At 51.4% G+C, this 121,896-nt stretch overlaps 2 protein-coding genes and 1 pseudogene across 7 annotated transcripts; 2 read left to right on the top strand and 1 right to left on the bottom strand.

Annotated features, from left to right (window-relative positions):
* The first annotated feature begins 7,461 nt into the window (after positions 1-7,461).
* RCC1L (RCC1 like) lies at positions 7,462-43,119 on the top strand. 6 transcript variants are annotated; one of them, XM_054714826.1, is made up of 13 exons: positions 7,462-7,571; positions 12,678-12,832; positions 17,622-17,751; positions 22,545-22,673; positions 23,502-23,568; positions 24,159-24,210; positions 25,925-26,009; positions 28,081-28,262; positions 33,609-33,696; positions 34,538-34,711; positions 37,308-37,393; positions 42,122-42,216; positions 42,334-43,119. In XM_054714826.1, the coding sequence occupies exons 3-12, from the start codon at positions 17,697-17,699 to the stop codon at positions 42,197-42,199; spliced, it is 996 nt and encodes a 331-aa protein (XP_054570801.1). In that variant the 5' UTR covers positions 7,462-7,571; positions 12,678-12,832; positions 17,622-17,696; the 3' UTR covers positions 42,200-42,216; positions 42,334-43,119. The 6 variants fall into 6 exon arrangements, with proteins under 6 accessions (XP_054570801.1, XP_054570796.1, XP_054570798.1 ...); XM_054714821.1 differs by lacking the exons at positions 7,462-7,571; positions 12,678-12,832 and adding an exon at positions 16,257-16,640; XM_054714823.1 differs by lacking the exons at positions 7,462-7,571; positions 12,678-12,832; positions 37,308-37,393 and adding an exon at positions 16,257-16,640.
* Positions 43,120-53,071: 9,952 nt separating this feature from the next.
* Positions 53,072-101,597, bottom strand: CASTOR2 (cytosolic arginine sensor for mTORC1 subunit 2). Its single transcript, XM_008141496.3, has 9 exons — positions 101,263-101,597; positions 66,376-66,446; positions 60,532-60,725; positions 59,753-59,885; positions 58,874-58,997; positions 56,797-56,907; positions 56,332-56,414; positions 53,879-53,973; positions 53,072-53,802 (listed from the first exon to the last, which is right to left on the bottom strand). The coding sequence occupies exons 1-9, from the start codon at positions 101,373-101,375 to the stop codon at positions 53,737-53,739; spliced, it is 990 nt and encodes a 329-aa protein (XP_008139718.1). The 5' UTR covers positions 101,376-101,597; the 3' UTR covers positions 53,072-53,736.
* A 1,891-nt stretch (positions 101,598-103,488) lies between these two features.
* LOC129148698 (tubulin alpha-1C chain-like) lies at positions 103,489-104,966 on the top strand (annotated as a pseudogene).
* The last annotated feature ends 16,930 nt before the right edge of the window (positions 104,967-121,896 follow it).

The following is a 121,896-nucleotide window of genomic DNA, read 5'->3' as shown; positions in this document are numbered from 1 at the left end:
TCTATCCACTGAGCCAAACCGGTTTTGGCGGTCCTCAAACTTTTTAAACAGGGGGCCAGTTCACTGTCCCTCAGACCGTTGGAGGGCCGGACTATAGTTTTAAAAAAAATATGAACAAATTCCTATGCACACTGCACATATCTTACTTTGAAGTAAAAAAACAAAACGGCAAAAACACCCGCATGTGGCCCGCGGGCCGTAGTTTGAGGACGCCTGACCTATACATTTTAGTGAGTAGGTGAATTAACAAATACGACATTTCTCTCATTCTTTCTTGAACCCATTGCAGTTAATCCACACGACTCCATTTAAATTGTTTTTTTCCAAGGTCACAGGTGACCTCCTCATTGCTAAATCCTATAGTCATTTTTCAGTCCATGAGTTACTTGATTTTTCGCATTTGACATAACCAGTCACTGCACCCTCTGAAATACTTCTAGGCTTCTAAAAAAACACACTTGACTGTTTTCTGCCTACTTTTCCAGCTGTTCTCAGTCTGTTGCAGGTCTCCCCCCTCCCCGCCCCCTCCCCCCCGCCCCCTTATATGGAGCACTAACTCAGGGTTAAGTCTTTGATCCCTTTCCCGCCTCCTCTCCTTTGATGACCTCATCCAGTCTCCAGTCTTGGGGCCTTAAATACCGTTGAAATGGTTATGACTCTCAGTATGTATCTCCAGCACTGACCATTCCCCTCGGCTCTAATCTATGTAACCAACTGCCTACTTAGAAATCTTCACTTGGAGGATGAATAGGCGTCTCAAGGAGATCATGCCTCACCCTAGCCCAGTGGTTCTCAACCTTTCTAATGCCTCGACCCTTTAATACAGTTCCTCATGTGGTGACCCCCAACCATACAATTATTTTCATTGCTACTTCATAACTGTAATTTTGAATCGTAATGTAAATATCTGTGTTTTCTGATGGTCTTAGGCGACCCTGCTAGCAGTTCTCAACCTGTGGGTCACGATCCCGCTGCTGTAGAGCCTAAGACCATCGGAAAACACTGATATTTACATTACGATTCATAACAGTAGCAAAATTACAGTTATGAAGTAGCAACGAAAATAATTCTATGGTTGGGGGTCACCACAACATGAGGAACTGTATTAAAGGGTCGCGGCATTAAAAAGGTTGAGAACCACTGCCCTAGCCGGTTTGGCTCAGTGGATAGAGCATCGGCCTGAGGACAGAAGGGTCCCGGGTTCGATTCCAGTCAAGGGCACTTGCTCATGTTTCGGGCTTGATCCCCAGTGTGGGGTGCAGGAAGCAGCTGATCTATGATTCTTTCTTATCATTGGTGTTTCTATCTCTCTCTCTCTCCCTCTCCCTTCCTCTCTGAAATCAATACAAATATATATTTTTTTAAAAAAAAAAAGGAGAACATGCCTCACCCTCTCATCAGTTCCCCCTGCAGTCTTTCTTCCCTTTCTCAGCAAAACTCCATTCTTCCAGTTGCTCAGGACAAAACCTTAGAAGCATCCTTGATTTTTCCCATACCCCACACTAATCCTTTAGACAACCCAGTCAGCTCAAACTTGACTAAGATTCTACCACTTTCTGACTGACCACCACTACCACCACACTGGTCCAAGCCAATATAGTCTCTTGCAGTTAACTACTAATTTGTCTTCCTGATTCTGCCCTTAACCCTCTTTCAGATAACTCTTAACACAACATCCAGAAGAATTTTGTAACTAGTAACTCATGTCACAACTTTGCTGAAAGTTGTCCAATAACTCTTATCTCAGAGTAAGGGTACAGGTCCTGACTTATGCGTCTGGCCAAGATGAAGTAACAAGGATTAGAATTATCCTCTTGCCTGAAGCAACTAAAAAACAAGCAAGCAAAATACATGATAAGGGAAAATTATGAGCAAGTTTTTAGCACTAAATTTGCCCATGTAAGTGAAATGGACAAATTCCATGATAGACACAAATTACCAAAGCTCACTCAAGAGCAATAGATAACTTGAATAGCCCTATATCTATTAAAGAAATTGAAATTTAATTTAAAACCTTTCCACATAGAAAATTACAGGTCCAGATGGCTTCACTGGTGATTTTTAACAAACATTTTAGGTAAAAAGAAATCTTCCCAAAAGGTGAAGGGTAGGAAATACTTTCTAATTCATTCTATGAAGGCAGCATTAAGTAAAGCGCAGACCAGAATCTCTCATGACCATAAATGTAAAATTCTCAATACAGTAGGTCCTCTGGTTACATTGGAGATCCGTTCCTATGGTGCAACGTAACTCGATTTTTGCCGTAAGTCGGAACCCACCTACATAAGCAGTAATGTCAGTCACATGGAGCACATACACAGCAGTAATGAAGTGAAACAGTAAAAAAAATTTAAAAGAAAGATAACAATTCCTGACCTTGTGGTAAATAAATAATAAAAAATATAAAGCACATGTGTACATATGTCAAAATGACGGAACTTTTTTATAAATAAACTAGTGGCCTGGTGCACAAAATTCATGCACATTAAAAGGGGATTAATTAGAAGAAATATTTTTAATATTGCTATTTGCTCTTTCTCTATAATAGAAGTGTAAGAGATGAAAGAAAATTAGTAAAATGTATATGAAAATCTTCCTCCTGTCAGAGTCTGGGGCATACCACGGGACCCAGAGTCAAATCCCCACCCATCCGCGTGCGCTTCAAAATTGCGTGAGACCCAGACCTGGCTGCCCCCGAACCCCCATTGGGCTAGATCCAGACCCGGCCGGTCCCACCCTTGTCAAGACCCACCGGGTGGAGGGTGCAGCCTCAGGTCCCCTGGCCCAGTGCCGGGGCAGGGGGCGTGGCCTTAGGTCCCCCAGCCCGGGCCGGGATGGGGGGGAGTGCCTTGAGGTCCCCCGTCAAGCCCCGCCGGGCAGTGCGGCCTGAGGTCCCTGGCCCAGAACCGGGGTGGGGGGGTGCACCTTGAGGTCCACTGTCAAGCCCTGCCAGGCGGGGGGCATGGCCTGAGGTTCCCCCTGTCAAGCCCTGCTGGGCGGGTGGGTGTGGCCTGAGGTCCCCCAGCCTGGCGCCAAGACAGGGGGCACAGCCTGAGGTCCCCCAGCCTGGTCCCCTGTCAAGCCCCATGGGGGTGGAGGGGGTGCAGCCTCAGGTCCCTGTTGATTGCTCATTAAGGCTTGTTATGGGAACTCAGCCTCCACGGTGGGTGCAGCCATCTTGTGTTAAGGAAACCCCCCGCCTCCGCTGTGGGTGCCGCCATCTCTGTGGCGGAGTGATGGTGAATTTGCATATTCCCTCTTTATTATAGAGGACTAGAGGCCCGGTGCACGAAATTCGTGCACGGAGGGTGTTTGTCCCTCAGCCCAGCCTGTACCCTCTCCAATCTCGGACCCCTCAAAGGATGTCCGACTGCCCGTTTAGGCCCGATCCCTGGGATCGGGCCTAAACGGGCAGTCGGACATCCCTCTCATAATCCAGGACTGCTGGCTCCCAACTGTTTGCCTGCCTGCCTTCCTGATTGTCCCTAACTGCTTCTGCCTGCCAGCCTGATCACCCCCTAATCACTCCCATGCCAGACTGTTTGCCCCCAACTTCCCTCCTCTGCTGGCCTGGTCACCCCTAACTGCCCTCTCCTGCAGGGTTGATCACCTCCAACTGCCCTCCCTTGCAGGCCGGGTGCCTCCCAACTGCCCTCTCCTGCTGGCCATCTTGTGGTGGCCATCTTGTGTCCACATGGGGGCAGCTATATTGTGTGTTGCAGTGATAATCAATCTGCATAGTTCTCTTTTATTAGATAGGATAGAGGCCTGGTACAGGGGTGGGGGCCAGCTGGTTTGCCCTGAAGGGTGTCCCTGATCAAGGTGGGGTTCCCTTGGGGCATGGGGCGGCCTGATCGAGGGGCCTGTGGTGGTTTGCAGGTGGGCCACGCCCCCTGGGACGCAAGCAGAGACCCTGGTATCTGGAATTTATTTTCCTTCTACAACTGAAACTTTGTAGCCTGGAGCAGAGCCAAGCCTGGGGCTCCCTCCGAGGCCCGAATCCATTTGTGTTGGGGTTATAATTGAAACTTTGTTGCCTTAAGCGGGTGGGCCCGGCCAGGGTGTGTGGAAAGCTTTGCTTCCCCTGTTGCCAGCGGCAACCCTGGCCTGCTCTCTCAAGCTCCATTCTGCTGCCATTTGTTTGAATTTGTTTACCTTCTATAATTGAAACTTTGTAGCTTGAGTGGAGGCTTAGGCCTGCAACGGCTGGCAGAAAGCTTGGCTTCCTCTGTTACCTAGGGAACCTTGCTCTCTGTGGCTGTAGCCATCTTGGTTTGGGTTATTTTGCATACTCGCTCTGATTGGATGGTGGGCGTGGCTTGTGGGCGTGGCTTCTGGGTGTGTCGGAGGTATGGTCAATTTGCATATTTGTCTATTATTATATAGGATGGGAGATGGCGACATAACCACAAAATGATGTATGTTGAATCCAACGTAACCCGAGGACTGCCTGTAAACTTTTTTCATTTAAAAATAGTTCTAACTGAAACCGGTTTGGCTCAATAGATAGAGCGTCGGTCTGCGGACTGAAAGGTCCCAGGTTCGATTCCAGTCAAGGGCATGTACATTGGCTGCGAGCACATCACTGGTAGGGGGTGTGCAGGAGGCAGCAGGTCGATGATTCTCTCTCATTGATGTTTCTAGCTCTCTATCCCTCTCCCTTCCTCTCTGTAAAAAATCAATAAAATATATTAAAAAAATAGTTCTAATGGTAAATTTTGATAAGTATATTTTACCACAATAAAATTTTTAAAAAATATTTTTACTGATTTCAGAGAGAAAAGAAGAGGGAGAGAGAAACATCAATGATGAGAGAGAATCATCAGTCAGCTGCCTCCTGCACGCCCCCTACATATGCCCTGACTAGGAATTGAACTGTGACTTCCTGATTCATGGGTCGATGCTCAACCACTGAACCACACTGGCCGGGCCAACCACAGCGATTTTTAATGAGAGCAAATGTTTTAACAAGCAAAATAAGACATTTATTTAAAAATCATTGTTTATTTCATCTTTATCTCATTTAAATGATTACTCTGTATATATATTTTTAAAAATATATTTTATTGATTTTTTACAGAGAGGAAGGGAGAGGGATAGAGAGTTAGAAACATCCATGAGAGAGAAACATCGATCAGCCACCTCCTGCACACCCCCCACTGGGGATGCACCCGCAACCAAGGTACATGCCCTCGACCGGAATCGAACCTGGGACCCTTCAGTCTGCAGGCTGACACTCTATCCACTGAGCCAAACCAGCTAGGGCTACTCTGTATATTTTATAAACTATATCCTATATAATAAAAGCCTAATCTGCAAATAGACCGAATGGCAGAATAACCGGTTGCTATGATACACACTGACCACCAGGGGGCAGATGCTCAACACAGGAGCTTCCCCCAGCCCGCAGGCCCCAGTCCAGTCAAGGCAGGTGCCAATGGGGGACCCCGATTGCCCTGCTGGTCGCTCTGCAGATGGGCCCTGATTGCTGGCCAGGCCTAGGGACCCTACCTGTGCATGAATTTCATGCACTGGGCCTCTAGTATTAATATAATGGTGTAAGTCAAGCATGTCAAACTCACGGCCCATGGGCCGCATGTGGCCCACAATGAATATTTTTGTGGCCCAGCCAATATAACGGTATGTAAGAAACGTTTTAATCAAAATTTTGTAACTTAATTTTTACAATATCCTGCTATGCGTAATTACTAATAACGAACTATAACATTGGCTAATGACTGATTACTATAATCGTGTTGCATTCATTTCCCTTATTTGCCTTACGTGCAGGCGCACCATTTCTCTCCACTAATACTAGCAGCGAATATTTTAGCAACTGATTGCCACGTCATTAGTCTTGTACTGACTTGTTTGGTGTGCACAATAGGAAATATTTTGCTTTCAGAGAACAAGAAAAGTAGGTTTATTTGCGTTATGCTTATTAATTTGTGTAGTTATTCAGTGTCTGGTAAGTTAATGTTTAAGAAAATATTAATTTTTATTAAAATGTTCAATTATTTTATGTTAACAATTACTCATTTCAGCCCTTTGTATTCAGCATGTCTCTATTGAAATAAACCTACATTTCTATGAAAATTGAAGCTTTGTTTTGTTGCAGCCCACATAAACTTAAACCTTGTTCATTTGGCCTGTGTTAGCCTTTGAGTTTGACATGCTTGGTGTAAGTAATTGTATATACATATATATTTTTCATGCTCATGAATTTTACTCATAGGGATATGTAATCTTCTCTAATAATAGACAAATATGCAAATTGACCATACCTCCGACACACCCACAAGCCACGCCCACCAGCCACGCCCATCATCCAATCAGAGTGAGTATGCAAATTAACCCAAACCAAGATGGCTACAACCAGAGAGAGCAAGGTTTCCTAGGTAACAGAGGAAGCCAAGCTTTCCGCCTGCCCTAGCCAGGCCTAAGCCTCCACTCAAGCTACAAAGTTTCAATTATAGAAGGTAAACAAATTCAAACAAATGGCGGCAGAATGGAGCTTGAGAGAGCAGGCCAGGGTTGCCGGCGGCAACAGGGGAAGCAAAACTTTTCGCACATCCTGGCCGGGCCCACCCGCTTACGGCAACAAAGTTTCAATTATAACCCCAACACAAATGGCTGCTGGCTGGCTCGGAGGGAGCCCCAGGCTTGGCTCTGCTCCAGGCTACAAAGTTTCAATTGTAGAAGGAAAATAAATTCCAGATACCAGGGCCTCTGTTTGGGTTGCTAGGGGGTGTGGCCGGCCTGCAAACCACCACAGGCCCCTCGCTCAGGCCGCCCCACACCCTAAGGGAAACCCCACCTGATCCGGGACACCCTTCAGGGCAAACCAGCTGGCCCCCACCCCTGTACCAGGCCTCTATCCTATCTAATAAAAAAGTAATATGCAGATTGATCATCACTGCAACACACAATATAGCTGCCCCCATGTGGTCAAAGATCCTGCCCCCATATGGACACAAGATGGCCACCACAAGATGGCCAGCAGGAGAGGGCAGTTGGGAGGCACCTGGCCTGCAAGGGGGGGGCAGTTGAGAGGGACCAAGCCTGCAAGGGAGGGCAGTTGGAGGTGATCAACCCTGCAGGAGAGGGCAATTAGGGGTGACCAGGGTGGCAGAGGAGGGAAGTTGGGGGCAAACAGGCTGGCAGCAGAGTGGTTTAGGGGGTGATCAGGCTGGCAGGCAGAAGCGGTTAGGGGCAATCAGAAAGGCAGGCAGGCAAGTAGTTGGGAGCCAGCAGTCCTGGATTGTGAGAGGGATGCCTGACTGCCCGTTTAGGCCCGATCCTGCCTGACTGCCCATTTAGGCCCAATCCTACCGGGATCGGGCCTAAACGGGCAGTCGGACATCCCTCAAGGGGTCCCATATTAGAGAGGGTATAGGCTGGGCTGAGGGACAACCCCCCTCCGTGCACGAATTTCGTGCACTGGGCCTCTAGTCAAAAATAATTTGGAGACTACTGCCCTAAAAAGTTGGAAGATCCTGATCTCAGAAAACTGAAAAGAAGAATTTATAAGAGATTTGAAACCATTCAAGATGATGATTGAAACCAGTTAGGTAATATTAGAGTATACCACATTTATGTGATATAAGAAAACTCAAGATTGTAAAATATCATTTTTCTCCTAGTTAATTCCTTTCAATTAGCTCATGAATTTAATGCAATTCCAATAGAAACCCCAGTGGGATTTTTTAATGCAAGTTGACAAGATGATTTTAAAATTTACATGAAAGTAAATGTTATGAATAGCAAAGACTATGTTGTAAGAGAACAAAGAGCAACTTGACTGAATAAATATCAGTGCATGTTATAAAGCTATAGCAGTTGAAACCTTGTCATATTGATTCAAGAATCAGTAGGAAGAAATAGTTTCCAAAAATTGACCCATGTATATGGAAATTTTTTTTTCTTCTTTTTTTTAAAATATATTTTATTGATTTTTTACAGAGAGGAAGAGAGAGGGATAGAGAGTTAGAAACATCGATGAGAGAGAAACATCGATCAGCTGCCTCTTGCACACCCCCTACTGGGGATGTGCCAACAACCAAGGTATATGCCCTTGACCGGAATCGAACCTGGGACCCTTGAGTCCGCAGGCCGACGCTCTATCCACTGAGCCAAACCGGTTTCGGCTGGAAATTTATTATATGTTATAAGTGGCATTTCAAACCTTCAGATAAAGTCTGTTAATAGTCAAATTATTTTCAGACAATCAGATACCTGTTTGAAAAAAATAGTGATATACAATCCTGTCTTATTCCATTCATAAAAATCAACTCTAGCCTGACCAGCATGGCTCAGTGGTTGAGCATCGACCTATGAACCAGAAGGTCATGGTTTGGTTTGATTTCTGCTCAGGACACATTCCCAGGTTGCAGGCTCAATCCTCAGTAGGGGGTGTGCAGGAGGCAGCCATCAGTGATTCTCTCTCATCAATGTTTCTCTCCCTCTCGCTTCCTCTCCGAATAAAATAAAAACATTTTTAAAAATTAAAAAAATGTCAACTCCAAATCTAAATATCCTAATAAAGAGGGAATATGCTAATTGACTATCATGCTCTCACAGAAATGGTGGCACCCACAGCCAATAAGGAGGGAATATGCTAATTGACTGTCACACCCTCAAAAGATGGTGGCGCCCAGTCGCCTCAGCCCTGCCAGGGCCGCACCCAGGCGGGTCCGGCTGCTCCACGTGCCTGTCTCCAGAGTCCCCCAGTTCCCTCAGTCCCCCAGCCGCCCAGGGCCGGCCCGAGGTGCAGGCAAGCCTCAGATGGCAGCTGCCCAGGGCCACCCGAGGCTCAGGTAACCAGGGCTGGCTGAGGCTTGCGCTGCCAGCAGTGGCAGCAGCAGAGGTGTGATGGGGGCGTTGCCTTCCCCTGATCACAGGGTCGCCTCCTGCCCCTGAGGGCTCCTGGACTGTGAGAGGGGGCAGGCCAGGCTGAGGGACGCCCCCCTCCAGTGCATGAATTTTCATGCATCGGGCCTTTAGTAAACAATAAAAGCATTAGATTAAGTGTTTTACAACTATTATAGAATGTCTATATCTTGGATAATAGTCTTCTAAACAAGACACAAGAAAGCAAAAGATCTAATGGATAAAATTAATAAAACTGACTACATAAAAATAAAATTTTGTAGGTCAAAAGATACTATAAGTGAAGACAATAACATTTCAACACATAAGGGTTTTTATGCAGAATCTATATATATAAAAGCCTAAGCGACCATCGCAACCGAAAGGATGACCGAACAGGCTGCGTGGGGTGACCAGGCCGGCAGGAGGGTTAGTGAGGGGCGACCAGACGACTGAGCAGCAGGCTGCGTGGGGTGACCAGGCCGGCAGGGGGGTTAGTGAGGGGCGACCAGGCTGGCGGGGGGAGAGGGGACAGTAAGGGGTGACCTGGCCAGTGGGGGGTGGGCAGTTGGGGGCAACTAGGTTGGCAAGGGGGGCAGTTGGGGGTGACTAGGGCAGCATGGGGCACAGTTAGGGGCGATCAGGCAGGCAGGCAGGCAGGTGAGCTGTTAGGAGCCAGTGGTCTCGGATTGTGAGAGGGATGTCCGACTGAGCCCAAACCAGCAGTTGGACATCCCCCGTGGGGTCCCGGATTGGAGACGGTTCAGGCTGGGCTGAGGGGGACCCCCCCCCTGAGTGCATGAATTTCATGCACCGGGCCTCTAGTATACATATAAATTAATCCCTTAAATTAATGAGACAACCCAACAGAAATGTGGCCAAGGATATGAATAGACAATTCTCAGTAGAGGAAACATGAAATGCCAGTTAACTTAGATGTTCAACCATCTTGGAGATTATAGAAATACAAAGTAAGTATAATTGAGATTTGCTTTAGGTATCAGACTGAAAAACATTTAAAAAGTTTGTATCAGGGGTTGGGTATATGGAAAAATAGATCCACTCAAACTATTGAAGCACAACTTTTGGAAAACAAAGACATCGATTAAGTTTTTTAACATGAGCATTTTCTATGACCCAGCAGTTCTTATCACTGCCTACCCAGGAGATACCCTCACTCAGGTGCAAAAGAAAACTTGTGCAAGTATATTTCTTGTAATGGCAAAAAATTGAAATGACCCTAATGTCCACCAAGAGAAGAATGGCTAAATAGGATATAGTTTACTCATACTAAAATGCAAGAGTGAAAAATAGTGGGGTAGGCCTAAAAATGTTATAAAATTATCTCCAATATAGTTTTGAGTGAAAAGACTAAGTTGCAGAATGAAATACATATTATTCCAATTTTCTTCAAACACACACACACACACACACACACAAACACACACACTAAAATAATATTTTTCTGTGCCACCAAATATATGTGGGGCTGTAGTTAGAGACCTTTCGACTTATCCATATATCGTGTTTTATTAATGTTTTTACAAAGGTAAAAATCATACATTAATGAATAATTGAAAGTTAATAATTAAAAAATAAGACTAATTAAGTTCACTCTTTCCCAAATTAGAGAATTACAGCTACTCCAAATTAACAAAGAAATGAGAACATCTGTAGGAACATGTCATTACACGTGATGGGGAAATTTAGCTTGGCTAACAGCAGACATTTTAGTACATTGGGTAGCTGATACTCTGCTGTGGTGTCATCTTTTCCAAGCAACAAATTGGACAAAAATGCAAGTACTGTATTTACCAGCATACTGCCAGTATATAAAACTAACTAGGCTTTTATAGTAAAATATGCAAGCGCAGTTGTGACTTTTTAAGTCCAGTTCTTCATTGGAAGAAACTGGCTTTTAGCCTCTTTTATCCTGTTTCTCCGTTAACAGGAGCCACAAAATTGATAGGCAAGCATCGCCACCCAGTGGCTGTAGTTCACATTGCAGTTTGTCACTGCACCCTTTTGTCCTCCAAATTTCAAACCAAAGGTTCTGTATTTTGGATATCCATGAAAAGTAAGATGTTTTAGAAATTCAAGAGACCCACATACAGTTATAAATTTTAAAATTATGGCAAATATTTTTTTAAATTAAATCTTTATTGTTGAAAGTATTACATAAGTCCCTCCCCCCGTCCCCCATTGATCCCTTCTAGCCCGCCCCTGTCTGTCCCCACCCCAGGCCTTCACCACCCTATTGTCTGTGTCCATGGGTTATACATATATGCATAGGAGTTCTTTGGTTGATCTCTTCCCACCTACCCACCCACCCACCCACCTCCGCCTTCCCTCTGAGATCCCAGTCTGTTCCATGCTTCTATGTCTCTGGATATACTTTGTTCATCAGTTTATTTTGTTCATTAGATTCCACATATGAGTGAGATCATATGATACTTGTCTTTCTCTGACTGATTAATACTCTTCAGGTCCCTCCATACTGTCTCAAAGGGTAAGAGATCCTTCTTTTTTACTGCTGCATAGTATTCCATGGTATAAATGTATCACAGCTTTTTTATCCATTCATCTACTTATGGGCAGTTGGGCTGTTTCCAGATCTTAGCTATTTCTGACAAAAATTTTTAAAAAGCCTACCTTCTACTTGCATTACTAGTTTGTAAAAGAACATATAGTTAAAACCAAAATATCAGAGAGGCCATGAAATATACAGGGACAGTCCTGCTTATGAAAAAAAAGTTGAAAATTGTATATGTATTTCATACACATATAAATATCTCATAACTATTAATAATTGAGATGGTTAATTTTAAAATATATATATTTTTGTTGATTTCAGAGAGGAAGGAGAGGGAGGGAGAGAGAGAGAAATATCAGTGATGAGAGAGAACATTGATTGGCTGCCTCCTGCACGCCCCCCACTGGGGATTCAGCCTGCAACCCAGGCATATGCCCTTGACCAGAATTGAACCTGGGACCATTGAGCCAAACCAGCCAGGGCGAGATGGTTAATTTTATGTGTCAACTTGACTAGGCCACAGGATAGATACCCAGATAGGTATCTATCTATTATTTTTGAGTGTTTCTGGAAGAGATTATCATTTGAATTGGTGGACTGAGTAAAGAAAATTGCTCTCCCCAATGTGCGTGGGCCTCATCCAACCCACCGAGGGCCGAAGAGAAGAAAAAGACAGAGGAAGGTTGAATTCCTCTCTCTGCTTGACTCTTTGAGTTGGAACATCAGTCATCTCCTGCCCTGGGACTGGGACTTACTCCACTGTTGCTCCTGGTTCTCAGGCCTTTGTATTTGGACTGGAATACTGTATACCACGGGCTTTCCTGAGTCCAGCTTCCAGAGAGCAGATAGTGGACTTCCTCTTTCTCCTATTGGTTCTGTTTCTCTGGAGAATCCTAATACATATTTTCATAATTCTTCCATAATATTTACGTAACTCTCCTGAATCAATATATGTCTCAGCTTCATCAATAAAAGCAGAGCTGGAAACAGTCTTGTACACAGATTCTTCATTTGGGAGGTATCAGAAGTGAGAGCAGGGAGAATTAATGAGTAAATGGTCCTTCCCAGATAGAGGCAAACTGCCTTTCATCCTCTTTATCACTGGCATTGAGAAGAACTCATTCACCAGATCAGTATCCCTAGGAAGTTCCCAGAGCTGTGTTGATCTGTCCCAGTAGACTGCTACTCCTGACACAGCAGCTATGACCGGGCTGTGCACCTAGCTAAGTTTATGGTAGTTTACAGTCATCTGCCATAATCCACCTGGTTTTTGCAGGAGCCAAGCAGGTGAACTGCTTGGGGGTATGATGGGAACTACCACTCCTGAATCCTTATATCTTTGAAGATGGTTCTCCGGGCCACAATCCCACCTGGGATGCAGTATGCTTTCTGATGTAATACTCGCTGGGTCAAGGCCGGTGAAGGACCAAGGTGAGCTGCACAGTACGTCCATCTTAATCCTGTCCTCGGGAACCAGAGGCATCTCTACATGGTGGTGCGTGGGCACATCTGACCCGGTGAGACATATTGGGGCCTGGCTCCACAAGCTCCCACTCCAACTGGGGCCTTGCTGGTGTTTCAGGTCCTATGGTGTCAGTGTCAACGCAGACCCTGTGGCCGCTCTGGAAGATCTGGTACTCTCCTTATCCAGTGTCTAGTTAACTCTGGTCAATAACCACGGTTCCTTTGGGAAATGATAAGGGACATATTTTTTAAAAATATATTTTTATTGACTTCAGAGAAAGGAAGGGAAAGGGAGAGAGAGATTGAAACATCAGTGATAGGAATCATTGATCGGCTGCCTCCCGCACGTCCCCACTGGGGATCTAGTCCGCAACCCAGGCATGTGCCCCTGACCGGAATCGAACCCAGGACCCTTCAGTCCGCAGGCCGATGCTCTATCCACTGAGCCAAACCGGCCAGGGCGATAAGGGACATATTTACTGACTATGCTTCCGGTGGCTCTGCAGGGTCCTTAAGTGGACTCAGCCGTCCTACAGTTGTTGGACTCTGGTTTAAGAACTGGTTCAGCCCTTAGCACAGTTTTGCTCAGTGAATAGAGCATTGACCTGTGGACTAAAGGTCCTGGGTTCGATTCCAGTTAAGGGCACATACCTCGGTTGTAGGCTCAATCCCCAGCCTTGTGTGAGGGAGGCAACCAAGTCAATGTGTTTCTCTCACATTGATGTTTCTCTCTGTCTCTCTCCCTTCCTCCACTCTCCCTCTAAAAAAAAATATCCTGGCCAGCATGGTTCAGTGGTTGAGCAGCAACCTACGAACCAGGAGGTCACAGTTCGATATCAGGTTGGAGCAGATGCCTGGGTTGTGGGCTCAATCCCCAGTTGGGGGTGTGCAGGAGGTAGCTGATCAGTGATTCTCTCTCATTATTGATGCTTCTATCTTTCTCTCCCTCTTCCTTCCTCTCTGACATATATATATATATGTGTCATATATATATATATATATATATGTAAATTTTTTTTTTTTAAAGACAATGGAAGACTATCCTCAGGTCAGGATTAACAACAACAACAACAAAAGAAATGGGTATGAGGATCCAGTATGGTCTTCACTCTTAGTGATGGTACCTGAAGTTTGATCTCCAAGTGGTCTGTCAAGTATAATGCCAACTGCTGTTAAAAGGGAAACAAAATTCTGTTTCTGGAATGTTCTATCTGCTTTGAGAAAATCTTTTTGTGAACAAAGGACAGAGAGCTAAAACTTTCCTGAGCTTACAGGTTTTACAGATTGTATGATCCCTGCTTCCTAAAGTATGTTTTAAAGTAAATATCTGTTTGTGTGACAAGATTTGGCTTGAGACTTGATTTTATTATAACCTAGCAATTAAGTTGTGGGGCTTAGCTAACCATGACGAAGGCAAAGATTTTGGTGGCTATCATCATCTACCAAAAACAACCTATGAGTTGCACAAGACTGTTTTGGGATAGCATAAGCTGCTTGGGTCAGTTAGCAGCACATGCACCCGGGCAGTCTCTCACCTTTGGGCCTTTGTACTTGCTGCACCCCTTGTCTAAGAGCACCCTTCCCACTATATATAATGGCTAACACTTTCATTTCTTTATGCCTTGGCTCAAATGTTTCCTTATATGTTAGTTGTGTCCTCTCAGAACAAATAGCTAAACAAGGATTTTATTAGGGAAAATGCCTCTGTAAGGGAAAATGGAGATGGGTGGAGCCTAGGAAAGCTGGGAGAGCCATTAGGCCATGAAGCAAGTCTGACCCTAAGTGAGTGAGAGAGAGGCAGGGGAGGCTGGATAAGAGTCCTAATGCCATATAGTCTAAGGAAGGCTTTGGGAAGGCCACTGGGGAGTCCTCCAGCTAAAGGTGACCATCAGAGGAGTCCACGCCTCCCAGGAACAGGTCTGCCTGAGTGTGTATTCCTGCCTTGCTCAGTCACGGGGAGCAGTTCAAGGGAAGCGTGACCTCAGTGTAAACAGAGGATAGAGTTGATAGCCCAGCAGACTCTTGATCACATAGCTTTGACTACTTATATTCCCTGTAGCTGGAGGCCTCCGAGGAGCTGTCTCATGGCTACCACATTTTATCAGTTTCCCCTCAGTTCCCTCTATAAAACAGCCCCACAGAATAGTAAAACATCAACCACGTTTCTCTGGAACAGTAAAAACATGTTTCACAGACTGAATACAAGGCACATTCCAGGACAACAAAGTAACTTGAGCTGGTCTTGGGAGTATATTCAAGCTGGATTAGTTCCAGGTATCAAGCAATAGAAAGAGAATGAGAAAAAAAAAGAAAAAAAGAAGAAGCAACGGAGGGAAGAAATAGTTTGCCTTCAGCATTTGGGACTAGTATTTGGGAACATCCTCATGGATCATAATGGGCTTCAAGAGATCCTGCAGGCCATAAAGTCCAAACACCTTATTTATGGGGGGAAAAATCTATTTAATCTATTAATTTTTTTAACCTTCTTATTTTGGTGGTGAGATCCAGAGAAGGGAGACAATTTCCTAACACCATGTAGCAAGTCCGTAGCAGAGAGTCAGGACTGGAACCCAGGTCTCTACACTCTTGAGTTATTCATTCATGAGGGTGTCTCATGTTCCTGGCTGCATGCTAAACTAATACAAAATTGTTGAAGATTAACTGAATAAACTGAAGTCCCTGCCTTCATGGAACTTCAAAGGAGGTGCTGGAGTTGGATGTTAGAAGATGAATAGGAGTTTGTCAGAATCTGCAGGGAGAGGAGGCAGTGGGCAAAGTAGGGAGGCCTGAAAACAGCACCGGGTTTCAAAATTCCAAGTAGAAACACCTGACGCACGTGAAGTGACAGGCTGAGGGTGAGGGGAGGCTGGGGAGGACAGCAGGGCATCGCTGCAGGCTGTTGCGCAGGGAATGACAATATTAAGAGCTACATTCTATCTCACTGTGGCTGGAGCACGGACTGAGTGGCCTGGTAGCTAAAGGGAGCAGGAATAGCTGCAATTTAGGTAAGAAATTACTAGGGACAGTGGCAACAGGAGTAAACCAGGGTAGGGGAGAGCACTACACTGGAGTTGCGCAGAGTGGGGCACCCCTTAAGTTTTATTCTTGCTGATTGCTAAGAAGTGAAGAGCCTTGCAAAAATATGAAAGCGCCCGCCGGAGCAGACGCTCAGCAAACACACATTGTGCGAGAAGGGAAGTGAAGTCAGGCCGCCGGCTGGAGCTCGGGCAGGGCGGGGACCGGTCCCCACCGCCCGCTCGCTCAGCCTCGGGGGCACCCGGCTCCGCCCAACCCTCCCACCACCCAGGAGCCCGAGGCTGCCCGCGGCCGCCCTCAGCACCTTTGCCTTCAGCCAATAGTAAACGTGGTCGCAGGTTCTTCCGCCGGGGCGTGGGGTCAAGGGTCACGCAAGATGGCGGCGCCCAGGAGCCGCTGAGGCGAGAAGCAGAGGATGGCGCTGGCGGCGCTGGCGGCGGCCTCTCGGCCGGGGCGTTGGCTGCGTGGGCCGGGGCCGGGGCGAGGGCACTGGACGGCGGCCTGGCGCTCGCGGAGCCGGCGCGAGGCGGCGGAGGCTGAGGCGGACGCGCCCGTGTTCCAGTACGTGGGCGAGCGCGCGGCTCGTGTCGACCGCATCTTCGTGTGGGGTTTCAGCTTCTCTGGGGCGCTGGGCGTGCCCACCTTCGTGCTGCCCAGCTCCGGACCCGAGCCCCGCGCCGGCTCGCGGCCGCGCCGCAGGATCCAGCCCGTGCCCTACCGCCTGGAGCTGGATCAAAAGGTGCGGGCCGCCACTCCCTTCTGACCCCTCCCGCGGCACGGGGTCCTCTTGGAGGAGTTAGCGACACTGGGTGGTCACACTTCCGGGGGGACGACCCCCAAGCGGGCAGTAGGCCCGGGAGGGGAGGGCGTTAGGGGCGCCGCCAACATTTGAGCGGCTGAAATGTGCCAGGTGTTGTGGCCCGCTCGTGTCATTCGCACGTCACCCCGGGAGTCGGGGTTGGCCCCCCAGTTACACGGAAGGAAAGGGAGGCTCAGAGAGGTTAAGGGACAGGCCCCACAGCTGGTAGGTGCACGTACAGTGGGATTCGCACTGGGACCCCTGAGACTCCAGAAGTTCCCGTTTAGGAAAGGCGACTTCAAAAGGTGCGAGAAAATGTGGGCCAGCTGGAGTCGGTGAAGAGCTGGAAAGGAAATGTTAGCTGGAGCGGTAACAGGAATGAGAGAGGAAGGGTGCGTGGTCCGAACACTCTAGAGTGATTTGCACAGGAGGCCTTTAACTTGTCTCGGTTTGGAAAAGATCACAGCAAAGGACCGCTTCAGCCCGGCCTTATCCCGGAAACCAGCACTCGGAGAGCTAAAGGGAGGCTTAGGGATGGATGGTAGTGGAAATCTTGGTGGGGGATGAAAGAGAAGCAGGTTTAACCAGTTTGGCTCCTGACTTCTGTCAAGGATAACAAACGATCTTTTCACTGAAAAGGGGAGCTCAAGATAAACGGAATTTAAACTCAAGGTGAATGAAAAGTTGGGTTGTTTACTTCTTAATATTGAGTTGTAAGAGTTTCGGATGTATTCTGGTCCTTAATCACATATATGATGTGTGCACATATTTTCTGCCAGTTTGTGGCTTTAAAAAAAAAAAAATAGTAAGTTGCTATATTAACAGTATGTGTTCTTAAATTGGATAAGTTACCTGTCATAAATTGCTGAATTAAACTTGATATCACAAATCAGTTAATGCCTTATGGGAACTCTTTTTCAGATTTCATCAGCTGCTTGTGGCTATGGATTCACATTGCTGTCCTCGAAAACCAAAGATGTTACGAAAGTTTGGGGTATGGGCCTCAACAAAGATTCTCAGCTTGGATTTCACAGGAGCCGGAAAGATAAAAGTGAGCATTCTCACCTTGGCTTCTTTCTGCTGTTACTGGTCTGAGAGCTCCCTTTGGATTTTCATGCGTGTCTATATATATATAAAAGGCTAATATGATGCGTCCCTTTGACCATCCGACTGGTCACTATGACACGCACTGACCACCAGGGGGCAGATGCTCAATGCAGGAGCTGCCATGACATGCACTGACCATTTACAAAGAAACAGCATCACGGACCTGGTGCCGACAAAGCAACACTTGGCTTCCCCCAAGTGGGACACAGGCCCCACCACCACCCCGGAGTGACAGCCCACCAAATCGCAGCTGAGGCTGCCGAGACCCCATGGCATAAAATGTGTCCCACAGCCCAACCCAGCCCAGAAACGGTGACTGTGGGCACTGACGTCACGTAGCAATGCCTGCTTCCTCTCCCTAGTGACAACTAGCCTCCTTGGAGTTTCTTCAGCTCAGGAACACAATTTGCTTTATAGCCAGGTGCAAACATTTTACACTTTAACCAAATGTCTGTGAAGCGTTTTCCCATGCCTCATCTCGTTTGATCCTCATAGAAGTCCTGGAGTAGATAGATAGGTAGAATCCTATTTTCTTTTCATTAGCCAGAAAAACGGAGATTTAGAAAGTTTAGAAACTTTTTTTTTTTTAAACACATTTTATTGATTTTCCACAGAGAGGAAGGGAGAGGGATAGAGAGCTAGAAACATCGATGAAAGAGAAACATCGACCAGCTGCCTCCTGGCCCGCAACCAAGGTACATGCCCTTGACCGGAATCGAACCTGGGACCTTTCAGTCTGCAGGCCGATGCTCTATCCACTGAGCCAGACTGGTTTCGGCAGAAAGTTTTGAAACTTGACCCGACTGAAAAGAAGTAAGAAACAGTGGACCTTGAAAATGACTTCAGGTTTTCTCTCTGCGCAGAATATAGTCAAACACTGCTGCAGTTAAACATTTTACCCTTTGTTCTCCCTGTGTGATCTACAATAATAATGTGCTTCGTGTTGATATTTACTGCTGTGTTGCTGACAGTTACCTGAAAGAGAAGTTGGGGTGCTTCACTGGGCTGGAAAAAGGTTAGCTACATCAGAAAGCAGGTCTAATTAAGGAAGTTTATTCTATATATATAAAAGGCTAAATTGATACATATAAAGCTCTCACTGGCGCCAATCGCATGCGTATGTTTTGATCTGTCATTGTTGATCATGAATTTGGTTGACATTTCTATTATAGAGAAAGGGCGAATAGCGATATTAAAATATTTCTTCTAATTAATTTCCTTTCAATGTGCACGAATCTGTGCACCGGGACACTAGTCATTACATAAACCAAAGCATAACAACAAAATAGATGCAGTCTTGAAGGATGTTGTTTGAAACCATTTGGACTAGAGTGTTTTTCAGCCTCGTTGGTGTAGTTAAATTGAACCGTTAGGCAAAACATTTGCTGATAAGTGGAGATGTTCCTTTTTGGCCCCTAAGAGATGACCTTTCTTTCCTAGCTTGCAGAGAGCCTGCAATACTCTACAGTACCTAGGATATGGTCTGGGGGGAAATTCAATTAAATCCTTAAGATGGAGTCTTTATTTCAGTTGTTTGACAGTTGGATTGTAAAAAATTATTTATAATGACATTATAAAGAAATTACCGTACTTTCCGGCGTATAAGACGACTGGGTGTATAAGATTTTCCTGGGTTAAAAAGTCGTTTTATACGCTGGAAAATACGGTATATTGGACTATATTGATGGGATTAGATATAATGGATTAGATATATTGGACTACCGTATTTTCCGGCGTATAAGACTACTTTTGAACCCAGGAAAATCTTATACGCCCAGTCGTCTTATACGCCGGAAAATATGGTATTTATAAAGACATTGTTAAAAGTACACATTAGCCAAACAGTATTTTAAGAACAATAAGAGATATTTTTTAAACTAAGGGAGAAATTACCTAGATATACACACTAGAACAGACCTTTCTTTTCATTTTGTTTTCTCATTCATATACAAATATGTATTTTATTTTGATCACAGCACATGTTTTGTTTCCTGCCTTTTTTCCACTTAATTCAGAATTCTTTTTTAAGTTAGTATTGAAGTCTTATTAGTTGTAAGATGTCACATTTTTAATACCATTAAGAACAATTTCAGATATGTGCAGAAATGGACAGGATAGAGTAATGCATCCCGTGTACTGTCACCAGCTTCAAGTCATCAGCTCATTCTAGTCTTGTTTTATTAATTTCCACCACCTTCCCCTCAATACATTTGAAGCAAATCCTAACATTATTGATTTCATTCATAAATATTTCAGTACATATCTAAAAAAGTAAGGACTCTAAAAAAAAGTAAAAACAACATTGTCACACCTAAAAATAATTAACAATAGCCCTGGCCAATGTGCTCAGTGGGTTGGAGCTTCATCCTGTACACCGAAAGGTTGTGGGTTCAATTCCCAGTCAGGACACATACCTAGATTGTGGGTTCGATTCCTGGTCAGGAGGCAATTGATCAATGTTTTGCTCTCCCTCTCCCTCTTTTACTCCCTTTCTCTAAAACATCCTCAGGTGAGGATTAAAAAAAAAGAATATGTTTTTAAAAATTAATAATATAATTCCTTAATATCATGAAATATCTAGATAGTGTTCAAGTTGCTAGTTGTCTCACAAATGTCATTAAATTTTTATTTAAAAAATTTATTTGAGCCCAGCCTGTGTAGCGCAGTGGTTGAGCATTGACCTGTGAACCAGGAGGTTGTGGTTTGATTCCCAGTCAGGGCACATACCTGGGTTGTGGGCTCGATCCCCAGTAGGGGGCGTGCAGGAGGCAGCTGATCAATGATTCTCATCATTGATATTTCTACCTCTCCCTCCCTCTCCCTCCCTCTCTGAAACCAATAAAAATATATTAAAAAAATTTTATTTGAATCAAAATCCAGATAAGATCCAGACATTGCAATTGGTTGATAAGATTTTTAAAAGTCTTTTAAGTCTGTTTTAATCTTTTTCCTTTGAAATTTATTTATTAAAGAAATCACGTTTATCCTATAGAATTTTTCAGTTTGGGGTTTGCTGCCTGCATCTCCACTTAACATGATCCTTTATATTTCCTGTCACTTGGTAGTTGGATCTAGAGCCATATGCCCTTTAAATGTTATGTATTCACAGCTTCCAGGCCTTTAGGGGTCTATACAGATAGTAGTGGGGCATGTAAGTCACTTCAGTATTCTAAAGTACTGAATCTTTTCAGCTAATAAGGCTGTATAAACTAACAACATTGTCTAGTCTCTTTGATTTTTGCCTAGAGTCATATAATCTTACTGTGATAAGCATATTATTCCATGCTGATCAAAAACTCTTGTCTGAAAATTATATTAGTCACTAATGAAACAAATGGGCAGGTCTATTTCTATAACAGTAATCATTTATTTGGCAGGCAAAGTTTTTTTTTTATTTTTTCCTTCCTAAATATATTTTGATTGATTCCAGAGAGGAAGGGATTGTGTGTGTGTGTGTGTGTGTGTGTGTGTGTGTGTGTGTGTGAAAGAGAGAGAGAGAGAGAGAAGACAAAAAAAAAAAAGAGAGAGAGAGTGAGAGAGAAACATCAATGATGAGAATCATCGATCGGCTGCTTCCTGCACACCCCCTACTGGAGATTGAGGCAGCAACCCGGGTATGTGCCCTGATCGGGAATCGAACCTTGACCTCCTGGTTTATAGGTCAACGCTCAACCACTGAGCCATGCCGACCAGGCAGGCAAAATCTTTTTTAGCATGGGGTTCAAAAGAGAAAAATAGAGTGTTTATTTAGTGGGGTATAAGTTGAGGAGTAGTACATTTGCAGATTTTCTCCTTACCTCCAGCCTACATTATAAATATTCAAAAGCCTATCATTTAAAACCTACAAGAGGAATTCTTTACATAGACCAATCTGGCTTCTTTAGTAGGATTGTAAAGAACAGTAAGGTTCTTCTGTAGAGTGACTTCTAATAAATTTCTCCTCTTATTGAAATATTAAAATTTTCTTCTTTGTATAATTCAGAATCCTAAAGGCAGTGTAGAATACTAGTATATGATGAAAAGTCTGCTTTTCACATCTGTCCTCCCAGCCACATGTCCCTGAAGACAGCCTGTGTTAACAGTGTCCAGTTATCCTTCTACAGTGATTTAATGTATATGCAAGTAAATGCATCTACGTATTCTTTTTGCTTCCTCTTAATATAAAAATGTTTGTTGTTGTTCACTTTACTGAGAAGTTTCAGTGGGTATTTCAGGAAGAAAATGCTTTTACTTTCCTTAAAAATTCAAATGGTATTAAATGACACGCGAAGAGATTTCTTAACTATTATGCTTTTCAACAACCCAGTGTGTAATGGAGGCAATGTGATGCAGTGGGTTGGGAGTTGGGAACCAGGCCTAGCTTTGCTACCAGCTTATGTGCCTTGAGAAAGTCATTCCGATGTCTGAGTAAAAATGAGGCGGTTCAGCCCTGGCCGGTTTGGCTCAGTGGATGGAGCATCGGCCTGTGAACTGAAGGGTCCTGGGTTCGATTCCCAGCCAAGGGCACATGCCCAGGTTGCGGGCTCGATCCCCAGTGGGGGGCATGCAGGAGGCATCCGATCCATGATTCTCTCTCATCATGGATGCTTCTATCTCTCTCTACCTCTTCCTTCCTCTCTGAAACCAATAAAGAAATATATTTAAAAAAAAAATGAGGCGGTTCAATGATATGATTTCTAATGTTAGCAGTGCTGTGACTCTCAATCAGTGTAATAAACCCGATTGTTTTTGTTTCAGCGAGGGGATACGAGTATGTTTTGGAGCCCTCACCAGTTCCACTGCCTCTGGACAGACCTCAGGAGACACGGGTGCTACAGGTCTCTTGTGGCAGAGCCCACTCCCTTGTCCTCACAGACAATGAAGGAGGTAAGGACTAATGGAGGAGTGGGGGAACTTCTTTCTTGCCATTGGGCCTAAAGTGGCCCATTTGACTGAGCCAGGTCTGTTTGGTGGAGCTGTTGGCATTTCCTGAGCAGAGCAGTAGGATGCTCAAGAGAGCTGTATTGGGCAGACCTTGCTAAATCTTTTATGCTCTCTGCTCTCTGTGGTTCTTGGAAAATCTCAGGTTATCTATAGATGTGACAGCACACATCAGGCAGCCTTACCAAGGCTCCCTTCCTTTGCATAAACTCACCGAGCTGGGCTGCTTCTGAAAGAAGCCTGTTTGCTAACACTTCTTCCAGGTGGTGGGGCCTTGTAGTGTCCAGGCTTCTGGGTGACCCCACCCTCTCCAGAACAGCGGTCTCTAGGGAAAGGCCAACTTGACGAAATTTTTCAAATTTCGTTTTCTGGCTAAGTGTGATTTGTAGGAAAAGGTGAAGAGAGTGTTTAGGAACTTTTTTAAGAGGAATTTTTGCATCAAGGACAACCTAGTGACAGGTTTAAGAAATGGGGGTGCTGAGGCCTTCACAGGAGGTGCTTACTTTGTGTAAGGTGGGATTTCTGAGAGGTGATCTAGGGCCCAGACGGGAGGGCAGAAGGGGCAGTAAAGGAGGCACACACTGATGTGGCAGGTCTAGCCCCCAACATGCCTGTGGCTCTGCCTGTTCAGGTTGCGAATGTTGGAGAAGGAAACGAAATGGCAGCTAGGGTGAGTGGTTGGACTAGGTCACTTTTGAGACCCCCTTCTAGTCCTGACAGTCTAGGATTCCATGAATCTGAAGAACTGATTTAATCGGGGGTGTTACTTTTTAGTTTTCAGCATGGGAAACAATTCTTATGGGCAATGTGGAAGAAAAGTGGTGGAAAATGAAATTTACAGGTAAGTTCCTGCTACCCCTTCCCCAGCTGTGTTAAACATTAAGCATTTCTTGAGTGGTAGATCCACAGAGCAGTAAGAAGGGTTCCTCATGTGTGAGGAGCAGTGAGAACTCACTGGAAAGTTGTGGAGAAGATGTTCCATTGCAGGTTGAGCGCCATGCATTAGCTAGGTGGGAGGGGAGGGCGTATAAGCATTGATTGTGACGCGTAGAAGTTCTTTGAATTAGTTTTGTATTTTTAACCAAATTGATTAACCAAAAATTCCCCTCTATTTCAGTCCTATTCATTTAGTCTTAAAAAAACACACAAAAAAACAAAAAAACTTTCCCTCTGGTTCATTGCATTGTGCTGGTGGTTCTAAATACTACCAGTCTCAACTCTGGCAGCATATGAAAATCACCAAAGGGTTTTGTTTGTTTTGTTTTACGTTCACACCTTGGCCTAATTCTGCCTTATATTTGACCTTGAGAGTTTCCCTAATAGTTACTAGGTATGTGGGGGCCACAGTTGAGGGTGACGGGAGGGGCCAGAACCCCACAGTGCTTGCCATGAACATACCTCTTGCTTCTCCCCAAATTGCTCCTGGTGCAGTGAAAGTCACAAGGTCCATAGAATGCAGGACTTCGATGGACAAGTGGTCCAGGTAAGAGGCGTGGGCTGAAAGCCACTCATCCTGCTGCCTGGGGCACTTTGAAAGGGGAAAGATGGGTGGAGTGATGGCAAACTTGGTAGGCACATTTTCTGAATTAATCATTCAGTAAAAATTACTGCTTGCTTACTATAGGCCACAATTTGCAGTAGATCGCCAGCGGACAAAGTTTAATCAAGTTTGGGGGATAATACTCTAGTCGGAGACACAGGTTAAAAAAAAAACTAGCTGTATCAGAGCACTGTGTATGTTCTAGCCTGGCTTTATCTTATTCCCATTCCTGGTGCAGAGCCTGGCACATGGTCGGTACTTACAATGAATACCTAAATAAGTGAATGTATAAGGAAATGCTATAAAAGTGCAGAAGGGGAATTGTTAAGTCTAGTGGGGTGGAATGGAAGGGGAAAAAGGCACCATGGGGGAGGTAGCAGAGGAATTGACCAGGTAGACTGGGGAAGGGTTCGAGGAACAGTTTTCTGGCCGAGGGGAGGGAGCAGCTGGAGGCGCTGGCTGCTGAGTAGGTGCAGTGGGGCTGGAGTTTGGTATGCTTATGGGGGAGTGGTGTGGGATAGGCTGGAAGACAGGTTCCGAGTGGACAGCGCATGGTTTGAATGCCTTGCTAAGGAGTTTGGACTTCATCCTCATGACAGTTGGGGCCTATCAGAGGTTCTAATCAGGGGGAGTGACAGCCAAATCATGATTTATTTAGAAAGATAACTTTGGCCATGGTATGGAGTAGAGGGGGGAAGGGGAGAGGAAGGGATGAAGGTCACTTGGGAAGCCGTGGGGAGAAGGGACTGATGGGAGACAGATAAGGAGAATTGACTGGATTTGGGGCTTGATTAGCGGGGCAGGGAGCTCGCTAGAGAGAGTTGAGCATGATTCCATAGGCCAAAGACTGGGCTGCTGATGTTCTCAACCCAGAGAGGGGCCTGTTGGAGGAGGAGCAGGGGTGGCTTGGCTGGGAGAGGGGGTGCCAGGAGGAGCGAGAGAGTGGACTTACAGTGGAATGTAGTGCTTCAAAGTCACAGAGATGTAAGTTTAACTCCTTGCTTCTCCACATATTAACTGGGTGACTTTGGATAAGTTACCAAACTTCTCAGAGATTCAGTTTCTTACTGGGTGGTCTTGGTTATTGACTCAGCACAAAGTGCCTGACATACTAAGTGTTCAGTAAAGAGTGCTTCGCATTAGGCAGTTAGGGAAATAGGTCCAAACTCAGTAGATTTGTTGGGACTGGGGGTAACAGTGTGGAGGTGACAGCGAAAGCCTTGGGAATGGATGCAGTCTCCTGGGAAATGTGAAGGCAGGAGAGGAGAGGGCAGAGGACAGAACTTTGGAGGAGTCCACCACTGAAGGGTAAGAAGTAGAGGCTTAGAGAGGCAGAAGAGGAATAGTGAAGAGAAAGGCTTTGGAGGAGGGAGCGGTTCCTCAGGTGTGGGGGCAATGGAGGAGCTCTTAGGCTTGTTCCTTAGGACACCTGTCACTTTACTTTAGCAAGAGCACTTTCAGTGGAGTGGGAGACTGCGAGGCTGTAGTACATTGAGAATGAATAAGAGATGGAGTGTGGGTGGGGCATCCTGCCTGGCTGGACCCAGCCTGCTTGGTGCTCAGAAGCGGTAGGGAATGCTACTGGGCTTCAGGTCCATTGACTAGGATGTTGGGCTTCAAAGAATTCTCATCAACCTTACCTCTGTTTGTCTGATAGGTCGCCTGTGGTCAGGACCATAGTCTGTTCCTAACAGATAAAGGAGAAGTCTATTCTTGTGGATGGGGTGCGGATGGGCAAACAGGTATTGTACCTTTCATCCTGGGGGATAGTGCAGTATGGCGTTGTGAGCTGTAGGGTTCTCATAGGCTAGAACCCATCTTCCTTAATTTGACTCTTACATCTCTTAAATGCTTCCTGGGGAACAATAATCGTTTCTCCCGTCCCCGTTCCCATAGAAATGCATTATAAAGAATTGGATAGAGGATTGGAGCCACTCCGCAACAAAGGAGTTCTGAGCCTTGTAAAGAAACAAGTGCCGCCTAAAAGGAGCTCCATTTTAGCTGATTTCAGAAGAATATCATTAAGGGAGGAAGGAATGAGGGATAAGCTTTCACACACCTTGTATGTTTAATCTTTTTGTTTTTGAAATTTATCTGAAGGGAGGGCCTTTAAAATCAAGATATAAATCTTGTCTAAATCCTCGGTAATCCTACCACCACCAAATTGTCTTTGTTCAGTCTCATGTTTTTTTCCAGTCCTTGTTCATATAAGTACATCTTTTTATGTTGTAATGATAGCATTGGTGTGATTTTTATATCTTTGTTTTATCATTTAAATTTACACAAAATAGTTTTTCATGTTAATAAAACTTTCACAGTTACGGCTCCATCTGAACCATTTTGAGATGTACAGTTCACTGATATTAAGTACGTCTGCATTGTTGTGCAACCCTCATCACCATCTATTTCCAGAACTGTTTCATCTTTTTAAACTGAAACTTTATTATACCCATTAAACAGTAACTCCCCATTCTTTCCTCCTCCCAGCCCCTGGCAACTGCTGTTCTGCTTTCTGCCTCTATGAATTTGACCCTTCTTGGTGCATTATCTAAGTGAATCATAAAGTATTTATTCTTTGTGTCACTAGCTTATTTACTTAGCATAATGTCTTCAAAGTTCATCCATTGTGTAGCATCTGTCAGAATTTCCTTCCTTTCTAAAGCTGGATAATATTCCCTTGTATGTATATAACACATTACCAGTATACTTATCCATTCATCTGTTGATAAACACTTGGGTTGCTCCTACCTTTTAGCTATTGGAATAATGTTGCTGTGACCATAGGTATACAAATATGTCTTTGAGACCCTGCTTTCAATTCTTTTGGGTATATACCTAGAGGTGGAATTGCTGGATCATATGGTAATTCCAGGTAAAAATTTTGAGGAACTGCCATACTGTTTTCCATAGTAGCTGTACCATTTTACATTCCTACCAACAATGTATGAAGTTCTACTTTCTCCACATCCTCCCTAACATTTGTTATTTTTGTGTGTTTTTTGTAATAGTGGCCATCCTAATGGGTGTGAAGTGGTATCTCATTTGTGATTTGCATTTCCTTAATGATTAGTGATGTTGAACATCTTTTGATATGCTTATTGCTTGCCCCTTTGTATATTTTCTTTGAAGAAGGAAATTTTTAAATTGGGTCATTTGTTTTTGTTGTGGTTGTTGAATTTGTTGTATATTCTGAATATTAATCTCTTATCAGATATTTGATCTGCAAGTATTTTCTCCCATGTTGCCTTTTTACTCTGTTGGTAGTATCTTCTGATGCCAGTATGACCCTGCTTTGAGCCCCTTGTGGGAAGCCCCTGAAGCCAGAGTCTGTGGTTTAGTGTTTGCCTCCCTGTGCTGCTCAGGGATTCCCTTCTACTGAAGTGCTGATGATGACATTGTCCTTCGGGCAAGCCCTGTGTTGTCCTGTTTACTGCTTACCACGCCAATTTGCCTGTTTCTGTTTACTTTTTTGGGTGGGTGGACAGTAGAGATTTCCTTCATTTTTCCAGCAAGCTCAGCTGCTCATTTTAATATAATGCAAGGCCTCATATGTTCATTGTATAGTAGGCTTTCATCTCGAGAACTTTTCTAACTTGAATTGGACCTAGAAAAATCCAGGAGTTTTAATATGATCTAGTTACAATGATGCCTTTTTCTGCCTCTGAGAGAACATGGAGACAGAAGTTGCCTGGCATGCAGAGGAACAGATTAGGATTTTTGATTTTGTAAAGTGCTCAAATATGTTTGGCAAATAGTAAGTCTGTGTAAGTTGTAAGAGAATAACTCATTAGAAGTATTTTTCTATTGTGTTAGGTCTGGGTCACTACAATATCACCAGTGTACCCACCAAGCTGGGTGGAGACCTTGCAGGAGTGAATGTGGTCCAGGTTGCCACCTACGGTGATTGTTGCCTGGCTGTGTCGGCTGATGGAGACCTCTTTGGTTGGGGCAACTCTGAGTACCTGCAGCTGGCCTCTGTCACGGACTCCACACAGGTATAAGGTCGCTTATAGCATGGTGCTGGGAGGTTTGTAAATATAGTGTGTTAAGGACATTTAGTAAATGGTCACTTATAGCATGGTGCTGGGAGGTTTGTAAATATAGTGTGTTAATGACATTTCTAAGAGGTTCTTCACCAAAGTGTGATGTATAAAGTGCTAGAATGTTAAGACCTAACCTGTTGTAAGACTGCCTCTTCAAGGCTCTAAGTTCTTTTAAAAAAAATACCTATAGCCGAAACCGGTTTGGCTCAGTGGATAGAGCGTCGGCCTGCGGACTGAAAGGTCCCAGGTTCGATTCCGGTCAAGGGCATGTACCTTGGTTGCGGGCACATCCCCAGTAGGGGGTGTGCAAGAGGCAGCTGATCGATGTTTCTATCTCATCGATGTTTCTAACTCTCTATCCCTCTCTCTTCCTCTCTGTAAAAAATCAATTAAAAAAATACCTATATATATATAAAAAAACCAGTGACCGGAATGCCATAATGACTGAACTACCGGTTGCTATGATGCTCACTGTGGCCAGCAAACCTGCCCGATGGGGGAGTGGGGCCAGCCAGCCAACCTTCCGCGGCCCCTCCCCCCGGCCGGCCCCGCACCAGATGGGCCCCCATCACCCCCGATTGGCCCTTGGCCCCTCCCCCCCCACCAGACCCACCCCCTATTGGCCCCCCCACTCCAATCAGGGGCAGGGCCGGCCAGCCAACCACCCATGGCCCCTCCCCCTGGCTGCTGGCCCCTGATTGGCCCCCCCACACCAATTGGGGGTGGAGCTGGCCGGCCAACCTCCCATGGTCCCTCCCCTGGCCACTGACCCCTGATTGGCTCCCCCACCCCATTCGGGGTGGGGCCATCTGGTCCACTGCCCACAGCCCCTCCCCACGGCCAGCCCCACCCCCAATTGGCCCAGCCAACCAACCTTCTGCTGTCTCCTCCTCCCCACAGGCCCAGTTCCAATCCGCTGATTGGGGCCGGGCCAGCTGGACTCCACCTGTACACAAATTTGTGCACTGGGCCTCTAGTATACTAGTATTTATATTGATTTCAGAGGGAGGTAGAGAGAGAAACATCAATGATAAGAGAGAATCATTGTTCAGCTGCCTTCTGCATGCCCCCTATTGAGGATTGAGCCCACAACCAGGGCATGTGCCCTGTCTGGGAATCGAACTGTGACCTCCTGGTTCATAGGTTGACACTCAACCAGTGAGCCACACCAGCCGGGTAAGGTTCCAAGTTCTTGACAATTTTATTGGAGCCCAGAAAGAAAGCTTAAGTGCAAAAGCCATTATTTTTTATCAATACTTTGATGAGATAGTCCTGGCTTAGGGCAGTATTTTAGGCATGCCCGGATAACGAGGCTTTTTACCTAAGTTCCTACGCTGTCACACTGTTGTTGCTTTTTGTTGCTGTGTAACATATGCCCCAAAGCATACAGATCCTGTGCATGCAGCTCGATTAAGATACCTGTGCAGCTCCACCTAGGTCAAGTAGAATACTAGCAGCTTTTTAGAAGCCATGCCTGCAGCCTCTCCTCACCACTAGCCCGTCCTCACTGAAGCAAGCCACCATGATTACAATACAGTAGAATTTTAAATGTTTTATTAAGGAAAAATTCAAATTTAAACAAAAGTAGAGCTCATTGCATAATTAATCTTTATATACCCATTACCCATGTTCAACAATTGCCAACTAATGGCCCATTTAAAAAATTGAGATATAATTCACAATTTTTAAATATATAATTTAGTGGTTTTTAGTATAGTCACAAGGATGTCCAACCATCACCACTATCTAATTCCAGACATTTTCATTAACCTCAACTACCCCCTCAACACCCTCCCCAAAAAAACCCATACTCCTTAATGGGCAATTTTGTTGCATCTGTAATTCCATCTACTCTATCCTGGATTATTTTGAAGGAAATCCTAGGTGTCATATTTCTTTTATAGAAGTTTCAGTATGTATCTCTAAAAGATAAGAACTATTTAAAAAACATACTACATTCTTTAATATCAAACTTTTGACAAATACAGAAGTTTGTGTTTCTTTTTTTCTTCAGGAGGGGTTTTAAATATATGTTAATGATAAACTTGCACAAAGGAAAACTAAGATCAGCTAATAGATGAAAAAATGCATTCTCTGTGGTCTGGCTCAGTGGCTAGAAGTGGTTGCAGATTTGGCTCTGAGTTTCCTAGTAGCCAAAGCAGAGAAAACGGTCATTGAAATGATTCATTGTTTCTGTAAAATAAATAGCAAAGTGTTCAGGAGAAGTACTGCTCTTCCTAATGCCAAGGCCTGAGAAAATGTCTCCCCGGCCTTCCTGTGGGGGACAGGTCCAGTGTCCTGTCATTGTTACGTATTGCTGCATAACAAATGACCCTGAAACTTAGTGGCTTAAAACAACACACACTTATTATCTCACAGTTTCTGTGGGTCAGGAATCTTGGGGTGGCTTAGCTGGGTCTTCTGGTTCTGAGTCTTTCAAAAGCTGCAGTCATCTTAGGGTTCATCTGGGGAAGGCTCTGCTTTCAGGACCACACTGGGGTTGCTGGCAAGATGCAGGTCCTTGTGGACTATTGGACTGGGGCCTCACTTCCTTGCTGGCAGTGAGCCAGCTCATAGTTGTTGGCCAAGCCTCCCATGTTCCCTGCCACGTAGGCTTTTCCATATAGTAACTCACAACATGGCGTCTGGCTTCATCAGAGTGAGCAAATGAGAAGGCAAGAGCGAGTGCCAGTGAGACAGAAGCCAGTGTTTTATCACTTAATCTTAGCAGTGACTTTTCCCTCACTAATGCTGGTATTCTGCTCATTAGAAGCAAGTCAGGCCCTAGCCAGTTTGGCTCAGCAGATAGAGCATCGGCCTGTGGACTAAAGGGTCCCAGGTTTGATTCAGGTCAGGGCACATGCCTGGGTTGCAGGCTCAGTCCCCAGTAGGGGGCGTGCAGGAGGCAGCCGATCAGTGATTCTCTCTCATCATTAATGTTTCTATCTCTCTCTTCCTCTTCCTTCCTCTCTGAAAAAAAAAAGAAAAAGAAGAAGGCAGTAGGTCCAGCCCCCACACAGGGCAGGGATTACACATGGGTGCGAATAGGAGGGGACGGATTATTAGGGGTCATCTTAGAAGTAGCCCATCACAACCAAGAGTCTTTACTGTGGTCTAAGCCTCATCCTGTCAGTGACAACAGGGGTGTGTTTCCGATGGCTCTTCGAGAGCATTTCTCAGTACTTGCTGAGGGCCTTGTGCCAGAGCACAGTGAGGTAAAGCAGCTCTCTGAGAGCCAAGCACAGAGGCCCGGCCCCCTCCCTGACAGCCCCACTTTATCTAGGCATATGTTTTCTGGATTGGTAAGCCCCTTTATTCCTCTGGACTCAACTTAGGGACTGTTATCTTTCAGCTATTTCCGTTTGAAAGTGAATCCATGAAGATTCGTGGCTGTCACTGAAGCACTTATAATCTATCTTTCCAAAGTTATTTCTCAGTAGAGGCGCCAAGACCAAATCCTGCTGGAAGGCTAAGCTGGCCACATTTCACTCTCCAAACCCCTGACCCTCCCATCTCTCACTCTCAGCAGATCTTGCCTCCTGTTTAATAGAGAAAACAGATGCTATTGGACGAGAATGCCCTCAGTTTCCTGCTATGGCTCATATACATGTACCTGTGTCTGTCCCCACCCGGGACCCATTCCTTTTCCAGCGGTGGAGGAGGTGTATCTCTTCCTGCTGAAGCTGCTGCTTCTCTCTCTGCCCTGGATCCCATCGCCTTCCACCTTTTCAGGAGCCATCCTCTATCTGCTGGGCCTTCTTTCCCAAAACTTGAACCTGTCCTTCTCTGCTGGTGCCTCCATCACTCTTTTCACCTGACTCGTATGTCTTCCATCTTAAAGCCCTAGGTGGCTCCTCCATCTCCTTTCATTCTCTCTACCCTTACCCCTTTGCTTTACCTCCTGCTTCTCAGGAGCTACATTGACTTACTGTTTCCTCATTGTCAGTCCATTCCACTTGGTTTCCACCCTTAGGAGTTTGCTGGGTGGCTCTTGATAGGGATACCAATGACATCCATGTTGCTAAGAATAATAATAAAGAATCTAGAGAACATTTCCACTCTGTATCTTTCTTGACCTCTCAGCAGCATTTGACATTGACAATGACATCTTTGTGAAAACCACTTTTCCTTTTGCCCCATTGCTAGACTCTTCTAGTGCTCTCTCAACTTTCTCGGTGTCCCTTCCTGGTCTCATTTTTTTTAAAAAAATATATTTTTTATTGACTTCAGAGAGGAAGGGAGAGGGAGAGAGATAGATCATCAATGATGAGAGAGAATCATTGATCAGCTGCCTCCTGCATACCCCACACTGAGGATCGAGCCCACAACTGGGGCATGTGCCCTGACCGAGAATTGAACAGACCTTGTAGTTCATAGGCCAAAGCTCAACCACTGAGCCATGCCGACTAGGGCCTTCTTGGTCTCATTTACTGGATCTCTTCTTGTGCCAGGCTTTTAAATGTTGAAGATCCTCATGGTGTGGATTTTGCTCTTCTTTTCTCCATATTCCCCCTTTAGAAGATCCTAGCCATACCCTTGGCTGCACTTACCATCTATATGCTTACACCTCAGAGTTCCAGACATCACTAAGCAGCACTTGACATTTCCACCTAGTCGTCTCTAGACACTGCGAGTTCAATACATTCAAGAGTGAACTCATGCTCCTCCCCACGCTCTGGTCCTTCTCCATTGTTACCTACGTCCATGATGTTCCTTCCCCTCTAGAAATTCCACAGCATCCTGCATGATCCGGCTGCCCTCTCCCCACCGGCATCTTGTACTATGACCCCTTTTCCCTCGCCTGTTTCCCTGCTTTAGCCACTCTGACCTTGTTTAACCTCCCTGAATGTGCCATGCTCACCTCATTCCCTTTACACATTCCATCTCCCCTACTTGGATTGTCCTGTTCTTCTCCCCTCGCCTAGTTACCTCTACTCATCCTTCAGGTAGCAGGAGAAAAATGAAGCCTTCTTGACTGCTCCTCCCCCCAAACTAGGTCGGTCTCCCTCACGTTCATTCTCAGAGACCATGTACTTTCCTTCATTGCATTGAGCACAAATTAATTTTATGTTAATTTAGGCTGGCAGCTAAAGTAGGAGACTAGGAGAGGGACCAGGTCTCTTGTTCCCCCTCATTCCCAATACCCAGTTAGATAGTTAGCATATGTTCAATGTTTGGGAAATACTTGTGGCATGAATAAATGAACTGGGACTTATATACTCTGTACACAAGACCAGATTATTTCCAAATTCTCGCTGGTTTGTCTTCCTAACAGTGTGGACCCTTCCTTTGATTTAGGTGAACGTCCCCCGGTGCTTACCCTTCTCAGGAGTGGGCAAGGTGAAGCAGGCTGCCTGTGGTGGCACTGGCTGTGCTGTGTTAAATGGTGAGACCCTCTTGCAGAGTCACTGGGCAGCTATAGGTGGGTTGCATAGAGGAAGGTCGGTGTCTATTGGACTCACAGGCAGCAGACCTTGGCCTGAGGAAGGGAATGTGGCTGGGGGCAGGTCTAGTTAGATTGAGTTCGGCTAACAGAGGGTGCGGTGACATTCTTGACAGAAAGATAATAGCCGTGATATGTAAGTAGACAGCACAGAGCAGACCTCTGAAATGGAGAGTGAACTTTCTCCCTGTCCCTTAGTCTGGGCCAGAGACTCCAGCTCTGCCGTCTCCAGGGAGGCTGCCAGAACAGGAAACAAAGGCAGAGAGGAGAACAGCCTTAGGGTTTAGAATGTAAACCCTAAACTTTAGATACTGAGACCCATGCCTCTCAGATTAAACATCTGGTACCACTGATGAGTATTAAACTTTTTATAACCAAAAAATCGTTTCTAGAGTTTTAGGACTCTGCCCAAAAGTTGTTTAGTTACTTGGCTTGGTCTTCTGATCACTGTGAAACATTGAGCTGTTGTGAAAAACTGTCCTTCGAGGGCTCTCCCGTGTTCACATGGGGTTTCTGGGTGATTTATGGATGGGTCCTGTCCAGATTACCTTCAGGATGTGGGAAGTTTGTATTCTGAGATTGGTGAGCTGGATAGACATACTCCACAAACAAGAGTTTGAAAGAGGAGAAAAGAAACATTAAATATCTGTCAGCATGTTCTTGCCAAGTGAGGAGGGAAAAATGCATGTGGATGTAATGCTTCTTGGTGGTGCAGTTTGAATTTCTAGTGAGTGAGGGCTGCTCTTGGTTTGACTTACTGACCGTTGTTTTTCCTGTAATGTAGGAGAAGGACATGTTTTTGTCTGGGGCTATGGAATTCTTGGGAAAGGACCAAACCTAGTGGAAACTGCTCTTCCAGAAATGGTTCCACCCACTCTCTTCGGCTTAACAGAGTTCAACCCCGAAGTCCAGGTTTCCCGCATTCGATGTGGACTCAGCCACTTTGCTGCCCTTACCAGTAAGTGACCAAGCCATGCGGCCCCGGAGACCGACAGAGCTTCACTCTCAGGTTCATCCCCAGACTGTGGGCAGCTCTCGGTTTCCATCCATCCAGTGGCGCGGTTCCCTTGTATGGATAATTAAAGAGAGCGGCCAATCCAGAAGTTGTTTGGCTTGGGGTTGTAAAATGTGTATCTTTTTTTCATCCTGGAGTTTTATCTTGGTTCATTTGGTTTGTGGTTAGGCTAATGTGAAAGTGAATTTCCTCAAGAGGATACCAGTTGGTGGTAGGAGAGGGGACCCTTGAGTGTGTTGGGGTGTGGGGGAAAACCAGCAGAGGTTTGGCAAATCCATGGTAGGTAATTAGGAAATGAATGTGTGGGGCTTAATCCCACTGCCTGACCAAGCCCAAACCCCAATCTGACCCAGGAACGTGGGATGGCAAGGAGCAGACTTGTAAGACTGTCCGTGGTTTTGTGGAAGTAAATCTGCCCAATTTCTCCAAAGTGCTGGGGGAGAGAATGATCAAAGGGAAGGCTGAAACGGAGATGTTTGCGAAGGTTTGCCAAATGACACAGCCATAACATATCCAGTTACTCTGCAGACTTCTAGAATGTGTGCTTTTCTTGATTACATCTCCTGTTCCACCACAGTGACTGTTGGTTCAATTTGTTCCTCTTTAGTTGACTTGAATCATCAGACTGTATTAATTTAATTTCATTTTGTGATTCTCAAGCAAATGCACTATTTCCTTGTCTCATGGTAAGTAACTGTTTTGTTTTTTTTTAAACATCTGGCTGGGACAGTCAGTTCGGGTCATTCTTGTCTGTGTGCTCTGGCCCCATGCTATGTGAGGACTGCTCCAGATGATCACCATTCAGAATTGTCGGAGCTCCAGGCTTTGGGGCTTCAGTGCGGACCATTGTGCTAGTGGTCGGAGTCTTGCCCGACTGTGTGTATTAAAGCACCAGGTGGTAGCAGCGCTGATGGATGGAGGATCCCTCACTGCCACTCAGGCAGAGTCAGCCACTGCCATTTGCAAATGAACCTAGTTCCTGTGAGTTTTTTAAAGCTACTTCAACTTAGTAAATAAGAGTCACTGTGGACTAATTCTGGAGGTGTCAGTGATCTATTTTCCAGACTGTTCTAAGGCTTACACTGTGTGCGAAGCCACATACCTGGAAACCCACATGAAGTGACTGTTTTCTGTTTGGTGTCACCCGTGTGGCCATTTTGGGTCACACTGAAATGAAATCCCTATATAGCTTTCCCCCAAGTGCCAGTTACTGTCCCTCAGTAGAGAGAGCATCAGAGCTTGGGTTTCTCCCTGACTGTATGCCCAGCGTTTGCATATGGCCATCTGGGAGTTGGGATTGGTTGGTTTACCCTGAAGTCTAACAGTTTGGGACCAGACTGAATTGTTCTGTTAAACACGTAAAATCTGAGGCTGGAGGACCAAGGGTGTTGGACAGACCAGAGGGGCTCTGACTGCTTGTAACGAAAGGATTCCTTATTTTTTTTTTTTTTTTTTTTTTTTTTTTTTTTAAATATATTTTATTGATTTTTTACAGAGAGGAAGGGAGAGGGAGAGAGAGTTAGAAACATCGGTGAGAGAGAAACATCGATCAGCTGCCTCCTGCACACCCCCTACTGGGGATGTGCCCGCAACCAAGGCACATGCCCTGACCGGAATCGAACCTGGGACCCTTCAGTCCGCAGGCCGACGCTCTATCCACTGAGCCAAACCGGTCAGGGCAGGATTCCTTATTTAATCAGCCCAGATTATTTTAGTTCTGGCTTTCCCATGCCTTTTCTACTTCTGCTTGCCAGATGTGGGGGAGCTAAATAGGGCCGCTGCGCCAAGGAGTGCCCAAAGCTGATGGGGATGGAAGTCAGCACTGAAGGCTGCTTGTGGGAGGCTGCCCTGCCATGTCTGGGTCCTTTCCTGGAGGTTGACATTCCCAGAGCCCAGGTCTAGATGCAGTCCCCTGGGCTCTCTCTATAACAGCCTCTCGGTCCTTTTCCTTCTTGGTACTGTTAGTGGATAAGCGTGCGTGTATTGGTTTGATCATTTGTTTATCTCTAGCCGTTCAACTAGTCCCATGAGGACAGGAACCGAGCATGTGTAGTCACTGTCCTGTCCCACCTGCTAACACACAGACCTAGACCTGGCCCATAGAGGTACCCAGTCACCATTGTCACCTGATTGAATACTCCCGACATTCAGAAACCCAGACAAGGATTGGCAGTCATCCTACTTTGAGGATGCTCATATTTCAGGACTTGTGGAGGCAAGGTTTGGTCAGACATGGTTGTGGGTGAGGGGCCCCCTGGGGTGCGAGCTGAGTGGTCTGTGCAGGAGCCTCCTTGGCCCTCTGCTCCACACACCTACGTATCTCCCACACGATGGACACTGTAAACCTGGGCTAGGACATGGTTTGGTATGGGGCAGTATACCTTCCCTTCAAAAGGAAGCATTACTTGTCTGGTAGAAGTTAAAGTTTAACATTGGACTCTGTCTGTACCAGGTTCTGGAACGCCTGTTCTCATGACCCTTCTTGGAGACTTGCCCTTGGCCTAGTCCCAACCAAGCCACCATTTTCCTTTCTTTGCAGACAAAGGAGAGCTGTTTGTTTGGGGCAAAAACATCCGAGGGTGCCTGGGAATTGGCCGCCTAGAAGACCAGTATTTCCCATGGAGGGTAAGACGGGGTTGGGCGGGTTTGCGGGCAGGCCCAGAGGGCAGATTCACCTGATGTGGTAGCAGCGCCCCAGCACCTGGTCCCCAGGACTGCCTCCCCCGCTTCCGGGTGCCAGCTGCCCTCCTCCTGCTCTGTGGCATCAGGTGAGGCCGCTCAGGTGAGGATCCAGAGCCAGCGGCCAGCACCAACTTTTCTGGCTGTGGGCTCATTGCCCTTTGCTCTTTCCTGTGACCTGTTGGGTGAGCAGTGGGAGGAATGGCCTGTGTGGGTTCCGTCCCTTGGTGCTCTGTAAGAAGCCTCGTCGGAGGCTGTCCTTGGGGATGTGGAGGGAAACAGAAGCAGGCCTCAGAGAGGAGCAAGCTGCAGGCCGGGAGCCGCGGGGCTCCGATGCTGACAGGGAGAGGTTTGAAATGGGGAAGTTGGCATGCCAGGAGCTGTTTGCAGAGGCCTGTGCCGAGGAATGTTTACAGTGAATTTAAAAGAAAGCCGGATGTTTAATATTTAGAATCCTTACCACAGGCACCAAAGTGAAAAAAATAAAGGTTTTTCTTAGGGGGAGGATGCAATTAGACAAAAAGACTCATTTCAAAATTAAAGGAGAAAAAGTTCTTTCTTCAATTGTAGTTTATCTTAGTGTTGTTTACTAGGTTTTTTTAAGTTCTAAAAAAAGCTATTTTTTTGAATATAGAACATATGTCCTTGTTCAAAGTGTATTATGAAAAATCAGTTTCCCATGACTTATCCCAGAGGCAGCTACTAGAATTGGTGTCTGATGTTCCCTCCAGAGACTGTCTCTGCCTATGGAAGTGTGTGTGTGTATGCGTGTATGCGCGAGCATGCGCATGTCTAAGTATTGAACAAGTTTGATTTTAGTAACGTGCTTTGAAATTGTGTAAAGTATCTTTTGAAAACACATGTAAAAATGCAAAAGAAATGAAGTCAGGCTTTGTCCAGAACGCACTGCAGAATGTTTTGTGGCTCCTGGTTATTTTCGGGGCTCGTTTCCACTGGCCCTCCCCTCGGCTGCTGCCTCTCCTGGTCCCTGTGAACTCGGCAGGCCCTGACTCCTTTATAAAAACAGTAGGTGCCGTTTCTGAGAGAATAGGTCAGAACAGACTTTAAACTTGTTAGAAAGACTGGTTGTGGACCACACTTGTCCCCGAGGTGGCTGGGGCTCCCTCGCTTGTTCCCTGAGCTAGGAAATGCCATCATGTGTGAGGAATGGAGAGGCAGTTGACGGACAGTGGGTGGTACCACAGGTAATGGAAATACCGATAATGTGATTTAAACATCCTACTTTTTTCCTTGGTAGTTCCTTACTGCCCTCTCTTGAACCCCACCCAAAGGCCTTCCTGCAGGGAAGCTTAGCAAACAGGAAAGCACCTGGGGTTTGGACGAATGACCGCTGTGACGAGGGGCTCCTCAGCTGCCTCCATTTCCTCCAGGTCAGAGTGCAGACGTAGGACAGCCATAAGCTGAGATGGAAATCTGATAGCATGTTCCTTATTGAAATGGCTGGGCCAGGCCTCGGGCCCTGCAGTGAAGCTGGAAGGAGCAGGCTGCTGGGGCTGACACCACTTGCCACTCAGACCAGACACCCCTTCATTGACTCATCACCCATCAGACCTCCCTTGGGGAATGTCATTCTCTGCATCTGTACCATCAGCAAAGGGACACTTGGCTGCTTTCTTGCCAAACTGTTGTCCTCCTCCTTGTACATTTGTTGAGCCCTGTTTGTGGATGGGTAAAGGAGAGAGCTTGAAGAATGGTGCTGAGATCTGATGGCCTGGCCTTTCCACTCTGTGCAAGCTTGAGGTGCAAGGCTGATGCTTGGGACAAAGGTGGTGGCAGGAACCAGGTTTTGGATCAACCAAGCTGGATTCCTTAAATATTCAATTTGTCTGTTGTTGGGTACCTGGACCTTGCTCCTGTCTGTCCTGTTGTATTCACTTAGAAAAAAAAAATTACAGGAGATTTTTAATCTTTAAAACACTGTATTTTGTTATTAATCTTCAGTGGGGGCTGTGTCACATCATTTAAAAAGTATTCCAAGAAAGAAAAAGAAAGAGTAAAGTCTTATTTATAGCTCCTACAAGGCACTGACTAGTTGTTCTTGAACTCAGAACCTGGGCTTCTCTCAGTTTTTAGGCCCATGTAGTGACATCAGAGCCACCTGATTTAAACCTCTCCTTCCAAAGCTTTCCAGGTTGTTTTCCTGCTGCAGGCTGTGCTGCCCCCTCGCCATGACCCCTCTGGTCAGTATCAGGTTGGGAGCATAGGCTGGGAAACCCTCTGCCTGAAGGCCCCTTCTATATGGCCACCTCGGGAGAGGTGCACTGTGGCAGCTGGGCGCTCTGGGGCAGCGCCTCCTTGCGGGTCGAGCTCTTCCTTTCTCAGCCTGCTCGCTTATGCCAGGAAGGAAATTTCAGAAGCAGCCAAGTGGGGGGAGCAGCAAGTCTGCGGGGCCCGGCCACTGCCCAGGGTCAGTGCTCTCAGCCTTCCTGTGTCTCTCACCTGCTGGGCGCTTGTTTCAGGAACGTGTCATTGTGGAGAGAGATGTTCCTAAACTGAGTTTGCTCAAACTTTTCACTTACTCAGGCTAAGGGTGCTTTTGGTTTTTAGAACTGTTTCCATTTGCAATAATGTTGTGAGTGTAAATTGGTTTAGAATAGAAGCTCCTTTTAACCTTGACAAGGACAAAATAAAAGATGGCTGAGGGCATTCTTCTTCTGGACTCGGTTCAGAGACAGACTGCGAGTGACTGCTTAACGGGGGCCCCCCCTGCGCCACAGAGAGGTGGGCCTCCGAGGCCAGGCCATAGTCCTGGTGAGTAAACCAAGGCTACTCTGCGTTGGGCACTAATGGCCCGAGCACTTGGGGAACAAGGACAGAGGTGCGTAAATGCAGCAGCTGGGCTGCAGGTTAGTGTGGAGAGGGGCACTTCCCCCGCCCGCAGTGGTCAGTGAGATGTGCTCTAATGGCCTGGGGGTTGCTAAGAGTTCACCTGGGCCTGGTCACCACAGAGGCGGCATGCCTGGCCAGCCTGGAACGCTTTCTGCATCTACGAGCCTTTGCGATGAGCTGGGGCACGGCTTCTTGTTTGTTTAGTGATTTCTCTAATAGGCTTTGCCAAAGACGTTTGTTTAGGGAGGGAGAGGTGGGAAGCACAACTTGGTTACTAGCGTCCATTTGTTTGTGGCCAGGAGCCCTTAATGGACTTGTCTCCCACGCCAAAGGCGCCAAGCTGCGGGGTCGGCACTGCTGCCTCTGGGCTTTCAGGCCAGGCCATCTGGATAGGTCTTTCCCTCTTACGCTCAGTAAACTCCACAGGCTGTGACAGATCCCCTTTCCAGCTGTCACACCGCCCACTCCGGCAGGATGGCAGGGTCTGGTCAGAAAAGCAGTGTCGCATCGTAGCTGAGGGCTGAGGAGTAAGTGGTACAGGTGCACTGTCTTAAAACTTGCCATCTAAGAAAACAGTATACGTGCATTTGCTTCTCATTGCACCAAGAACCTCTGGAAGGACAATTACAAACCAGTCAAAAGTGGTTTCCATACCTGGGAAGGTTAGGGAATGAGGCAGATGATACTGGTAGTAAAAGGTACTTAATGTCTTTTTATTCTTTTTCATTGAATGTTATTTTATATTGTAGCCATGTGAATGTATTTCCTATTCAAAATAATAATAGAAAAGTGCCCCTTTTCTGGAGAACTGGGGTGGCCATGTGGGTATGGAAGTCCTTGATTAGTGGGCACACACATTTCCAAGGCCAGGCTGTGAACAATGAGTCATTTTAAAGGCAAACTGGCAGGCCCTGGCCAGTGTAACTAAGTGGTTAGTGTCGGCCTGTGCACCGAAGGGTTGCAGGTTTGATTCCCGGTCAAGGGCACATACCTGGATTGCAGGTTCCATCTTGCACATGTGGGAGGCAGCCAATTGATGTCTCTCTCACATCAATGTTTCCCTCTCTCTCCCCCTCCCTCCCTTCTACTCTCTCTCTAAAACAAAATCAATAGAAAAAATATCCTTGGGTGAGGATTAACCAAAATAAATAAATAGAGGCAAACAGAAGCCTCCATATCCCAGGAGGCTGCTGTTACCTTGAGGTGGGCCTTCCTGTGATGAGTGTTGTCAGCGTGGACGGGCAGTGTTGGCAGGACTGCTGCCAGGCCTTGGGTACCTTCTGAGACATAGTCAGCATCCCTCCTCAAGGGTGACAGGACTCATTGAGGCTGGAGCTGGAGGCAAATGGGTAAGGACCCGGGGCCAGGGTAGTTCCCAAAGTGGACCTGAGAGAGGAGAAAGGGTTTTTCCAGGCACTCTAGTGAGCCTCGGTGGTGACCACTAGGAAAGGCTACTGAACACCTGGCCGGAGAACAAGTGTTGCCTCTGGCGGGGTCACACTCACAGGGGACTAACCTCTGTGGGATGTCACTCAGGGTTCGCGCTTGTGCCCAGAGTGGCCTCCTGGGGGCTGGACAGTAACGCCCACTGCTGACCGGGTGGGGAGTTGGGATGGCCCTTTCCATGGTGATTGCATTTGCTCGGCCCAGCAGACCTGCCAGGTAGGTGTAGGTGTCCCCATTTATCACCCAGAGGAGGGAGCCAAGGCTCAGAGGCTGTCACCTACCAAGGGCCCGGATCAGGCCCAGCTGGGGCCACCTCCAAGCCTGTCTGTCTCCCAGTTGGCCATTTCCCCTCACCGTGTGCTGGCTCTTGTTTTTCAGGTGACAATGCCTGGGGAGCCCGTGGATGTGGCCTGTGGTGTGGATCACATGGTGACTCTGGCCAAGTCATTCATCTGAATTTTCCTGCTGACCAGGTGAGCCTGCCCTGGCCTCAGAACCACTTGATTGCTCAGCAGAGGCAGCCAGCGGGGTTCTGATGGGGCTCAGAGAGGACCAGAGCCCTCCATGAAGTGTGACACTCTCTCCTAAAGCCCTTAGGAGGTGCAAACTGAAGTCCGGAGACGTGGTCCCTGCTCCGGTGAGACCTGCCAATGCAGCACATCACGGCTGCCTTTATCGGGCTGGTGTGCAGGAAGATGGGCCCAGGGCTGTGCGTCCCAGCATGGAGAGGATCATTACAATGTCTTGGCTCTTTCCTGGGAGCACAGGATGGCCTCTGGTGTCACCTCTGGCCCAAGAAGCTGGTCTTAAGAAACCTTTGCTCATGATATGCATTTTGTCTGATCTTGAAAGGAGCCTGACAGAGCGCAGTGCTCAGGAGGCTTCTGCAGCCCCTGGAGCTAAGCAGAGCTCGTGGTGAGCGTGTGTGTGGGCACGGGGCAGCCCAGCCTGACTGAGGGAGCCGGGCTGGCTTTGGCCTGGGGTTTTCATTCAGGTCCCCCCCGCCCAAAGTGGACCCTGAAAGCCAGCTTGCTGGTGGGACACATGCCGAAGTCCTTTGCTTGGATTGGGGTTCTCCCTGAAAATACAGTGGGCACCAGCTCGGCACCCCATGGGCTCCTGGCTGTCAGCAGCCTCCTAACCATTCTCACGGCCTGGCTGGGAGAAGTGGACAAGCCCCCGCGGGAAGAAGATCGAGGCCTGATTCTTGGGGCTGAGGGCTCTGAACATCCCGCCAAAGCTTGGCTGCAGTGCCAGTCTTGGAGAAGAGCGTCATTGTGGAAAACAAAACATAATGTAACTTGTCTTATTCTTTAAAAAAATATTTTAAAAAGCTCTTTTGGAATAAAGTCTATTTTCTGCATTTTTATTCTTAAGAGCTGGAGAGGTCTTTTTATTTTACTTGATCATTTACCGAGATTAGCTTTCAAAAACAAGGTATTTGATAAAGAGGCTACTAGATGCCAGTGAAAAATATGGTAGAAGACAGTCCTATTTGAAAACTATTTTCTAAAAGTCTACTCCCACAGTTCAATTGGGAGAAAATGAAGTATAAAAATAACTGGTAATCCAGTTAAGTTATTGGTTATAGATAACTTGAATGACTTGGATATTTCAGCCTTTAGGTCAAAAGATTGGCTAGGACTAGATGTCACAGGACAAGATCCCCTAGGCCAGTGGTCGCCAACTGATGGTCCGTGAGGTCCAAAAGGTTGGCGACCGCTGCCCTCGGCCACTGCCGCCACCATGGATATTAGAAGTAGAAGTAGGATATAAGGGCACGAGTGCCTGGGTGGAACGGATTAAACGTTCTGTATGCGCCCTAAATAAAAGGGACTGTTAACGCTTGCACGGCAGGAAGGCCAGAGGCCCAAGTGGTCCCCTTTCCATTCGGATGGACCTCAGACAGTAATGGGATAGAATATGGGCTTGCCCTGTATCAGGAGGAAACCGCCTGGGGAAATGCTTCCTGTAAGATTCTTGCCCTGTTGTTCCCATCCAACAGAGGTAGAGAAGGACTCCCAAAACCATCCGGCCCCCGTCCTGCGATGTAACCTATACCTCCTACCTCTGGGGGGGGGGGGGGGAGCGAGGGGGACAGAAAAAACAACTGGGAATCATGTCACAGACAGCTCGCTCTTACTGTCGCCTTGTGTCCCTTTCATTCATTCAACAAGTACAAACTGTGTGCCCCTGTGTGCCAGGGGCTGTTTATCACAGTCATGGTAACAATTTCTGTAAGCAGGTCTCATGGAACTCACATTTTAGGGGGCAAAGTGGACAATAAACAAGCAGAATGCAAAGTACGTTAGATGGTTGTGTGGGCTGTGGGGAAAAATAAAGCACAAGGAGATGGGTGATGTCAAGACAATTGCATCTTAAAGTGGAATTCTCACTGAGCAGATTGCTGTGACCTGAGGCAGCAAGAAGCAGCCATGTAGTGTCTGGGGGAGCGGCCCCAGGACCCCTGATCTGGGCTCACTTCTTTGTGGGGCCAGTTCTTATGTTATTACAGCAAGGCTTTTCCATAAACTTGGAATAAAATTGAAAATGAGCTGTCATTTTCCTTCCTGAAGCTCCTGGCTGGGCCGAGTACCACATGCCCCAGCAGTGAAGAACGGTCCAGGCACCTGAAGGGGCCCGGCCTCTCCTGACCAGCAGGGGAGCTGCTCAGACCATTCTGAGGGCCCTTCTCACAACGGCTGCATCAGAACTGATTGAGCACCTCCGTTTAACCATGCAGTCTGCTGGGGGACATACCCTTTCAGATGGTCTTGGGGTTAGCACCCAGCACTGGTCCCCACGAGGCAGCCATCACCCCAGGACCTGTCCTGCCCTGTGATGAGACCCCAGGGGCTTACCCCTTCCCCAACCCCCACTCATGCCTTTCTCTCTCCCAGGTGCATTCCCCAGCTGCTCGGACTCAGGTTGCCCCAATTAAGAAATCAACCAATGAATGCATAAATAGTGGAACAAATTGATGTTTCTCTCCTCTCTCTCAAATCAATGAATAAATTAGAAATCCCAGTCCTACTTGGTTTGGTTCAGTGGACAGAGCTTAAGGTCTGAAGGGTCCTGGTTTTGATTCTGGTCAAGGGCACGTACCTCAGTGGCAGTGTAAATCCCCAGGCCAAGTTGGGGCGTGTGAGGGAGGCAACCAATCAGTGTGTCTCTCACATCGATGTTTCTCTGTCTCACCCCCTCCCACACTCTCTCAAAATCAATGGAGCCCGGCTGGTGTGGCTCTCTGGTTGAGCATCAACCTATGAACCAGGAGGTCACACACAGTTCGATTCCCGATCAGGGCACATGCCTGTGCCATGGGTTCAATCTTAGTAGGGGGCGTGCAGGATGCAGCCAATCAGTGATTCTCATCATGGATGTTTCTGTCTCTCCCTCCCCTTCCTCTCTGAACCCAATAAAAAAAATATATTAAAAAAATAAAAATCAAGGGAAAAATATTCTTAGGTGAGTATTAAACAAAAATCCCAGGCCCGTATGCTTCAGTGGTTGGCCTGTGCACCAAAGGGTCATGGGTTTGATTACCAGTTAAGGGCACTTACCTGGGTTGCAGGTTTGATCCCTGGCCCAGTTGGGGTGCGTGCAAAAGGCAACCAATCAATCTCTCCCTCTCCCCCTCACGCCTCCCTTTTACTCTAAAAATCAGTGGGGGGGGGGGGGGAGAGGGTGGGGGGTGGGAATCAATGGAGCTGGGGACCCAGATGAATCTGTGATGTCCAGGCTTGAGCTCCACAGTAGCCAGAGCTTCCTTGGGCTCGGGGGTGCATGGGTGCTCCAGCCCCATCTCCACTCCCATCTCCAGTGCTGCTTCTGTGGGGACTGGGGTCAGTGGGCTGAGGGCTCAGTGGCTGAGTGTCAACCTATGAACCAGGAGGTCACGGTTTGATTCCTGGTCAGGCATTGCGTGGGTTGTGGACTCAAACCCCAATGCAGGGTGTGCAGGAGGCAGCCAATCAATGGTTCTCTCTCATTGATGTTTCTATCTCTCTTCCTCTCCTTTCCTCTCTGAAATCAATAAAAAATATTTTTAAAAATATATCCTCGGGTGAGGATTAACAACAACAACATCCTGGCCTTTCACACAAGCCTTGCTATTGAACATGGAGCAGCAGCAGCCGAGGTTAAACTTGAGCCGGAGACCATGTCTGGAGTACTAGCTGTGCTTTTCTCAGATCTTGGGCCACACGGAGGTGCATGCTCAGCAGTCAAGTTTAAAAGGATAAATCCAGACTGTTGTCACCTCCTCACACCAGGCGTTGATGTGTTGCTAGGGAGGCCAGCAGGTGGGCTGTGGCTGGTGGTGGGGAGGCTGCCCTGGGGGAGCAGAGAAACGTCTTGCTATCCCACTGGGAGCTTAATGCAGCTGAGGTGCCAGGAGACCAGGGAACACAGGCCATGACCATCAGACAATGCCCGGATGGAGTCCATCTTGGAGCTGGAAACAAGTTCAGGTTCATGGCCTTAGGACGTCCCACAGCTGCAGCTGTCGACCTTCATTCCAGCGTGAGAATACTGCGGGTGACGCAGAGGCTTGAGGGGAATGTATCCGTACCCCTGGGCACCCACCGCACTCCAGGCCCTGCCAGTGCCGAGACGCAGTGGTGAGGAGGCGTCTGTTCCAGCTTGTGCGTCTGGGGCCTGGCTGCCTCTGGTCGACCTCCAAGTGAGGCCACCTGCCCAGGAGGGGGAGTTCATGACAGCCGTGGGCAGACTGTACCCTCCACCCCGGCTTCTCAACCCTGGCTGGACCAGGGGGTCATCTGGGGAGGCTTTCTTTCTTTTTGATGTACCACATTGGTTACTCACCCGCTGATGAATATGTCGGCTGGTCCCACTTTTGTGTTCTTGTGAATAATGCCAAAACATTCATGTGTCAGTTTTATGCTGGCCCAGCTTCCTATTTTTTTGAACATTCCCACACAAGCATGTGTGTGAATGTTTTCAAATTTTCAACGAGTGGAATTGTTGAGGCATTCATTTAATTTCTAACTTTGACACTTTTATCATGTAAACCGTCACACACTGTAATCTTGAGTTCCAAGACACTGAGTTATTTCTTTTCCTGAATCCAGCCAGTGTGGCTGTTCCCCACAGGCCGGCTAGGGGCTCCCTGCTGCTTCTCCAGGCCTCTCCCCATCAGACCCGCTGCGCCCGGGGCTCTCCAGTGAGCAGACATGGCGGCAGGTCCAGCAGACAGCTGCTGCTGGTTCAGCTCGGTGGAGCTCTTGGAGAAACACCTCAAAGGAGGTGCTCCACTACCAACCTTCGCAAGGCAGGGACCTCCGTGTTCTTCCCTTCATCTCACTCCTCCGCCTCCGTGATGCTCTTCACCGTGTTTACAGGAACCTTCTTTAACTGCAGAGAGCGGTCAAATACCACACATTTCTCTCTTGGCCGTCCTCCATGCTGTGCATCCACACCTGCTGTATTTTCTACCACATTCCTTTCTCCAAAAAAACTGAGATGTAAGTAGCGTAACATAAACCATTTTATGTTTCTGGTCTGCAGATACCCCTCTGGAGCCATGACATCCACGGGGACTCTTCATTGCCCCCATACTCTCCAACCAGCTGCAAAGGCCTCCCTTCCCGCCCCTTCCTCACACTCACGGTCACTCAGGCAGTGCCAGGCCTGGGCCCGGAGCTGGGGACCCAGATGAGTCTGATGTCCCGGCCTGAGCTCCACAGTAGCCAGAGCTTCCCTGGGCTCAGGGGGGTGCACGGGTGCTCCAGCCCCATCTCCACTCCCATCTCCAGTGCGGCTGCTCCTGTGGGGGAGGTGGGTGGGGACTGGGGTCGGTGGGCCGAGGGCAGGCAGAGTCCTGCCCTGCTCACACCTGCGCTCCATGGAAAACGTCAGAGGACAGGGTGAAGGGGGTCCAAGTCCCAGGACCTGCTGGTCTCAGGCCTCCTGCCAACAGGGCAAGAGGCAAACGTCAGCGCACCTGTGGGGGGGATGCTGATCCTCCCCATCACCAGCAGGGCCCTGACCTGCCCTGACCCCCAGGCCCACCTCTGCCAGAGGCTTGGGGACGAATGGTGGGTGTTGCAGCCAGTCTCCGAGATGGCCCATGATCTTGGCCTCTTGGTTTTCACATCTTTGTGTGGTCTCCTCCTGTGTCAAATCAGCGGGGTGAGGAGCGTGTGATGGTGCGTGGGTAGGGGAGATACATTGGCCTTGGCCCTTGAATCCTGTGCTCCGAGGGAAGCCAGGCAGCACACGGTGAGGACACTGGAGCAGTCCCACGGGGAGACGCGTGGAGCGGATGGGAGGCCTCCTGCCAACCCAGCCGTGTGAAGGAACCGCCTTGGAAGGGATCCTCCCTCCCAGCCAAACCTTCAGGCTGCGGCCTCGCGCGGGGCTCAGCCGGACTGCCCAACGCTCCCGAATTCCCACCCACAGAAACCGTGGCATACAAACAACCATTTCAAGCATTACGTGTGGGGCAACTTACTCCGCAGCACCGGTAACTAATACACCCCTCTCGCTCTCGGGCCGTTCCCTCTCCGATTCTGGGTGCTGGACTGGAAGGCTTTCCTGCTTCCCCCCCAGCCCCTGGCCTGCGCTCCCCAGACCGCGGTATGGAGAAAGGGGAGATGAGTGGTGGCCCTGGATCCGAACAAAGACAGCTGTCAGCCAACATCATTGTTTTCTCCGTTTTAATTAACACTTTACAAAGTACAAAATATACTGTCTTTTTTGGGGAACATTAGGTACGTTTTTCTCTCCGTCATACAGTACATGAATCTCCAGGGGTTTTTTTTCTTCAACAAAGTCAGCGTGAGGGGCCTTGGTGTAGGGCTGCCCACTTCTCCCCTCACCCAGGGCCAGAGGCAGGTGCCACTGCTACTGCTGGTGACCTGGGCATGCCAGTGAGGGCTAGGTTCCCCAAGATGAGGCCCCGGGCAGGCGGAGGCCCCTCAGAGCCCCACTGTGCATCCAGCATCCACGCACCCCATCTCAGGATAACGGAAATGGTTTTGGCATAGAGTAACAAGAGGGCTTGTCCACTGCCCCCACCCCCGTTTTGGAGCCAATCCTGCTCAGTTCTTCCGGGACCATTTTCTAAATATAAATAGGTAAACTGAGGCAATGGACAGAAAACGCAATGAGCTTGGTCTCTGTCTTGGGATCTGAATTTGGCCTGTTTTTCACCTTTCCGCTCCCCTGACCCCTGGTCTCCAACGTTGCTGGCTGCCCTTCCCGGAGGAGCCCAGCAGGCGCGGGCCCAGCACCCACAGCTCTCCCTGTGAGACTGACCTCAGGACTCGATGCTTCTGAGGCGGCGGCTCGGCAGGCCCAGGCTTTCAGGCTGGCTGTGCGGACAGAGTCCCCGCAGGGGACACCTCGGCCCCCACCACAGGGCAGGGCTAACAAAACCAAGTGGCCTGGGCAGCCCTTCCAGGTCTGCCTCCCTCCACCCGCTCCGCAGGTGGCCACCGGTCAGAATGCTACCAAGGCCTCAGAACACCGAGGGAGGCAGTCCTTCAGCTCACATCGAACTCCGCACACGTGCTCTCACACACACTGATGTGTATGACACAGCACATACGTACACATCATGTGGAAGTGCACACGTGTGGCTGTGCACAGACCAGTGTCCTGACTCTCACAGCCTCCCATCCCCTTGAACGGACAGCCACACACTCCCTCACCACGGGTGCCCACGGGTGCCACAGGCCGGGCCACCCCGGTGCCGGGAGCCCCAAGGACAAGCAGCTCCCTTAGCCAGCAGCCCGTCTTCACCTTCCCACACAGCAGGCTCCACAGGAGGGTGCGAACGTGAAAGCTGAAGGCCACAGCCCACCCCGTCTTCCCTCCACGACCTATGCAAACGGTACGACAGACAGTTAAGGGTGTCCTTTGGCTGCCTCTAATTTGAAAATGAAAAACAAAACAAAAAAACTAACCAAACCTGGGACGAGCTCTGAGACCCAGCTGTACCAGGGCTCAACTCTCCATGCGTGTGACAACCCCGGGCCACTCCTCCCAAGCCGGCCTCCCGCTGGCGTCTCGGTTGGCTCCCCTCCCAGGCGGCCTCTGAACGGCGGGCTCCTGCCTGCTCCAGGCCTAGCCCCTCCTTGGCACGGCGGCTGGGATGTCTGAGAAGCCAGTCTTCCCATCCTCTTGCCCTGAGCTCCTCTCAAGCTGACCACCAACTCCGTGGCTCCCCAGCCCTGACTTACAGCGGCACAGATACATTGGGGGTGTTTTCTTCCTACCCCCAGCCCAGTGTTCACTCAGGAAGTGGCATCGACAATTCCTCAGGGCTGGCGTGCTCTGCCGTCAACAGGCAGAGAGATCCCCAACGTCGCTTCTCTTAGCCGGGGCTGTGAAGGGCCCCTGTCCCACATCCGGATCCAGAGGCTCAGAAAGGCGGCCAGGCGGCCGTGGGGAAATGTGGCCAGGAGGGACCGGGGGTGGGCAGGCAGGCTCATTACCGATCATCAGGCAGATGGTACCCTTGGCTTGGACACCGGCCTGGCCCCTCCCAGCTCTGACTGCCAGGGCATTCTGTCACCTCAGAGGGACAAGCCCCCTCAGACTACACTGGGCCCCGAGGCCGTGCTGCCGGAGCCTGGTGGGCAGCTCTGGGTCACCTGGCTCCTTCCCTGCCCACCAGGGGCCTGGAGGTGGGAGGAGGGGGAGAATGCTGGTGCTGGGGGGCTCTCGACCCCCTGAATCTTGGGGAGGGGAGGTCTGCATGCCTCTCCAGCTTGGGGGTGTGCCCTGAGCGGAGGGCAGTGGCCCGGATGGCACCTCCTGACTTTGCTGGGTCAGGGCTGGGGCTGAGGGGGCAGGAGTTTCCCAGGAACCAGGGGAGCCTGGGCTGAGGATGCAGCAGAGGCGGGCTTTCACAACTGTGGACGCGGGAGGAGGAGTGGTCACGGTGCCCCCTCCCTCCCTCTCCTCACTGTTGCGTAATGGTGGGGGTGGGGGTGGGGTGGGCAAGGGGCGAGGGTGGCATTTAGACAGTTTGAGCTTTTCTTTCCAGGGAGTGGCACCGCAGCAAAGACACAGGGCCTGCCTGCCCCCCCTGCCCCCCCGAGGCAGCTTTGCCCACAAGCCCAGCTTCCCTCCCTGCTGCATGCCCACCAGCCAGAGCCAAGAAACCCTCAGGGCCACCTCTACGGCAGGCCTGGGCACATGCCCCCTCCACGGAGAGCCTGGGAGGGGGGCGAGCAGCTGGCCACTGGGGGGAAAATGCTCACTCCCACACCCCAATGCTGTGCACACCAAACCACAGACCCTGCTAACCACAGGCGCACAGACCCGAGGACCCGCCTGCCCGGCGCCCCCGCCTCTTCACACAGCAGGACCGGACTGGGAAACAAAGGGCGGGTTTCCGGGTGGAAGGTGCCCCATCCCCTCCCTGGACACACATCCAGGGCACACACAGGGCCTTGCTCAGTTGGACAGGGCCAGCCCAGGAGGAGACCTGGGAAGGAACCCGAGGCTTCTATCTAAGCTGCAGGTGAGATCAGCCAGGTGAGCCGTCAGCATGAACGGAGCCATGCGAGGGGGTCAGGCCTGGGCGGAGACTCGGGGTGACGGTCCAGCAGGCGGGGCGAGCTGGGAAGGGGGCTGTTCTGTTCAGCGCCTCCCCTCTGAGCTCTACCATCTTGAAATTCAAGGGTGTCAGGGTCTTGGCCATGGAGATGGGAGTTCAGGAAGGGGCTGAACCCAGCTTTCAAGAAAGAAGGGGGAGAAACCCACGATGCCCCCTCTGGGGCTCAGCCCCTGGGCTGCTGGTTTTGTTTTTCTGTCAAGTCAGGGCGGAGGCAGCGGCCGGCTTCTCGCAAAGTCGTATTGCCTATATACTTGAATTAAAAATACACGGTGGCTCAAACGTGCCTGTGTGCACGGCAGACACGGCGGGCGGAGGCCCTTACACACACACACACACACACACACACACACACACACGCACACACGCACACACACACAGTGGGGTCTGCGTCCACGTACCGCACACACACGCATGTGCGTGCCCACACAGTATATATTAACATATATATTGCTCAAGTATATATGCTATTTACAGTATATATCTATATCAACATAAAACACAGGTATTTATACGTGTGTACAATAGATACGCCCTAGGGGCCTGGGGAGCACGCATTTCTGGGGTCACGGGGCCTACACACTTGCTCGGGAAGGAGAAAAAGGTCAAGTGACGTGGTTAGGGGGACGGACGGGAAGGGGCGGGGAGCGGCGCGCCTCAGAAAACCAAGGCCTTCCAACGACAGAAAGGGGACTCGGGGCTTCAAGTGTCGCCCAGCCACTGGGCCACCCCCGTTTGGAACCAGCAAACAAGTTACACGTTTTGGTTGTTATGGAGTTTTGTGCAAAATGAATTAACTTAAGAAAAAAAGGTGGGTTCCTACTCAGTGCATGAGCCCCGAGATCGGCCAGGATCCAGCTGCACAGCTACTGCACCGGGGCCTCCAGGGCACGAAGGACCCCACACAGCTCAGAGGAAGGGGTGGGGCTCACGCGGGCCCTCACCAGACCAAGGGAACGGCCCTCCTCCTCCGAGACAGCGCGAGTCAGCCGATGCCCAAGGAAGAGCACCAGCAGGGCAGGGGCCCCGGCGGGCCCTTCGCACGCAGAAAGCACCCCCGGTAGAGGGAGGCCGGGGCTCACCCCATTCTGCCTGCGAAGCCTCCAGGGGGACACGCCTGCCTCAGCTGCCTGCCACCTGGCTGTCCGCCTCCCTGTGGCCCTCGGGTCCCGACACTCAGAACCACAGCTGCCTGGGTACCTGTCATTGGGCCCGGCGGGTAACAGACCTCTGCTCCCGGGTCCTGCTCCCGGGAGGGCCAGGGCCCAGCTCTCATGCCTGTCCCTGGAGCCACGGGGCACCAGCCAAGTGACGCTGGGCCTCTGGTCCCCAGGCAGCTCAGCGGGCCCTGTCTCTAGCAACGGCTGCCAACCTCAGCCTGGGCACAAATACATTAAATACGAAACTAAAACGAAGTACGTTTTCTCTATTAAGGCTCAGTTAAGCTGCCTCCCAGATCAAGTACTCATGAATGCCAGGCCCAGAACCGAGGGGCGGGCAGGCAGGCGAGTTGGGGGCAGAGGCCTTCTATGTCCCCCAAAGCGAGGAAGGGAGGAGACAGGACAACAAGGGAGCCTGCGCTGGTCTAGTCAACTGTTGGGGAGGAGGGGTGACCTAAGGAACCCCAGGCCCAGAATGCTGGGAAGCCGAGGCTCCGCCTCCTGAGTAGGGTCCAGGGAAAGCGGAGGGGACAGGAGCTCACACCCTAGGCTGGTGGGTCTCCCAGGCACCGCCTCCCAGGCGTCAGTGCTTGTGGGGGGGGGGGGGAGGGTGTGGACAGGGCCCCCTTGGCAGTCTTGCTGGGAGTCGGGGCACAAGCCCTGTGGTTGGCAGGCGAGGCTCTGGGTGGCGCGGGTCTTCCCCAGCTCGGGGCCGCACCCGAGCTCTGCCGGAGCCTCACCTGCATGTGTCGCCAGGGCCGCCCACTGGCCTCCACTCCGGGAACCAGCCCTGAGCTGATGGAACCAGAGACCAGCAACCACAGTATCCAGCTTGCCCCCTCACCGGGGCCTCCCCAGGCTCCATGAACTCAGTCCTGCTCAGCCTGCTCCCCAAGATCACATGCGAATTGGTACCCCAGTGTCTTGTAGGAGGCGCCAGCTTACGTCAGTGTCTGCCCCTGGCCGTGGGCGAGGCCGGGTGAGGGGGCGGGTCAGCTCATCAGCTCCCTGGGCCTCAGACATCATTTTCTGGAGTGGGGGTGGGGGGAGCACGGGGGGTTCTCTGGAGGCTCTGGGAAGGGAGGACATGGGGAGGCCCTGGCCTGGGCCCAGGCCTGGCGAAGTCAGCAGTTGGGGGTGCGCCTCTGAGGCCCCTTCTTTGGGGGACCGGGGGCAGATTTTCCAGTCTGTTGAGAAATACTGCAAGAAGAATCGTCGGGCAGGGGCGGGAGGAGGAGACCCTTCTAATGCTTCTCTGCTTGGCTGACTTTCAGGGCGCTGATGACGCCGTTAATGTTTTCTTCTGGGACCTGCAAGGGCAGGAGGAGCAAACCCGTGAGCCCCTGGGGCCGGCTCCCCTGCCCCGGGGCCAGTGTGGACACTCACCAGTGCGTGGTCGAACTTGAAAGTACTGATGTAGTAGGCGGGGATGTCCGCAGCAGCCAAGGGCTCGGAGATCTGGGCCACAATGCCACACTCATCTGGGGACGGAGGTGGGGACTGGCTCAGCCTCCACGTGGTGGCATCATCACCCGGGGTGCCAGCCAGTGCTCCCTCTGCCCTCTCCCTCCCTCTGCCAGCAGTGCCTGTCTGCACCCCCCCCGCCCCCCGCCAGCCACCGCCTGAAGGCCTAGTGCAAAGGCCCCTCCACCAGGAGCCTGCTTGATGCCCTCACCAGCAATGAGCTCTCCACTCAGTTCTGTCTGACTGGCCACCCTCTGCCTGTTCCATGCTCTGTAGCCACAATGCATCTTCCCTGCCAGCCTTCGAGGTCACTAAGGCGGAGCTGGAGGCAGTGTAGGCCCCCTTTTCTAGTCAGATAACCGTGGCCAAGTCACTTCCTTTCTGAGCCCCTGTCCTCAGCGGAGCCCCCCTGGGTGGAGGCCCCTGCCCGTCCTCTGGCAGTGTCAGGCGTTTGGTGGGGCTGGGACGTGACTGCCTACCCCCTCTAGCATCTGAAAGTGGGAGTCTGTGCTGCTTTTCTGCTCTCCCCCAAACCTTATCTGATAAAGCAACCTTGGGGTTGCCTGGGGCTGGTCTTATCCTCAGTGGCAGCTTCCTCCCTGATTTAAAGGCACCACTCAAGGCTTCCTCCTACAGGAAGACCTCCAGGATCTGAGGACTATCCCACTCCAACACAATCCTGTGTGTTTCCGAAAAGCTACTGTTATGATTTTGGTGATGACGCATTTCCCCAACACTGTCCCCACACATGTGGGCGAGGTGCTGGGTGGAGCCCAGGTCTGGTCACCAGCTCCCATGGGATTCTGAGGCCGAAGCCTAGGAATTACCCCGGGTCCCACCTCCATTGTCACTAAACCCAGCGTCGGATATGACCCTCCACGCCCTGGCCCTGGCCCTGCTCATTGGCCCACCCGTGCAGCAGCCCTGTAGGTCTCTCAAGTTCCTGCTTCCCCTTCACCTGCCGGGCTCCTGGCTGGCCCCCAGGCCCCTTTGGTGGCTGTGCAGGTCTCGAGCCTACACTCCTGGGGACTGTCTGTGGCGCTACATGGTGGAGACTGGCTGTGTCCTGAGACACCTTCTCTTCCTATGAAAGGAGGAGGGGAGGAGACCAGGGTCTAGGATGTGACCCCTGTGACATTAACTTAGAGGGCTGGTGACCAGGAAAGGCCAAACGGCACAGCACACAGTAGGTGAGGGTGGTTTTGTGAGACCGTAGTTTGCGTCGTTTGGGTATGTGTGTGTGCTGGGTTATGGTGTAGAATATATTTATTCTATCCATGGCCACACACATGCAGAACCCGCCGGTCTAGCACCTGTCAGAGTCTAAGTTATTTTCCCTGCAGGACTCTTTGTAGCTATAAGCATGGCTCTCAACCCGCTGCATCCTGGGAAGGCAGCTAGCTGCTGCCTTCTCAGCTCACCCTGGAGTCCTACAACCTCCCTGCCCCGTCGCTATCTACGAGGCCGAGCAAACAACTCCCCTCAGCAATGTGCCGAGGTCTGCCCACGGAGACGGCTGAGTTTCATGTGCTATCCCACCCTTACTGCTCCTGCATTGGCCTCTTGATGTGAGCAGAGTTAGGGGCACTGTCCGTCCATCTGCGAACTCATGAGAAAGGTGAGGCAGGTGGCAGAACCTGGCTTCCTCAGTGGCCCCCTCACCCCAGGTCCAAATGCCCTGCCAGCTCCATGTCCCGTCCCGGGAGAGAGCCCTCAGGGCTGACCCGCTGGCCCCTGGAGCAGTGTGGGTGCTATCAGGAGCATTCTGCGCCCTGTCTATGAAATCAGGGCCACATACCACTGGGCTGGCTGAGGACGCTCCCTGCAAACCACCACTCTGATTTACCAAGAGCCGCTCTGGTGCAAGCTGTGGGTCTAACGGTCTAGCCCAAGGAAATCATTTCTAATCACGACAGAGCTCTGGTCCCAGGCACACTGCAGTCCCTCCCAGCGGGGCAGCCTGCAGTGCTGAAAGGGTGCGGGCCCCGAGGGGTCTGAGGCCTGGGGCCCCGCAGAAAATGCTTATGGGAAAAAACACCAAAGACACGGCGCGGGGAACTGTGGAAGCTGCTGCTGGGCTGAGTCTGGGGAACCATTGCGGTTTCCCCCCGAACAGGTCGCTGGGTTCTGCAGGAGGAAGTCTCCTTCCCAGGACAGAAAAGGTCACGTGCTGGGATGTGAGATGGTCCGTGAATACTTCCCTCCAGAGGCCTGTACCTCCCTCCCTCACTGGTCAGTGGGACCTCAGGCTTCCGTCTCCCCTTCTGTACCCCAGGCCACAGGCAGGCTGTGACTCCGGGCGACGTGAGTGCCCCAGCACTTGGAGGCACTCGGCAATGCCCCCACCCCCCTCCGCTGAACCCCACAGGGCTCACCGAATCCCAGGGGCTGGCCTCCGATCCGCACCATCTTCCAGAGCTCTCCAGATGCGCTTGTGAACAGCAAGTTACTAGGAAACCTTAAAGGAGCGAGGAAAATCCAGAGGCTGATGTTCAGGCGCTCCCTGGCCAGGGCTCCACCTGCCACAGGATGGGCCCCAGGACCCTGCCGAGCCCTCCACCCACTCTCTCTGCACCCCCCTCGCCTGGGGGTGGGGGGACAGGAAGGCAAGGTTGGGATTGGCTGTGCAACAACTGCCCCTCCCCAGCTCCACTGAGGGGACTGTGGGGCAAATGGTACTCGAATGACCCAGGGCCCTCGTCTCTCTGAGTCGCCTGTCATCTGGAGACAGGGCCCGCCTACCTGCAATGAAGGGCCGTGGTGATAAATATTAGGGACAAAGGGGGTGATGTGCCCACAAGGAGCCCAGCCCACCCTGGTCAACCCGTGGCCCGGCTCACCTCTGCTGGGTCTGCACGTCCATCACCAGGGAGATGTAACCCTCGATGAGGGAGAAGGAGAAGAAGCGGATGTGGCCACAGTCGTCACTGGCAGCCATGGGGTCCTTCACGCTGGGGACGGGGGTGCTGGTGAGGGTGGAGTGGGGGCCCCACTGCACCCCGACCCCTGCCTGTCCTGCCCGTTAGCCTCAGCATGGGTTGCTGGGAAGAGCACTGGCCTGGGAGAGCCCCTACCCTGCCTTGCTGAGTAACCCTGAGCCAGAGTCCCCGCAGGTCTCTGTGCGATGCACACGATTCCACGCATTCGTGGAGGTGAGCAGGGCATGTCCGTGCCCGAGCTCCAGCCGGCCCCCAGGGCAGCTGCACGGGCCCCTTCCCGGCAGGGTTCTCTGTCCTTGTGTGGGCCCACGTCTCCGGGCACGATCTGTGGTCGCTGCCAGCTCACTGGAACCTGCACCCACCGACCTGGTGTTGGCCTGAAGGTAACACCGACTCTGAGGACAACGCCAAGCCTGTCGTCCTCCGGATGAAAACCCCGCGTTCGAAGCTCAGGGAGGGGGCCTGCCTCGGAGCTCAGGGCGGTGGGGTTGGCCAACATCTCCCTGTGCTCTGGCTTCCCCAGGGTTCAACTTTCCCAAAGGAAGCCCGGCCGCTGCTGCTCAGTGGCTGAGCGTCGACCTACGAACCAGGAGGTCACGGTTCGATTTCCGGTCAGGGCACATGCTCCGGTTGTGGGCTCCATCCCCGGTCAGGAGTGCAGGAGGCAGCCGGTCAATGATTCTCTCTAATCTCTCTCTCTGAAATCAATAATAATTAAAAAAAAAAAAGATTCCCAAGGAAGAAAGTCTCTCTTCTCAGATGGAGCTTTGGGTAGAGCCATGTCTCCCCACCACCAACCCCAGACAAGTGTCCAGGGCAGGTCTGTGTCTCCTCCCTCAGACTGGCTCCCAGGGCAGGCCTGTCTCCTCCCTCAGACTGGCTCCCAGGGCAGGCCTGTCTCCTCCCTCAGACTGGCTCCCAGGGCAGGTCTGTCTCCTCCCTCAGACTGGCTCCCAGGGCAGGCCTGTCTCCTCCCTCAGACTGGCTCCCAGGGCAGGTCTGTCTCCTCCCTCAGACTGGCTCCCAGGGCAGGTCTGTCTCCTCCCTCAGTCTGGCTCCCAGGGCAGCTCTGTGTCTCCTCCCTCAGACTGGCTCCCAGGGCAGGCCTGTCTCCTCCCTCAGACTGGCTCCCAGGGCAGCTCTGTGTCTCCTCCCTCAGACTGGCTCCCAGGGCAGGCCTGTCTCCTCCCTCAGACTGGCTCCCAGGGCAGGCCTGTCTCCTCCCTCAGACTGGCTCCCAGGGCAGGCCTGTCTCCTCCCTCAGACTGGCTTCCAGGGCAGGTCTGTGCCTCCTCCCTCAGACTGGCTCCCAGGGCAGGTCTGTGTCTCCTCCCTCAGACTGGCTCCCAGGGCAGGTCTGTGTCTCCTCCCTCAGACTGGCTCCCAGGGCAGGTCTGTGTCTCCTCCCTCAGACTGGCTCCCAGGGCAGGTCTGTGTCTCCTCCCTCAGACTGGCTCCCAGGGCAGGCCTGTCTCCTCCCTCAGACTGGCTCCCAGGGCAGGTCTGTGTCTCCTCCCTCAGACTGGCTCCCAGGGCAGGCCTGTCTCCTCCCTCAGACTGGCTCCCAGGGCAGGCCTGTCTCCTCCCTCAGACTGGCTCCCAGGGCAGGCCTGTCTCCTCCCTCAGACTGGCTCCCAGGGCAGGCCTGTCTCCTCCCTCAGACTGGCTCCCAGGGCAGGCCTGTCTCCTCCCTCAGACTGGCTCCCAGGGCAGGCCTGTCTCCTCCCTCAGACTGGCTCCCAGGGCAGGCCTGTCTCCTCCCTCAGACTGGCTCCCAGGGCAGGCCTGTCTCCTCCCTCAGTCTGGCTCCCAGGGCAGGCCTGTCTCCTCCCTCAGACTGGCTCCCAGGGCAGCTCTGTGTCTCCTCCCTCAGACTGGCTCCCAGGGCAGGCCTGTCTCCTCTGAGACTGGGGCTCCGTGGCACAGCCATCTTTCCTCTTGGCCCACCTGCAGCCCCTCACACCCAAGGAGACCCTACCCGTTGGAGTAGAACATGACGTCCATGAGGAGTGTGGCAACAGCAGGCAGCGTGTCGGGGTCCAGGCTGGTGACGCAGAAGCTGTTGCTGGGGCTGGACAGTGGGTGGATGACGGGCCTCTGGACTGTGAGTGCAAAGACAGAGGTGCCAAGGCGGTAAGAGGAGCAGCGGGGGCGGGGGGGGCAGGGGGGGTTTGCTGCAGACGCTCTGGGCGGCCTGGCTCCAGGCCCTGGGAGCCCTGGCCGGTCATTTCTTTGGCCTCCACCACCACCTACAGCTCTTCTGCTAGTCCAGGCTCCCCCAGGCCCGGGGCCCCTGCACATGCCGTATCTATCACCTGCCTGGAATGCCCTTCCCAGCCTTCACCACCTGCCTGAGCGCTTACTTGTGTCTGAGCTTCAGCTCGACAGTGGCTGCCCCTGGAAGGTCCGCCTGACCCCGCGGGCCAGGCGGGGAGTGGCCCCTGGCCATTGCCGGCTGTGCCTGCATCCACCACCCTTACTAACCTCGGGCACAGGGTCTGACCAGGACGGCTGAACCGTGTTCTGCCTGGAGCTCAACTGATGCTCTGAGAATGGGCTGTTCTGGGGCAGTACCTGGTAACTTTTATTTTAAATGGAATTCACTGGAGTGACACTGGTTAACAAAATTATACAGGTTTAGGAATACAACGCTGTAACACATCATCTGTATACCGCATCATGCATTCACCACCCAAAGTCCAGTCTCCTTCTGTCGCCATTTATCCCCTTTTGACCTTCTTCTACCTCCCTCCACCCGCTTGCCCTCTGGCAATCACTGTCCTGTTGTCTGTGTCTGTTTTTTTCTTAATCCCTCACCTTTTTCACCCAGCCCCAACCCTCCTCCCCTCCGACTCACCCATCTTGGGCTTCACAAAGCCATTGGTGATGCCAAGGTGCTCGGCGGCCACCGTCTCACCGTTGACGACCCGCAGAATGGTGAACTCTGATGACAAGGTGTGGGTGACAAAGGGCAGGTCCCGCTCACGTACCTGGGGCAGGGAGTGAGGACATGAGTGTCCGGTAGTTCCTGGATGGAGTGGGCCTGGGGGCAGCGACCCCCCCACCCCACTCTGAGATTCTGCCCCAGAACCAGCTCCCCCTGTCCTTGCCTCCTGCCGCCCTGGTGGGGGCTGGGAGCCTGGGACCAGGGCACACCTCTCCAGGGCAGCAGGAAGGATGCAGAGGGGAGAAGACACGACACCGAGGGCCGCGAGGTGCAAGTCTGTCCCCGCCCCTCCCCAGGCCCATGCTCTTGAGGGTGGCCATGGCCCATGGGAGGAGAAAGAATGACTTGGTGGCCAGGAGCTGCTGCTGGCCCCAGGACCAGACAGACTTGCCATCCCAGGGGGTGGGGGGTGGGGAAACGGGGAGACAGATGTCCAGCTGGGATGATACCCCACCCACACGAGCTCCCCAGACCTTACTTCCTGGCTTCCAGGTCAAACCAAGCATGGCCCCCACAAAAGGCAGGTGGAGGGGGCAGGGGGCAGAGACCAGCCTGGGTCAGGCTAACGTTTGACTGACGACCCTAAGGCCCCCCTGGCCTCTCTCTGAGCTGATCAGAGAACGGGGACCACAGAACTCTGCAGACAGTGCCTGTGGGGGATGTCCCTGTCGCCCGGGAGCTGCGGTTACCAGGATGAAGTCCGTCTGGTAGGTGGACAGCATGAACACGGAGATGTTCTGGTCGGCCAGCGGGGCGATGACAGACTTGGCGATCTTGGTCACCCCGATGGGCTGGGAGCTGGAAAAGCTGCCACCACCTGACACGACATTGAGGGCCAGCCAGGTGGCATCTGCCACGCTCAGGTGCTCCGAGGAAGGCAGCTCTGGAGGGGGACACAGAAGGCAGGCCTGTGACTGATGGGCCCCAGGTCCCCAGAGCAGAGCAGGCCACAGAGTAGAGACTGGCACGTGGGACCAGCTGTGTGACCTTGGCCAGCCCCACCCTCTGTGCCGGAGTGCCCTCATCTGTCAGAGGCGGATGGGACCGGCCTCAAAGGCTCTGCTGTGGGAGGACCGAGCCGGGAAGCCCTCGGAGGACTCTGGATGTGTCAGGCGGCTCAGGAGGGTGGGAACTACGGGGACATGTGGTTTATCTGTGTTGGGCCTCAGTTTCCTCAACCGTGAAATGATGAGTATTCAGCAGTCAGCAATGATTTTGTTATTTCCAGTCCTCACTCCCCTCGGGGTGGCAGGTGCTGCCATCACCACCTCACCCCAGTGGAATGGGTCCCATGGTTTTCAAACTGGGTTCCTAGGAACCTCCCAGGAGGCTGGGGTTGGAGGGGAGCCAGGAGAAGACAGGATGGGGGCCCTGGGTTTCCTCCTTGCTTCAAGCAGACCTGCCTGCTGGGCTTCTAGGGAAGAACGCCCAGCTCCAGGAGGGCTCCTGAGGGTGCCGTCAGGTGGGCAGTGACGGTCATCCAGTCCCTCCGGAGAGCCAGCAAGCCCTGGGGGTTGGCACAGGCAGGGGCAGCATGGGGGAGGCTCAGAGCGACAGCAAAGAGCGAGTCTCCCTGACCAGCTCGTAAAACCTGGGCTCCGTACGTTTGGACCATCCCTTTCCCCATCCTGCAGAGCCCGAGGAGCCTGCACACGGGATGTGGGCACACGTGTCTCCAGAAACACACAGCCACGGAGCTGACCCTACAGGCTGGCACAGGACTCTCCACGCATCAGACTCCTGCTCAAACCCACCCCCAGAGGGACTGCCATTCCCCCTGTAAACACCACAACCAGAGCTCTGAGAGGGCGGTGATTTCATGATCACTTAGGGAGGGACAGTGCCAGGACCCCAGGAAGGAGAGGGGCCCAGACCCTGGTGATGAGCATGGCGATAACCAGGGAAGGCCGCATGGGCCTCAGGCAGGACGGCTTCCAAGGAGGGGAAATTCAGTGAGGCCCCACCAGGCTCCTACCTGCCCAGCTCTGGTCGTCATGGCGACCACAGCCCAGCAAACCCATGGGTCCTATCGGCCGAGAAGGGCCAGTCTTTGGCCAGGCTGGCTGGAGAGGCAGGCAGCTTCCCAGGAAAGGGAAAAGGTTTGGGAGGAAGAGCAGGAGAAAACGTTTTAAAAGGCGCTAGGTCTCAGGTAGCCACGTCTGGTCTCTCTACCCGTCACCCAAGGGGTCAGGAGAGACTTCTCGGCCCCAGGACCGAGAGCAGCCGTGCTCCCAGAACTGGAGCCCAGCTCAGAGCTGAACTGCGAATAATTTCGCTCTGGCTCTCAGCCCTGGGCAGAAGCCTGAGGTTCTTCACGGGCAGGCCCGTGGTCCCCGCGGAGGCTTCCTGCAGGGGGGCTCTGTCAGAGTGGCTGGAAACCACAGCGTTTACTGCTTCTGGCCCCACGGACATCAGACGCTGCCCTGGCATTCTGGGGGAGCGGGAAGGGCTGAGCGGGCCCCTGCTCACCCCGGCCAAGCCTGGGGGCGCCCAGGGTGCTGCTCGGGGGCTGTGGGGACGAGCTGCCAGGAGGAGGCACACGGGCCCCTCCCTAGAGGAAAAGTGGACCCCTGCTAAGACTGAGATGGACTATCTGTCAGTGCCGTCGTCCCAGACCCTAAATATAGCTTCTCGGAGCTGAGGACACTCCCTGGTAGAGGAGGTCACAGTCCCTCGCCACGCTCCCGGTCACGAAGGTGGGCGACTCTGTTGCTGGGTGGGACTCCCTCCTCCTCAGGAGCCCCCCGTTTTGGCCGAAGGACCTGCAGGTCCCTGCGCTATGTGGCCGCGTCCTCCACACAGAGCCTGTTTCTCAGGCTCCTCCTGCCCGCCCGCAGCAGGGTCAGTCCTGGCTGTGTGACCTTGGGCCCCGGGCTTTTGTTTTCCAATGTGGGATGATGAAATCAGGAGCGGCCGGAGAAGGTGCCGGCAGGATTAAATGAGATAATCCGCCCGGAGCGCTCGCTGAGTGCCTGGCACCCATCTGAGGGCTCATCAAAGGCCAGAGCCTTTCTGGTTACACTGCTGGTGTTCTGCTGGTTCTGGATGGCAGTTGGGTCAAGGCTATCCAGAGTTTAAAAAATGCTCCATGTCACTGTAAAGGAGTAAGCTGACTGTTGAACAATACGGGTTTGAACTACGTGGGTCCACTCGTATGCCTGGTTCGCCACGAGCATGCCTTACAGCACTGAGCGGGAGGGAGGCGATCCTGTGCTTGGGACGAGGCCATGGAGGCCCCAGGGCGCTGAGCAACTTGCCCAGAACAGTGGTCGGCAAACTGCGGCTCGCGAGCCGCTGTTTGCCGCTCTGTCGACTAATGAGTTTGCTGACCACTGGCCCAGAAAGATAAGCAGCGAGTAGCAGGGCTAGATCCGAGCCGAATCTTCTCATCTTAGTCCAGGATGAAGCCAGGAGTTACCTCTCAACATCTTCTTCCTTCTCCCGTTTGGCTAGTCACGGCCAAGGAGCATGTCCTGCCCCCGGGTGTTACAGGTCCCCCTGATGCAGGTAAGGGGCCTGAGACGGGTGGGGGGGCCAGTGAAGGGGTCCTGATTAGCACTGCGCCCCGCTAAACTGCAAACCTAAGAGGTCAGGGCAGGGGCTGCCATGCATATTATTTTGGGTCCCCACGAGCATCTAGCAATTGCACAAAGTAAGTGCTCATTAGATATGTAAAGATCAAACGACACACATGCACACAAACCCCTCCGGTTTGCCATGCAGACACAGAGCATCCATTTGAGCCAAGAGCCTCTAAAATTCCACATGAAACAGGAAGCTGCCTGGTTAATGTCGCTGACAACTGTCCCACCCTCCCGGGAAAGGCTCAGCATTTGATGCACATGTGAACCGCAGATAGCTGCTGGTCCTAACAGCCAAAGCGCCGCGCTGACGACATTGCCAGAGAACCACAATCAAGGCACCCTGGCCGAGGGAGGCGCTTGGGTGAGAAGCAATACTTGCAGAACTGGGAGACGGGGCCCCATCTTTCACACAGCATGGCACAGCCAGCACCCCTCCCCATCCCACGGGGGCAGCCACAGCCCAAATTCCCTTTCTGAAGAGGGGCCTCCTAAGAGAACCACGCCTAGAGCTGAGGCGAGAGGGTGAACTTGGCAGCCTCCACCCCAAACCCTCCCCTCGGAGGGCCTTCTCACACTGCCCTGGCCACACACTGGCCCATCCCCCTTCTCAGCTGCCCCTGACCTTGGTCTGTTGGGATTCACCGCAGCATTTCCTGCTTCAAATGGGCCCCCGTCACTCAGGGACTGTGGGCACCTGAATGTCAGTTTTCCCTCGTATAAAACGGGTCTTTACTGGTTACCCTCAGGCCACCGGATGATCCCAGGTGGTGATGCATCCTGCAGCGGGTACAGGGGAGTCTCATAGTGTATCCTGGCCCCTGTAGCTCTGCAACAGGAGTATGAGATACGTACTTCTTTAAAAGTACATATTTTTTTTCTGGGGCAATAACAGCTGTCTAAGCAGCCTGCTTCGCTAGCCTGGAAGGGAGACCCTTACCCAGAAGTCACAGAGCCCTGAGGCTCCTGGGGTCGGAGATGGTGTCTCTCAATTCCCAGCTCCATCTCCAGGGCCTAGCAAGATGCTGGCACACCCCAGGTGCTCAGTAAACACAGCCTCCTGCAACCCTGGAGGCGGCCTCAGATAGCCAGCCACTCCTCTGCAGGGCATCTCCCTGGTTAGTGATAAACCCTGCAAACATGGCCTTCCAGGGCCTGCAGAACCGGCTTGCCAGGTCCCACGGCCTCCCTCTCTCCTTGCTCATGGTGTCTGCTCATTTGCTGCCTCAAGAGGTAGAGACTTCAGTCTCGTCTGAGGAGGAGGATTAGATAGAACATCCATTACCAGAGCACAGATACTCCGGAGCGTTCAGATGCCACCCTTCTCAGCAGTTCTGCGTTAAAGGCATGATGAGTGCCCATAAGAAAATGGAAACGTGTCTGGGTTGCCCAAGCATAGTGTCCGCGTATCCGTGGCTCCTGTACTCAGACAACGTCTGCTGAATAAATAAGTGAGTGACTCCATCGGTGCCTTCGATGACAAGGCAGGGCCTCCTGTGGGGCCTGCCCTATCCCTGCCCTGGCCACGAGATGCCCCCTCTGAGTCAGGAAGGCCATGGTGTCCTTGAGAGGGGGGTGGGACCACCCCACACTGGTAGGTGCTCTGGGGCACCTGCGGGTAGGATGACAGAGCGCAGCTGGGCGGTCGCTTCCCTGGGGTGTCAACAGGAGAACGGGAAAACAGCCGACTTCTGACCATGTGCCATTTCTCAGACCCCATTTTAGGAATCGACCTGCCTAAGGACAAATGTTACAGATTTAAAGTGTCTATAACTTTATCACTGGAGAAAAATTAAAGTGAGTTTAAATCTAACCTTAGGGGACTGGGAAGGACGCGCGGCTGCTGTGACGACACAGGAAACGTTAAGGCGTAATGTGACGTAAATGTTAAGTGAAAGCACTTCTTTATACAGCATGGTCGTAAGGAAATTAAAAAGAGACAACGTGCACAGAAAGAAGCTGGACAGGAAATACCAAAAAGTGACTAGTTTTTGGGGTGGGACTGTTTCTTTGTTATTATTATTATTTAAATATTTTATTGATTTCAGAGAAAAAAGGAGAGGGAGAGAGAGAGATAGAAACATCAATGACGAAAGAGAATCATTGATGAGCTGCCTCCTGCATGTTCCCTACTGGAGATCAATCCTGCAACTCAGGCATGTGCCCTTGACCAGAATCGAACCCGGGACTCTTCAGTCCGCAGGCCGACGCTCTATCCACTGAGCCACACCAGCGAGGGCGGGGTGGGACTGTTTCTTAAAAATGTCGGACTTGTGTCCTCTGCACGTTTTGAAGAACGTGGTTCAGACACCAACGTTGGGGGAGCCTGGGCCGTGACATCCGGTTTCTGTTCCCAGCTCCTCCCCGGAAACTAACGTGTATCGGGCAGCACGCGGACAAACGTAAAAAACTGTAATATTAAAACTGCAAGGATGTGGGGCGAGGGGAGAATGACTGCTGGCAGGTAATGGGGTTTCTGTTGGGGGAGATGCAAATGTTCTGGCATCGGGGTGGCGATGGCTGCACAACCTTGTGAACCGCCGAGTTTTACCATGGTGACTTTTCTGGCAGGTGCATGGCATCTCAATTTAACAAGTGGAAAAAAGGTGAAGGAAGATCACGAAGGATGGTACCTGGGGCTCCGCCAATGGGGACAAGGACTGAGGACAACGGAAAGCACCTCCCTCACAGCAGATGCTTTATGAAATGTGTGCCTTCCTTCTTGGCTGCTTTAGTTCTCGGCTGGGGAGGCACAGGGTCACGGCCCCTGTTAGCTCAGGGCCTTCCTGGGCAGGCTCCTGGGCAGAGAGGGAGGGGCCCCTAGCCAGGAGGCTGGGAGAGAGAGGAGGAGACTCCCCACGGGGCGGGGCGGGGGCAGAAATAAGGAGGCGGGCAGCCAGCCTCGACGGCAGGGCCCAGTCCGGCCACATCCCTGGTGGGAGAAGCACTCACCCAGGAAACCCTCCTCATCGACGATGATGGTGTAATCCTCCGGGGTCTCGGTCAGACTGAAGAACTTGCACCTGTGTGGATGGACAGACAGGCAGACACGGGATGGCACGTTAGTTCTGCATTAGCCCTGGCCGGACACTGTGGTGACCCAGCAGGTGAATCGGTTTACCCAGAGCTCTGACTGCAGGCTGCTGGTGACCTCCAGTAAGCTGTACCTCTCACCCCCTCCCTGCCCTGTCCTGACTCAGGAGGTCTCAGAGAGGCCTCGAGATGGTGATCGTCCCCTCTGCACCCCGAATCGGCCAGCCTCTGGGATCCTGTATAGGCCCAGGGGTCGCAGACCCCACTTTTTCAGCGAGGAAGTGGCTGAAGGGTAGGTCGGGCAGGGGCCATGCAAATGAACTGTCTTATCCAGGGGCCCCCAATTCCGACCTCCAGGCCTCCGTCCTGGGCCCCTCCTCACCAACTGAAGAGCTCCCACTGTCTTTCAAGTCCTAATTCCCATCACCCAAAGGGCAGCCCAGCCTTCAGGGAGGGGTGTGGACGTCTGTGCTGGGTGTGGGACACAGACCCCTGAACTGCCACATGTCACCTCTGGGAGTACTACTCAGCCTGGGGTGTATGATGCTCGTCCCTCCCCCCACAATACTATCCATTTCCCAAGGCCAGGCCGGGACTGGTCATTACTCTGCCCCCTTTATCTCGGCCCTGCCGTCTTGCCCTGAGCACGCTCTTGGTGCCTGGCAGACTAGCTGGGCTCCGTGTCTAGGCTTTCCGTCACGGGGTAACGGGGTCCCCACCCCTCAATGCCTGTCTCTTTCCCCCTCAGCCAGAACAGCCCCCGGAACGGCAGCTGCAGGGAGAGCCGGTGTGCACAGGCAGCGGCACGCAGGAAGCGCGGTCACTTATCTGGCATCGCTGCTCTGGAGCGTGAGGCCCAGCACGGGCTCCATGCCCAGCGCGTAAAACCCATCCATCACGGGAGCCGTGACAGCAAGAGGCCCAGCGCGTAACCCCAGCCGTGGCCGGTCAGCACTTGCACACAGACTGAATGGGAAAGGGATCTCGAAGGGGATGCAGCGCTGCAGGGCCCGGGTGGCCGCCGTGTCCACCACTCTCTCCTCGGGGGCCCCCCTCTCCCGCCAGCCGCCCCGGAAGCCCGACCACAGAACCCGACAGCACCTTTTACTTTACCCTTTCCATTTTCCACAAGGAGCAAGAGCAACTGGAACCAGAAGGAATGCAGAACGATACTGCCATTTGGACAACAGTTTGGAGGTTTCTCACAAAGTTAAACAGACACCGACCACACGAACTGGCAATCCCACTCCTGGGTACTGACGCCGGAGGAAGAAAACCTATGCGCACACACAGACCTGCACGCCAAGGTTTGCAGCCTTGATGTGTGATCACCCCAAAGGGGAGACAACCCACGCCCTCCCTTCAACTAGAGCCCTGGCCGAGCGGAGGCTCATCCACACCATGGGGTTCCGGTCCGCAATAAAGAGGAACGAGTTACGGATTCGCTGTAACGTGGATGAATCTCAAAGGCACTTTGCTAAGTTCAACCCGGACTCAAAAGGTTACAATATATATGATCCCATTTACGTGACATCTGGAAGGGGCAAAACTGTAAGGACTGAGCTGATCCATGGCTGCCAGAGGGTGGGCCGGGGTTGACGTTGGAGGGGAGCCCAGGAACTCTTGGGGTGGTGGGGTGTTTGGTATCTTGATTGTGGTGGTGGCTACAGGATCACACACATTTGGCAAAACTCAAAGAACTGTACCCTGAAGGGTGAATTTTACTGGGTGTAAATTATACCCCCCTGAACCCGACTTTGAAGGAAATGCCTGTGCCAGCATTGTAAACAGGGTGGCACTTAATCTCCCCCTCTGACCAACCGACAGCACACTCTCTTCCACTTCCCTCCTGCGCTTTGGTTTGCAAATGACATCTCTGTCCCTGCCTGTCCACATCCAATTTGCAACTACTGCCTGGACAAATGAAATCTGTAATTGCTCGGGACAACGGCAAATTATCACCTTAGTGAGTGGCAATCACTGGTCTGGCCTAGCTCCTTCTTGGGGACTCCTGTGCACTCAGAAAGAACCTTGGAAGTCGCCCCCCCCCCCCAACCCCCATCATCGGCCTGCCACAAGCAGGTCCTTGCTGGGTGGGGGCGTGGCCACCCCGTGTCTGAGAGAGCCCTGTGAAGGCTAACAGATGTGGCATTTGCTCCCAATGCCCTCTCGGCTGTGAGGGACATTCCAGAAATAGACCGTATAAATCATCCTGGAGGCACAGGCACCAGCAGAAGGCAGCATCAGCCTCTGTGTAAACGGGGCATGAATATGTCGATGTGGCCGTCTCACCCTTCAAGACCCAGTTAAAGGATCTTCTTTTACGACTGGCACCAGCCACCTCCTCTCCCTCACCTCCCACCAAACGGGTGGGTCCTCCCTTGAGAGCTACATCCTTACTTACACCGTGTCCACAAGAGGGTGTTAAGGCCACCGTGGGCTGCTCGTACCTCACAACTCCAGGAGAGAGTTCGCTCGCCTCACAGTGCATGTGAAGTTGCCCTCAGACCTGGGCAGTGCTCCCCGAGAGCAACTGTGCACGATGAGAACTTGCCACAACCCGTTGCGAATACTTGTCTCCCCAGCAGACCATACGCTCTCACAGGCAAGGGCTGGAGGCTCTCTGCACACACACCTGGCTGGGCACAGGACCAACCTCACTGTCTGATGAGCAAAAGAGTGGACTACAGCCACATACCTACCGCCAAGGCCAGAGCAGCTCTAATCGGAACAAGTCCAACGTGCCCTGGCACGGCACTGCCTTGGCGTGGCACTGCCCTGGTGTACCCTCCACTGAGAAACACTAAAGTCTCTAGTCCCAACTCTGTGCTCTCCAGTGAGTCGTAGCTAAATCCACACCACAGACGCCAGGCCCCGCTGTTTGTGGCCTCTCTGCACTTGGTCTACAAGGAGCTGGAAAGAGGACCCAAACCAAGCAATCAGCCTGCCTACTAGGAAACCTGAGGAGGAGGAGGAGATCTGCTTGCCCTCTAGATGCCCTCGTGGTACTCAGGAACAGGATGAAATGACAGGAGAGAGCAGCCTGGGAGAGCAAGAAGAGGACCGCGGGCCTGGAGTCTAGGGCCTGGGTCCCAGTCCCAGCCCGGCCCCGGGTGGTGAGCCCTGGGCTGCCTCATCCCTCTGCACAACGAGGGCAGCTTCAGGGTGGGCTAGTGCCCATCCAGTTCCGGCCTGGGCAGTGCCTGGGCCACCTGGAACCCTGCCAGCTCCATAGCAGTGGGGACCAACAAGATGCACAGACACGATTCCAGAGCCGTTGAGTGCCTGGAAAATACCTCTCAAGGCGAGGCAAAAGCCCCAACCAGAACCCAAGACAGATCTACCTGCTGCCCAGGGAGCTGGCGGTGGTGGCCCAGCTCGGAGGAGAGGGCTCACCATTTCGGTCTGTGGGAGGAGTGCCGCAGAACCGAGAGTACACAACCTGTGCAACCGAGTGCCACGGTCACTGGGCAGGTCCTGCAGGAGCACTCGGGTAGATGGGATACGAAACTCTAGAGCTCTCACCAATGGGGGAGGAGGGAGACTGCGGACAGCAGCTCTGGGTGAGCCCTGGCTCGGGACACACCCCAACAATCACGCAAGTCCCGTCTAGGGGGTGCCAAGTCCCCTGGGCTCCGTAAACGGAGCATGGAGACTGGATGAGGGCAGGCCACAACAGGAGCCATGTCTGTTCAGAGCCTCCTGGCCAACACGGAGCATGCCCACAGGAGCTGAGGGGACCCTAGGCTGCACCCCTGTGGCCTGGGGAAGACGCCAGCCACCACCTTTAAGTCTCTGTGGTAATTGTGTACCACGGGTTGTAAGCCACGTGGCTGCTTATGGCTGTGTGACCTTAGGCGAGTCACTCCCGGTGCCCCGTGTTCTCACGTGTTGTTGTTGAAGAAGAAATGTTGAAAACCCCATATGACTATGGTAAGCCCTCAATATGCTGGCTATTGGTGGGCAGACAGAGCTAAAGGGGAGGCACCGGGGAGGCCAGCTGTGTTCCCAGTAAAGAAAAGCTCTACAGCCAGCTGACTACAGAGACCAATAGGCTGGCTTGGGAGGCAGTGCGTTGCCAGTTCTCTGAAGGGTACCGCTGCCTCGAGGGGGAGGATAGAGTAAGCTGGGTCTCTGATTCTCTGAAACACCTGGTTCCCACCCACTGCGCCCAAGTAAAAAGCTTTGGCTTGAAAAGTCTCCATTCACCTCCCCAATAGCTCAGTTCCCACCAGGCAGGCAGGGAAGGGATGATGATGTAGGACAGGAGAGATGGACCCAGCCCCATGTTGCCAGGGAATCTGCGTCGGAGCCGAACCTGCAGCCCTGGGCCCAACCCCGCTGCCTGACACACACACCAAGGCCTGGGCAATCTCCAGACATCGGGTGTGTCTGAGGACAGGGGACATCCAGATCGCGGCACCAGGGGGTGGCCGGAGCCATCGCCATTGAGTGCAAGTTCCTGTTAGCATCCATCCCGCCTTCTCCACTCACCTGCCGGCCGTGCTCACTTCCTCTTGGCTCCCAGACCACAAAGACCCCTTACGTAGTCAGGGCTCAGCAAAGGCTGCCAGTACATGGACTCTCCGGCAGGACCCAGGGCTCTGGGAGGTGGGAGCTAGCCAGAATGCCCTGTGCCAGCCAGGCCCTGCTGAGGTCACCTAGCCCCTCAGAGAACCAGCTCAGACCTTTGCAGTCACAGCCCACCCTGCCGGGCCTTGAGATGAACCCAGAGCCTTCCCACGCTACCAACGGGACCGAGAACAGTCTTCCAGCACGTTCCAGGTACCTGTTCACAAACCGTTCTTGTTTTTTTCGTTCAAGTAGGGCCTCTGAATGCCCATGAGCCCAGTTAGAATTCGAGCACCAGCCTGGAAGGCCCGGAGTCTTTCTCGCAAAGTGCAGCCCATTCAGGCTGGAACCAGGGAGGCTTAGCCACGGCCTCCTCTGCCGGACGTCACAGCGGGGATATGGAGGGGCCGGGTCTGCCCCCCGCCGCTGCCCCTCGCCGTGCTTCCGGCCTCCTCAGGGTGCTGGCCTGGTGTGTGTCAGCCTTTGTTCTCCTAACCAGCAGCAGCGTTTTCATGTTTCTCGTGGGTCCTCCCTCAATCTCTCGTGTTATTTACCTTTCATTTCTACTGTCTTTAACAATTACAGGCGACCGTTTCCAACTGTAGTTAGAAAGAAAGCCCTGATTGGTTCTGTGATTGGAAGGGCAATCCTGAAGAGGAGGTTCATTTCCATTAAGATAGAAAAGAAATCGGCTTATGTCACGGGCAGCCAGGAGAATCAGTGTGGGCAACATGGCTTGTACATTCTAGGGGGACTTGCACAGGTAGGAACTGCAAAAAAGGGGTCGGTAGGGCAGAAGGAATTAGTAGGGTCTGGATCAAGTCCCTGAGACCCAGGCAATCTTTCAGTCCTTCAACAAACCAGCCAGACACTGCTTCAGGTGCTAGGGACACACCTTAAGAAAGACAACTGGCGTTTACATGTGGTGGTGGGGAGTAATAAAATATTGGGTCCAATGATGGTGCGCACCACAGAGCGAAGAAAAAGTGCAGGGAGGGCGAGGGCTAGCACAACAGGGGTTTACAATTTAAAGACGGAGCAGGAAGTGGTTGCTAGGGGCTGGAGGAAGGGGGAGATGGGGAGCGATTGTTTAATGGGATACAGAGTTTCAGTGTGAGATGATGAGAAAGTTCTGGAGTTGGATGGCGGTGATGGTTACACAAACAATGTGAATGTACTTAAGGCCACCGAGCTGTACACTGAAAAATAGTTCCGATGGTACATCTGTGTTACGTCTACCTGTGTACAACAACAAAAAAAAGTTGAGCAGGGAAAGGAGGGTCCGCACAAGACCTGTAGGAGGTGGAACAGCGGGCATGCTGCCGTCCCAGGGAGGCCAGAGCGAGGAGACTGTGCAAAGCCCCGAGGCCAGGAGTGACAGAGGCCAGCGTGGCTGAGTGGCGGGGGCGAGGAAATGACAGGCAATGACTTCACAGGTGATGGGGGCGGGATGATGCCTTGTGGCCCCTGTGAGGCCTGGGTGAGGACCCCGAGACCAGTTAGGAGACGATTCTCCTTCAAGGAGCTGGCAAGAGCCGACGGTGGTTTGGCCCAGGCTGCCAGTGGTAGGCGTGGGTCCGCTTGTGGCCAGGAAATAATATTCAACAAATTGGGGGAGAAACATGAGGCCAAGGCAGGGAAAGACGGTTCTCCCACGGCCAGTGTTCCGGTGGGAGGCACCAGGGAGGCCAGCAGGCAGAGGTGGGGCCCTGCAGTGGCCTAACTGGCTCACCTTTAACCTTCTGCACTCGGATGTCGAGTGTGACTCGACACGGTTAGCATTAGAATAAAGGAATCGAGAAAAAAGCAAGCGAGTGCAAAGGGTTAAATCTGGTCCCAACTGGTTTAGTCCTTTCCTCTGTGGAAACCTGGGGCAGGTAAGACACCTGGGGCGGTGGGACTGCCCTGCCCTGCCCCAGGCCTAAGGCACAGACCTCTGGAGAGCTGCTGAATGGCTGCCTGTCCCAGGGGCCTGGCAGGGGGCAGGGTCGGAAGGGTCATCCGGGTAGGACCAGTCTGGGAAAGGCCTCTGGCTTTGGGAACACACACATATCCTAGTGCAGGACACACAGGTGGCAAGGTCTGGAGGTGTCTTTTCTTCCTTGGGGGGACTGAGGTGGACAAGGCCCCCGTGGGAATCTTGGCTTTCCCACCTCCCCGAGATGAGGCGGAACAACTTACCGGCCCTCCATTCGCCCCAGGTTCCTGACCTGTGAGAGAGGCCTGGAAATACCTCCCCTGCAGGTTAGGGTTTAAGGAGGCACTGAACATACATGGATGTGCTCGAGACTGCTGGAGTGTGGTCACTCGATGCAGCCGAGTGGAGCAGCTGGCCCGGGAGCGAGGGGAACGGGATGTCCCTGGCAGCGTTCCTGTCTGGAGCGCTCGGGCCTTGCAGACAGGAGCACACCTTCTGCTTGTGGGCTCTTGGCTTCTCGGTGTTCAGCGATCTCTCTCTGGTTTCAGATCTCCCCGTTCCTGTGGCCCCCGCCCCAGCCCTCAGCAGAAGTCCAGTGGCCTCACGAGGGACCGTGGGGCCTGGCCCAGCTTCCGCCCCGGTGCCCACCCTTGTGCCCACCGGCCCATTCCCAGCGAGGGGAAGACCCAGGGTGCTGCTGAGAAGATTCAGGTCTGCCTTCGCTGCGCCTGGACCGTGGGGCCGCGTCTTCCTCAGCCGAGTCCCCGTGCCCAGCACAGGACTAGACACGGGGTCTGTGCACAATCAGCACGGCGTGCATGTGTGGGATCATTAATTAGTGTTTTCCAGACAGGAACACGGATGCCCAGTTAGATTAAGGCAGTGACTGCCTCGGGGCCAACAGGCTGTGCAATCTCTAAGGTGAGGGCACCTGGAGGCATGTTCCCCATGACTCAGCTCTTCCCGGCGAGATTCCACCTTCTTACATATGTGTAATGGGAGACACTGACAAGAGAATTTATAATAGCCTGTTCCCAGCAACAAAAACCTGGCTACACCCCAGATGCCCATCACTGGAAGAGGAGGGGAACAATGACAGAAGAATATTACCCAACAGTCTAAACAAACAATCTACGGTGACTTGCAAAAATGTGGAAGAATCTTAGCAATGTAATAGGTGGAAAAGTCTCCAAGTATGACATACAGCATGGTCCTCTTTTTAGAGTTAAAAGCAGCTTTAAAAAAAAAACCCCAAAAAATCAAACTAACAGACCACCTTTACAACTCCACGTAGTTGCAACAGAATGACATGAAAAGGAAGCAAAGCGATGAAGAACACAGGTTCGCTGGGCATGGGTGGGGGGCGCGGGAGACCTCTGGGTAAAGGTAGGGTACTGAGAGATCCTATTTCTGCTCTGGCTTAAACACGAGCGGATTACATTATTAACTCTGATTAGTTAGATAAACGAATAAGGAAGGCCATGCAAGGACACTCAGTGGGTGAGGGCCATGAACCTGAGCTGAGGTCCCCCCTGGGGCAAAGGAGAGACTGTTCTCTGGGAACCTGGGTCCGGCAGAAGTTTAGAGGGAATGGGCCAGGGGTCCGGCGGAAGGGCGTGGAGGACCCAGCCACAGAACTGGAGCTGGCTCAGGCTGCTGGGCAAAAACAGGTGGAGGGAACTCAGCAAAAGAGCCTCCAGAGGAGGTGGCCTGGCAGGTCCAGGTGCCAGAAGCAGGCAAGGGGCCCAGGATGAACGGGCAGGACTGGTCCAAAGGCTACAATCTCCGTCATTTGGATCATTCAATCTGACCTTGGCCAGCTGCACAGATGTATCTTCACCCCTCAACTCAGTTCTCGCAGTCCAGCCTCTACTTGACCCTCCGATGGTGCCGTGGCAGTGGTTAATGCTCGGCAAAAGGCATTGCCTTAGAGCCAAGGGGCCACGGTTGGAGTCCCAGTGATGGTATCAGCTCCATGGTCTGACGTTTACATGGCCCCGAACCAGTCTCCCCACTCGGAAAGAGGGGCATCACCCCACTGATTGCTGGACCAGGGGAGAGGCTGGCATCTCCTTAGGTACAAGCACCAGGCACACACGCATGCTCCAACAGCACCAGTCTCTTCCCTTCCTTTCGGCACTGATGGCACTGATGTTCCCTGGTTTTCTCCTGACATAGTGGAAGCTTATTCCACTTCCCCTGTTCCACACACTATGGGGTGAGGACACACACAACCTCCTATCCTTCCAGGGGGCAAGCAGCTTTTGGTCAGCGAGCTGAAAACAATAATCTAAACAATCTGTAGTACTCGTTCCCCCCACCCCTCCAAGTCCCTGACACTATTAATTGGGAACCGACAGTCCCTAGAGGGCTGCGATTACAGGACTTTGGAGCCAAGCTGGGGTACTGTGTGGAGTTGTTGTCCCGTTGCCTGGTAACTCCGAGTGCCCCTGGCTCCTGGGTCACCTGAGCGCCTCTCATCTCCTGCGGCCTCTCCAATTCTGTACTGGCTTTGGAGCAGGGTGTCCTGGGTGGCCCCCTTAGCTGACCCCAATCCTTAGATAACCCCCGTCTAGCACTGTCCTCCTCTAGCACTGACCTCCAGCTCAGAAATCTCTGCAGGGCCTAGATCTTGCCCCTGCCCGTCCTCCCCCACCCCTCCCGACCCTCCACCCCCGGATCTGCTCAACCCTGTGTCTTGTCTCTTGATTGGGCATGCATGAGCTGAACCCCAGCCTGCACCTTCTCCAGTTTCCTAACATTTAGGCCAAGTGGTGAGACCCCCTCCCCCTTTGAAAACATCTGGGTTTTTTTTCATCCATCTTAACCCTTCTCTCTGGTCTCAGAAAAACAGTACCAAGGCAACCTTCTTTTTCTTCCTCCATTCCCACAGGCTAATGTTTCCTTCATCCCCATCTCCTCCTCAGGCCACTGCTCCTTCACTCCCCTTTATCACCAAACAGGCCTTCAGTTGGTCACTATCAACCCTCTGTTGCCACCGGCTGGCCTCACCTTCCATCTGATCCTGTTCAGCTCACCAGCTGACCTCCTGTTGACCTCCACCAGCCAAACCTGACAGCCTCTTCCCTCATGCCCTCCTGTCCTTGACCTACTGGCTGGACCCCATGTGGCCGGCCAACATCTTCCATTGGATGCTAGAAGCTACCACATGGCCTCCTCTAACTTCTGACACTGACACTCCTCTTTTGTTTCCTACAGTGACTTCTCTTCTCCTCCCCATGTAGGTGGCTCTCAAGGGGGCCTCACATGACTCCCTCCCTCCAATTCTCCACCCTCTGCGACCCAGGCTCTCTCCCAGAGCTTCCGATGGGCACTTCTCTGCCTACACTGGCTGGAATGGTCTTAGACTCATTTCTCACATCCACCCTCTGAGACAGGAATGGTTGATCCCCATTTCACAAATGAGGAAACTGAGGACAGCAACCTGTTAGATAACCAAGACTGCGGCTTGTGCCCTCATCCTGATGGGATGGACCGTAACTGCACACCACTCACTCTAAAACTCCACTGCTGTTCCCCTTGGGCTTGGCCTGCAGCCGACCACCAGGGCAGAGCCAAGGCCTGGGGCTGCCTCTACCCTGGGGCCGAGAGGCTGAGTCATCTCAGAGAACATTCTCATTTTCAATTGCTGTGGCCAGCTAACACTGGAAACTTGATCTGTTTACTCTCAGATTCCTAACCCAGCAGAGCTAGGCCCTCACACGGGCCTCTCCTCGGGCACCCTGGGCGACAAGCCCTGCCCGTCAGAGCCCTGTTCCAACAACAGACCTGAACCAGGAGGGGAAGGGCAGACGGGGAGGGCCATTTCCAAGCAAACTCGTGCAGCAAATCCACTGAGATTTATGAACCAGATAAATGAGTTGAGGGGAAAGAACTGCAAGAGTTTGTTTAATTTGTGGAACAGTTTACCACAGGTTCTGTATCAAAACCACAAAGGGAACCTTCCTGGGATCACCCAGATAGGAGGGCGGGGCACAGGGAGGCCTGGAATCAAGGCCGGAGACCACTGTGTGCTGCTCCTGCAGTGACCCAACCTGAACCCCGATGGAGACCCAGCCTCTATTTGCATACCCCTCGGGAGGCGGAGCTCACTCCATGCAAAGCAATTCATTCCGTCACAGGGCAGCTGATTTCTAGAACCTCTATCGAGGTAGCCTCTTTTTAACTGACACCGGCTAGTCTTAATTCTGCCCTTCAGGGACCTGTGGATATTTGCTCCAGCTGGAAAAATGACAGGGAAGGATCCAATAGGACCACCACTCTTCCTACAATGGGAACAGAGCTTGTGGGCAAAAGCCCTGCATAAAACCCAGCTTTTTACTGCTTAACGCACTGGTTCTCAACCTTGGTTGCACACTGAACTCACCCGGTGAACTCTAAAAAGTACCCAGTGGGCCTGCTGAGGGTGCAAAGCTCAAGTTGGAAAACCAGAGAGATTGCAGGGCCAGCCTCCCTTGCCAGATGCCTGGGCCCACCTGGCTAGGAGAGACTTAACCCGGGGCTTTAGCTCAGTGACTCCGCCAGCACATGCCGGTGGCTCATGTAAGGAGCCTCTGCTTGCGCCTCTGAGGCCTCTGAGCCTGAGAACCCCCACACCACCACCCCATCAATGTCACCGCCCAGGGTGGCGTGTTTAAGCTGGGCACAGCAATGCCTGTTCACCTTAATGCCAGCAGGGAGATGGCTGAGGGACCAGTCTTCTTGGCTTGTCTGGGAACATCCTGGTTTGGGCACCAAAAATAGGCAGAATCATATCGAGGCAACAGAAGTTGGGATAGCATGCCGGAGAGGGAGTGGTGGCTGGAAGGGCGTGGTGGGGAGGCTTCTGGAATCCTGGGACCCTTCTCCTCCGGGTCTTGCCTGGGTGCTGGCTCCCAGGTCAGGTCAGTCTGTGGGACTCAATGGCCGCACACGTACCGTCTGTGCACACCCCATGCGGCTGCTGCTTCACCAGCAGAGAAGGAAAGCCCTAGCCTTTCTTCCTGTCCCCCTTGGGTCTTCATGTCAGTTGAGCAGACATGCTGGGTGGTCTGCCTGGAGGTGGTCACGTGGCTCATGCCCCACGATGGGCCTCAAAGGTCCCCAGAACAAGAGTTTGAGGGGGCAGAGTCGGTGATGTGAAGATGGATGAGGAGAAAGGAAACTTGACCATCTCCTTGGCGATACCCTGCTCGCTGGGCACTCACCGTTTTAGGTGAGAAATGCTTTTCATGAGATCAAGTCTGGGCCTGCATCATTATTTCTTCCAGATAACATACCCCCTCCTCCCCCCCCACAAAACTCTTTATTTAAAGCTCCGGCATCATGTACAGTAATAAAACGTACAGACTTTTGGTGTCCAGTTTGATGAGTTTGGAAAGTGTATACGGCCACTGAACCTCCACCCCTTCATGTAAAGAGCCCTGGACATTCTCTCCACGCCGTCTTCTCCGCCCCTTCCCCTCAGTCCTGACACCCACGAGGGCCACCCTGCTCCCGTTTCTGTTGTCACAGGCTCCGTGCGCTCGCTTTCGCTCTCAACCATGGAGTGGGCACCGTTTTGTGCCTCGCTTCCTTTGTTCCATGTATTGATTTTGAGATTAATCCATTTTATTTTATTCGTTGCAGTTGTCTTTATTGATGAATATACATGTATAATGTATTATAACATATTCTTACTTATCTTCTCTCTTGATAACATTTGGTTGTTTTTAGTGCTTGGCTATTATGAATAAAGCTGTTATGAACATCTTTCTTAAAAAAAAATCCCTGGCTGATTTCCTATGCCCTTAATTCCTTAATTCCACAAAAGCAGCTCAAGCTTGCCCCACAGAACTGCTCTGCACACCTCAGCCCATCCAAGCCGGCCTGAGCCCCACCCTCTCCACGGGGTGGGTCCCTGTGCTGAGGCTGGGTCCCCTCCCCCCCACCCCCGAGATGGGAGGGGAACGTGCTGGGACGGGGCCCTGGCTAAACCCAGCACACAAAGCATATCACAGTCTGTTGTGGTCAGGGCTGTGCCACAAGGAAGGCTTTGGATAGGAAGCAGCGTAGGCCTCCCTTGGTGGAGGGGTCTGGGCAGGGCTCAGGGAGGGATGAGTAAGCGGAGGCCTGGAGGAGGAGACCCAGGCAGGGGAGACCCAGACCTCGAGGAGAGAAATGATCCACGGCAGTGTGGCCGGATCACCTACAGCCATGGGCAGGTTGAACATCTTCTACACACTGTCATGCGACGCTGAGTGGAGAAAGCAAGCCCAGAAGATGACACAGCCGGATGCCCTCCTCAGGTACACACAGGACAAGGCCATAGCGTCAAGGGGAAGAGAAGTGTGGGTGGACGGCACTGACCGTCAGTGCCATGGTCGCAGTGGGGGTAATACTATTCACAGAATGAACCAAAGGAAAGAAAGAGCAGGATCAACTTGTACATCACAAACCAAGGATGAGGAGGAATCAAGTTCTGTGCACCCGAGATCCATGAAAAATAAAAAGGCTCTGAAACGTCTGAGCGACGGGTGGGGTCTATGTCTTGAGCGTCTCCCTTTGGCTGTGGAGGGGAGAGCGGGTCCTGCGTCTCACCAGGATCCTGCCGTTTGAGCTCTGCTCCTGCTTGGGCCCCATCTTCTCTCGGGTGGTGGAAGCTGGGCTCAGGCTCCACCCACTGTGGTCCACAGGGGGACCCAGGGGATGCCGAGATGCAGGACCCAGAAACGGAAGCCCGTGTCTGTGGCCATGTCAGCACCGAGGCAGCCTCTAGGCCAGGCGTCCTCAAACTACGGCTCGCGGGCCACATGCGGGTGTTTTTGCCGTTTTTTTTTTTACTTCAAAATAAGATATGTGCAGTGTGCATAGGAATTTGTTCATAGTTTTTTTTTAAACTATAGTCCGGCCCTCTAACGGTCTGAGGGACAGTGAACTGGCCCCCTGTTTAAAAGTTTGAGGACCCCTGATCTAGACCCTGAACCCCTCCAGCTGGGAGCCTGGGAGGATGGTCAAGAGTACCAAGAACAGCCATGCAGCCGCCATTGTCTTTACCAAGTCAGCAGTATCTGCCCAACTCCCCCACCCCCAAGACAGAGAGATGTGTTTCTGCAGGGGTCCCAGGGACAGGAAACAAAAGGGGGTGCAAGGGAGGACAGGAGGATTCAACCAAGGAAAAGCCTGGACATGTCTAAAACAGAGATCACAGCTCAAAGGTCTGCAAAATACTCGGGTGAAAGAACCAGGAGTGAGACACGCGTTCCATATGTAATACCCAGGGACAGTCTTCATTTGCACGGAGAAACGTGTGGCCCCCTCAGTCCATCTTTCTCCCTTGTGCTTTTGGGAAAGAATATAGGGAGGAACAGTCCTGTAAAACCATGACGACGCATGGGCCTGGTCGCCGGTCTCAGTGTGTGGGGACACTGGGAGTGGAAGGGACTGAGGGTGCTAGGGGCCGGGGGTTCCCTCCTTACTAGAAGGGGCAGCTGCCACTCAGCTCTGATCAGCTGCTACCATGTGGGTCCTGGATTGCAAGAGCTTCCAATTTTTCAAGGAAAAATGGAAATCCAGATTTTTGTGATCTATCTCAATGCTGAAATGTTGGTATAATTTTGAAAAAACACACTGGATGGGCCAAAGAAAACACTTCTGGCCTACAAATGCCCTGTTTTCCTTTCCCAGACCCCCAAAGTTCTCAAGTGTCTTGGGTTTTGGGGGCAGTCAATTTCCTGAATGGCGGGAGGTATCTGTGTGTGTGACCACTCGTGAGGTCAGCCTGGAACACCACGGCGGGGGGTGTGGGCTGAGGGCCTGCGGGCCTCCTCAGAGTTCCCTGGGCTGCCTCTGAGGTCAGGAGTAGGTTAAGCAAATGTAAACCAGATAACACAGAAGTGACCTGTGATTTCTGCCAGCTCTGGACACTAACCTGGGAGTCTTAGCAGCTCGCTGCTCCAAGTGGGCTGCGGCCCGACTCCTGGAATTCCCGGTGCCCAAGCCCAGAGCCCGGGCAGCAGCCCGTTCAGCCCCGCCCAGCGTGTCAGGCCTCCCTGTCACTCTCCTGGAAGAGCCTTAGCTGGGAGTTGGGAAGGAGGGTGAGCCTCGACGCCCAGCAAGCCGCCCAGCCACTCCCATGTCAGAACACGTGCCTGTGATGGTAGAATTGTGGCTCCAGCTCCTCAAGCCAGTGCCCTGTCCACCCCAGTTCCATGGCCAGCACTGTGCCTGCTGAGGAGGCAGATGTGATGTGTGAGCAAAGAAGGGCAACTGGGGAGTGCTGGGGTCTGGGGTTCAGGGAAGGCATCCCGGAGGTGGTAGTGCCTGAGTAGAAAGTGGAAGAGCCCACCTGCGAGTGCTGGGACTTCAGAATGCAGCCAAATCCTGCCAGCCTGCCAGCCTGCCGGCGTAGGCCCAACCTCATCCCACAACACCACACATGACTGCTCGGTTCAGAGGCCCACGACACGCATCCCCAGCACCTGTCTTCCAATGGCAAACACAGCCAGGTGTGACCCCACTCTGCCCAACTCAATGTCAGGACAGTCATTGCCAAAATGAGCCTGGCATTCTCTCTCACTGAGTCCCAACACCCTTCTAAAACAGCGCTGCTCAGCCTGGTCATGGTGGCTCAGTGGTTGAGCTTCAACCTATGAACCAGGAGGTCACAATTTGATTACTGGTCAGGGCATAAGCCAGGTTGCAGGCTTGATCCCCAGTGGAGGGGCATACAGGAGGTGGCCAATCCATGATTCTCTTTTATCAATGATGTTTCTATCTCCTTTTCCCTTCCTTCTTCTCTGAAATCAATTTAAAAAAAATACCACACTATCCTATCCTATATAATAAAACCCTAATATGCAAATCAACCTAATAGCAGAATGACCGGTCACTATGACACGCACTGACCACCAGGGGGCAGACGCTCAATGCAGGAGCTTCCCCTGGTGGTCAATGCGCTCCCACAGGGGAGCGCTGCTCAGCCAGGCGAGCGCAGCAGCAGTGGTGGCAGGAGCCTCTCCCGCCTCCATGGCAACGCTAAGGACCCCTCGGAGGATGTCCGATTGCCGCCTTAGGCCTGCTCCCAGCGGACATTCTCCGAGGGGTCCTGGACTGCGAGAGGGTGCAGGCCGGGCTGTGGGACCCCCTCCACCCTCCAGTGCACGAAGGTCATGCACCAGGCCTCTAGCTAAAAAACAAAAACAAAACAGCGCTGCTCAGTAGAGCTTCCTGGAATGACGGAAGTGGTCTACAGCCACTGTCCAGCTGGACAGCCACTTGCCACAGGTAGCTATTGAGAGGTTTGAAATGTGGCTTATGAGGCTAAAAAACTGAATTTCTTTCCGTTACATTTAAATAGCCACACGTGGCAAGGGGCTACCAATTTGGACAGCGAGGTTCTAGAACTTTCCAATCCCTCCCTCACTCAAACGCAGGCAATCCCCACATTAAATAGAGCCCATGTACCATCCCTGGCCTGCAGCTCTGGGACCCACCCCACCTGGCCATTCGGCTGTGGTTCACCTCCAAGCCACTGACACTGAGACTGTTTCAGGCTTGAATTCCATCTCCGGCTCCATGATCTTGGAAATTTCAATGAGGCCCTCAAGAGTGAATGAATAGCTACTGGCATGAGGCAGGGTCTCGAGTTTGATGTTCACATGATCTCACTTTCCCAGGAGAAGTTCCCTTGTTGTTTGCTCAGCTCATGGGAGGAAATATTAGCACTGACACTGAGCTCAACCTTGAGCCAGAAGGAAAGGGCAAAAACTTGTATCGTGCCTACGAGGAGCTGACTTATTTGCCCCTTTCTTCACCCTCCCATTACCAAGATGGGCACAAGGAGGCTTGGGACATGCCCTCATCAGTGGGAGGAGAGATCTGAACAAGCCCAGTCCCTGAGCTCTTTCCACCGGTGCCACTGCACTGCTAGGGGCCCAGGAGGGCTGGGGTGGTGGGGAGACAGAGGGCAGCAACAGCCGGGGCTGCCAGAACCGAGTACCAGACACTGGGCAGCTTACAGAACAGAAACGGATTTTCTCCCAGTGCTGGAGGCTACTCACCACCCTGAGGTGGGAAGGTACTTTTATGGGGCCTGGTACACTAACTCTGGGACAGCTGTCCGCTCCATGCTCCAGCGGCCTGCAGGCCCTGGGGAGGACAAAGCTCAGGCCCAGTGACCCCAAAGCCTGGAGCCTCCCAATCAGCTAAGGGCAGCAGGAGGGTGGGAAGGCTGCAGTGTCGGGACCTGGGACAGTTCCCAACATTTGTGGAGGAGAGAGGTCTGGGCCTGGCAGGGGACAGTCCCTGGGTCAAGGGGAACCAGCTTCAAGGGCTAGGCACCTTGAGGATGGTTGAGTGTGGGTCTGGCTACCTGGGCCCAGGGCCTGGCAGACAGCTGCCTGCACCTGCTGTCTATGAATTGCTTATCTATCCAAAAATTTAAAATGAGAAACAAAAAGAAAACAAAACAGAGAGGGAGAGTGGCCTTCCTGTAGGAGGCAGCGGGACTATCGTGGATTGCAAAGGCAGGGGAGCAGGGTCAGAGTGGGGGGTGGGGGGATGAGAAGGTGCAGGAGGAGGGCTGTAGTGGTTACGGGTATGGCATGGGGAGGTAGAAGTCCTGGAGTCAAACCCCAGCCCTGCTGTGTACCTGCACCTGGCCCTGGCAGTCACCAACCTTCTCCTCCTTCCTGCCCAGGGCCTGGGGGACCTCCCAGCCACAGCCTGATGCCAGCAGAATGAAGAAGCCTCATAGGATGACGGGGTTCCCTGCCTCTCCCATCTATCTGCAACCCTCTATTTGGTGGGTGGAGGGGGGGGGTGGGGCTCTGACCCTGCCACACCTAAAAGGCCAGGTGAATGGCCATCCTAAAGCTGACCCTAGCCTCTGCCTTCTCTCTATGCAGGGCTCCCAGGAGAAGTTGCTGGAACCCCCCTGGTAAGCCTGGGCCCTGCAGGAAGGGTAAACAATGGGTGGGCGAGGTCTCCCAGATCTCCAGACTCAACATGAGGACACACAGCTGGCTCAAGCCTTCCTGAGGCCTGACCCATGCCTAGCCTCTGCTTGAAGATCGGGGTACTAGGCCCAGTTGGAGAGGCCCCAAATCACAGCCTGCTAGGGAGAAATGGACATCTCCCAGAGCCCCAGACCACCTGGGACACCCGAGGGTTGTAGGGTCTGGCAGATGCTCAGGAAAGCCTGGCTGGTGACGGCTGATGCCTGCTGAGTACCTCCCAGATGCTGGGCCCTGGACATACACAAGCACATGAGATTCCCACAATAACCCGGCAGCACCATCCCCATTTTCCAGATAAGAAAACTGAGATACTGAAGTGAAGTAAATCTCCAAAGTTGGTATTAGGGATTGAATATCTGTACCCCGCCCCCCCGCCACCCCGCCATCATATGTTGAAGTCCTAACCCCCAATGGGATGTTATTTGGAGGTGGGACCCTCGGGGAGTTATTAGGCTTAGATGAGATCCTGAGGGTGGGATCCTCAGTACGGGATCAGTGCCCTTACAAGAGGAACAGAGATCTCGCTGGCTTTCCCTCTCCATTCGCATGCTCCCCGACGGACGAGAATCCATCTGAGGGCACACAGAGAAGGGGCCATCTGCAAACCAGGAAGAGAATTGGTCAGCACCTTGAACTTGGACTTCCAGCCTCCAGAGCTTCCAGCAGTAAGTTTCTGTTGTGAAACCGCCTGAACTATGGTATTTGTTACTGCATCCTGAGCAGACTAACACAGGTGGCACAGTGAGAATTCAAACTCCAAGCTGTTAAGACTCCAGGATTCATACTCCAGGATTCATACTCAAACACATACAGTGTTTGTGCAACTATCACTACCATCCATCTCTATAGCTCTAATCCCCTCACACCCCCAGCCCTCAACTTTCTCCTCCTTCTCATTAGCCTAGATTTTTTTGGTTACTGTTCACTATGCATTTCATTGTATTGAAATACATGTAATATACAATTTAGCAGCTTAACCATTTTTAAGTTTACAGCTCAGTGGTATCAAATACATTCACACTGTTGTGTAGCCATCACCACCATCTTGTAAAACTGAAACTTTCTACCCATTAAGCAGCAACTCCCATTCCCCCCATCTCCCCAGCCTCTGGCATCCATCATGCTACCTTCTGTCTCTATGAATTTGACCACTCTAGCTTTCTCATATGAATGGAATCATATACTAGCATAGTATTTATTCTTTCATGACTGTCTTATTTCACTTAAGCATGTGCCAGAATTTCCTTCCCTTTTTAAGACTGAATAATATTCCACTGTATGCATATACCACATTTTGTTTATCCATTTGTGGGGCAACGGACCCTTAGGTTGCTTCCCCGTTTTAGCTATTATGAATCAAGTTGCTATGAATATGGTTGTACAAACATCTAGCTGAGCCCCCGCTTCCACTTCCTTTGGGTGTACACCCAGAGGAAGAATTTCACTAGCCTAGATCTGCCACACCGTCTTCTCTTCCACTCCCTTTGCACTGGGCCACTTCTCTGGGCCCTCCCCCACCTGTCCTCTTCTTTCCCAGTCCTCTCCTCCCCCATAGGCCTTCTTCAGTCCACAGCCGTCTGCTCCCGCCCAGGAGCCTGGACAGAGCCCTTCAGCTCCCATGGCCAGCCCCACCCTCTCCTTAAAAGGGCTCCTCTCTCCAGCCCCCACGCTGCTCCTGCACACCACGGGCCATAGGGGCCAGGCCTCAGTGCTTTTGCACATGCTGTTCCTCCTTCTTGGAAGTCTCTTCCCTACCCTAATGCTCCAAGCCTGGCTCAATGCCACCTCTCCTGGAAGCCCTCGCTGACTCACCCCTGTACCTCAAGCTCCCCCATGCCATGAGGATTTTCCTCTTCTTCAAACTACAGCATGAGCAAGAGCAGTACAGCTGTCTACAGTGAGTCCAGAGTTGGGTCCGAGTGCTCACGGGATCGGCCCCCGCTATGGGGTGGGTGTCAAGACATACGTGTGCACTAGTGGAGAAGGAGGAAGCCTCGAGGGCCGAGGGCCCGCACCAGGTTTAGGGAAACAGCAGATAGAAGGCACGTCGCCCTGTGCAGCCTCTGCCTTCCCCAGCTACCACCAATGGGCCTGACTCCCCCTCAAGGGGATGGACAAGACTTTGGAGGGCTGGAAGCACAGAGAGGGGGCCCCTGGTTCACACCCTCACCTGAATTGCTCCCTTGGGCTCCTCCTTAACTTGTTCCTGGGAGAAGGGACAAGGTGCAGAGGAAACCTGTCCTCACGGGACAGACACGTGTGTACAGGTGGGGGTATGCAAGAACCTTCATTCTATGAGAGAATTCAGGGGTCCCAGCTTTTGGGAACCAGCACTCTTTGAGGCAATAACACAGGGCAATTTTCCAATGGCTTGATTTTTCATGGGACATTTTCCCCGCACAGATGGTGCGCAAAGCGAGGCCCGAAGTACAGGGGGACACTGCGGAATCGCAACGGCCACCATCGCCCAGCCCCACAGCCCCTACGTGCTCAGACTCCAGACCACACACAGACCTAAGCACTTTACCACTTTGTCTACATGATCTCACTTAATCCTTGGACAGCCCTATGCTGCAGGTGTTACCGCCGTCGCTGTTTTTCCGTGGAAACTGACAACTAAATAAAGGTAGTTCAACAGGGATAATTTAGATGGAAGCACTGTGGGAGGGGAATGGCTGGAGGGAAGCTGAGGGGGGACTCTCGGAACAGAACTACTCTGAAGAATATTCAGAGAAGAGCAGATAAAAAAAAGTGGTTCCAGTGTCCTCAAGCCAGCACTCCCATCTGGGCTACCTACCCACGGGGCCTGAGAGCCTGGCTTGAGGAGTCACTGGAACACCCTGTCATTTCAGGTGACCTTCCCAATGCCTCTCCAGCCCTCTCATTCCCAACTGTGACACTGGGTGGCCGACCCATCCCAGAAAGACTGCTCAGATCAGGGGGTCCAGCCTGGGTGGGTGCATGAGTTCTCCTGGGGCGTTCACTGTGGGGTCTGCCCACGCCAGTGCACCTGCCTGGGGCCAAGTCCTGAGTAGCTGAGACAGTTCCCCTGGAGGCCCAGGGGCCAAAAGGGGAAGAAGGGGGATCCCTCCAGGGAAGGGGAGAAGTGAACCAGAGACAGGGCCCAGGCCCAGGTTGTAAGGGTGGGGTGAGGGAAAGATAAGGGGGGAGCGGGGGAACCTCCTAGCCCTGGGAGCCCTGCCCCAATCTCCACCCCTAATGCAGGTAAGGGGGACAGACTCCAAGGGCCCTGCTAAGCCTCGCCCACCTTCAGTGTTCTAGGTTCCCACTGCGGCTCCCAATTCCAACTCTGAAAAGAACGGGGTGGGGCTTCTCCCGCCGTCTGTGGCTCACTCTGCATCACACCGCACAGCCGGGGACCACGCTGTCCCTGTCCTGAGGCCCCTGGTGCCACGTTTAAACTGCCCCACGGAAAGCACAGTATGGACACTGTCCCGGTGCCCCGAGCACAACAGGAGGGCCATTCCTGATGCTCAAGCCCATGGCGACGGCAGCCGCAGCCCCCACCTTGTCAGGCTTGGCCTTCAGAAACGCCCATTCTCGTTGGGTCAAACCTTCCATAATGCACAGACTGCCTCGCACCATCACTGACCTGCCGTACAGACAGGATGCAGGGCTCAGAGACGGGAAGTGACCAGCCCAGGCCGCACAGCCTGCACAGCCTCCAGACTCTGGCGGCTGGAATATCCGGGGCAAATTAGAGGGTGTCCTGGTCAGAGAAGAAGGTAAGGGGCAGTGCAGGGGGAGGGGTAGCAAGAATGAAGTAGGAAAGAAGAGAAGGCAGGGAGGGACTTAGGGAGGCAGAGTCTACAGGGCAGGGCCTCAGGGGCTACACTCAGGGCCTGGACTTCATCCCAGAGCAGTTCACACACAGATGAAGCTGCCTCCTGATGAGAAAGAGGGCCTGGAGGGCAGAGACCCTCCCCCCGAGGGCCCAGGGCCAGGTGAGGGGCTTGAATGAAGGGGGTCAGGGGGAAGCATTCAGTGCTGAGGAGGGATTAGAGAAAGGGCCCGGAGATAGGCCAGATGTGGGGGAGACCGGTGGATGTGGGGACACAGAGGAAGGTGGGAGCAGGTCCAGGTGGGAGCACCATTTGGGACATGCCAAGTCTGGGGTGTCCAAGCATCAGTCAGGCAGAGCTTTCCGATGTGAGGTGCAGGGGATGGCCCCCAAGGCCTTGCTGGGAGCAGACAGCTCCCACCATTAAAAGGCCGCCTGGAGGACAGATCTCTAGGTTCTGACCAGTTGCTCTTACAGAGGGCCGTCTGCATACCCCACTCCCCACCCCCCCAGACCTCAGGCCCATCTCTATCAGTCCCTACAGCCCCCCCAAATCTGAAAAACTCCCCTCGTCATATAAAAACCCTTAATTAGTCATTCCATCCTGCAACTATCAGATCGACCTTTCCGATGATTCTGAAGCAGGACAGGCTGTCAGCGCCACGGGGCAGAGGCCACCACCGCCCCCTTGCTAACACCTGCCATCAATGAACACCTGCTGAATTCAGACATAAGCCAGTTCACTGTGTGTCACACACCGAAGTCCCCGACATAACATTTCCCAGCTAAGTCACAACCCAACGAGGTCAATTATGACGTCCATTTTAAAGAGGGGGAAACTACGCCTTCTTTGAGGCTCCCACCAGCTTGCCTATAGTCACATAGCTGGTAAGTGGCAGACTTTGGACAAAACGCACGTTTTCCTTTTTTAATATATTTTATTGATTTTTTTACAGAGAAGAAGGGAGAGGGATAGAAAATTAGAAACATCGATGAGAGAGAAACATCGATCGGCTGCCTCCTGCACTGGGGATGAGCCCGCAACCAAGGTACATGGCCTTGACCGGAATCGAACCTGGGACCCTTCAGTCCGCAGGCCGACGCTCTATCCACTGAGCCAAACCGGTCAGGGCAACCGTACGTTTTCTTGACTGTTGTGTGCACGTCCCCGGGAAAATGGCCCTCAGCCTAAGATCTTGTGTCTAGAGTTAACAGGGGGAATGAGCAGAGCGGGCCTCAGGCGGAGAGTGGGAAGGGGCCTCAACCCCAATCTGCTAGTGTCTGCTGCGTTACTTGGGGCAAGTTACTGAGCAGCTGTCCCTTCCGTCTGGTGGGGTGGCAACCCCTCCTTCCTACCCAGCTCTGGTGAAGGTAACATGGCGGGAAGCCCCCGTGTGGCGGGGCACATAACCTCAATAAAGATTTCTGAGGTTAAGCTTTGTTTGTTCTACATCCGTCACATCCGTCGGTGCATCGGTGACTTTTGAGCTCTGAAGGAAAAAGACTGAACTTTGAGAACAAATTTCCACTTTCCTGCTCAAGAAAGGGAGTAAACTGTGGGGTGGGGAGGGGATCAAAGGGAAGGCAGGGCTGGCGCAGAGGCCCTGAGGGGCAGAGGAACATCCAGGTGAGCATCCAGGAGGCCCAGCCTGGTGTCCGTGGAAAGGCGGACTTTGAGGGGGAAACAACCCTAGCCTGAAAATAAGCCTACAGCTAGGGTGAGGGGCCAGTGCAGGAGGAGGAGGAGGCCTGACCTAACCCCCTCCCTCCCTCCCTGCCAAGGCTGCTCATCTCCTGGCAGCCTCAGCTCAGATCAAGTGGTCACAGCTGAGGCTGGGTCAGTGAGGGACCCCGCCCGCCCCTGCTGCTACCGGGGCCTCCAGGTGTGACCACCCCAATGGTGACAAACCCTCCCAGAGTCCACCATTCCAGCAACCACCTACTCAAGATATGTGAGGTAGGAGGTAGGCACTCACTCCAGAGCAGTCTCCAAGGGCCACTGGAACGCACGCATACCTGACACTTTGTACTAGGAAGGGGTCAGCAAACTCGTTAGTCAACTGAGCCAAATATCAACAGTACAACGATTGAAATCTCTTTTGAGAGCCAAATTTTTTAAACTTAAACTTCTTCTAACGCCACTTCTTCAAATAGACTCGCCCAGGCCGTGGTATTTTGTGGAAGAGCCACACTCAAGGGGCCAAAGAGCTGCATGTGGCTCGCGAGCCGCAGTTTGCCGACCACAGAACTAGGACGACGGGAGAAGCCTGCTGTGGGCCAGGTGCTTTACTCAGGCTATTTCCCGCATAACCCTGTGTGCCAGGAAGAAATCAAGTCTCCCAGATGTTCAGTAGCCCAGACTGTGGTCACCCAGCTGGTAAGGGCCTCTAGGCTCCTATCCAACCAAACCTAGTGATGCTTGAAGAGCATGGACTTTTCAGCCAGAGGCCCTGGGTTCAAATCCCTAGTCCTCAGGTATGTTAAATGGTACAACTGCTGTGTAAAACAACCTGGTGGTTCCCCAAAATGATAGAAACAGAGCTACCATGTGACCAGCAATTCCACTCCTAGGTATATGACCAAGAGAAATAAAACGTACGTTCACACAAACACTTGTGCACAGCTGTTCACAGCAGCATCTACATATATATAAAAGCCTAAGCAACTAGCATGACCTGTTGACTGGAAAGACCAGAAAGACCAGTCGACCAGTTGCTGTGACACGCACTGACCACCAGGGGGCAGACATTCAATGAAGGAGCTGCCCCCTGGTGGTCAGTGCACTCCCACAGCCAATCTCCCGCAGCCCCTCCCCCTGGCCGGCTGGCCCCCATCGGCCCCTGGTGCTAAACCATTCATAGAGACTTGCTTCTGGGTTGGGGTTTCCTATGTAGCAGAGCAGCTCCCTTGCTGTGATCTATTGAAAGTCAGCCCTCAACACAAGGGTTTGTCTCACTCCTGTCCTCTCCCTTCCCCAGGGGCCGCCTGCCCGTCATGGTGGTGGCATGGTGGCGAGGGAAGGAGGAGGCGGGAGGCAGGGAACCGCATGGTGGTGGGGTGCGAACGGCGGTGTCGGCATCCATTCCTTCCGCGCCCGGCCCAGTGACCATTGCCGCCTCTTCCAACCCCGGCGGGACTTTCAGGCCCAGGCTGGGACGGGAAACGGGTGGACATGGCCCCTTTCCCAGGGGGGCCAAGGGCCAGCTTCCTCTCCAGGACCAGTGGCCAACCTCCCGTGGTCCCTCCTCCCACCCCATCTCCCGTGCATGAATTCGTGCACTGGGCCTCTAGTTATTCATAACAGCTAAAACGTGGAAACAATCCAAATGTCCATCCATGGATGAATAAACCATAGGTAGTATAACCATACAATGAAACATTATTCAGCCATAAAAATGAAGTACTGATACATGCTACAACATGGATGAACTCTGAAAACATTCTAAGTGAAAAAAGCCAGTCAAAAGAACCACATATTGTAGGATTCCATTTATACAAGATATTCAGAAGAGGCAAATCCATAAAGACAGAAAGCAGATTAGTGTTGCCAGGGGCCAGGGGTGAGCTGAAAAACGGGAATGACTGCTTAATGGGGAGACTTTATTTTGGGGTGATGAAATGTTTTGGAATTAGACAATGTGATGGTTGCACAACTCTGTGAATATACTAGAAGCGATTGAATTATAAACTTTTTAAAAATATATATTTTATTGATTTTTTACAGAGAGGAAGGGAGAGGGACAGAGATTCAGAAACATTGATGAGAGAGAAACATCGATCAGCTGCCTCCTGCACACCTCCTACTGGGGATGTGCCCACAGCCAAGGTACATGCCCTTGACTGGAATCAAACCTGGGACCTTTCAGTCCGCAGGCCGACGCTCTATCCACTGAGCCAAACCAGTTAGGGCCGAATTGTAAACTTTTAAGAGGGTGAATTATATGGTGAATTATATCTCAACTAGAGGCCCAGTGCACGAAACTCGTGCACGGGGGTGGGTGTCCCTTAGCCCAGCCTGCACCCTCTCCAATCTGGGACCCCTTGAGAAATGTCGTTTAGGGCAGTCGGACATCCCTCTCACAATCCAGGACTGCTGGCTCCCAACTGCTTGCCTGCCTGCCTGCCTAATTGCCCCTAACTGCTTCTGCCTGCCAGCCTGATCACCCCCTAACCACTCCCCTGCCAGACTGATCGACGCCTAACTGCTCCCCTGCCGGCCCAATTGCCCCTAACTGCCCTCACCTGCCGGCCTGGTCGCCCCTAACTGTCCTCCCTTGCAGGCCTGGTTGCCCCCAACTGCCCTCTCCTGCTGGCTCGGTCACCCTTAACTGCCCTCCCTTGCCAGCCAGGTTGCCCCTAACTGCCCTCCCCTGCAGGCCTGGTCACCCCCAACCGCCCTCCCCTACAGGCCTTGTCCCTCCCAACTGCCCTCCCCTGCAAGCCTGGTCCCACCCAACTGCCCTCCCCTCCAGGCCTGGTTCCCCCCAACTGCCCTCCCCTGCAGGCCTGGTTGCCCCTAACTGCCCTCCATCCAGGCCTGGTCACCCCCAACTGCCCTCCCCTGCAGGCCTGGTTCCCCTCAAACTGCCCTCCACTGCAGGCCTGGTCGACCCCAACTTCCCTCCCCTGTAGGCCTGATCACCCCCAACTGCCCTCCCTTGCAGGCCTGGTCCCTCTCAACTGCCTCCCCCACCTCCCCCGCTGCTGGCCTCATTGCCCACAACCGTCCTCCCCTGCCAGCCATCTTGTGGTGGCCATCTTGTGTCCACATGGGGGCTGCCATCTTGTGTGTTGGAGTGATGGTCAATTTGCATATTACTCTTTTATTATATAGGATTATATAGGATAAAGCTGTTGTTCAAACACCCCTATTCTTCACTTAGTGTTTTTGTGATCTTGGAGAAGCAATGAACTATTTAATGCCTCAGTTTCCTCATCTGTAAAATGGGGCTGGTAACTACATCTGTGTGATAAGGGTAGTTGTGATGCCCTGACTGGTTTGGCTCAGTGGATAGAGCATCCACCTGCGGAGTGAAGGGTCCCAGGTTCGAGTCTGGTCAAGGGCATGTACCTTGCTTGAGGGCACATCCCCAGTAGGGGGTGTGCAGGAGGCAGCTAATTAATGTTTCTCTCTCATCGATGTTTCTAACTCTCTATGCCTCTCCCTTCCTCTCTGTAAAAAATCAATAAAATATATATTTTTATAAAAGAGTAGTTGTGAGGATTGAATGAGTTAATACATAACATGCTTAGCTGCCTTGCTGGGTGTGTCTTTCCCTCGGCCTTAATCTGTTCTAGCTCATTGGCTTCCGCTCTCCACACTGCCCTGTGGTTCCCAACACTTGCTAGGCTCCTACTTACTTTTCTTTTTAATTTTTGTAAAACATAACATCATATAAAATTTGCCTTAACCACCTCTAAGTGCATAGTTCAGTAGTACATACAGTCACACTGTCATGCAACCAATGTCCAGAACTCCTTCATTTTGCAAAACAGAAACTCTATACCCATTAAACAAGTCCCCATTCCCCAATCTCACCAGCTCCTGGCACCCCCCATTCAACCTTCTGTCTCTATGATTTTACTCTAGGGACCTCGTGTAAGTGGAATCATACAGTATTTGTTCTTTTATGACTGGCTAACTTCACTTAGCATGATGTTCTCAAAGATCATCCATATTGTAGCATCTAGTGTCAGGATTTCCTTCCTCTTTAAGGCTGATTAGTAGTCCACTGAAGGTGTAGACCACATTTTGCTTATCCATTCATCTGTCGATGGATACTTCAGTTGTTTCCACCTTTGGCTTGCTGTGAATGCCGCTAAGAACATGCATGGACAGGTAAGACCCAAGCTTTTAAGCACATATCTCCGAGGTCAAAGTATGTCCAATATATTATGTTTAAGGCACGGACAAATGTAAGGCATCTAGAAGTGAGTTTCCCTTTAGAAGTTTTCTTTTTTTATAATTTTAATTTATTTTATTTTTTCCCCATGGATATTTTTAGAGAGAGTAAAAGGGAGGGGGGGGGGGAAGAAAGAGAGAGAGAGAGAGAGAGAGAGAGAGAGAGAGAGAGAGAGAGAGAGAGAGAGAGAGAGAGAGAGAGAGAGAGAGAGACGAAAGACACATCAATTGATTGCCTCATGCACACACACCTGGACCAGGGCCAGGGATCGAACCTGCAACCCAAGTACCTGCCCTTGACCAGGAATTGAACCTGCCACCCTTTGGTGCCGGCCAGGACCTGTTAGAAGTTTTAATTTAACGCATGCGCACCAAACTAAGTGGCTAAAGGTTTGGGTGAATTGTCAGCTTCTGGAGAAGCTGCCTGCCCGTGTCAAGGTACAGCACAGGGCCTGGGACAACCAGAACCGACTGTTCCAGCTCTGGTGGGACTAGGCTGGCTTCCTCGGGGCTGGTTTTTCATACAGAGGTCTGTTGTGAGAAAAAACTTGCCAGCCATGTGCAGGTTCAGAAGAGACCAATTCAGTCCTTCACAATGGCCTCTTCTGATCTATAGGAGCTAAGTCAGTGCCATGGAGCACTGGTCCTGAGGCCTGGGCACGCACCTGGCATAAAGACAGGGGGCACCAGCCCTCCCAACCTCCGTCCCAAGGCACAGGGGGTCCCAGGAAGCCACTCACCTAGCTCTAGGGTGGCTTCCTGGAGGATCTGATGCTTGCACTGACTCCAAGAAGAATCTGTGATAGGTTAGTCACAGATTAACAGACAGCTGGACCCACATCCTGGTTTGCCCTGCTGTCCAGGGCAGTTGTTTTTAGTGCCCCCTGTTATTCTCAAAAGTGTCTCCACTAGCTATCTATTGCATAGCAAATTACCCGAAATCTTAGTGGCTTGAAACAATAAATTTTATCTCTCCTATAGTTCCCATGAGTTAGGAATTTGGGTGTGGTTCAGTTGGTTGAGGATCTCTTATGAGGTCAAGTCAAGGTGCTGACTGGGGCTGCTGCCATTGGAAGGCTGGCCTGAGGGGAGGATCTGTTGTCAAGGTGACTCCCTCACAGGCTGGCTGTGGGTGCGAGGTCTCAGTTCCTCTCCACCCTGGGCCTCTCCACAGGGCTGCTTGAGTGTCCTCACAACATGGCAGCTAGCTTCCTTCAGAGCAAGGGATCCAAGAAAGAGAGAGAGACAGACACCAGGCAGCAGCCTCAAAGACTAGGAAGCCTCAAAGACTAGGAAGTCTCGCTTCTGTCACCTTCCACCAGTTAGAAGAAAGTCAGTAATCCAGACTTCACTTAAAGGCAGGGGAGCTCCAGCTTTTGAAGGGAACAGTGTCAAAGAATTCGTGATATTTAAAAACTACCAGAGTTACTAAAAAAAACAGGGCATGTGTGGTATTGATACAGGACAAAATCAGAGAGGACAGAAGTCAGGTCAAGGAATATTCATAACACCAGGTAAGGCAAACAAATCAGGAGCCTGGCACAGTCTGAGAAGGGCTTTGAGCAGGGCGAGCTGTGGTCAGGGATTCGGAGTGAACCCTGACACCCCCCAGGTTGGGCGCCATGTGATAGATGGTGAAATCAATGAATGCCCCCGAAGCGGTCTCCCCCAGCCGGGCCTCTGGACTCTCATCCTCCAGCTTTGGCAGAGAGCACAGCTTTTTCCTCACAGGACAGAAACTCCTTTTGTGTTTCTCACTGGGCTCTGCACATAGCAGGTGCATGCTGCAGGGTGTCTGCATGAACAAAACACACCTGTTTGCACCCACCCCATGCTGGGGTCACGGCGGGCCACAAGTCATAGTCACTCTGCACACAGCTTTCTCTTTCCAGCCCCCAGACCTCTGCGAGAGCAGAGGCCGCCAACCCTTTGGACCTCACGGACCACCAGCTGGTGACCGCTGGGCTGGAGGACTCTGTGCTAAATATTTGCATTGCTCTGGAGGCAGACACACAGGAGACCTGCAGGATTGGTGTGTCTGTGGGCATGTGCTTACTGCACACCAGCCTTGGGAACTTTCAACTTCCTGCACTTAGTACATTTCAGGATAATGATCTTGAACCCTACCTTCCCCTTCCTTCCTGGGGGGGGGGGGGGGGTAGTGCTGCTATGGCCTCTTGGTGACATCTCTGTTGAGTGAACCTTGGGGAAGGTGTGCCCAAACCGGTGTGCTGTTAGGCCTGGCCTAGCGGCCATCAAGACAGGTTCTACAATCAGACTTTCTGGGTTACAATCCTAGTTCTGCCACTTCTGTGTGTCCTGGGGCACTCAAGTTCCTCGGTTTCCTCATCTGTAAAAGGGGGACAATCCAGCCAACTTGAGTTGTCATTACTGCTTTTACTGTATACTTGTTATTCCCAGCTTTGCCTTACAGCAGGGGTGGGGAACCTTTTTTTTTTGCCAAGGGCCCCTTGGATATTTTTAACATAATTTGTGGACTGCACAAAATTATCAACTTAAAAACTAGCCTGCTAGCCTGGCTGGTATGGCTCAGTAGTTGAGCATCGACCTATGAACCAGAAGGTAACAGTTTAATTCCCGGTCAGGGCATATGCCCGGGTTGCAGGCTTGATCTCTAGTAGAGGCAGCCAGTCAATGATTCTCTCTCATCATTGATGTTTTCTCTCTCTCTCTCCCTCTCTGAAATCTATAAAAAAATATTTTTTTAATTAGCCTGCTATATTTGGCCAAACATTTAATTAACTCACCCCTAATGCCTCAGCAGGGCCAGACCAAGTGATTTCATGATGGCTTCGGGCCGAACATTCCCCACCCCTGCCTTACTGTGTTGAAGAGAACAAATCTGAATCCCAGAAGAATGGCACTAGCCTCCACCTCCAGGTGGCCAAAAGCCCCAACTGCAGCGGTGAATCCTTACTGGTCTCTGATGGTCTCACTCCCTGTGCATGTGATTGGTGCAGGAATGCTCATGTGACCCAGTCTGATCAGTGAGATGAGGAAGTCTGTGCAGGAGCAGGGCATGTTCCTGGAAAGATTTTCTCAGAGACACCTCGAGACAACAGCCCTTTCCCTCCACTAGATTTTCTCCCAACTGCCCATAGGCCTGGGGTTGCCCCGGCTGTTCCATAGGGAGCCACACTGTCAAGCCACGAATAGCCAAATAGAAAGACAGGAAGACCTGGGTCCTTGATGACATCATCAAGCCTTTAAGTTACCTAGAGCAGCCTGACTTATAACCTATCATGCAAAGTTCAAACTTCTTATTGTCAAGGCCAGCTAAGTAATGGCTTTCTGTTATTTGCAGCCCAAGGCATCCTGCTGATATTCTACAGTGGGTCACATTTCATCTTGAGATTAAGCCCATTATACCAGAGCTTGAAGAGTCTGAGCTCAGCTGTGCACTCCGGGAGGACTTCCTGGAGGTGGTGGGGCTAAAACTGAATCTAAAAGAAAGAACAAGTGACAAAGGTGGTAAGGCAAAGAGTAACATTCCAAGCAGACAGAAAAGGACATGAGACACCGAAGGGTGTGTGTGGGTGTGTGGGTCTGCATGGCTGGAAGCCATGAGGGATGAGGCTGGAGAGAAAGGTGGGTTGGGCTGCAGTGGATCACAAGGATGGAGGAGAAGCTTAAGACAACCTTGATTTTGCTCACTCAGGGTCTTGCCATCCAACTTTGTGTCTAGAATAAGTGCTCTCAGCTGGCCTCTGCCCCCTATTCTGATCACACCCAGATGCGGTCCTGAGTTGGGGCAAAGAGCTGGGGCAGGGGCGCTGGGGCTTGCTTCTCCAGGTGTGACTCTGTCTGCCATGCTTCTCCCAACCCCCAGGGCACTGGTAAGAGACTCTGGCTGAAATCTGGGTCACTCTGTGCACGAGTGGGGCATCCATCAAACAGGCAGCTCCTAAGTGCCTACAAAGCAGTGTGCTAAGCACAGTGGGGAGAGGACCTGGTTCAAATCCCAATTCTGTTTCTTTCCAGTGGCCTGACTTTGAGCAAGGCACTTTACTTCTCCAAACCCAGTGTCTTTACCTGTTGGTGATAGATGGTAAAGTCAATGATGGCTCTATTATATCTGGGACTGGGGAGGATAAAAAGATGCAAAAAAACTTCCTGGGCATAAAGTTTATAATCTAGGTGGGAGAAGAAGACAAGTAAGTAACATGCTCTTATGGACAAAAGTTGAGAAGTGATGAAAGGTTAAGCAGAGGGAGCATCTGAGCTGGGCTATCAGGAAGTAGAAAATCTAGATGGAAGGTGATGAGGGACAAACATTCCTGCTGTAAGACAAGGCCCACAAAGGCGGGGCAGAAGGGATACAGAAAGCCTGCAGGTGCCACTCTGTGCTCCTAAAGCCTTGGGAACAGTACGCTGCAAACAGAAGGGCTGGGCATAACTGCTGTGTATGGGCACCATTTGCATGCTGTAATAGCAAACCTCTGAGCTTCAGTCAGAAAGATGCAGATTCAAGTCCTGGCTCTACCACTTACTGTGTGACCGTGAGCAAGTCACTTAACCTTTGAGCCTCAGAGTGCTTTGCAAAACAGGTGTAAAGCCTAATTCACAGAGTTGAACCAGGGTATATTCAGCATCTGGGACCAGGATCCCCTTTCCTACCTAGCTAAAAATTCCTATGTTAAAGTCCTAAGATCCAGTGTTACCTCCTGTAGGAAAGCCTACATGCCTCCCTTGGGCAGTCCCTCAACACCCCTTACCCTCATACCCTCCCCCCTTCCCTGATTCCACCTGCTGTATTGTGATCACTTCTGTTTTTCTCTCCCACCAGGCTCTGGGATTCAAAGAGGGAGGGGTGGGGTACTTCAGCATCTCCTGGATCCAGCTGCATCCCCACACAAAGTGGGTATCTAGCAACGCCATATTTCTCCCCAAGCCTCCACTCAGGTAGATACCAGTGGGAGGCAGTGACTAAGTGTGCTGGGGGTGGAGGGAAGGGGGTTTCAGGGAAGTTTCAGGGTGATATCCCTAGATCTTGAGGACTGAGTAGGAATTTACTGGGGAAGGGGTTCCAGACAGAGATGGAAGTACTAAAGCACAGAGGTGTGAAGGGAAGGATAGAGTAAACTGTGAGTCACCAGAGTGTTTGCCAGTGAGGATTGGTTAAAGAGGATTCTGGATCCAGATCTGGAAAGGCCTCAAATGCCAGAGCAAGGAGTCGACCCTATAAGGGAGTGATTGAAAACTTGTAAACAGGCAGCACAGAGACCCTGGGGCGGCGGGGGGGGGGGGTGGGGGTGGAAAGGAGGACGGGAGGATGCTGTACTAGTTTGGGGTGAACTTAGGTTGGGGGTGGGACGGGGGAAATGACAGGGCTATGGGCCAGCACTTGGTAGTAGGTACTGATGAAAAAAATCAAAGAGGACTGAAAATTCTACCTGGATGACCAATTACTGAGAATAGCTTAAACAATATATCCGCACTCCACTACACCTTATACTTGCTAAAAAGCCAACCTCCACAATCACTCCATACTACACACACGGAAGCTCTCTGAAAACTATCGGGCCAAGTGGTGCTATCATCGTTACAGACGAACAAAGTGAGAACCAGAGAAGGAATGGGACCTTGTCTCCTCCATGCAGGCAATGAAGGTGCTAACAACAACCTGAAGCCAGTGTCCTGGCCAGGAGCACCAGGAGGCAGCTTTCAGCCATTTGACAAATGAACTCGACACCTTTTGGAGTCAGATCCTGAAGACATGGAGATGACCTTTGACCTCTGAGTCATGTTGAGACTGGACTGGTCACCTGGGCCTTGGACCAGCTGCCTCCTGCAGAGAGGGAGAAGTGGGACCTGCTGAGGGGTAGGTTTTCCATGGTTAGGTTGGCAGGGGCTCACCCCCAGGGCTTGCCTATCTCTGAGTCCTCCAAAGTGGACCCTGGGGTGGGGCTGGAAAAGGGCCGGTCCCTCTACAAAGGGAAAGGGGCAGTGGCTCTTTTCTGGCCTTTCTAATAAGCCCTCCAATGCCCCCTCCTCCTGGCACCCAGGCCCTGCACAACCACAGCCTGAGTCATCAGCCCAGTTTGAATGGGAGCCGAGAAATCAGCCAGGGGGCTGCCTGGGGCTGAGGGCCAAGGGTTGGAAAAACAAGGCGGCTTTCTCTTACTCCAGCCTTGGAACTCAAGGCAGGGTAGGGGGTGGGGGTGGGAGGGGGGCAGAGGGCAGGTAGATGCAGGATGGTGGGTGTCAGCAGCCAGAGGGGGCTGTGAGGGTGGAGGTGGAAGGGGAGATTCAGAATCTGAGCTGTGGACTTTTGTTTTCAAATGACCTGTTTAATAATTACCTTTGCAATCAAAGGAACCAGGGCCCAGCAAAGAAAAAGATTTCAACCCTCCATACCCCATCGAGCAGCCGGAGAAGAAAGTAAGCAAGATGCCACTGGCAGATAGACCTCCTTCCATCTCGCAGACAATGGCGGGACTGAGCTCCCGGCTCAGACACACACACACATTAAAGTGAGATTTCCAGGCAAGAACTTTACCAGGGAGATAAGAGGCTCGGATTGAATTATTTCCCTGCAACCCCAGAGCTCCACTGAGCTCCGTGCCCAAGGGGGCAGCTTAGGGGTCTGTCATTGTAACGTTAACCTTGACCTGTAATTGATTCATTCATTTTGCAGGGAGGGAGAACAGCCTCCGCCTCAGCCTCTGAGAAACCCAACCAGCAACAACTTCATCCCTTTGAATAGTCACAATGGTTGGCAAACAAGAGATTTAAGTTACAGAGGCTCACACTCCACTGGGGCTCGGGCTCCTTAAAAAAAAAACAACCACAAAAAAACACCCTCATCCAAGCACCCACCGGGGCTCACAAAGTCAGACCTGACCTGGCACTGGGAAAATCCAACTTGTTTTTTTTTTTTTTTCAACCTCCCAAGGCCTTCAACTATTTTTCCCCCTGCAGCATCCAAGCCCAGCCTCAAGGCAGAGCCATAAACATGCCTGCTCCTCCCCCTTCCACGGTTCGGCAAAACACCCCCTCCCACCTCCCGGACCCCAAGGATGAAGACCCACCGCGACCGTCACCCGCAGCCCCTCTCCTGCCCTCTCCCAGCCCCCCCGCGCCGTCAGCAACCCTTGCAGCACCTTGAGATAAAACACCCACTAATGATTTTATGATTTTCTGCTCTGGGTAGCCGCGCTCAGCAGAATCCCTCCCCGCCGCCCTGGCGACGGGGGCCGGCCCAACCGAGGGATTGGGGGATGGGGGGTGGTAGTTTGTTTTTTCCACCGCCGCGTCCCCACACCTGTTTTTCATTCATTCATTCGTTCGCTCATTCATTCAGGGATTCGTCACTGCAGCCTCACCGGCCCTCCGGATCTCGGGGAGGGATTGGGAGCGAGAGGGCTGAGATGGGGGGAGACAGCGGTGGGGGTGCAGATGGGGTGGGGGGAGGTCGGGGTGGAGGGACCCCGTGTGAGGGCAGATTGGGTGGCTTTGTCAAAAGCAAGGCTAGCGGCGGGGCGGGGGTGCTCCCCGGGCTCGAAGTTGTTTTCCGAGCGGCGGCGGCGAGGACAGCCGCCCGGGTGCGCCTCTTTGTCTCTCCCCGGCCGGCGCCGCGTCCCCGCACGCTCACCTGGTCTTGGAGGACAGGAAGGCAAGTTTGATCAGGCCGTAGGTGAAGAGCGGGATACTCTCCTTGGCGACGCTGGCAACTTGCAGCCGGTGCTCCAGGATGTGGAGTTCCATCGTCCGCCCGCGCTCCGCGGCGGCTCATCCGCGGGGGGCGAGCCGCGGCCCCCGCCCCCTGCGCACCCAGCCGGCACCGAGCGCCGCAGGCAGCCGGCCCGGGGACCAGGAGCTCGGCGGCGGGCGGACCCGAGCGGACAAAGGAGAGGCCCGCCAAGCCGCGAGGGGCGGCGGGCGGCGGGCGGCGGGCGAGGGCGGCAGCGCTGGCGGAGCGGCGGCGCACGGCGCCCGGCGCGGAGAGCAGCTGGTGTTCGCTGTAACAAACAACTTGCCACTCAAACGCCGGCCCGCTGGGCATGCGCGGCCGCGGCGGGGCGTGCCGGGACTTGTAGTCGCGCTCTGCCCGGCGCTGCCCGCCGCTGATGTCAGGGGCTGGGCGGCCGCGCGAGGGGTCGGCCGGTGGATGGGAAATGCGCGAGTGCGATCTCCCCCGGGACCGCCGGGTAGGCGGAGGGCACAAATGGGGGCGCTCGAGCCAACCTGAGCCTAGGTGCAAGCGCTGTCACTCTGCGCTCGAACTGGGCGCTCGGGGGTCAAAGCGAGTAGCCAACGCTGCTGCAGCGCTGGAGGAGGCCCGTGTCTGGGAGGGGAGAGATCTGGAGAAACCAATAATTACAGTGCAGAGAAGCAAAACAGAGATGGGTGCTGGGGACACGGATGGGGCCGAGGGGTTTAAAGGTTTGTTTTTTGTTTTGTTTTTTTTTTTTTGGAGGAGGGACATCCAGGCTGGGTTCTGAAGGATGAATGGAAGCTCGCCGAGGAGGGGGGAGGGGGGGGCGGGGGCTTGCGGGGATGGAGGCCAGGGGCCTTCCAGGCAGAAGGAACAGCGTGTCCAAAGGCACAGAAGCGTGAAAGCCTCCACGGTGCTGTGTTTGACTTTGTTGGAGCGGAAAATGTGAGGGAGGAGAGGCAAAGATAAGGCAGGCCCAGTCACCAGGAGTCCGGTCGAGAGGGGTTATGTGTGCAGAGCTAATGAGGGGGCCATTTATCCCGCGGGAGAGGGGTTGACGGGAACGTCCCTTGGAAGGTTGCATTGGGGCAAAGTCTGAAATACATTGGAAAGGCTTCCCACCTCAGGGCCAATGTGCCAGTGACCATAACCCTCAATGGTTCCCCTTAATGGCTGACGGATTTTGAAATTTTCTAGGTTAAAGTTACTGGTGCTTTGCCATTTGGCAGGGTAATGTGATGATGTGATAGGCAAGCTGGGAACTCTCCTTTTGAGGGAAGTTGTGGTTGTACTCCTGCACACTCTCGGCCCTTCTCCGTGAGGTAGAAGCGTATTAGGCTCCCTCATTTCCACAAAAAGGTGTGAAGCCTCCATGCTGATCTTAGAGCCTGCTGGTCCCCTTCCTGTTTTATTGTCATTAGAGAATTTATTACCCTCTAATAAAGGATATATTTACTTTTTATTTTTGTTTTTCTGTCTCCCTGTTCTAGAATCTCAACTCTATTAAGGCAGTGGTTTTGGCCTGTTCCTTGCGGTATTCCCAGTGCCTGCAGTGTGACTGGCATGTGCGAGACACGAATTCAATATTTATGGAATAAATGCATACATCTATCCCTTTAGAATCTAGAAGGCCCCAAAAGCAATGCACTCAGGGGCCAGTCAAGTAACATAAATGTGTGAAGCAGCTGGCTATCAGTCAGAAATGGTACAGGGGAAGGGAGACCAGCCTGAAGGCATAAAATTCAAATTTTAAATCAACAACCAACAGGTGAAACTAAACAAGGCTCAAGGCAGGAATCAGCCAGTTTTCTGACTTCTGCTCTGGATGGCAGAAATCTGTAGGCCGTGACCCCTGAGTGCATGGTGAAATTAATTTAGCAGGGTATGAATTCATTGAAAAAAAATCATTAAATAGAGAATGCACAGAGCTTTGCACATAGTGACGTTACCATTATCTTTTCTATGTTTCAAAACACTTTCCTTGGGCTGTGTGTGTACATGTGTGCATGTATGCATGTGTGTGTGTCTGCGTGCACTGGATCTTGAGGTAAAGGTATTCCTTACTGACTTCTCCCCGGGATTCCTGGGTAATCTGTCAGTGGGAGGTCCTTGTTCCCGATCCCTCGCATTTTTCAGCCCCGCCGACCCCTTCAAGTCTCAGCCATGCGTGAGTGCATCTCCATCCATGTTGGCCAGGCTGGTGTCCAGATCGGCAGTGCCTGCTGGGAGCTCTACTGCCTGGAACACGGCAACCAGCCCGATGGCCAGATGCCAAGTGACAAGACCATTGGCGGGGGAGATGACTCCTTCAACACCTTCTTCAGTGAGACAGGCGCTGCCAAGCATGTGCCCAGGGCAGTGTGTGTGGACCTGGAACCCACGGTCATTGATGAAGTTCGCACTGGTGCCTACCGCCAGCTCTTCCACCCTGAGCAGCTGATCACAGGCGAGGAAGATGCTGCCAATAACTATGCCCGTGGGCACTACACCATTGGCAGGGAGATCATTGACCTCATCCTGGACCGAATTCGGAAACTGGCTGACCAGTGCACGGGCCTTCAGAGCTTCTTGGTTTCCCACATCTTTGGTGGGGGAACTGGTTCTGGGTTCACCTCCCTGCTGATGGAACGTCTCTCCATTGATTATGGCAAGAAGTCCAAGCTGGAGTTCTCCATTTACCCGTCCCCCCGCCCCCCCCCCCCCCCAGGTCTCCACAGTTGTAGTTGAGCCCTACAACACCATCCTCACCACCCACACCACCCTGGAGCACTCTGATTGTGCCTTCATGGTTGACAACGAGGCCATCTATGACATCTGTCGTAGAAACCTCGATATTGAGCGCCCAACCTACACTAACCCTAACCTCCTTACTAGCCAGATTGTGTCCTCCATCACTGCATCCCTCAGGTTTGATGGGGCCCTGAATGTTGATCTGACTGAATTCCAGACCAACCTGGTGCCCTATCCCCGCATCCACTTCCCGCTGGCCACATACGCCCCTGTCATCTCTGCTGAGAAAACCTACCATGAGCAGCTTACTGTAGCAGAAATCACCAATGCGTGCTTTGAGCCAGCCAACCAGATGGTGAAATGTGACCCTCGCCATGGTAAATACATGGCTTGCTGCCTTTTGTACCGTGGTGACGTGGTCCCCAAAGATGTCAATGCCGCCATTGCCACCATCAAGACCAAGCGCAGCATCCAGTTTGTGGACTGGTGCCCCACTGGTTTCAAAGTTGGCATTTATTACCAGCCTCCCACTGTGGTCCCTGGTGGAGACCTGGCCAAAGTACAGCGAGCTGTGTGCATGCTGAGCAACACCACAGCTATTGCTGAGGCCTGGGCTCGCCTGGACCACAAGTTTGACCTGATGTATGCCACGCGTGCCTTTGTCCACTGGTACGTGGGTGAGGGCATGGAGGAAGGAGAGTTTTCTGAGGCCCGTGAGGACATGGCTGCCCTGGAGAAGGATTATGAGGAGGTTGGAGCAGATAGTATTGAGGGAGAGGATGAGGGTGAGGAGTACTAACCTGTCAGCTGCGATGTCACACTCCAGTGTCTTGGGGTTGTCTTATTTCTGTTGTTCTGTGAAGTCTGTTGTGTCCTGAATTTTGCAATAAAGTTGTTTTCATTTTGGAAAAAAAAAAAAAAAGGTATTCCTTACTGCAGGTCTTGGTCAAAAACATTTGAAAACACTGTGGGCTTTCCATTTAATCAAGCCAGACTAGCATACAGTTTACAAATTTAGGCCATTTTGATTGACTTGTACAATTGCTTTTGTATTTGAAGTTGTAATTGGTGCTTAAGGTTTTTGTAAAACTGACCACTGAAATTAATGTTGAGAAGTTAAAGAAACTGGCCTCTGGGTTGCTAAATCCAGAGGATGGTTTCAAGCTGGGACTAGGGTGAGAGACATTCACTCTCAAGGTCATGCAAGTGCTGGCTTGGCACTTTCCCGGTGGAATTCACTGGTCTCTTGATTCCTTAGCACTGCACTCTTCTCTGGTATTCTGGGTTTCCATCTTTAGTCTCTTCTCTGCCCAACCCTAAAATGAGTCGAGGCCCACCTGGTGTTCCTTTTCTGTAGTGTATTTTTGCAGTAATAGCTGCTGGAGAATCATGCCTCCTGGTAAGGCAATCCACATTGACTTTGAGTTTGGAGAATGAGGTATGAGCAAATGTGCTTGCTAAGTCCTGTGACTTGGGACTGCCCACTTAGAATGTTCCTCTGAGACCATCACCCTGTAAAGAAGCCCGGATGAAAGACCACGTGGAGAGAGGCCTGAGTGTTCCAGATGTTCCAGTTGAGCCCAGCCCCCTGCTGACAGTTGGCACCAAATACCAGACATGTAAGTGAGACCATCTTGGACCCTCCAACTCAGTGTGTAGCATGCAGCCATACATGTGAGCCAGGTAAAACCAGAAGAAGGTCTACCCAGCCAGTTTATAGAAACATGAAACATAATAAATCATCGTTTTTATTTAGGCACTAGGATTAGGAGTGGTTTATTACACAGTAATAGATAGCTGATATATTCTCTCACTAAACGGGTGAACCCAGTCTCTGGCTTCTAATATGTTGATGGCACCCAAATTGACAGTTCCAGCTTAGAACATATTCCTTTGGCCTATGTTCCAGCTTATAACACACTAGGGGCCCAGTGCACGAATTCGTGCACCTTGAAAGGAACTGTGGGCTGCGAGGCTATGGTGGGCACAGGGGTGGGTCTCGGCCCATCCTCTGCGCCCTTGCCCAGCCCCTCCCTCCGCGGCCTCCGGTCCCCTGTCTGCCGGCAGCCCCACTCCTGCTGCTGATGGCGCCAGCCCCACTCACACCCACTGATGGTGCGGAGTGATTGGGGCTGGCGCCAGCAGCGGGTGCAAGTGGCGGCTGCTGCCCCAATCGCCCCTCAGGAGCAGGGGGAGGTGGAGAAGCCCTGAGGGGCAATCAGGGCCAGCAGCTGCCGCTCACACCAATTTTCAGTAACCACCAGAGGCTTGCCCTGATGACAGTGACCGGCGCCCCGCCTTGGTCTGGCACCCCTACTCACCTGCTCCACCATCCCGCTGTGGCTGATGCCTGCCATGTTCCGCGCGAGCCCCCTGGTGGTCAGTGCACGTCATAGTGACTGGGTGTTTAGTTGTTCAGTTGTTTGGTTGTTCGGTCTGTTTGCATATTAGGGTTTTATATATATAGATTCCTGTGGTCTATTCCTATGTTAAATAATTCACATATTTAACTTCCTAGTGGTTGGCTACATCCCCCTAAATGTACAGGCATGGCCAGCCCAACCTGTTTAAATCTTATCTCCTCATCTAGACCACCTCAGACCATCAACTCTTCCTCCTGTAATCTCTGTCTTGGTTAGCAACACCATCCCCAGTCCCTCAATTTACCAACCTGGTAGGGCACACTGAATTTTCCAAGATGCCTGCAACAAGATCTTCTATTCTACCTGCTCTTCTCCCCACACAGTATTGATAATCATCCCATTAGGAAGTGGGTCTATGTTTCCTCCCCTTGAATCTGAGCAGGCCTGTGACTACAGAGGAAATGACCCCACCTGACTTCTTAAGCTTGGTCATAATGGGTGATACTGCTGCCACCTGGTCTTCTTGGGACACTCATCTTGGAACCCAGCTGCCATGCTGTGAGGAAGCATGAGCCACAAGGAGTGACCACAAGTAGGCATTTGCATCAGTTTTCCAGAGCTGCATAACAAAGTACCACAAACTGTGGGACTTAAACAACAGCAATGTATTTTCTCACAATTCTAGAGGCTAGAAGTCCAAGATCAAGGTTCTGGCAAGGTTCATTCCTTCAGAAGATTCTCTCCTTGACTTGTAGGTGGCTACCTTCTCCCTCTGTCCTCACATGGTCTTCCTTCTATGTATATCTGTCTTAATTTCCTATTGGATTAGGGCCCACCCTAAAGACCTCATTTTAACTTAATTACCTCTGTAAATACAGTCACATTCTTAGGTGCTGGGGGTTAAGGCTTTAATATATGAATTTGTGGGATGGTAGATGCAGTTTGACCCATAGCAGTATCCCAGCCAACAGCCCCAGCTGAGGTTCCAGCAGACAGCCAGCATCAACAGCAGGTATGTGGTAGGAAAGCCTTTGTCAAAAACTCATGAGAGGCCTTGAGCAAGAACTACTCTGGTGCGCTTCATCAGCCTCTAGAACTGTGAAAGATAATAATAAAATACTTATTGTTTAAAGCCACTACATTTTGGGATGGATTGCTAAGCAGCAATTGATTACTGGAACATCCTGGAATCAACTTGGTGGTGGTGGTGGGGTGGGGGGGGGGGGGGGACAGGGGAAGTTGACCAGGGAATCAGCCTAGATTGCTACCTCTTGCTTCCTATTTGCCTCTGCCCCAATATCTCATCAGTCACCAAGTCTTAATGATTTTATATATTGCATACCTCTGTAATCCAGTTTCTCTCTCTATCTGGACCATCATTATCTTATGTCAGAACATAACTTTCCTGTCCTAGATGGGAACATTGGCCTCCTACTGCTGATTGCATTCTCATGTTGCCATGGTAGCTCTTCAATGATGTGGCCCTATTTCCATAACTCCTCTGGTTAATGCCCTCTAGGGACCATGAAGAAACCACAGCCCTCTTAAGAAAATCAAGCCCAGCTCGCCTGGTGTGGCTCAGTGGTTGAGCATTAACCCATGAACCAAGAGGTCACCAATTCAATTCCCGATCAGGGGGCACATGCCTGAGTTGCAGGCTCAATCCCAGTAGGGGGTGTGCAGGAGGCAGCTGATCAATGATTCTTTTTCATCATTGATGTTTCCATTTCTCTCTCTCTCCCTCTCCCTCTCTGAAATCAATTTAAAAAAAAATTTTTTTTAAGAAAAAGAAAACTAAGCCAGGATCCTCCATGGCTGGTCATATGTAAAGTAGAACGGGCTTCCTGACTCCTAGACCCATGCTCTCCAATTTGCCAAACGTGGCTATTGAGCACTTGAAATGTAGCTAGTATCATGAGAAACAAGTTTTAATTTTAATTAATTTAAATTTAAAAACTGATACTTGATTCAGGTATTGGAAAGGGCTCAAGTGTGTTTGGGACAGGGTGACCAACCATCCTGGTTTTCCTGGGACTGGTTTTAAAACCAGGATTTGGGTAAACTGGGAAGAGTTGGTCACACTACTTTGGAAAAAAAACTTAGTTATAAAAATCTGTGAAACCTGAATACAGATGAAAATAAAGCATTCAAATGGCAACGAGCTAGAAATGTCAAATATACCCTGGCTTTTAAAGACTTGGTGTGGAAAAAAGAATGTAAAACATCTCATTAATAATCTTTTCTTACATTGATTACATGTTGAAATGATAATATTTTGGATATTGGGTTAAGTAGAATATATTATTAAAATTAAGTTCATCTGTTTCTTTCTACTTTTAAAAGTTCAAAATGACATATGGCTTGCATTATATTTTCATTGGACAGTGTAGCTGTGGAGTGGTAATTCTCAAATGTGGTTGGTGTCAGAATGACCAGGGGCACTTAGGAAAGGTACCCAGGCCCAGGCCCTATCCTGCTTCCAGGACCGTGGGCCTCTCTTTCATCAGCTCTCCAGGCCTCAATCACACCGCTGTGGTGGGGTGGGGTGGGAGAGTATGGACTCCAGGCACCCCTTTCCATTTAAGTTTGGAGTCTCTGGACCCAATAAAGCAACACCCAGAGACTGGCAGGTCTTCTCTGTCTGGCTAAAGCCTACTATGGGCTGTACCAGCATGGGCTGCTCAGACAGGGTGGGAGTAGAAAGAAGAAGATGAAAGGGAGGCTCAGGAGAACTCTATTTGGGGCTCAGGTTTTTTTTTTTTTTCAGGATCCTAGTTAAGCTGACCTTGACTCTCCTCCCATAAGTTTGACAAACAACAGTGAGGGCCATGGGGTGTCATCGAGGGTTCTTGAGCAAGGGAGAAGCCTGATGCCCCTGTTGGTCTATTCTGAAGGATCCCAGGCCTCAGCCACCTCCCTTTCCCACACTTTTCTATAGGGCTATAGAAAGAGATTTCTCTGATTCCTTGCTAGAGATGCCCCTCCCACATGCTCCCTCCCTTCCCCCGCATCCCTTCAGGAAAGGATTACTGGCCCCCATAAGTACAGTGGACTGGATTAATGTAAGTAGTCATAGCTTTATCCCCACCAGCCACTGTTCTGATCTGAGGGACAGGGTCTTTCTGTCAGCCTTGCCAGGAGCCCCCAGGGACCAGATGTCAGCCTCTCGGCTGCAGATCCACACTTAGACACTGACCCTAGGCATCACTCAGCTCCACCACTGCAGACAGTGTGGGCTATAGGAAACCAACCAACCAACCCTGCATCCTAGAGAGCCAGACCTGGTCTGAATTTGGCCTCTACCCACTTCTGTACGGTGCAAGTTAAGCCTTCTTTCTCTGGTTGGGTTTCCTTATATGTAAAATGGGCATAATGGTGCTGCTCTCATAGGATGTGCACATGTGCATGTGTGTGTGAGTGTGTACATTTGTGCACATGTGCAGAAGTGTGCGTGCGTGTGTGTGTGTGTGTGTGTGTGCTTGTGTACGTGTGCACGCCTTTGCTTGAGGATTAAATGAAAGAATGCCTTTGGGAAAGCATCCAGCGCTGCTCCTGGCATGCAGTAGGTACTCAGTATTTGTCCAATGAATGAATGGATGGGTGGATGGGTGGACGGGTGGATGGGTGGATGGATAAGCAGTTCTTTGACAGTCTGGCCTTAAGGGCAGGCCACCTCTGTGCCTCCTATTCTCTACTCCTTCCTGGCTTGCATGGTTCCCCTCACTGAAGGAGGAAAGGAAGGAAAAGGATGTGTCCAGGCCTTTTCCTTGGTGCTAGCATGTATGTTGGTGCATCTGATCCTCAGGAGAGGTAGGGATTCGTATGCCCCGATTGGGAGACTAAGGCTAGGGGAGGTTAGGAGAAGAGCCAGGGGGCACAGCTCTTCTTGGGTCTGCCAAGGGCCTATGCAGGGCTGAGCATGCAGAGATCCCTAAGGAATGCTCATTGGTTGAATCCATGCATGCATATTAGGTGCCATGGTGAGAGCAGCAGCCCTATCCCCTTTCTTGTGCCATCCTTGGGCAGGGCTAGGGCAGGACAGAGCCCACTGAGTCTTTCCCTCTTCTTTCTCCATCTTGAATCATTTCCTTCTATACCTTCTTTCTGTCTCCTCCTCTTTCCTACATGCTTCTTAGCTTGTGCCCTTTTGACATTTCTCTCTCTCTCTCTCTCTCTCTCTCTCTCTCTCTCTCTCTCTCTTCCTTCTTTCTTTTGTGTGATAATCTGTCTCAGGACCAGCCTGTGTAGTCTCTAAGAACCAAAAGGTTGGCATGATGGAAGACAGAGCTTGAGGAGCCTCCAACCCCCTACCACTCACACTCCCATGCCTACGTTTCCTTATCTGTAAGTTGGAGTGGTTGTAAGGATTCGTGGTGCTGTGTGTAGGTGCTGAGTACAGGCCTGACCAATGGGAAGTGCCTGATAGATAGGAATTGATGTTGTGGTTATTCTGCCCGTTCCTAAGGCCGGCCCTGGGAACTAATTCTGGAGATGGTCAGAGCCTGACATTCTGAAGGTGTGATTTTGGGTGAATTGCGCCTCAGTTTCATATTCACTAAAAGGCAAGTCTCTGGTTGGCTGCCTCCCAGGAGGATGGTGAGATGTTGGTCATTAAATCACGGGACAGGAAGACCATAACTGTATCCTACGGAACTACCACACAGCCTAGTTCGAATGGTAGGTCCAGGAAAGGCAGAGCTGGGACGATTTGTTGCCTTCCCTGCAGTGGTGTTCATTCAAGGTTGTGGAGTGACTCACCCTGCAACTATACTTACTGGCAACTGAGGGTGTGTGACCCCAGACCCAAAGCAGCCCCAGAGTTCCTTCTCAGGAGCAGGAGCCTGGTCCAGGGCCACTTTTTGGACATTGCAAAGATGATTTGCTCTCTAGGGAAGTGCTTTGGTCTCTTTAAAATCCTTTGTGAAGATGCAGAAACAACTGCAGTGGGCGCTGCTGGGATCGCTTATAAGATATTAGCCACATCTCGGTGAAAAGAGCAATTTATCAGGGGATATTCCTTCCAGCAACGAAGAACCTTTTAGAACATGATTGTAGTTAACGCACCAGCCTTTCCAAAGTGTTTTATTCCACTCTCAATGAGATAATGAAGCCCTTTAATTTACCGTTCAACTTCCAAACAGAGCGAGCGGGTCAGGCGTCGTCCATGCCCAAGGCCTCAGTAGATGGAAGGCTGGACCCAGGCTCAGGAGGCCGAGTGCACGGAGCATGCTGATGGCCTTCTCAGCTGGAACTGCCCATCTCCTGGTGGGAGCTGGCATGGAGTACCGGTAGCCTACGGTCAATGGCAACCTATAGCTTTCTTCCTGTGTCCCCAAGAAAGTCAGTTACTCTGTCTTTTTTTTTTTTTATTCTCACCTGAGGATATTTTTTCAATTGATTTTTAGAGAGAGTGGAAGAGAGAGGGAAAGACAGAGAGAAATACTGATGTGAGAGAAACACATCAGTTGGTTGCTTCCTGCATGAGCCTTGACCAGGGCTCAGGCCATGGAGGAACCTGCAACTGAGGTATGTGCCCTTGACCGGAATCAAACCGGGACCCTTCAGTCTGCAGGCCGACGCTCTATCCACTAAGCCAAACCAGCTAGGGCATCACTTACTCTCTTGAAGCCTCAGTTTCATCATCTGTGGAATGGGGATGATAACACCAACACGGGAAGGCCTGGCTGAGAGGGCAATGCCTGACACGTGGCAGATGGTCAATAAACGGCACTTGTCATTGGGTAATGAAACAGCCCTGAGACCCAAAGTTCACAGAGAATCTTATACTTGCAGCTGGTCCTCAGAACAGTCACATCCATGGCTCTGCGCTGAGATCACAGCATCAGAACAAAATAAAACAGCCTTCAAAGCCATCATCTCCTGCTCATCTGTCCATCCTATCTTTAGTATTCAATAGACACTGCCCACTCAGGCAAATAGTTGACGGATGGGTGTAAAAACCCAGCCACGGACAACATCAGACCTCTTCACTGGACCTTGTTTAAACCTCTGCCAGCCTCTCATTTGCATATAATGTGGTACAGGCTCTGGGTACATCTAAGGGGCACCATTAGATTTGTGTTACTAATATACTGTCCCAAGAAAGCAGGAAAGTTGCTCGCTCTTACAAAAATCATTGTATTATAATTTTCCAAAGATGGAAGTAATATATCCAAAGGTCATTATGGGTGAATGGCTTTCTCAGCCTTCCCCCATTGCTCCAGTGGCCTTCTCCTGCTCAGCCATGCACTCCCCTGTGGTAGGATTCTGCCATTTGCCCTCGGATTCCTGCTCTGTTCTGGGGGGACCAGCTATAGGGCCTCTTAGTCCTACTGTTGGTCCCATCTCTGGCTGGCTTCCTGACCTGCTCTTGTCTCCTTGGTTCCTGACCCCAGATTGATTCCTGTTGACATCCCTTCCTCCCCTCACTCTCTTCACTTAGCTCTCCACCTTGCTCCTTCTGCTCTGACCTTAGCCTCCCTCCTGATCATATTTCAGAATTATCCGTGTGTCTGTGCTTGTGGTGGCTGACAATGGCCCCAAAGATACCCAAGTCCTAAACCCTGGAACCTATACTGTCACCTTCCATGGAAAAAGGTCTTTGTAGATATGATTAAGTTAAGGATCTTGAGATGGGGAGTCACAATGTAATCACTAGTGACTTTACAAAAGGGAGGCAGAGGAAGATTTGGCACAGACAGAAGAGGGGAAGGTGACGTGAGCACAGAGGCATAGATTGGAATGAGATGATCACAAGCCAAGGAATGTCAGCAGCCATCAGCATCTAGCCGCCAGAATTCTTCCCTGGAGCTTCTGGAGGGAGCACAGCCCTGATGACACTTTGATTTCAGCCCAATTATACTGATTTTGGACTTCTTCCCTCCAGACCTGTGAGAGAATAACGTTCTGTTGTTTTAATTTGTGGTTGTTTGTTATAGCAGCCATAGGAAACTAATACAGTGTTCTCTGATCATTGGCTCTTGGGCCTGACCCTGATCTGTTCCCCACGGTCCTGTCACTGATGGGAGCTGGGGCCTGGACACTTGATGCTGCAGTGCCAGACCTCAGTCTTGATGGGGATTTGGGGACCTTTGTATCAGCTGCTTACACATTATCTGCTGGTGATCAGCCACTACGTGGTGGACCCCTAAGAGAACCTCAAGCCTAGCTTTCTTCTCCTATAGTGGAACTAGAGGCCTGGTGCACGAATTCGCGCATGGGTGGGGTCCCTTGGTCTGGCTGGAGATCGAGGCCTATTGGAGGGCCGGCTGGCTGGGGGGAGGAGTCGTGGGAGGTTGGCCAGCCACCCCCCTCACCCCCATAGGGGCTGATGGGGGGAGCAGCTTAACGGGGGGAGGAGCCGCAGGAGGTTAGCCGACCGTGGGAGGTTGGCTATGGGAGTGCACTGACCACCTGGGGGCAGCTCCTGCATTGAGCATCTGCCCCCTGGTGGTCAGTACGTGTCATAGCAACTGGTTGACTGGTCATTCCAGTCGTTTGGTCGTAATGGTCACTTAAGCTTTTATGTATATAGACTAGTAGCCCTGTGCATGAATCCATGCGCCAGTAGCTCGCTGTTGCTCTCCAGGAGCTCTCCACCCACTGCCCTGCCCTCCTGTAGCTCCCCCCGCACTCCCTCCCCCCCCAACCCCCCCTCACAGCTTGCTGCCCTGCCCCCTCCTATAGCTCTCCGCTGCCGGCTTGTAGCTTGCTGCCCCACCCTCCTGCTGATCCATGATCCGGTCGTTATGCAGTTGGTCGTTATGCTTCACAGTGTAATGACCACTTGCATATTACATCTTTATTATATAGGATAATCAGGGCTCATTATGGGTGGGGAACATATTAGACAGTTCAGAAGAGCAATTGCTAAAATCCTACCATGTGCTAAGCTATATGATGGGCACTTTTCTTACATTCTGTCTTGTAAGTTACCTTTCTCCAGGCTGGAGATGAAATGTGGTTATATCAATGGCAGTAAAAAGTATTCCTCTGGCTTATTTCCTTTCTGCTATAATGGGACCTCTGTGCCTTTTAAAGTTTCTGCTGTTTATTTCCAGGAGCCTCGGGGGTGTCTCACTTGTGCTCACAAACATTCCCCCGCTGTGTGGTAGTGACCTTTTCCCTCCTGTGATCGACTTCCAAGCTGGGGCGGCTGCTTTCAAGCTTTCTGCTGAGCCCAAGGCAGATGTGCTGTAGCTGGAGCCTCCTTCCCCGCTGTGGTCCAGACTTCCGGGGAGGCTGAGGACCTCTCCTGCATGGTGCCTGGCTGGGCCACAGCCCAGGCCTCTGAGCCACCCCCACCAGCCTAAAAGGGAGTTTCCTCTCCTCACTTGTTCCCTCCAGGCTGGCTACCTGTGGTCACACAACTACAAAATGTGCCGCATCAGCTCTCAGAATTGTGCAGAGGTTTTGGGGAAAGGGCTTCCAGCAGATTTTGTATTTGCTAAAAATATCTCCCCACCCACAAGGTGACTTTGAGACACTTCTCCCTCTCTGCGTCTAAGTCTTTAGTTCACTTGTAATTGATATTTTTGTGTGATGTAGAGATCTAATTTTATTTTTCCATATGCATAACCCTACTCCATTTACTGAAGTGTCCACCCTTTCCCCATTGCTTTATATATGCTTTTGGGCTCTCTATTTTATTGCTCCACTTGTGTATCCTTGCACCCATTCAACACCATCTTAATTATATAATAAATATTTCTATCTAATAAATCGGTCTAGGGCTATTCTTGACTCTTTGCTCTTGTCTATATATTTTAGAAGCATTTTGTCAAGTTCTCACAAGAGTATTTTTTATTTTCTTAAAAATTCTATTTAATTTATAGATAAATTTGGGTAGAATTGATACCGTTATGATAGCGAATCTTCCCATCCACATATACATGTGGCCTAGAAACTCTTTTGAGTCTTTAAATAATGTTTTGTAATTTGCACCCTAAAGGTCTTCCACAACTTATGCTAGAATCATTAATTATTATTATTTTTTGCTATGGAAAATGGAATTTAAAAAATAACATCTAGTTATTAGTGGTACATAGGGATGTTATTGATTTTTCCCTCTTTTATTGAATTTATTGGGGTGACACTGGTTAACAACATTTTAAAAATGAGAATGTTTTTGATTTTTTTAAAAAAAATATTTTTATTGATTTCAGAGAGGAAAGGAGAAGGAGAGATGGAAACATCAATGATGAGAAAGAATCATTAATTGGCTGCCTCCTGCATGCCCAGTACTGGGGATCGAGCCTGCAACCCGGGCATGTGCCCTGACTGGGAATCGAACTGTGAACTCCTAATTTATAGGTTGATACTCAACCACTAAGCCACGCCAGCCAGACTGATTTTTATGTCAATCTTGTGTACAGCAATCTTGCTGATTATAAGTTTGCATATACGTTCTTTTAGATTTTCTATGTAGATAATCAGACTTTCTCCAGATACACTTTTTCTTTTCACTTGATGTCTTTTCTCACTTGCCTTCTTTCATTGGCTAGGTGCTTCAGTGTAATGCTAAAAGGAAGCAGTGTTAGAGGACACTGTTGAATTGCCCTTAATGTAATAATGGAGTAAGTTTTGAACAAATACCCTTCATCACATTAACCACATTATATTCTATGTCTAGATTGATGTTCTTTTTTTTAAATTAAAAAATAACAATATATTTTTATTGATTTCAGAGAGGAAGGGAGAGATAGAAACATCAGTGATGAGAGAGAATCATTGACCAGCTGCCTCCTTCATGCCCCCTACTGGGGATCGAGCCTGAATCCCCAGGCATGCACCCTGACTTGGAATCGAACCATGACCTCCTGGTTCATAGGGCGACGTGCAACCACTGAACCACACCAGCTGGGCCTTAATTTTTAATAGTATGAGTGAGTATAGAATTTTATTAAATGCTTATCCTACAACTATTGAGATTATCTTACATTCTTTCCCTCCTTTAATCCTATTATGTGCTATATTAATAGTTTTATTTATTACTGAGATAAATGCCACCTCATCAACAACTATTATTATATATATTTTTTACTGATAAATTAAATTAGATGGTTTTTACTTAAGATTTTAAAATATATGTTTAGATTTGTATTTTATAGGAATAGAGAAGTAGCCCCAAAGAGGCAAGTGTAGCCCCCAAAAGCCGAGGTAACCCCAATGAGCCAGACCTAGCTCTGAAGGTCCATGCCTAGGCCGGAAGGGCTGAACCTAGCCCCAAGAGCCAAGCCTAGCCCTGAGGGCTGAGCCGAACCCCAAGGAGCCCTAGCCCCGAAGGGCCAATCCAAATCCAGAAAGGCGGAGCCTAGCCCCTAAGAGCCTAGGGTAGCCCCAAGGAGTGAGTGACCCAGCCCCTAAGAGCCAAACCTAACCCGGAAGAGTTGAACCCAGACCTGCAGGACGGAGCCTTCCCACCTGAAGGACGCGAGCTGGATAGAGATGGGTTGCATGGTGGTGAGGGAGTCCAGGGCCCAGCTGTCACTAGGAGGGCATGGAGGTTTGGGGACAGGCCCTTGTTTTGCTTATCTTTGTCCAGGTGAGACCCTCCCACAGAGAATTCACTGCTCTTTGCCGAGCCATTTCAGACTGGCTCCTAGGGATGAGGTCTCAAGTGGCTTCATTGTCCTGTGGGCCCCAAGAATCCTGTCCCTACCCAATACTAACCTCTTCTCTGACCCACTGGGTGTGTTGAGTCGATGCTTCTGGGCTTGTGCCCCAGCTGGGAAGAACGCCGTGGCTGTACCTTGGTCCTGAGCTCTGGCCCAGTTGCCCAGATCTTGCCAGACCCCTCTTCTAGGGCTGAACCCTGATTCCACGTCTGCACAGGCCACACAAAATAGCATCCTGAGCCAACACCAGGTGAACAGCCTCCCTCTCTGGAGACTCTGCTGCTGGGCTCGTCCCCCAGTGGCCAGGCTGGACATCAGCTCCCACCTGCTTGAGCCAGGCTCCCCCACCTCTGGGCCACCCCCGTCCAGGCCACATGATGAGGTGGTGGTTACAAGTGGCCCCAGCAGTTCTCAGCTTTGTCCTCTCTCTCTCTCGGCTTAGTCTGGGTTCCCTCGGAAGCAGTCCCTGAGACAAGGATTCAAGTGCAAGTCGTCCCAGAAACCCCGGTAGGGCTGTGGAGAAGCGAGGCAGGGAGAGGAAGGCAGCCAGCATTACCAAGCAAGTTGCCACTGCGGCAGCTGAGCTGAATCCGGTGGGTGCCTCCTGGAGACAGGGTGGAAGAAGGGGCTTGGAGTGGCACCCCCTGCAGGGTGAGGTTGCCCAGGTGTTTATGCACCAAGTCCCATCAGTCATGGTGAAGGGCAGCCTGGTGGCCTTTCCTTCCCAGCATTTGCACCTGCCCAGCCAGGCAGAGCAGACTCAGAGGCCAGGGAAAGCCTCGGCAAAGAGCATGCTGGAACCTGAGCCCCAGAATGGGGACCCAGGGCACCCTCTCAGCCGGACCCAGAAGCTGGAGCCCCATCTGCAAAGCAGGGACAATGCCCCCCGCCTGTAGCCTTGTGGTGAGCCCACAGTGACTTCACACATGCAAAGGGCCCAACAGTGCTGGACACAGAGCAGCTTTATAGAGCTGAGGAGGGCGGGCCGCCTTCTGTGCTGTGCAAACGCGCCCTAGAGATCCCGCAGCGGACCCGAAGCTCTGAGGCAGGCCACCATCTCCCGCTTTGCATTGCCCTCCCCCCCGTCTCTGGACACTGGTTCCTGCTGACGTGATGTTCTTGTTCTAAAAACAGACATGTAACACCTCAGGCAGATTTGCAGTCCCTTGACAGTCTGGCACATGAAGGGCCAGCGCCTCTCTATCTTCGAAGGCGGTACTGGCCCACTCAGTAGCCTCCTGCCTCCCCGGGCCCTGGGGAGAGGGGAGGACCAGTCCAACGGGGCTGCTCTGAGGGCAGCCTGGTGCCCCACCCCACCCCCACTCTGGGCAGTGCCTGGAGTCAGAGCCCGCAGCTCTGGCACAGACTGCTGACACCACTGAAGGCTGATCACGTGTCCTTGGTGTTTGTTTCATTCATGTCCCTCAAGCCTCTTGGTTGCTTCAGATGACAGCCGAGAGTATGTCCTTGAGGCCGGGGGCTTCCTGTCCAGATTAGAGAGGTGCCACGCTCTGATGGAGGCCCTCTACTTCAGGGCACTGAGACCCACGGGACTCAGGCACCCTCCCTGCCCTGCTCCCAGGAGGCAGCCTGCTCCGGGCACTTTACAAAGCAACCAGGAAGCCTGGAGCAGGCCAGGAATGGCCCAGGTGCTGGCGTCTCGAGGGTGCCCTGGCACACTGGCCCCTCTGTTATCCCTAGTGTTCCCCAGCCCTCTGTAGCCAGGGTCACGGAGGCCTCCCCAGTGCGGGGAGGGGGCACTGGGCCTAGTCCTGGCCCGGGCAGAGCATAGCTCGGAGCTCAGCTCCTCCACCATGGGGCTGGCATGGGTCTCATGGCCTCAGCTCTGGTACCCAGTGGATGGGGGAGCCCTGGGCATCCGTGGGCGCACTTATATGAGGCCCCCCGCACATAGGTGTATAACTCCTAGTTTCCCATTTGGTGTTTGAGATCCCTACGGCGGCTGTTCCTCCTGAGATCTAGCTGGTTTGGCGGGGCCCCTGAAGCCAGCTCCTGAACCGGGACTGTCCTTCCCCCCTGGGTCACTTGCAGGAGGCGACACCACTGAAGACTCAGCTTCCTTGTCGTTGGTAGGGGTGGTGTTACTGCCCTGCAGAACTGGCAGAAGGGACAGTGGTCCTGTTTCTAACGCAGCCCCCAGCAGGTAGCAAGAGCTGGGTGAAAGGAGGAGCTGACGCCTCCTGGTGTTGATGACAGTGTTCGCTCTCCCTCTCTCTGCTCCCACCCGCCTCAGGGGTGCTGCTGCCCTGACCCCACAGGAGGCAGTGCTGCCCAAGAGGACTTTCTGTCGTGATGAAAATGCTCTGTGTCTGTGCTGCCCACTAGGCTGGCCCCCTGAGCACGTGGCCCAGGCCCTCTTGAGCACTTGAATGGTGGCCAGTTATTTTTAAAAATGTAAATTTAATTAATTTAAATGTAAATAGCTGCATGCAGCTCGTGGCTACTGAGTGGGACAGTACAGCCTTAGAGAGCAGGACTGGCCGGGTTCATTCATTAAACAGATACTTAGTGAGAGCCGACTGGCTGCCTGCTTAGCGGCCGGGACTTCAACAGTGGATAAGACAGGCAAGATCCTGGCTGTCATGGAGACAGGAAAAGTTAAATATATATACACTGAGTGGCCAGATTATTATGATCTCTGAACGCATAATAATCTGGCCACTCAGTGTATATCCTATATAATAAAAGGCTAATATGCAAATTGTCCCCTTGACCAGGAGTTCGACCAGCAGGCAGGCTGGCCAACTGCCCATGTCCCCTCATGCACCAGGCCTCTAAAAAAAAAAAATATCTATATCTATATCTATATCTATATCTATATCTATATCTATATCTATATCTATATCTATCTATCTATCTATCTATCTATCTATCTATCTATCTATCTATATCCTATATAATAATAGAGTAATATGTAAATTACCATCACTCCACTACGCCCACGATTGGGCCAGCGGAGGCGCAGGGGGCGGGACTTGGGGTGGCCGGGGTGGCCGATTGGTGACACTGGGGTGCGACGGATGGCAGGCAACTGGCGGTCGGCTCCTGCGATCGGAGATGCTGGGGTGCGGCCGAGCCCAAGGCCGGAAAAGCCTCTACAGGAGGCTTTTCCGGCCTTGGGCAAAAGCGGAGAGCCTGCGATGGATGGCAGGCAACTGGCAGTCGGCTCCTGCGATCCGTTGCTGGGACGCTGGGGTGCGGCCGAGCCCAAGAATCTTCATGCACTGGGCCTCTAGTATATATATATATGTGTGTGTGTGTGTGTGTGTATATATATATATATATATACACACACACACACATATATGTATATATATGTGTGTGTGTGTGTGTGTGTATACACACACATACCTACTGAGTGGCCAGATTATTATGTGTTCAGAGATCCTAATAATCTGACCACTCAGATTATAGTAATTCAGGCAGTGATAAGGGCTGTGGAGCAACCCCAGAGTGCCATCAAGTGGTCTGCAGGGACGGGCGTGCACTCTGGCCTGGGTGGTCAGCAGAGGCCTCCAGGGTATGTCACCTGGAGCTCAGAGCCCAGTGACAAGGCAGAGCCAGACTTGAATGCGGGAAGAGAATCCCAATATAGGGAACAGCAACTGCAATGGCTAATAAAAAAGGGTGTACTTAAAACAAGTATTGATTTCACTTGTGGAGATTATTCCCTTTCCTTTATTTCCAAAATTCCTGACCCACGTAGAGAAATTCCATTCTATCTATTAAAGGAGGTTTTGTTATATGGTTTTGCCTCTTGATGAACTAGTCCTGTTTACTAAGCCTTTTTTTGTTTGTTTCATGAATAAGCTTTAAATAACACATAATTTCCATTACTTAAATTATTCCAAGGCAAAGAAGATAATGGACAGCACCCCAATTCCTTATATGAAGTCATAGCGACTTAAGTAGCAAACCTTGATACAGTACCAAAAAGGAAAAATAGATACCAATCTCACATATATAGAGAGATGTATAATTTTTAAATATCAATAAGTAGAATTAAGCAATAGATAAAAAATACTTCACTATTAGCATGGAGGGTTTATCTCAGGAATGCAAACATGGTTCAAGAAATTAATCAACATAATTTGTTACATCAACAGATTACTAGAGAAAACATTTTAGTACTGTAAAGACACTTGATATAATTCTTGTTCATTAAGTTTTATATATCAAAGGCTTTGCCTTTATGTTAGGGCTGCCATAACTAAGTCGCAAGACTTAACCAACAGGAATTTATTTTCTTACATTTCTGGAGGCCGGAAGTCCAGGATCCAGGGGTAGGCAGTGCTGGTTCCTTTGGAGACTGCTGCTGGCTCGTTGCTTGCAGATGAACAATTTTTCCCTGTGTCTTTACATGGTCTTTCCTTGGTGTGTGTCTGTGTCCTAAGCCCCTCTTCTTATAAGAATGCCATTTAGATTGGGTTAAACTCACCCTAAGGCCCTCGTTTTAATGTGATTGCTTCTTTAAAGACCCCATCTCCAAATACAGTCACATTCTGAGGTGCTGGGGGTTAGGATCTCAACATATGAATTTAAAAAATATATTTTTATTTATTTCAGAGAGGAAGGGAGAGAGAGTTAGAAACATCAATGATGAGAGAGAATCATTGATCAGCTGCCTCCTGCATGCCCCCACTGGGGATGGAGCCCGAAACCCAAGCATGTGCCCTGACCGGGAATCGAACTGTGACCTCCTGATTCAGAGGTTGATGCTCAAGCACTGAGCCATGCCGACTGAGCTCAACATATGAATTTTGGGGAGATACAACTAAAACTATATCTATCTTCAACCAACAGGTGTTAAAGCACATCTCTAAAAACAGTATGTAAACCCT

The sequence above is a fragment of the Eptesicus fuscus genome, chromosome 4, assembly GCF_027574615.1.
Source record: "Eptesicus fuscus isolate TK198812 chromosome 4, DD_ASM_mEF_20220401, whole genome shotgun sequence".
NCBI lineage: Eukaryota > Metazoa > Chordata > Mammalia > Chiroptera > Vespertilionidae > Eptesicus > Eptesicus fuscus.
This window is presented reverse-complemented; position numbering and strand designations above follow the sequence as displayed.

Excerpts from the sequence above, each read along its gene's own strand:
- RCC1L (XM_054714821.1), top strand. The coding sequence starts at position 16,317 with ATGGCGCTGGCGGCGCTGGCGGCGGCCTCTCGGCCGGGGCGTTGGCTG. Across the intron at positions 16,641-17,621 it reads GCCTGGAGCTGGATCAAAAG|ATTTCATCAGCTGCTTGTGG; the intron begins GTGCGGGCCGCC and ends ACTCTTTTTCAG. Across the intron at positions 34,712-37,307 it reads CCACTTTGCTGCCCTTACCA|ACAAAGGAGAGCTGTTTGTT; the intron begins GTAAGTGACCAA and ends CTTTCTTTGCAG.
- CASTOR2 (XM_008141496.3), bottom strand. The coding sequence starts at position 101,375 with ATGGAACTCCACATCCTGGAGCACCGGCTGCAAGTTGCCAGCGTCGCC. Across the intron at positions 60,726-66,375 it reads CGATGAGGAGGGTTTCCTGG|AGCTGCCTTCCTCGGAGCAC; the intron begins GTGAGTGCTTCT and ends GTCCCCCTCCAG. Across the intron at positions 58,998-59,752 it reads CTTTGTGAAGCCCAAGATGG|TCCAGAGGCCCGTCATCCAC; the intron begins GTGAGTCGGAGG and ends TTGCACTCACAG.